Below are 144179 nucleotides of genomic sequence, written 5' to 3' on the forward strand. Positions count from 1 at the left end.
CTCAAAGGGGGTTGAAGTATTGTAAACTTATTCTCCTCCTGAGAGGGTACGTAAGTCCAAAAAGTTTCAAAGTAAATTGATACTTTCCAGGACTTTTAAGCGTAGTATTTGTGTTCTTTTAATTTTGGCTAAAATTTCTTACACTCGCCAGCAGCTGAAAGGATGGTGTAAATCCAGCGAGGGTCCATACATTTAGCAAAGGTACTGAAAGTCCCCATGGTCCCTAGTATGGTGATCTACCTTCAGTTGCTGGCGATCTATGGCCCGTATTTTATATTGTATTGTCCGAATAGTGGTATTTGTTTTAACTCTCAACACTAGTTTTAATTATATCTGTGATAGTCTAGTTGTTTTACTGTCCTTTGACGACAGGTGTTTATAATGTATGCATGTTTCATTTTACTATCAAAATGTTTTCGTCACGATATGGCTGAAATATTGCCGATGTGACGTTAAGTATTAACTCACTCACTCACTCACTCATTTTTCTGAACCCACATTGAATATTTGTGATCAGGTTATTGGTTTCAAGATACCAAGTTAATCTATTATTCACCATACGCTCCATGGTTTTACAGACACAGCTAGTTAGAGAAATCGGTCTGTAATTCGACGGATCTGTATGATCCCGGCCAGGTTTTGGAATGGGGACTGCGATGGCATTGCTCCAAGAGGCTGGGAAATTCCCTGAAATTCATATTGAATCAAAAATATTTAGCAACGTTTCCAGACATGATTTAGGAGCTGATAGTGGATATCATCAGCCCCTGTTGCTGTATCATGAGCTTGCTCAAGAGCGTATTGGAGCTCGTGTATTGAAAATAATTCATTATAATCTTCACCCTTGTCTGAATTAAAATTTAATCTTTTTTCTCCTGCTGTTTCTGAAACTTTTGAAACTCAGGGACATAATTTGAGGAAGATGAATGCTTGGCGAGCGTTTCACCAATTGTATTGGCAATGTCAGATTTATTAGTTAATAAATTGTCACCATCCTTCAGATGATGAACAGTCGACTTAGAACCTTTGCCTTTTATTCTTTGAATCATGTTCCACACCTTTGTCATAGGTGTGCGTAAATGTATTTTACAAATATAATTTCGCCATGACTGACGCTTATTTTGTTTGAAAGCACGTCTAGCTTTGGCATTTAAGATCTTAAATTTATCTACATTATGTACTGTAGGATGTTTGCGAAAATACTTTTCAGCTTTCGTCCTACAGTTTCTAGCCTGTTTACATTCAATATTGAACCATGGCTTACGAATGTGTGGAACTGCAGAGGACTTAGGTATAGTTTGGTCAGCAATGTTATTGAATATATCAGAAAACAGCTGTATCGGATTTTCCTTGTTCCCAAAAACATCAGTTTTCAAGTGTTCAGAACAGAGTGCCATGTACAATCACCAGTCAGCTCTAGCAAAGTTCCGTCGTGATAAAGGTGGATGATCACCAGAGCTTATTGTTTCGAGAATGCTGAGGAAGTGATCGCTCCCGCAGAGGTAATCATGGACCATCCATTCAAATTCGCTATATAAAGGAGAATCAATGAGTGCTAGATCTAGGGCCGAATATGTACCAGTAGCTGGATGTAGATAAGTGCTTGTGTCATCGTTTAAGATACAGAGGTCATTGTCTGAAATAAATTCCTCAAGAATTTTACCCTTATTATTCTTATGGACACTTCTCCATAGCGGGTTTTGTCCGTTCAGATCACCCATGATAATGCACGGTTTTGGAAGCTGATCATACAAATTCTGAAGATCCGATTGTTGAATATTGGACGAAGGAGGTATATATAAACTGCACTGAGTCAATGCTATGTGCAGAGAAAGCCTAATAGCTACGAAAGTTGTATTAAGTGGGACAGGAATATGTATAACGTCCTGTCGCACCAAAATGGAAGCACCTCATGTTCTTTGTCGCCGGGAGGAGAGAAGGAATGGTAATCACTGTATTGTCTGAGATTAAAATTATCAGTATCTTTCAGATATGTCTCTTGAAGACATATTGCTGACGGTTGGAAATCTTGTAATAATAACTGCATCTCATGGATGTTGTTTTTGAGTACTCTGCAATTCCATTGCATTATGGTAGACAATTTATTCATGGTGCCTCAATAGGAGATCTTTCTCTAGAATGCGAGGATGATAAGTTCCTCCGGCTGTCCTGAGAGGACAGAGTGACCTCCATGTCAAGAGGTCCAAATTTGTTCTCTAGAGGAACCTGTAAAGGTGAAGGAACTGTAGGAGGTTTTTCTTTCCTTTCTTCTTCTTAGATTGTTCTGTGTCTGGCTGTGAAGCTGGCGTTTCTGATGTGTTTTTGGTCTGAATTTGAGATTGAGATAAAGATGAAGAGTGAGTTACCACTGGAGAAGGTTGAATAGCTGAAGCTGAGAGGGTAGGCTGATTTGATTTTATCCAAGTCAAATCAGTTTGACATGAAACAGAAGACGTTGCAAAGGAGAGGCTAGCTGCAGTGGCATAGGTAGCGTTTGACAGAAGAGTAGTTTCATTTGTTAAGAGCTTTTTTGCCTCCAGGTACGAAATATGTTTTTCACATTTTAGTTTCATAATTTGTGACTCCCGTTGATAAACGGGGCAAGACCTGGATGAAGCATCATGTGGTCCTTCACAGTTTGCGCATTTATAGTCATTCTCGCAGTCTGTACTTTCATGATGACCACCACAACGGTGATACACAACGGTGACACACAACGGTGTTACGACATGACTGTGACCCGTGTCCAAAATGTTGACATTTGTAACACCGGAGTGGATTGGGTACATATACATCCACTCCAATGTTACAATAGCCTGCTTTAATTGATTGCGCAAGAGATGGACGAGCAAACGTCAATAAATAGGTATTTGTTTTTGTGATGCTTCCCTCTTTCTTTATTGAAAAGCGTTTAACAGCTGACACACCCTGATCTTTTAGCTCAGCAGCAATGTCCTCGTCTGACATATCCGCGAGACACCGAGCTCTATCTCTGATGATTCCGCGGCATGAGTAGAGTGTTTTGTGCACAGACACAACAACCTCAACATTGGCAAAGGTCTTTACTGACAACAGATTGAGAGATTGCTATCTCCGCGCACACTCCACGAGAAGTGAGCCACTATGGAGACGATTAACATTTGTCACTTCTGCACAAATACCAGAGATAGCCTTTGAAATGGCAAACGGATTTAACTTGATTGGAACAAAGTCAGGTGCTCCAATAACAAGAAATCGAGCCCAAGAGTCACTGTTAGAAGAAATGTTTTCAGTCGAGACATCTAAGTCTTCTAAACGTCTTTTCTTTCCATTCCGAGATGAACCAGAAGAATGAAGTGCCATGATGAAAGGAAAAATGATTCGACACCCCTGCTCCCCACCCACCACGGAGTGTCATCAAGGACAGTGTCAATATGCATCGGATCTCCAAGATGCTGACACCAGAGATACAGGGGCGTTATACTCCAGAGAATATGACATGAATTCAATGCCTACCAATTCAATGCCAGACTGGTTCTGCCCGTGACAAGAAATTGGAGACATACATCATTCAGAGGTCAACATCACCAGATTGGCCCATGAGCCACCGCCTTCTGGCATAGGACTCTAGGTAAGTTAAAGAAATCAAAATTTGTACCGTGTAGATCAAAATAACCAAGACCAATCATAATGTATTGTGCAAACATAATCACCATGCACAGGGCTTGGCGTGACCAGCCGATTGATAGAACCGGGCCAGTTCTACCATCCGTCTAGGTGAAGTAAGGGTCGAAGGGGTGTGTTGAGCAAAGGGAACACGGTTAGAGGCCCCAAGTGCCCTCAACCCCCAGACTATCATTCTCCACCGACACAGTGCCCCAACCCACGGCAAACGGGTTGGTGGACCAAACATCCCCCTGGGTCCACAACGGGGGTGTCGGCGAGCTCTCGGCGTTACCCAGCACCCACCATGAGGAGGTGGCTCGTCACGGGTGCCGCACATATTTGAATCTTACACTTTACACAGTGATGAAGCTTGTTTAGTACCGTGTATTATCCCACACTTGAATTGTCAACAGCAAGGCGTGGTCTTCTTGCACCTAACTGCCTTACACCTTTGAACATGGCATTAGGTAACCTAGGTCATTGTTGTACAAAGGTGGCTCTTGCCCTTTAACATTCTGGGGTAGACGTCTAAAGATTTCTTCAAAGAGCATTCCCCATGACTTCGATGCGATTGTGATTAGGTTATCTCCATGACCATGACGTCAATGCCCGCATGTTAAAGGGCATTACGTGTTAGCAGTTGAGTGTGTTGTCTCACTGACATGTTGGACTTGGAGGCGTCGACCATGAGCAATCATGAACAGCACCAGCTCCGGGACATCAACCTGTCATGCAATCACTGCATTGAACTTCCGACGAATTACGGGAATGCGCAAGGACGCGTGTCCGGAGAAATCTCCCCAAACCATCACGCTATCGTAGTATTGGGCGTCACGTCACGTTCACCACGCCGACGCCACGCTTGCACACGTGTGTGCGATTGAACGTGATTAGTTGCTAAGCACGTCTGTGGTTCCAAAATAGATGCAGCTGTGTCCAGTGTATGTGTTCATTGCCAGTGTCAGAATTGGCTGTTCGTCAGGCAAGACGATGCGCAGCGCGAAAGTTCCCTGCTGTGCAACAATGCCGTGGTAAAGTAGCGACTTTGCCCAAGTTTATTGCACTCGGTATGTAACCCACCTCCTCGTGGTCGGTGGTGGTAATGTTATCAGTACCAAGGGAAAAATAATAGAAGATCTTATTTCTGACAACAGTCTCTGCATATTTAATGATGGTGCACACACATATTTATACTCTGCTACAGGTAGCTATTCTGCCTTGGACGTTACACTCACAGATGCAGAATTTCTGAATGAATTTTTATGGTCGGTTCATGATGATTTATGTGGAAGTGACCATTTCCCTACACTTCTCTCAGTCAATAACCCGTCTGATGTTCCACCCTCATCAAGGTGGAAATTTGCAATGGCTAACTGGTCTATATTCCCATCATTGTGTATTGAGAAACTAACATGAAACGTTCCAGAATATTGTTGACCCCATTCAATTGTTTTCAGATACACTGCATACTGTAGCTACCGAAACAATTCCTAAGTCCTCCGTAAATCAACACATTCGTAAGCCATGGTTTGATGGCGATTGCAAACAGGTTAGGAGAAACAGGAAGAAGGCGGAAAAATATTTTCGCAAACATCCAACTATACATAATTTGAATAATGTTAAAGTAACCAGAGCTAAAGTCAGACGTACATTCAAGCAAAATAAACGTACGTGGAGAACCTATGTGTCCAAGATTAACTTCCGCACACCTATATCAAAGGTGTGGAATAAGGTACAAAGGATCAGGGGCAAGGGTTCCAAAACAAACGTTAAACGCCTTAAAGACGTAGATCACATTTTGGAAGATGCTTCAGATATTGCAAACAAACTTGGTTAAACATTAGTTAAACATTCGTCTTCATCGAACTGTCCTCCTGAATTCTAGAGATACCAGAAGTTAGAAGAAAAGAAATTCATTAATTTCAACTCTGACAATGGTGAAGACTACAACGAAGTATTTTCCCTACATGAACTGCAAACGTTAACTGCTCTCGTGCAAGCTCATGATACAGTAACATGGGCTGATAATATTCGCTATCAGCTCCTGAAGCATTTACTTGATTCAAGTTTTGAGGTACTTTTAGACATATTTGATGAGCTTTGTGGTTCCTATACCTAAGCCTGGTAAAGACCATTCAGATGCATCTAACTGACCTATATCATTAACTAGCTGCGTTTGCAAAACTATGGAACGAATGGTAAATAATCGTTTAGTGTGGTATTTGGAGACCAATAATCTGACTTCTAACATTCAGTGTGGTTTCCGTGAAAATAGAAGCACTACTGACCATTTGGTTCGACTGGAATCATTCATTCAGAATTCTATTGTCAATAACCAGCATGCTGTATCTATATTTTTCGACCTTGAAAACGCTTATGATACCACATGGAAACATGGTATTTTAAAAGATTTACATGACTTTGGTTTAAGACGTTGTTTGCCTCATTTCATATCACAGTTTTTAACGGGACAATTTCAAGTCCGAGTGGGGTCTACCCTCTCTGATCATTAGAAACAGTATCATGGTGTTCCACAAGGCAGTATTTTGTCTGTGACTATATTTAGTAATAAAATATATGGTCTTTCAAAAGTTTTAACAGATTGAATCAATGGTGCGTTCCCTTTTCATGGATGACTTTAATATTTCCTGTCGTTGCAAAAAAATGAGAAACCATTGAGAGATAGTTACAAATCTGTCTCAACAAAATTCATAAATTGTGCCCTGAGAACGGGTTTAAAGTTTCTCAATCTAAAACAAACTGCATTCACTTTTGCCGAAAATACAAACCTCAGAAAGACCCTGACTTTATGGCACCCATCAAAGTTGTCGAGGAAGCTACGTTCCTTGGTCTCATCTTTGACTCACACTTAAACTTTCTGCCAAATATTAAATACCTAAAAACCAAATGCCTGAAGGCGCTCGATTTGTTGAAAGTCGTTTCAAATACAAAGTTTGGAGGAGACAAAACAGTCCTCCTACATTTATACAGGTCACTCATCAGATCTAAACTGGATTAGGGCTCCATTATCTATGGTGGAGCCTGTAAAAGCAATCTCAAAATACTTGATTCTATCCATCACCAAGGTCTAAGAGTTTGTCTTGGATCATTCCGAACTTCTGTTGACAGTCTATACGTTGAACCAGACTAACCTTCCCTTGACTACTGTCGTATTACATTATCTTTACAGTATCTCACTAAAATGTCCAATCCTGCACATAACTGTGTCTTCAACCCCCCGTATGGCGATTTATGCACTAAGACGTCTTCTCTTGTTCCGCCTCTTGGGCTAAGAGTAAAACCTTTTCCTTCTGCTGCTGGCATTGAGCAAGATAATATGGCTACTTCTCGCTTGTTTTCTTCTCTTCCTTGGTAACTGGTTAGACCACAAGTTGACCTTACATTAAGTAAATATTAAAAAAATCAGAAACTAATGAATTACAATACAAACAGCAATATAATCAATTAAAAAGTAAGTATAGTACATATAAATCGTTATATACAGATGGGTCCAAGGATGCTGGCGCAGATGCTTGTGCCACTGTCATTGGATCCAGAACAATATCTTCAAGATTACCAAATAGCGGTTCCATTTCTACAGCAGAAGCACACACCATATTAACAGTCCTAAACTATATTAAAAAACACCCTAGATATAAACGAGATATCATTTATTCAGATTCTGTTTCATGCCTCCAGGCTATTAAAAATGTATCTTCTTAACGTCCACATTGACATTGTTGAATTGTATAATGATCTTGCTACTGGCCAATGTGGCATCGTCTTTTGTTGGTTACACAGCCATATTGCAATCTCTGGTAACAAATTGTCCGATCTTGCTGCCAAGGCGGCACTCAACAAATCTGTGGCTCCGCTTCTCACCCCCTATTCTGATTATAAGGCCGTCAGATCATATATCCGAGATCTAATGCAAAGGAAGTGGGACACCCAAGTGGGTATCAAGAAATTACATGGAATAAAGCCCTATATCGGTTATGCCCACTTGGGTTGTCAGTCCAGATTTGAAGAGGTTGTTATGCGACGTCGCATTGGCCATACGTGGTATACACACGAATACTTGTTAAAAGGTGAGTATCCTCCGTTTTGTATCACTCGTGGTGAGAGAATCACGGTTAAGCATGTCCTGCTTGACTGTGTAGATTTTGCCATCAAAAGGGATAAATATTTCAATGTGAAAACTGTAAAGGATCTTTTTCATAATGGTAATCATCATTTAATAATTGATTTTTTAAAGGAAATAGAATTGCTACATAAATTTGGGATATGTTTAGCACATAGATAATATATCTTTTAAGCATGATATTGTACATTAGCAACTGCGACCGTTAGTGGCTGTGCCCTCATGGGACTTGAAGTAGCGTAAAATTTCAAAGTCAATTTTGCTGAACCATACACTTTAGGCGTAGTATGTTTGTTCTTTTAAATTGTGGTTAAATCTGCCATCATCGCCAGTGTCTGAAGCGATGGTGTAAATCCAACCCGGGTCCATGCACGTAGCAAAGGTACTGTAAGTCCCCATGGGCCCTGGTATGGTGATCTATCTTCAGCTGCTGGTGATGTATATAGCCCGTGTTTTATCTTGTCTTGTCCAAATAGTTCTATTAGGTTTACTGTTCCACACTAGTTTTATCTGTAACTGTGATATTCTAGTTGTTTTACTGTCCTTTGACGACAGTTGTTGTTTTTTTATAATATGCACATATCCCATTTCAATTTCAGATCTGTTCTCGTCACGATATGGCTGAAATATTGCCGATGTGACGCTAAATATTAACTCACTCACTCCCATTGCCTCCTTACATTCAACACTTGTAAGGCGTGTTGTGAGTTTTGTTGGTGGTTTGGCATATGGCATTGGGTCAGTGTTTACACATTCACCCTGCGTGGTTCACCACAAATGAAATGGGCGCATGCGTCCCATTAGACCTTGCCATTATGGTATCCTCCCATGTTAATTAACTACCTTGCTCTACCCATTTTGAATATGAAAGGAAAGGTTTAATTACATGCGGCCTCGAGTTTGGTGGAGTCAAAGACTTCTCTCGCTGGCTCCGCAATAGATGGTGGAACCATAATCGAAGTTAGTATGTGTGGGTAATCTGTGTGAGTGAAGGAAAGTTAACTGGCCTCCTCACTGTGAGTTAGAAACAACTTTCAATAAATCAAGTGCCTTCGGGTATTTATGTTTCAGATATTCCGTATGTGCTTAGAAAAGAAGATCCATGCTTTCTTGATTTAAAAAAAAATAATTTCTCATTTATAACATCAATAGGAGTACCTGTTGGATACAGTTCTGTGTACCTGTGTGGTGTATACTTCCGACAGAATGAAATAGGTTTAGGTTTTGAAAAATCAAAACATTTCATATTTGCCAATCATTAATTTCACGAAGACACAGCTGTAAATGATATGTTCATTGGGCCTGTGGCCTTTAAACTCAAGAATATAACAGTGTCACTCCTTGTCCTATATTGTTTTCCTCCCCTCAGTATTTTCACAATATACTAGAAAATCGTTTCAATTGTTCAAGCAATAGCTTTCTTACTATGTTTCTAATGGATTCTTTTTGTATTATTTCCTGTAATCAAAACCAAATTCAAATGCCCAATTTAACATCTGACAACAAAAGTATTTTTATACACATGTTGCATCAATAACTATTTTTTTTAAATTTCAGTTGAATTAGATATAAAAAGGAGGCGATTCGAGGTGGGCTCTCCCCGCTGAAGAGCATGGCTGGCTAGTTGGAAAAAGACGTCTAGACCCTGCCATGTTCTGAATGTAATGTATGTTGAAGGTTATGGCGAAGTCAGTACGCGTTTAGACGACATGAGCATCGATCTGCGCAGCTGGGAACCAGTGACATGTCTTAAACAAGTCGGCGACCACCCGATGCCGTTAGTCGCCTCTTACGAAAAGCATAGTCGCCTTTTCCCCCGTATCAATTCTGATGTTTTCTGAAGTAATATAGCTGACTGTCCAGAAGAAAAAAACCAAATTGCTTTCTTTGTAACACATATCCTCATGAACCATCTTTTTCTTCTTTTCTGTTGCTTGTCAGAACAGATGAAGTGAACAGACTTCCCCGCAAGGAAATATACCTGATATTTTTCAGTAAACTTTTGCATCAGCTCGATGCTAAAACACCGGCCATCGCTGGCAAAATTGAAGCATACCGGCTGATAGATGATTGTTTATTGAATAGAACGATTTTGTATTACAAGCATAGAGAAGCATTGAACAATGTGTAGCCTGATAACGGTGAAAGAATCTGGCAGCATCGTGTATGTGCTAGGTACACAGAAGATGTTTAGTATTCTAGACAAGCTTTTGAGAGGTATAGAGAACATGTATTTCATATGTTAAAAGTAGAGTTAAGAAGACGAAAATGAAATTTATACTTTATGAGAGCATATTCTAATGGCAACGATTTGAAAACATTCAGTTTGTTCTTACATGTCAAAACATCATGAGTGTCAGACACGAGTACCTTCTGGTACATGAAATGTCATCAGAAACCTCACTGATCCGCAAGACTCTCGGAATGCTGTATCACACTGTTGTTAACCTTACATGTTAAAGGGCTGTTAAGTTAAAACAAGTAATCTGTGGTAAATGCAAATATATCATCAGTGTGCTAAGTATAGAAAATATATCACTGTGTGGTGTATTTGCAACATTAAGTACCTGTTCTGATTACTTACTGTGGTATAAAACTGTGCTGATTACAAACAATGGTATATAACCGCGCTGTTTAAATGCGTTGTCAATGAACTGTTCAGTTACAAAGGTTAGTCGTTGTGGTGTTCATAGTTGAGATTGCCTTGCTTAATAAGAATGTTTTGTGTTCAGTGTGAAATCTCTAGAAACGTGTTGTCACTTATCTGATTATTCGAAATTCTGGAATCATGTAATATTGTCAATTAATGTGAAAGTACACAATAAATGATAATGTGTTGTGACCGTGTCCTCCAGCTGTATATGTCAATGTATAATTCATTGATTTTGTTGAAAATATCTTCAAAATTCAGTACGGTTTAACAATGGGCCTTTTGGGAGTTCCGAAGGATATAGAGACATACGGTGGTATTAACACAATAAGAGACACCTACAAAAGGAAAACTGCCGAGAGTGCGAGGACAACAGTTGACGCAATAACGTCAAGAGAAGTAGTGCCTCCAGTGTAGGGTGGGACGCCGTCGTCCTTCCTGCATGAACAGGATCCAAGGGCAGCTACAAATTTCATTGCTTTTAGATCCAGACTTGTTGTGGACCTAACGTACAGTAGGTATTCCTGCATTACCCCCTTCACAAGACATGGGTGCTTCTCAGCCTCAGCAATAGCTGCAGGACATTCCTCACGACATTCACCATAGGGGCTGCAGTTGTCCAACACCTGCAGAAAAAAAACAAACAAGCTGATGTGAAATATCTCTGGTGCATATTATTCAACTTATATTGTAACATATAATTATCCACCGCCCAATCGACACGCCACTCTCACATTGCTGGAATATTACTGAAGGCGGAGTAAAATAAACCCATTCACTCACTCATCCACCCAGTGCACAACGAAATGAAAGTTGACTGTGTCGTCCATGCAAACAATTATCTTTACAAAGTGATCTAATGACACTGAAGTACATGCGGCTATAACAAGTCACCTCAAATGTTGTTATGATTATGAGAAATTTCTGCAAAGAATTCCTTTTTTGATTCCGTTAATCCCCCACGCACGTGTTAATGAATTCCCAAAACATAGTGGCGATAACATTGGATTGCGACAGCGAAGGATTCACCCCTCACAAACAAAGGAAAAGGCAAGTAAATTATTTAACCTGAGATTTGAGCAACTAAATGGTACGATTTAAGTTAACGTATTTTATTGTTCATAGTTGTTTGCGTTCATACGAAACGTGTGTCAAGCTGATTCTACACAATCACAGTTCTGCTCAAAACGATATGCATTTGAAATTACATGTGTCGTTTATTTGTAAATTGTGGCAGAATTGATGCATGCCTTGTTGGTGGGTATCGCAGCTTACCTTGTCCATAACCATTTTTGTGTTGGGATGTGACTGATTCAAGAAGTCGTTAATATTGCAGCCCATAATAACTCTGTTGTCCATGTCACAGAAGTTGAGTGTCTTCCAGGAATAACAATTGCTGGTACTGGTGGCATTCTTAGGGTAATAGGTCAATATACCATAACACATCTCGTCACTAGTAGAGTCACCGTAATATGTGGTTTTCTTGACAGACACAGACTGGAATACGCAAGTCGTCTTCAGGGAATCACCAGGATGAACTGCCACTGGGGGATCATATCTGTTGCGAATATAACGGTGAAAGTGAAAGTATAGGTAAAGGAACATTCAGCCTTTTTAAGGCACCTGTACTAGTGTTTGTCAGTTGACACAGTGAGCGTTCTCTGTCACTGTTGTTGGCAATGTCCTTAGTAGTAGGTAGGGTGGGAGCAGAACCTGTTTTTGTGGAGAGACGGTTAAGGAAACTTCATTGCCTCATCCAAGTCACGTGATGAAATATGACTCATGCATAAGCAGGACGTCACATGCGAGGAAAGGAAACGAAAGGTGGTTGTGTTGATGCAGTTATGCAGAAAAACTTCCATAACGTGAGAAAACAAAAATATAAGCGTGGTAAATCAATTTAATATATAGCAAACTGTCATGACCAGACTGACAGTCTAGCTAGATCAAACGGCGCACGCAATAATGAGGCAGTCATGTTGCTTGCATTGTCTAATGATAAATGCAGTCCGATTTCAAATAGTCCAGGTTTGACAGGGTGGCTGCTTCTCCAGCTATATATCAGTAGAGGATGCAACTTGAAACTGTTCAGTGGACATCAGTGTGTAAGACATTCAGTCCTTTATACGTTATAAACTGTCACGTGAACAGTACTTCATCTAAGAAAGCTTATACTAGGAAATCAGTTATATCAGTAGTGTCTTGAAACAGGTTTATGCTGGAAGTAGTCTGCGATGCAAGCGACGTAAGGGTTGTTGAAGATGAACGCCATGTATACGTTTATTCAAGGAATGATCATTTCATTCAGCACTTACCAGTGAAGATAGACGTGGATGAGAAAACCTTCGGAGCAGTATTATATGCATTAAATTAAAGAGCCTTGCCATTTGGATATCTATTGCTGAGCATAATCTTAATTCATCATCTCCAACGGAACAGAAACAGTTAGGTAAACGTTTGAAAAATTTAAACCTAGCGAATGGTGTATGGTCAGTCCACAGGTGGTGACAAAAACAAATAATGTTAAATTCAGTCAGTCGATGTCTGTAGAACCTAAGTCCCGGCTGCTGAATATTTACCCCAAGGTGTAAGCAAAGTCATCCCCTTACGACAGGTTGTGGAGTGTTGGCCTCTCTCGCTCGGATTCTAGTATTAGGAGTGAATTAAACTGGCGTGGACATAATCTGTTAAGACAGATCCTGATGGAAGTAAGGCAGTACTTATCTGTGTGTATTGCAAGACCCTATTATAATACACGTTCTAAGATGCTTCGGTGAAATAGTCGGCAACAGTACTTTAAAGGACGATAATGTGCACTTTTTGCATTACGTCACAATATGTTGGCGTCAAAAAAAACCCAAACAAACAAAAACCAAAACACCCCCAAAAACAAAAAACCAAACAAACAAAAATCAAAACAAACAAAAAAAATAACAGCGCGTTAGTTAGCCCTGTGTGACAATTCATAATTTAGGTCACTACACCATTGTTTGCTTACTGTCTCAGATTAAAATATATTTACAAAATATTAGGAAAGAAACAAAGTTCGCTTTACCACCATGTATAATGTATAATATACTAACAGTGACGTCACTCTATTGTTCTCGGGGGACACATTTTTCGTCATATCCCTCAAATTTGATGCAATCTTGCTTCCTCGGGCAAGTATCTAAATAATGTGAGCTGGGCATTTTCTTAATAACTTCCCTCTGAAATGGACATTGTCTTAACAATATGCCTATGCCCATTACATAACATGAAGGCGGGCATTATTGAAAAGTAGCAGGTTTCGGGGCGTAGGCATTTCCCGCGGCAAGCGACCTCACTTTTCAGTAATGCCTGCGGGTTATGTCATATCCTACACTCAAAGCACTAGTGTAACAAGGTACACTAGACAGTGTGGTAGAGCGAACTCTATTTCTTAACAGCTTTTCAGGACATAGCCACAGGTGTGCTGTGAAGAAAAGAATGGCTTCTAAGATTCCCTCCTGTAAGTGTAGGACGGTGTAAACCGTATAATAATGTAGACTGACAAACAGTTTCTCGCCAGCAAACGGACTCTAGATACATATTTCGAGAGACCACGTTGAGAAAATCGCGACAGAGTAAGAAACAACTAACCACGGAGGTGATACTGAAGGCGAAGACAGATAACAGCTGAAAGGAAAACGATCACAACCCAGGAGGGACAGAAGACAACACTCCAACCCATAAAAATACGATATATGTCAGAGATGCAAGCTGCAGTGAATCATTATGTCAGCCTGGTTTATTCCCCCATAGACAATCGAACTCTTTGCAGCAGAAACACAAACACTACACCTCCTGTTCTCACTGAGTAACTGTTTACAGGTGGATGGTTTGTTACTTACCATGTCAACAGCTAACCAAACTTGTATCAGTGTGTCAGGAAGTTGTTAGAACCGTGGCTCATCTATTGAAAGGTCACGCAGTCATGTTCAGACAAATGTTTAAAACCTATACATTCCCACATTAACACTCTTCATTCAAATTCATTGAATACCGGTTACGTCAAATCTACACACAGCAACTAAACAAATGGCCATGACCACTCTAAAATAACGCCCGTTCCAAATAGCAAATATACATTGCGTCTTCCCTAATACGTCATACATACGGTACACTGGTGACACATTTTATGAATGGGAAACTTCACCTGCAGGCGAGTCCGGTTTATGTCGACAATGTTATGGGCGATTAGTCACTTAGTTTACGTAAGTTCAAATCAAAGCCTGTAACATTAAAGTTTATTTCTCATAAAGTTACATTTGAATGAAACCTTGCAAGAACTATGTCCACATCACTTGAACATAACAGTGGTTCAGCTGTCCACCACTGGTCTGGTTTTTACCCTTGTGCAGGATACGTTCTGTAGGAAATAGATTCAACTATACCTAAATGGCTTGACCTATATTGACTCAACCCAGCTGTCTTTGTGCTATGGTGTACTTCTAACCTTTCCCAACAAACCTACCTGTATGCTGTTACACATGACTAATCAGTGTTCTCAATGACACAGTTTAGATTAGTAACTGAGATTGTTAGTGGCTCTACCTTCAAAGGGGGTGGAAGTATTGTAAAATTATTGCCCTCCTGAGAGGGTACGTAAGTCCCAAAACTTTCAGTAGGATTTAATCTTAGTATTCCTGTATCTTAATCGTGGCTAACATTTCTTACAATCGCAAGCAGCTTAAGGAATGGTGTAAATCTGACTAGGGTCCATGCAGGTAGCAAAGGTACTGTAAGTCCCCACGGTCCTTAGTCTGTTGATCTACCTTCTGTTGCTGGCAATCTATCGCCTGTTTGTAAGTTGCATTGTCTAAATAGAGATGTTAGATTTAACTTTCCACTCTAGTTTTATTTCCAGTTGTGATATTCTAGTTGTTTTACTGTCCTTCTTCAACAGGTTTTAGAATAAAATGTGACTTTAAATATTAACTCACTCACTCTAACTGACACAGATATGCGTCATGTGTATTTGGAGCCGTTTATTTCTAAAATCTCCAGCCTCTGAAAGCAGTCCTGAAGCAAAACTAAAACTGTATACATCCTGTTGATTGTACAATCCAAATATATATTTTTGGAACGGAAAAGCCATCATGAACTATGATGCATACATTTGGTTCAGCTATCCATGTTGGGACAGATCTGAATAGTTTAATACCTTCTTTACAAATTGTTAACAATAGTTTCAAGTCGCACCTTTCATTGATGTTTTAATAGAAAACTAGGGGAAGTAGGCCACACGCTCTGCCGAGCACGGGTTATTTGAAATCCAGCTTGATAGGGGAATGATGGTGTGGGCTCGATCCTTCTGATAAGGCGGTCAATACTCCGAATGTCGTGTTTCGTTCAATCAACTACTCTAAAGGAACAGGAAAGGACTTACACAGCAAATGTATTGCTGGCTTTAACCTTGTTTTTGCGCATTTAGCTTTGACCTCCAGATTTTTTTAAGCACGCTTCATACTCGGTTTATCATTAATCTGGGCATTCTGGAGCTTGAAGTGCAGGCTTGATCTTCCACATTTTATGCTAATATTTCAAAAGCGTCGATGTCCAGCTTAGATCATCAAAGGTGCATTGGTTTTTCCTCGATTATTGGATGTCTCAAACGGCGCATCGTAGTATTAATCTCAGCTCCATGGGGATTATAGAATACTATGCGCACCCCTTTAATGTGACCTTCCTTATCCTTACGATGAACACATTAACAGCTGGATTGACTGGGACACAGTCACAGGTTGCTGCATGTTGCCGTACCCGCAAATAGGTGTTTGCATGTATTCATTTGCCCGCCATTTAGCCCAAAATGCATGAGTATAACGTTCCTTAAAATGTACAGCCGTCACATTCCGCCGCAGGGTGTACAGGGAACTAATATCCCTCCATGCCACGATGACCACGCCAAGTGAGAAAAGTGTGCATTGCGAAGCTTTGGCATCGTGCGCAGCATTGAGTGATTTGTCACTTACACTTTCGCAATGCGAGTTTTTCGGAATAACGGGGTCGTACAGTAATGCTGTTCTGTGAGATTTATAGTAAAACGTATGTGTTAAAGTTAGTCCATACTCACGTGTAAGTGTTATTATAACTAAAGTAAAAATCTTACAGCACTTCAACTGGGCTGTCGTAGCTGTAGTGTTGATCATTTGTAAGGTATCGTCTCGTGCCCTCGCTGAAGAGTTCCACTGTTTGTGCGGTGCCTGGAGGAAGGACAGTTAAGGTATATCAAATAATAACACATGCAACACATATGTAAATTATTGTGGGTGGCTGAGTCCTTGACAGCGCGGCATTTCATTATGTAACGAGCCTTAGAGAGTCCCCTTGTTTGTGGATTCTATTGCTATTTAGTCTTGAGTTTCTTCCTGCCCTCTTGGGACTTTCTCAAGGTGTTAATCTATAGCCTGTTTTTATATTGTATCGTTCAAATAGTGATATTAGTTTAACTTTCCACGCTAGTTTTAATGCTAATTGTGATATTCTAGTTGTTTCTTCACGATATGGCTGACATATTGCCGATGTGACTTTAAATATTAACTCAATCACTCAAAGTGTTTAATGTCAAAGGACTGCATCTTTTCCTGTCATTTACAGTAACTAGATACTTTCCGTCATATAACAGAAGTAATGCCTGCTTCCAAGGATCAAGTAGAAAGGCGTGAACAACTTTCAGCAATATCAAGCGGGTCAAGTGAACTTCATTTGAGAACCAATTAGCAAACTTTTTCAAGAACTTTAAGGGATAAAGGATCAGGTTTCGTGAAACCACGAACCAGTGGATCATAGTACAGCTAAGAAGCGCAACCAGTACACCAAATGCACCTTCAAGGGATACAAAGTGTTGTGCCCATTGAAAAACACAGGATCACCAGATGTTTGGCAGTGCTTTTAAACCAACTGGCCGTCCGTGCAACAGATAGGAGGAAACTTACCTTTATAATGCATATGGTTGAATCCTGCGACTATATAGATGGTATCTTTCAGGATCTTCTTGGTGCACCGTGATGGACACATAGATTCGACCACGGTCTTGCTCCGTCCTGGTGGAATCACAATGTTGAGTTCACCTGTCCAAAAGACTCCCGCGTCGTACGGCCGAAGGTTGGGGGTGTAGTAGATCCGGAAGCCTGACTCGTCCATTAGCCCAGATAACTTTTGAGGGTTGTTCCAGTGATACTAAACGAACCCAAGAAACACACAGAGTGCTATACATTCATCTAAATATTTCGTCGCCTGAAAGGAGCTGATGAAGTTATTTTCAAAACTATTCCATCACATAAAACGGAATTGTGCACATTTATGTGTCATATTACAAAACTTGGAAAATACCCATAAGTATGTTACAACTATTGCAATTCGGCCAATCGGATTAGTAGCTTTATTCAGAAAATCAGACTGCCTCATGCAGCAACTGAATCATTATTGTATGATTCTTGTATGGCTGCTCCCATAAGAAGTTGTGTTTCAGTCTTAGTATCACAGCTTAAGAATTACATTACATATACATTAAACGACGGCAATATCGCACGTTTCCATTTATATGTTCATAACTAAGATCAGAACTTTCAGACTATTCCGTCCCCTCGATCAATCGGGATTCGCTGATTGGTCCCATGGCCACTTAAAATACTCTTAAACTAATAACGTCTGTTATTTTTATGGAGTGTGAAACCACTTCATGGGTTATATATCAGGGCGGCATTTTGCATGGGGAATGTGCGGTAACGCATGCCTTCAGCTCCTTAACTCAATATTCACCAAAAGTGAACACGGAACACTCTGCTTTTCAGACGACGACTACCATACCCTGCAATACTATTAGCACACCCTTTAATACGCACCAGCGATTAGATATTTGCTGGAGACGTTACGGTTTGCCATATACAGAGTGTTGTGGCCAAAATTATGACCTGTAGATTGTAGTTATGTGAAACCTTTAATTTTGTTGTGCGAGACTAAACTGTTCTACATTATAGGACACTTAGCCCTAGCCCGGAGCCAAGGGAAGTAATTCTGGTAGTGGCACTTGGACTTACGAGCACATGGTCAGCTGGACACAAGAGTGTTATCAGTGAGGATTGTGAGTTTTGATTCTTGATATTTTTGAGAATTTGAGGACATGCATCATCATATTTATTAATATGATGAAGAATAATGGACTGATGAAGACTAAAAGTCCGGTCAACTCTTTTGGAGGTATTGGCATGTCCTGTTTTGACTGTGAGTAGACTAGATAAGACTTGATAAGACTTGCAACTACACAGAGTAATGGCTTGCTGTGGCTGAAACAATGTGGTCTGCTTACCGTTATGTGTTTTGGGCGCACATTTACCGTATTCATGTAATAGTTATGTAGTATCGAGCCCAATGTTAAATGAATTGTGTGAAAATTCAATCTTATTAGGAATATTTTGGCACCAAATGGAAATACAGTCTGCTTTTCATTGTCAACCCCCCCCCTCCCCCCAAACCAAAAAAACCCCCAATCAAACAAAAAACAAAACAAAAAAACCCCACAAAACGACATACATCTCATAGACGAATGTGATATCATGTGACAAGTATTACGTTATATATAAGTATGATGGGTATGGATAATTTTAATCAAGTTGTGAAGCAAGAGACGGATTTCTCCTTTAGGGGGCTTGCTGCACGGTTGTGTCTAAGAAGAGTGCGAAATACTCATCCACCAGTTTGCTGTTTAGATAGTGGACATGGAACACTCTTGGATGAATTGGAGTGCAAGTGAATAGGCGTACCTCAAGCAGGACCCTCTTGTAGCCGGTTTTGCCAATTCTGAAGCCAGCTTCTCTGTAGAAACATTCACCAGGTACGCCAACAGCCCAACCACCTATTACTTCCTCGCAATGAGGTGCAGACATATCACATTCTTGTGGAGCTGCAATGACGGGCGCTGCAAGGAAGAATATCATACAGCCATTATATCTCACACGGACAGTTTTGATTTTTTAAACATTAAAGTTGTGTATATTTTCTTAATTGGTCTGAATAGTAAAGTATAGACTACGGTATATATGGAGGGAATAGTGGTCAAAATAAAATCCCTAATCATTACTAAAATGTTTCATGTTATGTCGGATGTACGTTTTTCTGAACAGATAATCCTCTGACGCCCGAGACAGTCAGTGTCTTTATACACGAATGAAACTAGAACTAGATGGAAGGGGAACGACCATTTTCTCTAACGAAATATTCATTGAAGACACTTGAAAATCCGGGTCGGAATTAGCCTCCATCTGCAATAGTTGACAAATACCATCGTATCCCAACAGATTTATGGGCATGTTGTTGATCACCGGATCGTCTGATCAAGACACGACTGTTAACAGACAGATGCCCTATAGCTGAAAACATAAAACCATCACGACAACAGAACATGTGGCGTGAATACATACCACCATCACGACAACAGAATGTGGCATGAATACATACCACCATCACAACATCAGAACGTGGCTTGAATACATACCACCATCACGACAACAGAACATGTGGCGTGAATACATACCACCATCACAACAACAGAATGTGGCATGAATACATACAACCATCACGACAAAAGAATGTGGCTTGAATACGTACCACCATCACGACAACAGAATGTGGCTGAATACAGAATGTGGCTTGAATTCATAGCACCATGACGACAACAAAATGTGGCATAAATACACACCGCCATTATGGCAACAGAATGTGACATAAGTACGTTCCACCATCATGACAATACAATGTGGCATGAATACATACTACCATCACAACAGAGTAAGTGGCATGAATACATACCACCTTCATGACAACAGAATGTGGCTGAATACAGAATGTGGCATGAATACATACCACCACCACGACAACAGAATGTGGCATGAATTTATACCAGCATTACGACAACAGAATGTGGATGAATATATACCACCGTCACGACAACAGAATGTGTGGCATGAATAGATACTACCACGATGACAACAAAATGTGGCATGAATACATACCACCATCACGACAACAGAATGTGGCATGAATACATACTACCATCACAAGAGAATGTGGCATGAATACAAACCACCTTCATGTCAACACAATGTGACTTGAATACATACCACCATCACAACAACAGAATGTGGCATGAATACATACCACCATCACGACAACAGAATGTGGCTTGAATTCAAACCACCATCACGACAACAGAATGTGACTGAATACAGAATGTGGCTGGAATTCATAGCACCATGACGACAACAAAATGTGACATAAGTACGTTCCACCATCTGTTCCACAACATACTGTGGTATGAATACATACTACCATCATGACAACAAAATATGTATATGTACATATCAAGCTCGAGAGTGACGGAATTAATATCAGCCGTATGGTGACAAGAACAATTTCATTTATATAGAAGCATAAGTTATATTACAATCAATAGATTTAAGGCGTAAAACTGTCACGGAAGGACAGTAAAATAGTACAGCATCACAGATATACATTTAAAAATAGTACGCAGTCATAACATCAAATCACTATTGACAATACAAAATGCAAACGGTCCACGGATCATCAATGACTGAAGGTAGATCACCATACCGTACCATACCAGCTGCTGGCGATGGTGCTGTGTTTAGCCATTATTACAAATAACAAATATATCACGATTAAAGGTTTGGTAGAAATATAAATTGACTCTGAAGCTTTGGGACTTCTCATGGCAAATGTTACAATACTTGAAGCCCCATTTGAGGCTACAGCTAATAGCATCTTATGCATTAGTTCAGGGATGTACGATCTAATTATAGCTTTGCAATTAGAGAATGCAATGAGAAGTACCAATCTCACGACTACAATAAAGGGGAGTAACACGCATAAATACATACCGTAATCATTACAGCCGTAAAGGATAATATGGTGCATGATGTTATCATTGTCAATTTCCGGTTTAGTGGCAATCATGTGGTAATCCTGTGAGTCATCCAGGTCAAAGGTCATGCAAATGTAGGTTGTTTCTGTAGATGGTATTGGTGTTCGTGGTATCCTCAGAACTCGTTCCTTGACTCCTGCAACGCACTATCTGAACATTATATCTGCCAATAATTACATTTAAACGTCGGTTTTATACACCTCTTACCAGGCCCACCCGTTCACGTGAAAGAACTCCGATTTAGGTATGCTGACTCAGTTGTCAAACGTAGAAATAACTTTCAGTGAGATACAATGACTGATTCAGAACTTCCATTCATCAGCGTTATGTTTCCAAGGGACATCTGGAAACTACTGATGCCTTTAAATTGAGTTTGTATAGAGACTATCATTCTTTTTCGCCTTCGGGAGATCGACCAACTGGAGACGCTTCAGTTTTAGTTCATCAGAGCGACATAAATAACCCTCTCACTCTAAACACAAATCTTCAAACTGTTGCTGCTCGTCTGATTATGCTCTCTCTCTCTCTCTCTCTCTCCCTACTTCCTTCATCCTTTCTCTCACCTTCTTCTGTGGTTGCAGGACAATGAAATTTACTACTTTTACATGGAGCTGTGACAAGTCCAGCACATGTTTGGCTTGATGATTTATCACAATAGCCTGAAATGAAATAAGCGGTAGTAGAAATGTTACATTACAAACAGACATTTTCACGTGAAAACCATACACTACATCAATACTCTTGTCAAGCTTGATTCACCCACTACCAACTATCAGATAAATTGAGAAAGAATACACGTTCATCTCTGCTGTCGTTACGTGGTTTTCGATTTGATATAAACAAGATTCTTCAAGCGTAAAACATTATTCATTCAGTATTAACGTGTGAAGTTAATGCTTATGCTTTTCAGTGGTGACAGTATACATTACATGTAATTTCAAATTAGCTCCGTTGATTAATGTAATATAAGCATATATTTTCACAAAGAACATTGTCTTCTTTCAAGGTCCATGGCACAAAAGGACATACCTGGGTGTGTGAGATACTCGGTCCGTGTGGGCGTGGCTCCAGGTGTCCAGATGCACTGGGGGTCACCCAGTTCCTGACCATTGGTCATCCCATCACCATCGGAGTCCATGTTACACACATTAGCCCACTGTATGGACAAGAAAGGTTTGGGTGACATGCTTCCTAATATGTTGACACGGGTGACGTAATCGTCGAAGGTGAAACAACTGAGAAAGCTTGTTGATGTACGGCCCGTGTTTTGCCATAAAATGAGTGAACAACTGTCACAGGTATGGGTCTGGGAAACTAACAAGCTGCTTATTCTATTCTGTTTGTTTGCTTGCTTGGTGATTAACGCCGCACTCAGCAATAGTCCAACTATATGACAGCTGTCTGTAAATATTCGAGTGTGGATGAGAGAGTCAAGGTATCAACATGAGGATAATCTATCTACTCAGCTGGAATATAATGACATGTGCCAACCAAGATCACCCATGACAAGCATAGCTTGCTGAAGATCTAACTATGATCTACGCAGTTTATCTATTTCTTTTATAAAATTCGGGATCACATTTAACTCGTTGTGAATGTGATGGATGGGTTGACGGACGTGTTGACAAACTAATTTACTTGACATAATTTCCGGGGTTCAATAAAGAACAAGAAATAGGACCATAACCTGAAAAAGTGATGCTGAAAACGAAAATGTAGCTCATATTTAGCCCGTTTAGCCTTTATGTCTGTGCTTTGTTTTACATCGAAATAATCTATTTATTTTAACATTCCCCTGTGAACTGCAAAACCATATCCAGTTTCTATTTTCGCTCCAGTCAACGCTTCTATCAAGTGGAATAAATATTCTGTGTTCTCACCGTTCTGCCTTGATTTGCAAAATCAACACCGAACTGATTTCTGGCACCTCCACCCGCGGGGTTCACATGCCCAACCCCCGGCCACATCTCACCCCTCACACAGGGGTGCGTCAAGTTGTGGCCATTGGGTATACGGTCTCTGTATCCACCATACCCATAGATCACCCTAAGGCACGTAAGGAAAGCAGTGAGGCTGTAGGAAAAAAGGAAGAGATATATACAACACTTCAGATATATGTTTTAAGAGTTTAATAACAGCGATTTGGATAAACGTTTTATAAGGAAAAGTTATTGCGGGGTAAACGAAAAATGGCTCTAAAAAGATAGCACATCGCGTAATGACTGGGCTATCCCCACTGGACCTCATCCTGTAATGAGATGACAGAGGCGCGTATTCATGTGTACGAGGTGTTTGAAAACCAGTGTTTGGATGTTTGATGCAGAACCATTGCACAACATTGTCTGAGAGCAGGACAAAATTTGCTATTCCTGGTTGTAGCTACTGAAAGCCCTCTCAGTGTCACAAAAGTCTTTTGACAGCCAAAGAATACGTCTGATACACACTGACAAGGTGGGTCAACACGCAGTCACTTTGCAAAGGTCTTTGGAGGTGTCAAATGAGTGATCAGTAGAACAATAGTGTTAACGTGATCAGTTTGTTTGCTACCGTACTCACCATAAATGACCCCTGGAATGCCAGTGGCACCTCCACTACGCGTCTGATCACCCTCCTGAGGCTGTTCATCAGCCACGTTGGACAGGTGTTTCCAGACAGGCACATTTGAATTGGGCTAAGATGACGTCATTTCGAATCCAACAAAGCGGAACATGACAACCGTGGAAGGGGTTCAATAATGATTTTATTAGCACTGAATTAGCCGTCCTTCATATACTTAGGTACCTAAGGGAGGCAAGATATAATAGTTGTAATGCACGTATCAAATTCTCGATGTGTACCTGTGATCGCATGCTGGTGCTATCAGACAGAACGCCATAGGCGATAACACACGACCTTCTAAGAACAGGAGACCATTGTATCAATGCAATCATTGGACCCCAACAGACTGAATTAAGTTCAGCTCTGCGTCTAACAAATCCTAGTAGTCGGTCGAGTCAGGTAACATTTGAGCGACTTACGACAGTCCAATCAAAGGTGAGACGGAAGAACGGATTTAACCAATCAGCGAGGGAAATATTGACTTTTATGACACGAGTTTCGCAAAAACAGTATCACACACTCTCGAGCATGTTGATTTATTAATATTCATTTGTATCGAACTTCATTTCTAAACATAAAAATCCACGTAAACCGGAATTGTCGCTTGATTAATGTCTATCGAAACTGGCAAGCATGCGAGGTAATGTAGCTGCTTGATACTCCCTACCGTTAAGTTCTGTCACTCATGAAAAACTTTGTTAAACTTTCGTTGAGCTCATTGAGAGGAATGCCATGAATTTGTCTGCGTTCATTGTGCATGGAAGATGCATTGCACTGTTTGTTTCACTGTACGCAAATGCTACAGTCTCAAGGTAACTTCCTAATTCTATATCTATTACTATTTACAGCTTGTGTAACACTGGTATGTAACCCTTTACCTGCCAATCTATCTGAAACGAGACGCTGACTGGGATGGGAGAAGCGAGGGATCGCTCGATTACCAACGTTTAAGAGGTGAAAGTTCAAACGGTATGTGGGAATGTTAAGTTAAATTTCGATTGGTCAAGTGAAAAGGTTACCTGCGCGACCGTCTACTGATGTTTGTGTAGTATAATAGTATAACGAGTATTACTGAGCCTACGTTTACTTAGACTGTGGACTCAAACGTATGTTGAACACATGTGTTCAGCAACTTCCCCGGAACTCGACAAAGTTCTAACTGAAGAGTGGGCTTATCTTCCCAAGCCAACCATCAAGGCAGTAATGGAAGCATGAGAGTGAGTGAGCTTGGGACTTTCAGCAACATTCCAGCAATATCACAGCTGGGGACACCAGAAATGGGATTCATTTTACATGGTCAAATGTTATTGGCATAATTTTCTATACGACAACAGACTTTTGGCAACTTAATAATACCCCTTAGATTCCTCTATCGACACACTTTCATTCTGGTATCAATATTATCGCCAAGACCTCATGTAATAAACCAAAGTTTACATTTTACCCCAAATGGACATCGTGGATATTCTTTGGTGTTGACATTCATATGTTACCGATACAATGCCATCTCCGCTTATATTAAACGTAATAAAGTCCACACATGGTGCCTAATATCCGAACGTTGCGTTATAAAGACGCAGATGATAGGCTCTGTGGAAAAGCAGTGTCTCCACTTCATGCCGGAATATGTAAAAGTAGTTCCAGAAGGATGGCCCTGCCGCAGAAAAACTCTGTCACCATAGTATTATATTCGAGTTTGCTTCTGGAAGGAACATTGATGCAGGTAAGACTGGCTTATCATTTTAGCCACATGATTTTGTACTCTCTGTTATAAATTTATATGTCCAACCTTGTTTCGAGATGGCACGAAAGTATGGGTGAGTGTCTTATTGCTTCTTTGCCAGCAAAGCGTCGGATGTGACTGATGTGAAGCAAGTAACGATATGCCATCATTTATATATAGTGAGTAACATTTACTTCGCAGCGGCAATAGTACAGCCATATAGCGATGAAAAGAAGGTAGTCAGTTTAAAGTCTCCGTCGACAAAGGGCAGTAACACTAACTGGACTATTACAAAATTACCTATTTTAAAACTAATAATCGTATCTAAAATATGTTAACGTAGAGGACGATACAGTATAAACACAGGCTATAGATTGCCAACAACTGAAGGTTGATCGCCATACTAGGGACCTGGGGACTTACAGTGCTTTGACTTACAATACGTTGTTGCATGATGACCTCTTTAAATCTGGATTGATATCCCAGGTAGGTGTAACGGGGTGTCCCACTTTTTCTGCATCAGATCAGAAAACGTTCTAATGCTTGCCTTGAATTATGCACATACGATCCTCAGCCCTTTGAGACGATTGGAGGAAAACTCGTATTTGGTCACTTGGATTGACAGTGCTCTCTCTGATTAGTAAAGCAGGGATTACCTTTCTGGGGCACACTTGTCCAAAGCTAATGATGGCGAGTTCTATTTTGCCATCCTTTAACTTTGGATTGTTAGTCGACATCCAAAACCGTATTTCCTCGTTACATTACATCACTGACATGCCTGAACGTCATAATCAAATGGCTTACCGTACAGCCCACATGTTGAAGCTAATCCAGCTGCACCCACAGGCTTTTGACGGGTATGTGTTGGTGACAAATAGATATACGCTGCAGTCACGTGGTACAGTATAAATGTTGCAAGACGAGGAGGTACAACTGGTTCAGCTTTTGCAGTTTAATTGTCTCATGTGCGTTTACAGTGGCTGTAGAGGAGCAACGGAGCGTAAAGTAGCGAGAAACCCTTTAAAGATATGTTTGGATGATAACTAGACGGATGGATTTTATTACGAATATTATGTCGTGATGTATGCTGTTTGGTATTTGTGCTCTCCTTGTTGTCCCAGTGTTGTTATTGAAATATACTGCGTCTTATACATTCTGGTGTGGTTACTTGTATCGATTTTTACAATATATAGTTAATTTCAGAATAATGGCGTAACCTTCGTTTTTGGTGGTTTTTTTTGGGTTTTTTTTGTTTCATAACTTGTTCTAGTTTTCTAGTTTCCACTAGGAATTTGGCACAGAGGCTTCCCGTCAGACTCATGACGAGAAATATTTCAACAACTCTTTGGTGTCTACGTCTGCAAAAATTGTTGGACATGTTTTCTTGCTTTGAGAAGAACAACGCCCAGTGTCTCTTGCTCAATATGTTGTATTCAAAAGATTGTTGTTCTATGCTATCAAAAACATTTTGACTGACATGTATGGGGAAACTCTGAGTTTTCACTGAGAAGATTCATGGTATTTTTCACTTGTTGTTTGAGCTGAAAAATACACGCATGATGGACAGGACACCTTGTCGTGGCCACCTGACGTCATCACTAACTCGTAGTACTTATGATAATGCCGATTACTACAATGAACTTGCTTAAAATATATTTTAATGATTGAAATGGCATAAGTAATGAATATATTAAACAAGTTCGTATTCTTTCGCAGTAACAATGTGCTTGATCACTGCTGGTTTTCAATGACGTCCGTGCATGGTTATGAATGTGTGCGCATGTATGTGTTGTTGGTGTTGTTGGTGTTGCTGTTAGTGGTAGGTTTTGTTCTGTTTGTGTTTTGTTCTGCTTGTTGGTCGTTTAGTGTATGTATTTCATTTTGCTTAGTTTGGGGCACATTATGTAAAGTTTGTTTCATTTAACTCTTTTAAGCCGGCATCTAACAAGCAAAACATCGGTTTCATCTTTGAGGTAACTCTTCAAATCCTCTCTGATATCACTTAACATTCTGGATATGGATGTAGATTGTGGCTGTTAACAACAGACTCACTGTAACAGTTGCCCAGCAAAGGAGAAAATACTTTATTTCAAATCATCGACAGAGGGTGACACTTTGTGCTATCACCCCAGCTGCAAACTGTGAAGTTTTTTTCAGAACGATTGTTACACATGTATGTGTTTCGGAATGTGATCCAAACCCCATTCACGTTTCGCGAAACACATACCGAGTCCTTGGGTTTGAGATTCCTTGCTAAACCCTTACTCACTGTCAAGGTTCGTTTAACATTTCGGTCAAGGCAGATTGTCTGGTTCTGTCTACAATACCACTGCACAAATAATACGTAAGTTACCAGGTATGTGTAAGATTGACGCGGAAAACCACCAGGGCGTGGCGGACAATGACGATGAGCTCTAATTAAATCAGAGGAAAGTTTGAACATATGACGTGACACTGCGACTCAGTTGCAGGTTATGCGTGATACATACACACAAGCTTATACAATTTACACGAATATTGGTGTCCATCAATATTCAGCTTGACATGAATATATATGTGTGAATAGGTTTGAGTTGCGTCTCCTGTCCGACATAACCTTTTAAGTGGCACTTTAGAAGTTGAAGAGCATGAAGACTTCTATGGATATACAACTTCTTTCTTGCAGTACATGTGGTGTAGATTCTAACACCGTCATCAAGCAAAATATTCACAAGGAGAATTCAATGAGTAAGTGAGTTAAAATTTAACGTCACGTAGGCGATATTGCAGCCATATCGTGACAAGAACAGTTTACATCAATATTCACCCCAACAAATTTATTACACGAAAACCTGTCATCAAAGGACATCATCAAAGGACAGTAAAACTACTAGCTCTTAATTTAAAACTAGTGCGCTATCTTAAGAACATACCTCAAGACAACGGTACAATCTAAGAGCAGGCTATAGATCAGTAGCAACTGAAGGTAGATCACCATATTAAGGACCATAGGGACTTTGAGTACCTTTGCAACCTATATGGACCCTAGCTGGGTTTACAGCATCCCTCCAGCCGCCGGCGATTGGAGTCAAATTTAGTCATGAATAAAATCACAAAAATCCTACTTTTAAAATCGTTAAGCTTGAAACTGACTTGGGAGTTTGGGGACTTACATACCCGCTCAGGAGGACAATACGTTTACGATACTTCAACACCCTTTTGAGGGAACAGCCACTAACAATCAAAGCAGATAATCTGACCTACTAATTAAAAAAAATATATCTATTTACAAAACATTTATCGAAATTCATTTAACAAATCTATCTCCATTAAAATTTCAATGATTAAATGATGAAAAACATTATTAAAAAGATCCATCATTGTTTTGAAAGTGAAATATCTATCCCTTATGAACAATTGTATACATGACGGGGATGTGAGTTTATACAATACAGGAGGTTGATGTTCAGTGTATTGACACGTGTTGTGATAAGAGATGACGAAGTCAGTGGGAAAGGGTAGGTTATTCTTGATTAGGTTTGATTAGTTGATCGTAAACCGTAGGGATGTAATAACCTCTGCTGATTGTCGGGTGAGTGAGTGAGTGAATTAATATATAACGTCACATCGGCAATATTTCAGCCATATTGTGACGAGAAATTTAACACTTGGACCGAATGTATGTACAAAAATCTGACAGCGGTGGACAGTGAAAATACTATAACACCATAGATATAAACATAAAACTAGCATTGAAAATTAAGACGTTGTAATTAAAGAAGGTAGATAACCTTACTAGGGACCATGGGGACTTACATTACGTTTGCTACCGGCATGGGCCCTAGCTGGATTTCCACCATACCATCAGCTGCTGGCGATTGTACGAAAGCGATTGTCCCAGCCAATATTAAAGCAAAAAGAATACTAAGTTTAGAAAGCCTGGTATACGTAACTTTAAAGTTAGTTTGAATGTTTCGGGACTTACGTATCCTCTCAGGAGGACACTAATTTTACAATACTTCTGGAGATAGTTGCATTTTAATGGTTGGTAGTATAGATTAGGAACATTGATCATTAGTGGCTGTACCCTCAAAGGGGGTTAAAGTATTGTAAAATTATTGTCCTCCTGAAGTTTTCAAAGTAAATGTATACTTTCCAGGACTTTCAAGTGTAGTATTTGTGTTATTTTAATTTTTGGCTAGAATTTCTTACTATCGCCAGCTGCTGAGGGGATGGTGTAAATCCAACTAGGGATCATGCAGGTAGCAAAGGTACTGTAAGTCCCCATGGTCCCTAGTGTGCTGATCTACCTTCTGTTGTTGGCGATCTATAGCCTGTTTTTAGACTGTATTGCCCATATAACGATATCAGTTTTAACTTTCCACACTAGTTCTAATGCTAATTGTGATATTCTAGTTGTTGTACTGTCCTTCCTCGACAAGTTTTATAATGTACACAACAGTCGTTTTCATTGCTAAATGTTCTCGTCACGATATGGCTGAAATAGTGCCGATGTGACGTTAAATATTAACTCACTCACTCAACATTTCCCATTGATTGACATAATTTGCAAATTTCGTTAAATTTGTTTCAACAGAGCATTTCAGATCATTGATTTCTTTATGAATGCTAAAGACGCTCACATTATCAATAGGAGTCTATTGTTGACTGTTTGTCATCCGTGGTCGGAACGTCTGTGGACGTTTCCGATGTGGGGGTTTCCCTCCTTGACGAAAATCCCACTGTTTATTGTGGGACGAGTAGTCTCCCTTATACTGTGACTTATGCATTTACTGAGCTTTGTAGAATTTTTATCCCAATTTGTTTCAAAAACGTCGTTCATTTTCTTCTGAAGATCGTCTCCAATTAAGACAGCTGTGACAGGGTGATCAGAATTAGACGTTTAGGCCTCATGAGTTCTCTTCTCCTCAAAGACAGATCATACTGAATCGAACCCAACATAATCATAGCATCAGTTTCACGAGTTATTTGCATGTCCATTCCTTCAGGTTTCGGTTTGGAGTATAATTCATTCAAGCAATAGGAAACGCTTGCCCCCACTGATTCACACGTTTTTTTTATTAATATTCTGCATGCGATTATCTTGGTGCTTATGAGTGTTTGAGAGCGAGTTCCATATGGGTCCATTCACTCTCTCGGTGCGTATGAACTCTGTATTGCCTAGTCGGATATATTTGTTCATTTTATCCTTCAAGATTTTCTGATCGAGACGTTTGTCCTACCGTTTGTTAATCACACTAGTAGCTTTGGCATTCACATCTGGCCCCGTCTGAACACATTCAAACTCTTGGTCCGATTCAGCTAGAACTTCACATTTGCTAGGTTTGACAGTGATATCGTCAAGATTTTTCGTCAGATTATACGAGCGCTTCAGCGTTGTCGCTAGATTCACAGCTCCTTTCGCGACATTCTTCACTTGCGCTGTCGGAAGATTCAGTGTCACATCTAGCATATTTGTTCGACTTGTGGTAACTGTCATTAGCAGTTCGTTTCTGTGTATAACTACACCATGGTTGATGGGCGTTTTTCCAAATTGAATCACGTCCTTCATAGAACATGCAACTTTATCACCTTGCTCGCCCATTACTAACTCAGAGGCAGAAGTCAGTAAGCAAACAGGCTAGATACCGCTGTATTTTCCGTGCGTTGTAGAGACTCTCGGGTGCGACGTTAAGAGACCACGCGACCGCCTACCTCATTATCTTGCGCAATGGCGAAATGCTTTCGAGGGACGTGCGTGTTAGATTCCCAATAGAGTCCGTGTAATGAAATATTACTGTTTATAACAGTATTTTGTGTATATTATATGTAGTTCTGCTCGCCCCAGTAGATTCATATTACAATTTTACTTATGTAGATGTTGGCTCAAATAGGAGTTAGTGCCAATTCTACATTACACCATACTCATGAGTCAAACACTTTATATATTCCTGGTCCATCCCCCTTGGAGGGGAGATATGAGTCAGTTCCTTATGTGTTCTCTCATTGTTCGGGATGGTGCATTTCCACTGAAGGAATATATCATGAAGCGTTACCCTTACCTATGAGTGATGACAAAAAATATTCAATTACAGGTTATCACGAACACGATGGGTCTCTGAAAACGCTTTTGGCATTCTGACCAGTAGATTAGTGTCTTTCAGAGAAGTCTTAGTGCTGACAAGAACGCAGGCAAACTGATTGTTATGACATGTGTGGCACTCCACAACTTCCTTCGCACGCAGTGTGATGCGAATTACATAAGTACACCTACAGAATGTGTTGACTCAGATTTGATGCCAAACACAGATGCACCTCTTGTTCAGCAGGGTGGGTTGATGCCAAACACAGATGCACCTCTTGTTCAGCAGGGTAGGAACAGAAGCACTCAGTCTGCAAAGGACATCAGGGACGAATTGGCAGATTACTTCATAACGATTGGGCAAGTTGACTGGCAATGGGATCGTGTGCTCTAGTCAACACACTTGTCCATATTAATGATCTTACCGTGCAAGACAAAACCATGGCGACTATAATGGTCAGTATATGACGTTTTCTTTTCGACTGGATTGAAAGGACTTTACGTACTTGCACCAAGTGCAACCCGAGGTTAAAAACAAGTTGCGCCACCCAGAGTCCAGTGGCACTGTTTAGAATGCAATGCTTTATCTGTGTGTTTTTAGGGAGAAGTGATTAATTCTCTGTAATCACATCATCGCTTCTAACCGAAGATACACATTGAAACATGTAGAAGATCCGTGTCGTGTTATTATTTCAGAAACTACTTTTAACACACACACACACACACACACACACACACACACACACACACACACACACACACACACACACACACGTGTACGTGTGTGTACTTTCGATGCTTCGATTCCGTTTTTCAATGCATTTGATTTCAGTTCCCATACACTTGGTGCAATTTAGCATAATAGCTAGGTTGAACTTTGCGTTATTACATTGAACAATTGAAAGTATCAAGGCACTAAACGAACCAAATCAAGCCCTGTTTCTACATTGCTATTTTCCCCAAAATTTTCTAGTGACCTGACCTTGCAGGAATGCGTCCAACATAGAGAAGCAATCCCTAGATGATTTGTACACCTCATCTCTCCCTGCCCTATTTTTCCTTGATTGCATCTCTTTCCTGAGTTTCTTTGAGTAATATGTTCTCAAGGCAGATATCTCGAGAGGAACTTGGTACATAAACTGATGCGCAGGATTGACTGTGACATGCTTCATTATTATAATCATGATTTTGATATGTGTTAATAAAAATGTACTTGTACGTTCAGTCTGAGTCTGAAAACATTGTATTAGTGGTATCTTGTACTACATTCTTGAATCAATGTTGTGGTAGGTGTTTTATGTAAGGCATGAGTAATTTCATGTAAAATATGTATCTATAAATGTATTTGGGCCTAAGGCCTATTACTGACGAAATTGTCAATACGGTGATAATATTTAAACATGTCATTCAATATGAAAATACCCTCTATTTTATGTACATTATGCGTTTCTTTAAAAAAAACACAATACTGAACAATAAATGTGGGATACATTTAAGAAATAAACCTTTTGGTGTCTCCCATTGTCAAGTCTATCTTAATGGGCCGAACCTGCGTTGTCCTTGTTTACAAATTTCACAAAAGGCCGGGGAGACTTCACGTGACAATGATTGGCTATAATCATACAATTTGTCGCATGAAAATAGAACAAGTTCTATTGCGTGGAACACGCTTCCCACAAGTTGTATGCAACAAACAATTTCAAATGTACCATAGTCAATACGCTGGAACTACGGTTGCACTTTCATATGAACATGTTAATAAACAGCGATTTAATATTCATAATATTCATGAGCCTGATTTATACAGTTTAATGAAATGTACAAGTGTTAATTCGGAATTGTTTCAAGCACAAGTACAAATCTTTTCGTTGCCATTGCTAGATTTTGCTTACAAGTAAAACAGATTTAGAGTTCTCCCTTCCCTTGATTTGCATTCGCAAAACATCGGTAATTTCCGCACATCATGCGTAAGTCCATTTTATTGGTCATAAGGGAGTACTACCACAAAGTGCTGAATGAGTTGCCATTGGCAGCGGGGTTTACTGAAAATAACACAAAAACGCTTAGCCAATCAGAACACACTTAGGTGTGAGGTAAGATAGTACAACTGTTCATGCCTGGTTCCAATAATGTACCACAACACACAAAGGACAATGAAATTTGATCGATGGAGGCAAACAGGGCTGAAGGTGGGAAAGCGAGAGAGAATATTGTGTGAGTATGTCTGGTGAATGGCTGACGAGAAGTGATTCATAAAGAAATTACCGTTCGACTGGTGACGTAATGCACGAGATGTTACGTATGAGTGAGTATTTTCAGGGACGAGCCAGGTCCAAAGATGCGGAGAGACAAACTGTAAACTTAAGATGGCATACATGCCATGAAACATTTAGTAACCCGTACTAATGACAATTTCTATTGAAAGGTTAGGATAATCCGTTCAGCATCCCTTGATGAAAATATTTCCCGAATATTGTAAGTATGTAAACTCAAAAATAAGTTAATATGTTTTTGCCCAAGAAAAACAATTAAAAACTGTCAAAATCCGATCGACAGTTTGAGGAAAAAACTTGCCGGATTGATGTTTGGCGGATTATCTGCTGAATGAAAAGTTACCTACAGTATATGGAGAATTGTGTAGAATTGGAATGATGATGTAGGTGAGTCACGTCAAAAGGAAGACACTGCTCGGTGTATTGGTTAGTATTGTGCAAAACTAAAAGAAAAAGAACACTCACATTACCATTTCAACAAACACCACAAATACAGGGATAATACCACTTCATGGCTATCGGCAGAGTCGACAAAACCATTTCCGTGTGTCATTTGGCAACAGTAAATAATGCTCGAAACAGGGTCCGTGTACATATTTCAAATGAAGACAGAAAGAGAACACTTAAAACAGCCTCCTCTTTTATAACTCGGCAAGAGTTGATTTCAAATATACTTGGTTGCAGAAAAATAATACATCATGCATACATGTTATCGAGGTCTCGAACATTCACCGCCAGTGAAATTGGTCGGAAGTCCACTTTTTACTGGAAACATTCCAAAGTAAATAAGGTGGTATTTAACATGATGTTTTTATGCTCTTTCTGGAAGCAAAACCGTACGGAGATTGAGATCACATAACAAAAGCCAAATGGACTACAGTACGTTCTCACTTATGCGTCGTTTATATTACAACTCATGCAGGTTTTGGATATAGGGAACATAATATTTTCTTTGACTTCCTTGTTATGTTAATTTTATGTTCAGTACAATATAATGATTTCATAAAACAAAATGTTTGGTGTTGCTAACGACCAAATGGCATTTCAGGCTATGTGACCTAGCAACAGCAATTTAGATATGATTTCAGGTGAAAGGTAACAATAAGTCTCCCAACAACCTTTATGGTTCCTGTGAGTGTGAGGTGCCCAAGGGCCATGTGTGGCATTCGTGTGATTTCACAGAAAATCCACACCTTACTGGAAAGCATTCAAAGTAAAACAACAGTGATAAACAATGATAAAATTATATTCACTTCGCATGAAAAATATGTATTCTTTGGGAAATCCTTTTAAATGTAAACTTTATAGGACATGAACGAATACAAATATCAGCACAGCATATATATACGTAGACAGTGTCTTTTGTAACAAAACTAGGGTAAACTGCACTTTACGGGTCCCCGGAAGTGTACGCGACAGGCATGCGCAGAAGCCATATTTACATCGAAGCGAGCACTAACGCTGACGCCATTTTTAGTTTACTCCGGCGATTAACTGCCGCTGTTTTATGGCCTTGTTTGACCTATTAAATTACCTTTGGGTTATAATCGAGAATCAGCTCAAGACCTTCATTCCTCAACATTATTTTAGGGTCAGTATTATGTCATGGTATTGTCAATTGCAGTGTTTATTCATTTTTTAAGATCACGATACAATTTCCCACTGCTAACCGAATGTGTGATTTTTTTGCAATCTCATATTTCAACAGAATGGGGGGTTTTATGGGGGCAGATGCCCCCCTACATTATTTTTACATATTACTTATCATTTCTTTTCTATTCCTAATAAACAAAAAGAGGTAAGTTTATTTGATGTCTAATATCAAAACGCTTCACTTACATTACAAGAACAAACCTCCGCTTGCATTAAATTCATCCGAATCCTGAACACCATTCTTTCTTTTCAATTTCAATCATTTTAAAGTATGCATGGTTTTTTTTTTTTTGGTTTTTTTTTTTTTTTTTGGGGGGGGGGGGGGGGGGGGTCAAACGCACGGCGGATAAACGCAAGAAATGTTACAAAAGGATCATCAAAACAACGTAAATATTTTTGACAGACAGACATTTTATTCAGTAATAGGCCAGTGGCCCAAAATACAAACATAGATATAATTAGAATTTACATGCGTTTATCTAAATACATCAGAATCTCTTATTTTCCCAACATTATATAAAAATAGGCATAAGTTTTTTATAACATCTATATTTTTTGAAGTCATAATGTTCATAAAACTGTGTTGTGATATAGGGTGTTTCAAGTATTTATCCAGAAACGTTTTTCTTATGTCTAGGTAGGCTTTACAATAAAGTAAAACATGTATTTCATCTTCAATTACATACAAATTCATTTGATAGCAAAAGTGACAGAATCTTGAATCATAAGGGATATTGTTGTATCTGCCTCACGATGAACTATCAAACAATCCTTTCGCAGTTCCATACCTGGGCAGGGACGCTTTCACCACTCTCCACGTACTCTCAGTTTTATTTGTGCACACACCATGCTCTGCATTCACAAATTCCTTACTATGATTTACTGTCGCATGCACATATCCCATCTCATTCAAGTTGTGGCATTCCTAGTAACCCACTACCTTATTTGGAACATTCGACACGTGCGTCCACATTTGACCAATCAGAGAAAAGGAACGTCATGAGGATTTCCCTTTGATTACTAACGATTGGATTTGGATTAATGTTTTGGAGCATTACTAAAATTCGTGTTTAAAACTCAGAGAGACTTTCAGACGAAGTTTTAAACTAAACTCTTACCAGTAAACACGAAAATGACCTCTACATTCGTCTAAAATGCCTGCTGACGGAGATCAGCCCGCTCTCGCGTGCTTTTCTTTTATATATGACGCGCTGCGCGCGTCGCTTACTGTTACTATAGAATACATTCTACTTCCGGGTGACTGCCGAAGGCAGGGACCCGTAAACTGCAGGTGTCCCCAACACTATTACAGCAGAATAAATTTAAAGCATCTGCTTGACAGTACGTGTTGTTTGAATTGCGACGATAAAAGCATACCCTTTGCCTGAATCTGGTTGGTCTTTTCTGGCATTAACCCGTTCTCTTCTGTACTCAGGGACTGGATTGTTCTATATCAACACACGAAGCCAACTATTATGGCACTGGGAAATGTCTTCAAATACTAAGTAAATAACACTAATATACATACCCGGGTTTGACTAGTGTCTCTGGCCCACACGATTTTACCTCCCACTCCCACTCCAGTACTGTAATGCTGCAATACTTATTGTAATGCTACAGTGGTTCATGTGACGGTACAGTACTAAACTGAATGCTACAGTGTTCGCTTGCTGTAACGCCACATTACTTAATTTAATGACGCAGTGCTTCTTGACTGTACAGTGCTACAGTTTTCACAGTAATGGTGCAGCCCTTACTGTAATGCTACACGCCGAGATTTTTAGTGATAACAGAATAATGAGCATAAATGACTTTCAATGTGCATAATGCCTATGAAAGTAAACGCTAACGCTTCTTCTTGAAATAGTGAGTTCAAACAGAGTAAGGCATGCAGGACACGACCGAGGGTTTTCAGTGCATGCTGATTGGCTAAATGACATCAAAGTACACACAGGTGACTGACGTCGTTGCACAATACTTCAACAATAATCAAAATAATCAAGGGTGATCAGTGTGTCTTTGATTTGTCAGAATGGTGTAACAACTAACAATAACAGCTGTTTTGTGTTCGTTATACGTGTAATTTGGAACGAATTTATTGTTTAGTTGAAGGTTTTACTTATTTATAACTTCTGTTCGACCATTGAAAGTCCGGGGTAGAATAGGCCTTCAGCAATCCATACTTGCCATACAGTGCGACTATGTTTGTCGTAAGAGGCGACTAACGGGTTCGGGTGGTCAGGGTCGCTGATGTGGTTGACACATGTACATGTCATCGGTTCCCAATTGAGCATACCGATGATCATGCTGTTGATCACTGTATTTCTGGTCCAGACTCGATTATTTACAAACCGCCGCTATATAGCTGGAATATTGCTGAGTGCGGTGTAAAACTGAACTCACTCAGTCACTAACTTCTTTTCCCGTGTGTAATCTATTGAAAGTGGCTCTGTCGACTAATGCATGAAATGCATGTAGATTTCCTTGCAACGTTATTCACTTGGACACATGGGTATTTCTTCCCAATTTGGAAACAAGGGTCGCCTTCACGATGTAGTGGTAGGGACCAAGTGACATAAATGACGTTGATATAAGTTACTTGTTGTTACCCTGCCTTGTGCCCGGCATTTACAAGTTATTGAGTAACTAAAGTCGGCATTAGAATGTGCTGGTACAAGAAGCAAACCACACACCCACACCCACACCCACACCCACCCACCCACACACACACACACACACACACAAACACACACACAAACACACACACACACACACACACACACACACGTTGCTATATAACCTTCACTTGTTTAAAATTAGGGGGCGAGGGGTGTGTGGTCTGTTACAGTAGGGTCGCGTCTGGGCATGAAAATGGTATTGCAATATATAGTTACCCGCATTGTGATGCATATTGCGATGTCTTGGGACCTTGAAGTGTTTGACAGTGAGTGCCACTAGTTACGCATATCAATCCTAGTTTGTACATTATAAGTCGCTAAACATATATGTTATGGTTCTGACAACAGTCTCAAAATTAGGCTGCAGAGTCATGAATACAGTTGTACTTTAAATGTAATTTATAGTATTGTATACAGTTTTGTCATTGAAACAGGAAAGCAGCGATCTGTTGTGAATAAGGATATGTGTAGATTTTAGATTTGGCGACGTTATAGTGGTACACAGTACGCTAGCGTGATCATTGGTAATTACTTGAATATACGTCTTTTAATACACCCCCCAACACACACATATCTACTATATACATGATCTGTAACGAAAGTGTGCTTTCATGTTCACAAGACACTGGTTTTTAGCCGTTAAAATATGACTTATAACTGGATTTTTAAATTTTTCTGCTTACGTTTATTTGTTGGCGAGGTTATGACACTAAAGAAAAGAATGATTAAAATGAAATGAATTGTGAGATACAATACTTATTTTTCATTGCGCAAGGTTTCTTTGAGATGTTCGATTACACAAAATACATGCACATGAAAGATATTGTGATAAAATCTTATTTTTCTTGTATTGAAAAGTGTTTAATTTGCAGCAGAGAAATGAATTCTTTCTCAGCGAACTGATCTCGCGAGACATTGAGTGACACGACGGGAGTAGTGGCTTTTATAGCGAAATTGAGTCGCTATCATACCTCCATGACGATTCACGACCGACGTTTATATGTGATGTAGGTAGATACCCCGTTGACGGAATAAATTATAATTTGATGCAGAGTGGAAGCCATCTGAGAAGGGTAGTGAACGATTTCATTAGCTTGACTTATCTACCCAACCCCAAAAGAACACGAAGGCATCTTGAGATAAGGAAATAAGTGACAAACTTTATTCAGTTAATGTATTATATACATCAGTGATAAATTAAGTCATTTTCATAAGAGCTAGTACACATGTATATAAGTTGCCATCTATAATTAGCTGTTCATTATTCAGTCATGCAAAATGGTTGTTTTGATAGCATTTGGAAATTGGTTCATAAACGATATGTCATTTATTGTTATCTCCTTTATCAATTCTCTTTAATCCAACAATGGGCCTTTGGGCGTTCCGAAAAATGCACATGTTATATGCGGTGGTATTACCACACAAAGATACATACAATAGTACTACTGTACGGAATGCGAGAATACCAGTTGAAACAAGAAAGTAAAGATATGTTTTTTTCCGCCAGAGTCAGTTAAGAAGTTCCCGTTGTTTTCGTCCTTCTTGAGTGAACAGGATCGAAGGGCAGCTATAAATTGCGTTATTTTGAGATCTGGATTTTTACGGGACTTCACTGTCAGCAGGAACTCCTGCATAACACCCTTGGCAAGACAGGGATGCTTTCTCGAGACATTTCTCGAGACATCCGCCGTTGGCACTGCATTTATCCAGCACCTACAGAAAATAAACAGGACAATTTAATTTGTATTACAATGAAAATATGTTCCAATATAACATTTAGTAATGGCGAAAGGTCTTTGAACTGCCCTATCGACGTGCCGATATTGCTAGAATGTTACTAACAGCTGAGTAAAAGTACACTCTCAATCTCTTACTCACTGTCACACTCATTCACCCAACGGACGCAGCAAGTAACAAGTGAAATGAACGTTGACTGCGTCACCCATGGAAACAGTTAACTATACAGATTGATCTGAGTACACTAATAACAAGCTCAAATGCGTTTCATATTTATTAGAAATCGCTGCTAAGATTATCACTTGTCCAGTTCCGATATTTATAAATCCGCAGAAAAGAGTTAAAGGTTGGACACCCGTCACAAACAAATGCAAAGTCAACTAATTATTTAACAAAATTCCCGGGACTAAATGTTATGATTCGACACCCGTGGCGAGCCACCTCCTCGTGGTGGGTGCTGGGTAACGCCAAGAGCTCGCCTACACCCCCGTTGTGGACCCGGGGGGATATTTGGTCCACCAACCTGTTGGCCGTGGGTTGCGGCCCTGTGTCGGTGGAGGAGGGGATCCTGATGGTTGAGGGCAATAGGGGCCTGGAACCGTGTTCCTATTGCTCAACACACCACTTTGGCCCTGACTTCACCTAGACGGGTGGTAGAATTGGCCCGGTTCTATCAATCGGCTGGTCACGCCATGCCCTGCGTGTGGACAACATTCTTATTGCATCAGTTGAATGTCATTGTGCATTTGTGAAATGAATGTTTATATCAGAACTTATTTACTATTCGTTTACCTAGAGTCCTATGCCAGAAGGCAGTGGCTCATGGGCCAATCTGGTGATGTCGACCTCTAAATTCTGTATGTCCCTAAGTTTCTGTTAAGAGCCGAACCAGCCTGACATTATATTTGGTGGACAAATATAGCTTTTTATGTCGTATTCACTGGAGTATATCACCCTTGTATCCCTGGTGTTTGCATGCTGGATATCCGCTGCAGATGGACACTGTCCTTGTTGACACTCGGTGGCGGGTGGGGAGCAAGGGTGCTGAACATCTCAGATACATCATGAATCAATTACATTCTGGTTCCGCTGGTAATGACAAGAAAAGGCGTCTGGAGGCTGAAGATATTTCAGTTCCAAAACAACAAGATAACTGGTCAAAATTTATAGTCATTGAGGCTACAAATGGTGAACCCCTCAAATTAAATCCTTTCTTGATTTCCAAGACAATCCAATCTATATGTGGAGAAGTCAAAAACGTCTCATGTCTCCGTGGTGGTCAGCTCCTTATAGAATGTGCAAGGAGACAGCAGTCAATTAATCTATTGCAACAACATCAGTTTGCAAATGTCAGCGTTAAGGTCACTGAACATAAAACACTCAATTCGAGTAGAGGAATTGTGCGAGACCGAGGACGTTGTTTGTCAGACATGTCAGTAGAGGAAATCGTTGAAGAACTTAAAGACCAAAATGTTACGTCTGTAAAGCGTTTCACAGTCAAGAAACAAGATGGTAGAACTGTTCCAAGCAACACCTATCTGTTTACTTTTTCATTGAACACAATCCCTAAATCATTAAAAGCTGGTTATTTCAATATCGGAGTGGAAGTGTACATCCCGACTCCACTCCGCTGTTATACATGTCAGAAGTTTGGACATGGCTCAAAATCCTGCCGAAATGTACATCGTTGTCACCGTTGCAGTGAGGATCATGAAGATGCTCACTGCAGCAAAGATCCTAAATGTGTAAACTGCAGAGGTGATCATGTTTCGTCATCAAAATCCTGCCCTGAATGGCAGATCCAATCCAAAATTCTGAAGTTGAAATATGAAAGTAACATTTCCTTTTCTGAGGCCAAAAAACAAGTACATCAAATGCAGTCGACATCATCTTCGACCATCAGTTATTCATCTGCTGTCTCCAGAAAACCCTCATCAGTGTCAGTTTCATGCCAAACTGATTTGACTTGGACTAAATCCAAACAACCAATCTCTGTGCAAACTATTAGTGACCAGGCTACTGTGACATGTGCATCTCAGACCGTCAGCCAATCAGATCAAACAGTTGCTCAGAAAACTGTGAATCTTGATGAGAATATTGAAATGTCGAAAGCTTGCCGGAAACGCTTAAATCGGAAACAAGCATCCAAGAGACGCCTGTTACAGTAGAGGTTCACAACTCCTTTGAACCCCTGGATATGGAGGTAACTCCACCTTCAGAAAACAAGCTTAGGAGTTCTCGTGAGAGGTCGCCAATACAACCACCATGAGACAAAATCCTAAAGTAATACAATGGAATTGCAGAGGCCTTAAGACCAATTGTGAAGATCTACAGTTATTATCTCAAGACTTTAAACCATCAGCCTTTAGTTTACAGGAGACATACCTGAAAAATACAGACAAATTTGATCTTCGTCAGTACAATTCATTTCATTCGTTTTCACCTCCAGGTGAGAAAGCCACTGGTGGCGCTTCCATCTTGGTGAGGCAGGATGTGATACATAGTCCTGTTCCTCTCCAAAGCAATCTTCAGGCCATTGCTGTCCGCCTCTCTTTACAAATAACATTTACGCTTTGTTCACTGTACATTTCTCCATCTTCGGCTCTTCAGCAGTCTGATCTTCAGGATCTCTACCACCAGCTTCCCCAACCCTCTATTATCATGGGTGATCTTAACGGACACAACCCTTTGTGGGGAAGTACCGATACTAACAATAAAGGCAAAATCCTCGAAGACTTCATTTCTAATAATAATTAATGCATATTTAATGATGGATCAGCCACTTATTTACATCCTGGTTTTGGAACTTATTCTGCACTTGATCTGTCTCTGGCGGATCCCAACATTTATAACGAATTTGAATGGTCGGTCCATGATGACCTGTGTGGAAGTGACCATTTCCCCACAATACTTTCTGCTATAAACCCGATTGATGACCCACCTGCAACAAGGTTAAATTTTAGTAAGGCCAATTGGCCATTATTTGAATCAATGTGTACTGACAACTTGAAATATGAGTTTGTTTCCTCTGCTCAGGACCCAGTTCAGTTATTTTCTGATAAACTGAAAATTATTGCTGATGAAACTATACCTAGGTTCTCTGCAATTCCACATATTCGTAAACCATGGTTTAATCAGGACTGTAAACAAGCCAGAAAGAGTTGGAAGAAGGCAGAAAAATATTTTCGCCGACATCCTACAGTACATAATTTAGATAAAGTTAAAATTTTAAATGCCAAGGCTCGACGTGCTTTTAAGCAAAATAAGCGTCAGTCTTGGCGAAAGTATGTTTCCCACATTAATTCACGCACACCGATGTCAAAGGTGTGGAACATGATTCAACGCATAAAAGGCAAAGGCTCAAAATCTACTGTCCACCATTTGAAGGAGGGTGATAATTTATTGACGGAAAAAGCTGACATTGCCAATAAGCTTGGCGAAACACTTGCCAAGCATTCCTCTTCATCCAACTATGCAACGAAGTTTCAGAAACATAAGGCACAACAGGAGAAGATAACAATTAATTTTAACTCAGACAATGGTGAAGACTACAATGAACTTTTTTCACTACATGAGCTACGAACTGCTTTGAGCAAGCTCATGATACAGCAACAGGGGCTGATAATATACACTATCAGCTCTTGAAACATTTGCCTGAATCATGTTTGGGAACACTTTTGAATATATTTGATACAATATGGACAACAGGGAATTTCCCAACTTTGTGGCGTAATGCCATTGTAGTCCCTATCCCAAAACCTGGCCGGGATCATTCTGATCCATCTAATTACAGACCAATCTCTTTAACGAGTTGTGTCTGTAAAACCATGGAGTGAGTGAGTTAATATTTAACGTCACATCGGCAATATCGCAGCCATATCGTGACGAGAACATATATGACAAAAAATAATACATATGGATATTATGAAGAACCTGTCTACGAAGGACAGTAAAACCACTAGATTATCACAGTTAGTATTAAAACTAGCGTGGAAACTTAAAAAATGATAGTATCACTATTTGAACAGTACAATATAAAAACAGGCTATAGATCGCCAACAACAAAGGGTAGATCACCATACCAGGGACCATGGGGACTTACAGTACCTCTGCTACCTGCATGATCCCTGGCTGGATTTACACCATCCCCTCAGCTGTTGGCGACTGTATGCAAGATTAGCCACAAATTAAAATGACACATATTCTACGATTTAAAAAAAGTGGAAGATTCAATCTGACTTACACCGTTTTGGGACTTACGTACCCTCTCAGGAGGACAATAATTTTACGGTACTTCAACCCCCTTCGAGGATACAGCCACTAACAATCTTAGCTGCTAATTGAACTTCCAATCATAAAATACTTATTTATTTACATGTCAGTCAATATATTCAATTCTTTTAAAAATGCAATAATTATATGAGAACGTACGTTACTAAAAAGGTCCTTCATAGTTCTTGATTTAAAATAATTGTCCGTTGTGATGGAATATTCAACACAGTCAAGTAAGACATGCTTGACCGTGATGATTTCATCACAAGGGATGCAGAACGGAGGAGCCTCACCTTTCAAAAGATATTCATGCGTATACCTAGTGTGGCCAATACGACATCGTCGTAGTATGACCTCTTCAAATCTGGACCGACAACCCAAGTAGGTGTAACCAACATATGGTTTTATTGCATGTAATTTATTGATACCTACTTGGGTGTCCCGCTTCTTCTGCATCAGATCACGGATGTAAGATCTAATTTTAGCTTTATAACCAGTATAGGGAATGTGAAGTGGTGTCACAGATTTGTTGAGCGCTGCCTTAGCAGCAAGATCAGCCAAAGTGTTACCAGAGATTCCAACATGGCTGGGTAACCAACAGAAGACGATGTCGTATTGGCCAGTCGCAAGATAGTTATAAAGTTCAATAATTTCTATTAAAAGTGGATGTTTACATGCTAGATGTTTAATAGCCTGAAGGCAAGAAAGAGAGTCTGAATAGATTATGTACTGTTTATGTTTAGGATGTCTTTGAATATATTTAAGAGCTGTTAATATGGCGTTAGCTTCTGCTGTAAAAATAGAACTATTATCTGGTAATCTGGAAGATATTGTTCTGGATCCAATGACAGTGGCACAAGCCACAGCGCCACCGTCCTTGGACCCATCTGTAGATAAGGATTTATAATTGCTATATTTATGTTTCAATTGATGATATTCTTGTTTGTATTGTAATTCATTAGTTTCTGATTTTTTAAATGATGTTAATGTTAGGTCGACTTGTGGCCTAACCATCTGCCAAGGAGGAGAAGAAAGAAGACGGGAAGGAGTTATGTTTTCCAGCTCAATGCCAGCCGAAGAAAGAAAGGGTTTAATTCTGTGCCCGAGAGGTGGAACAAGAGAAGACTTTTTGTTCTACAAGTCCTCGTAGAGAGGATTGAAAACACAGTTATATGCGCGGTTAGATTCGTTAGAGTATAGCTTTGTTATATATTGTAAAGATAATTTTATACGGCGTTGTGTAAGAGATGGTTCATCGGCTTCAACATACAGACTGTCAACAGGAGAGGTTCTAAAGGACCCAAGACAAAGTCTTAGACCTTGATCATGAACAGAATCTAATAATTTTAAGTTGCTGTTGCAGGCTCCACCATATACGATGGAGCCATAATCAAGTTTAGAACGGACATGTGATGGATATAGATGGAGGAGGGTAGCTTGATCACCTCCCCATTTAGAATTTGATACCACTTTCAACAAATCAAGTGCTTTCAGGCATTTAGTTTTCAGAGATTTAATATGAGGCAGAAACGTTAGGTGTGAGTCAAAAATTAATCCCAAGAACTTGGCCTCCTTGACAACTTTAATGGGAGTGCCATCTAGAGATAGTTCAGGGTCTTTATGTGGTTTATATTTACGACAAAAATGTATGCAATTAGTTTTCGATTTGGAAAATTTAAAGCCGTTTTCAAGACACCATTTATCCACTTTGTTTAAGCACAACTGCAACTGCCGCTCTATGGTATTCATATTTTTACCACGACAAGAAATATTAAAATCATCCACAAATAACGAACCATCAATAGAATCATTTAAAACTTTCGATAAACTATTTATCTTTATACTAAAAAGTGTGACAGATAAAATACTGCCTTGTGGAACACCCTGATCCTGATTGTAATGATCAGACAGGGTAGAACCCACGCGGACATGAAATTGTCTATCATTTAAAAAGTTGGCTATGAATTGCGGCAAACGACCTCGCAAACCGAAGTCATGTAAGTCTCTTAAAATACCATGTTTCCAAGTTGTGTCATACGCTTTTTCTAAATCAAAAAAGATAGACACGGCGTGTTGTTTTTTAATTAGTGCGTTTTTAACAAATGATTCCAAACGCACTAGGTGATCGACAGTACTTCTACTTTTACGGAAACCACATTGTATATCAGTGATAAGGTTATTCGTTTCCAAGTACCAAACAAGTCGATTATTTATCATGCGTTCCATGGTCTTGCAAACACAGCTAGTCAGTGAAATAGTTCGATAATTAGACGGATCCGTATGATCACGTCCAGGTTTAGGTATTGGTACTACTATAGCGTCACGCCATGAAGACGGAAATTTACCTGAAGTCCAAATATCGTCAAAAATAGATAAGAGTGCCTCCAAACAGGACTCTGGTAAGTGCTTCAGGAGCTGATAATGGATGTTATCAGCTCCAGTAGCAGTGTCATGAGCTTGATCAAGAGCAGAATGGAGTTCATGAATAGAAAATGTTTCATTATAATCTTCCCCATTATCTGAGTTGAAATTAATACTTCTTTTTTCTTGTTGTCTTTGATACGTTTGGAATTTAGGTACATAATTAGAAGAGGAAGAGTGTTTAGCGAGGGTTTCACCCAGTTTATTAGCAATATCTGATTTATCAGTAAGCAATTGGTTTCCATGCCTAAGATGATGGACACTAGATTTAATACCTTTACCCTTAATTTTCTGGACCATGTTCCATACCTTGGACATGGGTGTCCGAGAATTTATTTTAGATACATAATTTTGCCAAGATTGGCGTTTGTTCTGTTTAAAAGTACGCCGTGCTTTAGCATTTAAAATTTTAAATTTATTTAAATTATGAACCATAGGATGAGTGAGTGAGTGAGTTTAGGTTTACGTCGCACTTAGCAATATTCCAGCTATATGGCGACGGTCTGTAAATAATCGAGTCTGGACCAGACAATCCAGTGATCAACAACATGAGCATCGATCTACGCAATTGGGAACCGATGACATGTGTCAACCAAGTCAACTAGTCTGACCACCCGATCCCGTTAGTCGCCTCTTACGACAGGCATAGTCACCTTTTATGGCAAGCATGGGTTGCTGAAGGCCTATTCTACCCCGGGACCTTCACGGGTCGAACCATAGGATGGCGACGGAAATAATGTTCTGCTTTTTTCCTTGCCTTCCTAGCTTGTTTGCATTCATCACTGAACCATGGTTTCCGTATATGTGGAACTGCAGAGGAATTTGGTATACATTCATCAGCTATGGAGTTCAGTTCATCAGAAAAGCATTTAATAGCATCTGGAACGTCAATAAAAAGTTCAGGTTTAAGTTTTTCAGCACACAGTGTTTCATATAAAGCCCAGTTAGCCTTTTTTTAAAATTCCGCCTTGATGATGGAGGAACATCAGATGGAGTTACAGATTTTAGTATAGTAGGAAAATGGTCACTTCCACAGAGGTCATCGTGCACTGACCATTCGAATTCATTTAGTAGTTCTGAATTTGTGACTGACAAGTCGAGAGCAGAATAAGTTCCTGTACCAGGATGTAAATATGTATTGGAGCCATCATTATAAATACATAAATCATTATCTGAACAAAATTCTTCCAGTACTTTACCTTTACCATTAATTGTTGCACTACCCCAGAGTGGCTTGTGTCCATTTAAATCTCCCATAATAATGCAGGGTTTTGGGAGGTGATCATATAGAGCTTGAAGATCGAGTTTGTGAAACGTTGAAGACGGAGAAACATACAGAGAACATAATGTAAACGCAACGTGCAAAGTTAGTCGCACTGCAACAGCCTGAAGATTAGTAGTAAGTGTAACTGGGCTATGGATAACGTTCTGTTTAACTAGAATGGAAGACCCTCCAGTGGCCCTGTCACCCTTAGGCGAAAAACAATGGTATGCACTGAACGAACGTAGGTTAAGAACATCTGTCTCTTTCAAATGTGTCTCCTGCAGACAAAACGCTGAGGGTGCTAAATCTTGGATTAAAAGTTGTAATTCATGGAAATTATTCCTTAGTCCCCTACAGTTCCATTGTATAATAGGATTATGATAATCTATCGTTTGGGAGGATTTATTGGGGATCTTCCCCGTACCTTTTTGGCGGGCGACAAGCTGTGTGCCCTGGAGCGGACGTTTTCAGTCACGTCCATGTCCTCAAGGGATCCATATTTGTTGTATAAATTGATTTTATTGTCTGACCCTTTGGGTGCTCTACCACTAAGTTTTTTCAAAGAATCTGGCTTTGTACCTTTGCCTTTAGAGAGTTGTTTAGACTTTGTAGGCTGAGATGATGCGTTAAGATCAGAGGATGTTTCACATTGGCTTTGAGATGTACTAGGAACTGATTCTGTTGTTTGGGTCGATATTGCAGGTGAGAATATCAGAGGAGATTCCGTTTTAACCCAGGTCAGGTTTGTCTGACAGCATACAGATGACGTTGTTGTTTTAGCGGTTACTGTTTCTGACGATGTTCTGGTGATAGAAGCATAGCTTTCCTTATGCTCTGAGCTTTGAACTAGCTTTTTAGCTTCCGCAAAACTAACGTTTTGAGTGAATTTTATCCTATTTATCTCCATTTGATGTTTCCAAACAGGACAACTTTTAGAGTAGGAGGAGTGGTCACCCGCACAGTTTGTACATTTTTTAACATTACTTTCACAATCTTCTGTTGTATGTGTCTTTTCGCCACAGTGAGCACATACAACAGACAATGTGCAAGCATTGACGCCATGACCGAACTTTTGACATTTAAAACACCGCAAAGGGTTTGGAATGTACATGTCCACATTGATGTTACAATAACCTGCTTTAAGAGATTTTGGAGCAGTTGGTGAGGAAAAGGAGAACAGGTAAGTATTGGTGTTAGTTACAACATCATTCTTCCGGATTGTGAAACGTTTTACATTGAGTACACCCTGATCTTTCATCTCAGAGATGATGTCAAGCTCTGTCATATCCGCAAACAATCGGTCACGATCTCTGATGATTCCCTTGCTCGTATTCAGTGTTTTATGAGCCGTAACCGTGACTGGAACGCCGACAAACAATTCTGTGTTCATAAGGTTTGTGGCTTGTTGCCTTTTCCCACATTCAACCAACAAAGCACCGGAACGCAAACGTCTAATATTCTTGACATCACCTGCAAGGCCCTGTATACCCTTGGATATGGCAAAAGGGTTCAACTTTAATGGAGTCTTGTCAACAGTTTCAATTACAAGAAATCGTGGCCAGTATTCAATTGACGTGGGCAGTCTTAGATCTGTTTCAATTGGATCAGTGTCTAGTTGTCGTTTGGTTTTTTTAGGAGGGTTTTCATAAGCCATGGTTAATTTCCAATAGTTCGTCATCCGAGCTCCCCACCCACCACGGAGTATCACAAGGACAATGCTAAAAACAAGTGGGTCTCCAACTTGCAGCACCAAGGATACTCGGATGATATACTCCAGCAGAAGAGTTATTAATAACACATCTACCAGATTGGCCCATGAGCCTTCTGGCATAAGACTCTAGGCAAAGTGCAAAACATAATACATCAAAATCATAAACAATTCTGCCAAGACCAAAAGTAACACATTTTCCAAAAAGATTAGTGTATTGACAAAAACTTATGTCCATACACAGGGCTTGGCGTGACCAGCCGATTGATAGAATCGGGCCGATTCTACCACCCGTCTAGGTGAAGTAAGGGCCAAAGTGGTGTGTTGGGCAAATGTAACGCAGTTTAAAGCCCATCTGCCCTCAACCACCAGGATCCCGTCCTCCACCGACACGGGACGCAACCCACGGCAAACAGGTTGCCCAATTTAGTCGCCTCTTACGACAAGCAATGGGGTGCTGTGGACACATTCTGTCCCGGATCCACACGGGAGAAGAGCACTTAGCGTTACCCAGCACCCACCACGGGGAGGTGGCTCTTCATGGGTGCCATAAAACCATGGAACGAATGATAAACAATAGATTAACTTGGTATCTTGAAACCAATAACCTTCTAACAAATATTCAGTGTGGTTTCAGGAAGAATCGTAGTACCATTGATCACTTGGTACGCCTAGAATCCTTTGTCAAAAATGCAATAATAAATAAGCAACATGTTGTATTGATATTCTTTGATCTCGAGAAAGCGTATGATACCACCTGGAAACATGGCATTTTGAAGGATTTACATGATTTTGGATTGAGGGGTCGTTTACCTCTTTCTATATGTCAGTTTTTAAAAGATAGGCAATTTCAAGTCCGGGTGGGCTCTACCCTGTCTGACCATTATAATCAGGATCAGGGTGTTCCCCAAGGCAGTATCTTGTCTGTCACACTTTTTACCATCAAGATCAACAGTTTGTCCAAAGTTTTAAACGATTCAATTGATGGATCGTTATTTGTGGATGATTTTAATATTTCTTGTCGTGGTAAAAATATGCATACTATTGAACGGCAACTGCAACTGTGTTTAAACAAGATAAATAAATGGTGTCTTGAAAACGGCTTTAAATTTTCTAAAACCAAGACTAATTGTATACATTTTTGTAGAAAATATAAACCACATAAAGATCCTGAACTGTTTCTAAATGGATCTCCCATAAAAGTTGTAAAGGAGGCCAAGTTCTTGGGATTACTTTTTGACTCACATTTAACGTTTCTACCACATATCAAATCCCTCAAAACTAAATGCCTGAAGGCACTTGACTTGTTGAAAGTTGTTTCAAATTCTAAATGGGGAGGGGACCAAGCTACCCTCCTGCAACTTTATCGATCACTGATCCAGTCTAAACTTGATTATGGCTCCATTGTATATGGTGGAGCCTGTAAAAGCAGCCTCAAACTTTTAGATTCTGTTCACCATCAAGGTCTAAGACTTTGTCTTGGCTCCTTTCGAACTTCACCTGTTGACAGTCTGTACGTTGAGGCCGATGAGCCATCTCTTGAGCAGCGACGTATCAAATTAGCTTTACAGTATGTAACAAAATTATATTCCAGTGAGTCAAACCCTGCATATAACTGTGTTTTTAGCCCTCTGTGTGAGGATTTATACAATATGAAATCTTCGCTTGTACCGCCTCTTGGTTTAAGAATAAAACCATTTCTTGCTGCTGCCGGCATTGAGCTGGAAAATATAGCTCCTTCAAGTCTTCTCTCTTCTTCTCCTTGGCAGTTGGTTAGGCCCCAAGTGGACCTAACATTGACCACATTTAAAAAATCAGAAACTAATGAATTACAGTATAAACAAGAATATAATGAATTGAAACATAAATATAGCAGTTATAAATCCATATTTACAGATGGGTCCAAGGACGGTGGCGCAGTAGCTTCTGCCACTGTCATTGGATCCAGAACAATATCTTCTAGATTACCAGACAACAGTTCTATTTTTACTGCTGAAGCTAACGCCATGTTAACAGCTCTTAAATATATTCAAAGACACCTGAAACGTAAACAGTATATAATCTATTCCGAATCTCTTTCTTGCCTTCAGGCGATTAATAATCTTTCTTGTAAACATCCACTTTTAATTAAAATTATTGAATTATATAATGATCTTGCTACTGGTCAGTACGACATCGTCTTCTGTTGGTTACCCAGTCACGTTGGCATTTCCGGTAACGCAATGGCCGATCTTGCTGCTAAGGCAGCACTCAACAAATCTGTGACACCACTTCTTATTCCTTATTCTGACTACAAAGCTAGCATTAGAGCTTACACTCGTGATCTGATGCAGAAGAAGTGGGACACCCAAGTAGGTATAAATAAACTACATGAAATAAAACCCTACATTGGTTATAAATACTTGGGTTGTCAGTCCAGATTTGACGAAGTCATTTTGCGTCGATGTCGTACTGGCCATACAAGATACACTCATGCATACCTTTTAAAAGGTGAGGATCCTCCGTTTTGTATCCCTTGTCATGAGAGAATCACAGTCAAGCATATCCTGCTTGACTGTGTTGAATTTTCCATCATAAGGGATAAGTATTTTTCTGTAAAAACTGTTAAGGATCTTTTTAACACAGTCAGCGCTCATTTAATTATTGGCTTTTTAAAGGAAATTGATTTCTGGATTGAATTTTGAGTAATATGTACTGTATATAAATGTATTTTAATGATTGGTAGTTTAGGTTAGGAACTAGAATTGTTAGTGGCTGTACTCTCAAAGGGGGTTGAAGTATTGTAAAATTTTTGTCCTCCTGAGAGGGTACGTAAGTCCACAAACATTCCATGTAAATTTAAATCTACCAGGTTTTTAATCGTTGTATTCTTGTTGTTTTAATTTTGGTTAGCATTTTGTATACTCGCCAGCGGCTGAAGGGATGGTGTAAATCCAACTAGGGTCCATGCAGGTAGCAAAGGTACTGTAAGTCCCCATGGTCCCTAGTGTGGTGATCTACCTTCAGTTGTTGGCGATCTATAGCCTGATCTTATAGTGTATTGTCCTAATAGTGATGTTGGTTTTAACTTTCCATGCTAGTTTTAATTCCATTTGTGATATTCTAGTTGTTTTACTGTCCGTCGTTGACAGGTTTTATAGTAGACATGTAATTGATTTTGATATTAGTTGTTCTCGTCACGATATGGCTGAGATATTGCCGATGTGACGTAAAATATTAACTCACTCACTCACTCAAATGTTATGATTCAAATTAAAGCATTATATTGTACACACTTTTTGTCGTTCAGATGAAACTTGTTCCCAGCACCTAGACGGAATTACTGACAAAACTAATATAAGAATAGATGGTGGGGTTTGCAGCTTACCATGTCCATTAGCATTTTCGTGTCGGTGTGTGAATTATTGCAAAAATCGTCAATCCTGCAACCCATAATTACTCCGCTTTCCATGTCACAGAGGTCGAGAGTCTTCCAAAACGTACACTTGTTGCTCCTGCTGACACTTTTAGGATAATAGACAAATGGAGAAAAACACATCTCGTCACTTGTAGCTAAACCGTAGAATGTGGTTTTCTTGGAAGACACAGATCAGTATACGCAAGTCGTCTTCAGAGAATCACCAGGATGAATGGCCACTGGAGGATCATATCTGTTGCGAATAAAATAATGAAAGTGCAGGTTAAAGAACATTCAAACTTATAAATGGTGCCCATACTACTATTAGGCAAACTTTTCTTTGGCAATCTTATTACGTTTTGGCACGACACTGTGTGTATGAGTATGTTCTCACATTTAGCCTGTTTGAATATATAAGTGACAAATGTCTCTCAGAAAAGACGTAATATAGGAAAGTATGCTATTTCATGCTCAGAGTAACTTTACCACACAGTGACATGTCTGTTTACTAAAATGCTTATGCCTGCATTTTAGAGTCATGGATTAAGTACACCGCATGGAAGTAGCACTTTACATCAAAAACGGGGCGTAGAGTAGCCCAGTGGTTATGTCGCTCGATCGTCACACGACAGTCCGGCCTGGATTCTCAGGACGATTACAATGCGTGGGTCCACTGCCCATTGCCCTGGTGGGACATATTGTCGGAATGAAGGAATGCCGCCAAAACTTCAGCACTAATGCAGTCGATTGGTTATCAACTGATGAGAAGAGGGATATTCAGTAGTAAGGTAAGTTTTACTACCACATTTCATCAGCTACAACTGATTTAGATCCCTCGGTACCGTGATCTGGTGCAATTAAAGGTTTTCTTATGTCGCCCCTCGTGGCAGTTGAATGAACAAACTTAAATTGAATGAGTTTAGTTTAACGCTGCACTCACCACTGGCACCAAATGCATGGGTATGGCATTCTACATGTCTTACAAAACCTCATTGCACAGTTGTCTAAAACTGTATCACGGTCGTTCAACATAGATTATTTGTTCCTTAGTCGTCTGGAATACGAGATTTATGGAATGGCGATGTCATGCTGTACTGACACCATACTGTATTGTAGAACAAATAGTAAAAGGTTACTCGCTAACGTTTATCCATATTCGTGTGCTCTCTGAACGAGTGTTGCTGTAATCTTACCGCACGTCAGTTGGATTGTCGTAGCTGTAGTTTTGGTCATTGGTGAGATATCTTTTCGTATCTCCGCTGAACAGTTCCACTGTCTGTGCGATGCCTTGAGGACGAACAGTAAAGTTATGTCAAATAATAACAAATGCAAGTCATATGTAAATTATTACCCGGTGGCTAAGTTGTTGACTGCGCAGCATTTCACAATGAAACGAGCCATAGAGGAGCCCTTTGTTTGAGCATTACATTTCCATGTTCTCCTGAGTTTTTGCTGCGCTTTAATGGTGTATTTAAGATAGCGTCATGATAGCGGGTCATGATCACTTTTCCTGATCAATTAATGGGGGCAACCGGTATGCCGAATACAACTCCAAAGGACATAAAGTGTTGTTCTGTCCATATGCAAAACATGTGACATTGCCTGAAAGCATGAGGCTCGTAGCTTTAGGTGTATCTTGGAATCGAACAAGAGACAAGATACTTGCAGGCCTATGCAACTTTAGAAAATGAATGGCAGTGCTTTACACGAACTGACCACACGTGCAGCACATGAGGAAATGTACCTTTGTAATGCATATGATTGTATCCTTCGATTAAATATAAAGTGTCTTTCAGGATCTTTTTGGTGCACCGCGATGGACAGACAGATTCGACCACGGTCCTGCTCCTTCCAGGTGGGATCACAAGGTAGGTTTCACCTGTCCAAAACATTCCCGCGTCGTAAGGGCGAAGGTTGGGGGTGTAGTAGATGATGAAACCTGAGCCGTCCATCAGTCCAGATAACTTGTGTGGGTTGTTCCAGTGAAACTAAAACAAACAATAATACACATACAAAAACTAATTTGTGGTTCACACAGCTAGACCACAATATAATGTGCGCCCCATAAACTCAAAATGACTTGCAACCTATTTGGAAGGTCTTGTGACAGTGATTGGATGCTCGCCTTCTAGGTTTCACATGTAATCATTTGATATTGATGTGGCTTAATTTCATATGTCACATTATTATGTTCCTTGATCAAATACCAACTTCCTGTTTACATATATTGTTTGTACTGTTTGGTCATACAGGGCAACAAGAACAGGTTGATACCAAATATATTTCCTGTTTTTGCTTCATCCATTCTATCAGGTCCCTAGAGTCGTGAGCTACCGTCAATTGTTGGTGATGTGTAACCCGTGTTTAATATTGTTTTGTCGAAATAGTACTATTACTTGAAACTTTCGTTGACTTCGGGGAGACTACTACTGAATTCAACGTTAATGGCGATGGTCGTATGTGCTCAAAAATACAAGAACCGGTGACTTTGTAAATAAAGACTAGTTGTCGTATTGATACCGGACACACGCAGTTTAACTGAGTACCATCAAACTGCCGTCCTCAACGCTTGACCTACATAACCGCTGCCTGGTCGCTCGCTGTGTTGCATTCAGTAAGACTATTTCTCACTCTCACACCAAGACTTCGGTGAGTTGACATTATATTTGTGACCCATTACATTACAACTGACTCAGTTGTATTGTACATGAAACCTCTATTGTGTACCTTTGTGTCTTGCTGTTTTTGCTGAATACAAAGTATTGAAAATATCAGACTTCTCTGTGTTGTGTTTTGCTGGTTTTGAGGGGATTTCTGATACCTTCTATCACGGTTTATTCAGCCTCACACACCATACGACAAACAGGTAGATTGCAGTATGATGCATCCTGGCAGTGGCAAGTTACAATACATGTTCTGCAATACGTTCCTGTAATGTGAATGGCGTTCGTTTAGGAAATCCGTGAAGATTGGAGTTTTGCCCAGATCGATGCCTGTGCCATTAATCAATGGATTGTCTTGTCACGTCTCGACTATTTACTGACCGCAGCCATACTGCTAGAATATTTCTGAGTGCAGCATTATACAGCGTCCCAACCAGATCGATTAAGAAAGTGAATGTGCAGGAATTCACGTGAATTCAGATTTGAGGCTATGAATTAGTGTTTATTTTGGCTGCTGATACGTGTACAGGATACAATACTGACATCTTGACACGATGATGCGCTAAGTTGCATTAATTTCACTCAAATTCACAGTTGAAAAGTCACGGTGTGTTTTTTCGTAGTCAGCCAGCTGCTTTTTGTTTTGATTTTCAAAAGCGCATGGTGGTCCAAGGGAGACAACCCTTTCTAAAAAGATCACAGCGTGCCACCACAAATAAACAAGTCTCTTCACACCCTAACAAAAATCTTTCACAAAATAGCAAACAAAGTATATGTATGTGTACCTGAAGCAGGACCCTCTTGTAGCCGGTTTTGCCAATTCGGAAGCCCGTGTCTTTGAAGAGACATTGGCCTGGTAAACCAACACCCCACATGCCTATTAGGTCCTGACAAACAGGAGAAAACATCTCACAGTCCCCAGGACGGGCAATAGTGGGCGCTGCAAGGAGGAATACCATATATAAACCAAAGCAAGAATTGTATGTTTTGGAACATTTTAGTTGTGTAAATGTTCCAGTTTCTTCAGTATAGTGAAGAAGAAACTATTCAATATATAGTGAGAATGGTGATGAAAATAACATATACGTTATTGCAAATTCTTCCTGTTATGGTAGAAGTACGGTTTTCTGGACAGATACGTCTGCTACCCGAGCCACACATGAACTCAAATGGAAATAGAATATGGAAGGAAACTACTAGTTTTGCTTTGTACATCTGGGCCTACATTCTCTCTTGGCTGTCTTAAGTTGTTGGTGATCTATAGCCCGTTTTCATTTTGTGCTGTCTGTAATGATTTAATTTTACCACAAAGTACTTGTTTTAAAGTTTATACAGCTGTGATACTCTAGTGTTTTTATTGAATTTCGATGATAGGTTTTTATGTTCTAATTGTATTGATTTTCATATTCATATAAATTAGATTGTTCTCGTCTCAGTATGGCTGAAATACTGCCGATGTGACGCTAAATAATAACTCACCCAATCTTGCTTTGTACTGTTGGTGAAAGGTAAGATGAAGATCCAGGTTAGAATTGGTATTCAGCTACCCATTCATCTGCATCATGTATAAGTATATTTTATCGTGAAAAGAATGAGTACACTGAATGGATGCCTTTCTATTACCGAGAGACTTCAGATTTTAACTCACTCATTCGTTCCGGTACCTAAATATACGCACCTTTACAAAGTTGCCTTCGCAAGATGTCAACAACAAAAATTGTGATTTCGTAAAACAGAAACCGTTACAATCAATTAATTAATTTCAATATTAAATTCCGATGCAAGCTATTTAGCAAGTGCTGAATGCGTGGATTATCACTGTATACTCCCTATTTCCTTCAACAGTGAGACGAATATTTATTGTAAAAATATGGTGCATGACGTCAGCGTTGTCAATTTCTGGTTTGGTGGCAAACATATGGTAATCCTGTGAGTTATCCAGGTCAAAGGTCATGCAAACATATGTGGTTTCGTTGTCTGGAACTGGTGTTCGTGGAAACCTCAGAACCCGTTTCTGGACTCCTGCAAGACACAATCTGGATACAGGAGAAGAGGTGCTGAATCTTTTTTCCTTTCAACATGCTACCTCAACTACCTGGTTCAGCTGGAAGCAAAAGAAAAAAGGACACGTCTGGACGAATTAAATCGTCCAAATGAAACTAATTCATCAAACAATGATTCCTGGCCACGATGTCTGGTTACTGAAGCTACATACTTTCTACCAATACAGCTAGGCACCATCATTGCTTATTTATGGGACTTTTTAAAAACAAATGGTTGCGTTACTTGAATGAAGTTTCAATAACAACAAAACACCTTGATTTTTATACCAAATACATTTACTAAAAAGTGTCTGGTTTTACAAGCCTCCCACCCTGAGAAAAAAACATTTTTTTCAGCCATTTTTTGGGTTAGGAACATTTTAAATATATTTCTGCGCTTCAACAAAAAAAAAAAAATGTTTTAGTACGCTAGTTCTGTAATGGTATCCTGTCGATCCATTTTGGTGATGGCAGTCACATATTTACTACATACAATATGGAAATCTGACTATGAGTAGCACAAAGTCAATAATTTGAAACCTTTTTGCTCGTTTAAACATTTTTTTCCTGATAAATGCATTTGTCTTAAGATAAATAAAACATCACCAAAATAATTATAGATGGTAATTGTCATGGTACAACGAGTCCCAAAGAGTGACACTAAAATTCAAAACGGTATATTTTATATATATGTTCGACCTTGAAGGTCATGAGATACAAACATATTCAAATGTATTCAGAAGAATATTTAGTGTTCTGCCTGTAAACTTAAGATGATATTTTATGTGAAACTAGGGCAAGGGATAACTTATCAAAATTATTAATACAAATAACCATTTAAAAAATTATTACCATTCAAACACTTGTTCCATAAAAAAGTTACCTCATTTCTTTCCAGCCATATATTTGCTAGGGTAATTCCTAAAAGAGATTCTACACTTCTGAAAAATATTGGTGTGCATTGTACTCTTTTCTGCATCTTGTCTTTCATTTTTGCAAATTAGGTAATATATCTAACACATACAACTGCGAAATCTGTAACTGACGGAGAGGTATCCAACTCAACTGTTTCAACACCATCATGAACTGGCCACATATGACATGTAGTAATGACTAGAAAAAGACAATATCTGCATACAAGACAAGTTTCATGTTAATTAAACTTTGACAAAATAAGCAACAACCAAGTAAGACGTAAGGACTACTTGCCTCTTTAAGACAGGAGCAACCTCTTAATCTTCTACAGACAGCATAGTACCACTACAAATTTGAATAGATAAAGCTCTTCTTCTATAACATAATCCATAAAATATGAATCACAGTGTTGAAAACTAAACTTGACCCCAGTAACATAAACAAATTTCAGCTAAGCCCTTTTATATCATTTCCAATATCTCATATATGATGGATTGACGCCATATCTGATATTTAGAGGTCAGGGTTGAGGTCTGTTTTGGATGTGATCATAAATGCTTAAGCAAATATTTTCCAGCAAATGCAGTTTTAGTTGCAGTGATCCTGGGAGCTTATGTATCCATTTTGGCAACGTTTAGACTACAACATAGCAAGAAATATTGTTATACCTCGAAAGAGTTGTTTTATTCTTTCAACTCTATTAGAAACTGTCAATGGAGGGTAGGTATAAATGCTTCAAAGAAATCCTAACAGCAGCGTACAGGTCAAGTTGCATGTTAATCATACGAATCTGAAATAACACTAGCCACCTACATGTGTCACTCTGCAAAACATAAGTAGCCTGTTTTTTTCTCTTCCTTCTCTTCATTTGGTCAGCCCATGCAACTGAAAATGGATACAATACATGTTATAAGTATGTAGTTAGAATAGCCGAAATGCCAGGAACCAAACTAAGGTATGAAGCCTATGCCGAGATCCAGTCAGGTTGTATGTCCCTTCGAGAAGCGAAGAGGGATATCACATCTCGCAAGTCAGATATACAAGAATCCAAGGTACAAAGACAACTTCTGACTTCGCTACCCTGACGGATGATTCATATCTTTTCCTTTCTGACCGAGGGGAATAAATCCAGGAGCGATCGGGCTACACCTTCTACGAGCAATACCAGATTCCTCAACAATTTCTCGAACTCTATTTGCTGAGTTTGTAGAAGACGGCATTATAGTTGATTTTGTGTACCTCTACCTACCACACCAATTTCGACCTGCAGCTGGCAAACTCGGAATTATACTCGCAGACTGCCCAGAACCAAACGACAGACACAACCAATGCACCGACTGTCTCGATGCCATACCAAAACTCCACATCATTTTAGACGCTGACAACTCGACTTGCAAGTGCGGTGCCATAGACCACTGCGCGAGGAGCAAGAAATGTATTCTATGAAGAAACAAAGACATTGACTACACACCACAGGAACACCGCTCGAAGTACCAGAAGAAATAGTGATTGATCACTGTTTTGTGATCATAGAGAACCTATATGACCGCAGGTGCCTCCAGTGGTGTATTCGATACGAGAAACGATTCAAGAAACGCCTCCAGGCTATGGCTACAAGATATGAGAAACAGTTAGACAGTACTATACCAGGAATCCCAATAATATGCCAATAAGTAGTGTAAACAATGGGGGCTCACCCCATTATTGGAGTATTGGTATAATATTGGGATTCCTGGCATAGTATTGGTATAGTATTGGGATTCCTGGTTAGTATTGGGATTTGTACAACCAGAAGTCTTGTCATGTTTCGCCTATTGTGGTAACATTTAAATCATTTATTACTGCTTCCGGCATTGAGCTAAAAATATATCTCCTTCCCAAACTCTTTTCTTGTCCTCAAGTCGACCTAACATTAACTACATTGAAGAAATCAGAAACATGAATTGCAATAGAGACAAGAATTCAAGAGCAGATAATGTACTTATTATTCAATCCCATATAGGTCTCAATTTCGACAATCGTACTTTGAAAGTACAGTTCCTCTACATTTCTTGAAGAGGATTTATACAAATCCTTATTTACAGATGGATCAAAGGATGGTAGTGCACAGGCATATGTCACTGATATGGGATCCAGAGGAATATAGTCTAGATCACCAGATAACAGCTGTATCTTTACAGAAAGCAGAAGCCAAAGCTATATTAACGGTTCTTAATTGTGCACCTCGTGATAAATATAAATAAATAAATATAGCACCACCTGCTTTTTATATAGTAAACCTGGATCTACAACCTCATACAGTAGTGTTAAGATGGCCTCATGTGAGCGTTCATTGAGAAAACAAGACCGAATTTGAGCACTAATCTGAAGTTTAAATTCCAAAACTGTCGGGAAACTTTCAACCAGTTGCAAGGTCATTATACAATTCAATAATTTCAGTTAAAAATGAATGTTTGCAAGAAAGTTTTATGGCGTGAATGCACGAAAGAAAGTCTGAAAACATGATATATTGTTTATATTTAGGATGCCTTTTAATATATTGAAGCGTTGGTAATATGTCATCAGTTTTGGCTGTGAAAAAAGAACTATCTCCTGGTAATCTAAAGGCGATTGTTGTGGGTCTAAACGTCACTGGCACAAGCCACTACGCCACCATCCTTTGCAATGTGATGAGGGCCCAGTTTCCTTTACATGCTGCATTGTATAGCTTTACAAAGTGATATTTAGGGGGATAAAATGTTAATCTATGGATTTAAACACGTGTTTATTCAGTTACTTTTGGCTGGTACAGTGTTTGTTAATGGATTTATTAGCCAATATTATTCTACTCGTAATAATCCAAGGAACAAGGGATGAAAACGAATTTTATTGGTGGTTAAGGTCAATTCATTGTAGAAAATAAATCAGAGGAATTCGGATAAAACACAAGCATGTGTCCCCCTCTGCTCTCAGTGCAGGCGAGGCACCGGCGTCTCATTGAAGCAACAAGATTCCTCAGAGGAATGGCCTTGGGGAATGGCGAACGACTCTTGTTGCATTGGGGGCGGATGACTAACCCTTACACGTTGCCCCAACACGTCCCACAGGTGTTCAATGGGCGCTAGATGGGGTAAATAGGCCGGCATTGCATATTGTTGATGTTGTTTGGTTGCAGGAAATCACTGACCACTCTCCAACGGCATCATTGTGCGTTATCGCCTGCAAAATGGCTGCTTTATCAATGGCGTTCAGGGCTGGAATAATGAGGGGTTGCAAAATCTCATTTCGATACCTTATGGCAGTCAGATTCCCATGGATGTGATAGAGAGGAGTGTGATGACCATTGCTGAAGCCTCCCCACACCATAACTGACCTTTCACCAAAACTGTGTCCTTCCCCAATGTTTACGTCAGAAAACCTCTCACCCGGACGTCTGTACACGTGAATACGGCCATCATTGTACTCCTAACAAAATCTAGACTCGTCAGTGAAGAGCACATTGTTCCAAATCGCCAGGTGAGAAGACCATCAGACCTAGTGAAACGACAAGAATTTGAAGAGATTCTCAGGGACGAATGGAATATAATTCTGAATGATGGTCATTCATTTGCTGACATGCATTACTGCTAGAGGTTGTACCACTTGAAATGACTGATAAATTCCATGACTGACTCTTGCTGTGTCTGTGAACTGTCCTGTTCCTACCCCTCTGTCCATTAGATGACACGTGCTCTTCACCTGTTGTGCCAAATTTTGGCATCATTTAATGTACTATAACTTAAAAAAATTGAATGTTTTTGTTTGATTTTATCGATCATTAATAGCGTGTTCACTTTCCTTTGCCCACTAGCTTACAATGCATCCTTGAGAATAATTTTTTTTCTGTACATAAAACGCAGCAGCATGTTCATTGTTTCCAAAGAGTTGACCACTTCCAGTCATTTACCTTTATAGTACCATTACTCATTTTCTTTAAGTTTTATAATTGGTAATGCAGATTATTAAGTGATAGAATCCTTAAAAGGGACTTTAAGTATTGTACAGTTATTTTCCTCATGAAAGGGTTCGAAAGTCCCAAATATTTCAAAATATATTAACACTTTTCTGAAACGTAGCATTTTTGTGATTTTAGTTTTGGCTAAATTTGCACGTGTCCTACGGTCGCTATCGGGCTGAAGTGATTGTGAAAATCCAGCTAGGGTTCATGCAGGCACTATCAATCTCCGTGGACTAGTATTGTGATTTAGCTTCAGTTGTTGGTGATTTACAGCCTCTTTTTATACTCTCTTGTCCGACATATTTAAAATGATTTATCTTTAATCTTAGAAAGTGTTTCTGAGATAAACATTGCTGTATGCATTTACATTTCAAGAATGTCTGAAGGCTCTAACAAAACGTGTGACATGATTGAAGAACGATTTATATATGTGTAAAATGTTTGAGCATCTCTCTCTCTCTCCTCTATCTCTCTTTTTTTCTACCTGTTTCTGTGGCTGCAGGGCAGTTAAATTCACTGCTTCCACATGGAGCTTTGACAAGTCCGTCACAAGTCTGAGTTGAAGATGTATCGCAATTGCCTGAAATATGATCAGTGGTCATGGATATATTATGCAGCTAACAGAGGTGGGACACTTTCACTTTCAAGCAATGCGCTAACTAAAACTTACGAGCTGCGACCGGAGAATTTCATATCCATGAAATATGCCTGTGACCTGTCGTGTATCATTTGCTTCCCTCGAACCATTAAAGATTCTTAATGCCTTCCAAAGTCGACGCATATAATGGGACACTTTCAGATTTTCAGCAGATACAAGTTTGCATGCACTTAATATGTACACACCAATGATTAAAATCCAGCAATCTCTTAAAATGTACATATGCAATTTATTCAGCAACGGTGATAAGAAACGTTTCAGATCGTCAATAGAGAGAAACCAAGCAAGTATAAATAGGTCTGAAAAGAGAAGAGGTGGGACACAGATACCACAGATATAACTGCACGTGTCTGTGTATACAAGATGCAGTTATGGCACAAGGAAAGAAGACCTTCAAGAAAGGTGTGATTTACACATTATGGACTGTCAAATACATTGAGAGAGGATACACGTTCATCCCCACCGTGCTTACAAAATTACAGTGCCGATTGACATAAAGGAGGAGTACATTCAATAAATGAGGAATACATTCAATAAAGGAGAAATACATTCACTTTCAAACTAATGTCGTTGATTATTATGTAATATATGTGTATAGCTGTAAGTGAAATTTGTTTCAGCCTTTGACGAGACAGGTAGGATGTAGTCTGTTTTCAAGTTCCATGACACAAAAAGGACATACCTGGGTGTGTGATATTAGTGGTCCGTGTTGGCGTGGCTCCAGGTGTCCAGATGCACTGGGGGTCACCCAGCTCCTGACCATTGGTCATCCCATCACCATCAGAGTCCATGTTACACACATTAGCCCACTGTATGGACAAGAAAGGTTTGGATGACATGCTTCCTAATATGCTGGCACGGGTGACCTAATCGTCTAAGGTGATGCAAGTAACTGAGATAGCGTGAGTTCGACACCCAGATTTGCTTCGATTATGAACCTTGTTTTGTTACTGTCACGCCTCTCACTGTAAATCCGTCACGGTAAATCGTCGAGTCGGGATCACAAAATCAAGTGATCAAAGTCATGACAATCGATCAAAGCAGTTGGGATACGTTGACATATATACCAACCAAAACCAACCGATCCCATTAGTCGCCTATGACGACAAGCATGGATCTAACCACGATCATCAAAATTTATTTAATTTTGTAAAAAGCGTAGTGGTTGGATAAGGATAAAAAAGTGGGAAGATTGCCTGGAAAAGGAGATTTTAGCTGTAATTTAACCATTTAGCCTTTTGGTCAGTGCTTTAGTTTACAGACTAATGAATTACTTTCAGTCAGCTTTTCTGTGAATTGCAAAATCCTATTAAGATTTCAAGCTCCAGTGAACAAGCCTGTCGAGTAAGAAAACGCTTGTATTTACTGACCTTTCTGCCTTGATTTGCAAAATCAACACCGAACTGATTTCTGGCACCTCCACCCGCGGGGTTCACATGCCCAACCCCCTGCCATACCTCACCCTTTACACAAGGGTGGGACAGGTTGTGGCCATTGGGTATGCGGTCCCTGTACCCATGATACCCGTAGATCACACCAATCCATGTGAGGAAAGCAGGGATGCTGGAGAAAAAAGAAACAGGTATATGTGAACACTTCAATTCCAAGTTTTTACGCGTGAAATAATACGAACTTTCGATAAACATATACGCGTAAACGTTTTCTATGGATTGTATCTTGAGGAATAAAGAAACGGTCCTCAAATAAAGATTGATGATTGGGTAATCCCCGTTGGACCCATCCTGTGTTGAGTGGGTTGCGGCACATAGTCATGGGCACAATGTGAACAAGGTGTTTGAAAACAAGTGTCAAGATGTTGAAGAATATTTGGAGCTGGCTTTAAAGAAAGTCACTTTGTAAACGCCTTTGGTGTGTTACGGTTAAGAATTTGCCGTGACAAACGATGTAAGAAATCCCACCTGAACCAGCAAAACAGAACAAAGACAATTAAAACAATATTCATATTTTTGGTTAACTGGCAAAGAAAGCAAATTATACACAGTCACAAGTATATTTTACAATACCAATTTCAACTACAATACACGTGAGACAAGGTGTAAGGCAATGGGTCACAAAATATAATATAGCAAACTCACCAAAGTCTTAGTGCGAGAGAGAATCAGTTATGCAGAAGGTAACACAGTCAGCAGTCTGACGGCGGCTATGATGATCAAGCGTTGGCAGCGATTGTTTACTCCAGTTATGTGTGTCCCAGTCTCAACACGACAACTAGCCTTTATATATACACTCAGTCATTTCCCGAAAGTTCGGGCACATACGACCATTGCTAACACTGTAGAAACCTCTAGTGGTCTCCCGGAAGTAACAAATAGAAAACCAAGGGCAAATAATTTTCGCGGAGCCTGCTGCCAAAATCTTCAAAATGCTGACCATCTTTTATATGACCCATCATAATTATTATTCAAAACACTAAGCTTTGTGACCCAATAATAATTATTACTGAATAACAAAATATACAGAAAATACACACTCGTAACAGGTGTCATCAAAAGAAACATCAGTAGGCCTTGGAGTCATTACAAGAGATTGGATTATCTCCCCGGCGATATGCAGGTGGTCGACAGAAATAGACTTCTGGTAGCAGCGGGCACCCGTGGATGGCCACTCTCTCGTGGTGGGTGCTGGGTAACGCTGAGATCCGTCCACCCCCTTGTGGACACGGGGGGATATTTGGTCCACCAACCCGTTTGCTGTGGGTTGTGGCCTTGTGTCGGTGGAGGAAGGGATCCTGGTGGTTGAGGGCATGGGAGCAGGACCAGTATTCCTTTTGCTCAACACACCTTTTTGGCCCTGACCTCACCTAGACGGGTGGTTGAATGGGCCCGATTCAATCAATTCGGCTGGTCATGCCAAGCCCTGTACATGTAAATTTTGCTGCATGAATTTTTAGAAATTATTTAAGACTGTTGTCAGCTGTCATGGTCTCATGATAATACATCTGTTTTGTAATTGTATAACTCCAATTTCGTGCCTTTTCTTGAGTCCTATGTCCAGAAGGCAGTGGCTCATGGGCCAATCTTCCAATCCAATTACTTACTGATTATTCTGCTTGAGTAGATCATCCAGGTATCCTTGGTGCTGCAGGCTGGAAACCCGCCTGCTCTTAGCATTGTCCTTGTGATACTCCGTGCGGGGTGGGGAGTTCTAATGACGAATCCATACTAACTTACCATGGAATACCAAACCCCAAACTCACCGAAACGCCAAATCGATAATGATGACGATGAACAGCGACCCTCCAAATCCATTGATTACTGGCCTCGTTTTCTGATCCTTGAGACTCTAGATAATGCTCCCTTAAAGCTGAATCCGTTTGCGATATCTAAGGGTATCCACGGCATAGCAGGAGACATTAAAGATGTGAAACGTTTGCGTTCAGGATGTTTATTACTTGAATGTAATAGAAAACAGCAAGCAACTAACGTTGTCCACTGAAACGTTTTTGGAGTTCCGGTTAAGGTCTCTGCTCACAGAACTCTGAACAACAGTAAAGGTATTACACGAGACCGAGATCGGCTATTTGCAGATATGGCTGAGATTGACATGGTATCTGAAATGAAGGATGAAAGTGTTGTGAATGTAAAAAGATTTTCCACTCGGAAAAACAATGTGAGTGTTCCAACTAACACATACCTGTTTTCTTTTTCTCCACCGAATCCGCCCAAATCAATCAGGGATGGTTACTACAGTGTTAATGTTGATGTATACTTACCCAATCCTCTGAGATGTTTCAAATGCCAGAAGTTTAGACATGGTCTGAACACTTGCAAATTGTCTGTTACATGTGGTCATTGTGCTGAGAATACTCATGTAACAGAAGATTGTGAAAGTAGCTCACTGCTGGAGGTCAACAGGATTAAATTCACTAATAATATCAGCTTTGCTGAAGCCAAAAAGTTGATACAGTCAAGGGACACTAGTGAAATTTATACCTCCATCGCCAAGAAACCATCAGAAATGACCACCAAAGAAAATATTTCTCCAGTCATTACTTTGTCACATGCCTGTCAAACAGACTTGACATGGATAAATGCAGACACTAAAAACCTTTCTCCTGAGCAATCAACACAGACAGCAGAATCACTTCCTGGTCAGCAGAAATTCTCTCAGCAACAATATCCCGTCAACGATCTTCCAGTCTTCTGTCTATAGGAAATTTACCTAAAACAGACAAATGCTTTTAATTTACGTCAGTCTGATGCATACAATTAGTTTTTCCCATCCGGGTGACAGGGCCAGTGGGTGATCTTCAGTTCTTATTAAACAAGATGTTATCCATAGTTCTGTAGCTCTTAAAACTAACCCCCAAGCTGTTGCGGTGAGACTTACTCTTCACGTTACTATTGCACTATGCTCCTTTTATATACCGCCTTCCTCAACACTCCAACAGTCTGAACGTCAAGGTCTCTATGACCAACTTCCAAAGCCATGTATCATAATGGGTGAGCTCAATGCCCATAACCCGCTATGGGGTGGTACAAACACTAACTCAAAATCTTCAATCTGGTGATGATAATATCCATTACCAGCTTCTGAAACACTTACCTGAACCATGTCTGATGACACTTATAGATATATTTGATCAAATAAGAACTTCTGGGGAATTTCCTCCTTCACGGCGTAATGCCATTGTAATCCCAATACCAAAGCCTGGCCGGGATCATACAGATCCGTCAAACTACAGACCGATATCTCTGACTAGCTGTGTCTGTAAAACCATGGAGCGTATGGTAAATAATATATTAACTTGGTATCTGGAAACCAATAACCTGATCACAAATATTCAGAGTGGAAAAATCGTAGTACCATTGATCATTTGGTACGTTTAGAATCCTTCGTTAAAAATGCTATAGTAAATAAACAACATGCTGTATCGATTTTCTTTGATCTCGAGAAAGCATATGATACGACCTGGAAGCATGGCATTTTGAAGGATGTACATGAGTTAGGGTTGAGAAGCCGTTTGCCTCTTTTTAAAAGACAGGCAATTTCAAATCCGAATGGGTTCATCCCTGTCTGATAATTACGATCAGGATGAGAGTGTCCCTCAAGGCAGTATTTTGTCTGTCACTTTATTTAGTATAAAACTCAACAATTTATCCAAGGATGATTTTAATATATCTTGTCGTGGTAAAAATATGCATACCATTGAACGGCCATTACAGTTGTGTTTAAACAAAATGAATAAATGGTGTCCAAAACTAATTGTATACACTTTCGTAGAAAATATAAGGACCCTGAACTATCTTTAAATGGTACTCCGATTAAAGTTGTAAAGGAGGCCAAGTTGTTGGGTTTAATTTTCGATTCTCATTTAATCTTCTTACCTCACATTAAATCTCTTAAAGCTAAATGCCTGAAGGCACCAGATTTGTTGAAAGGTGTTTAACAACTCAAAGTGGGGAGTCGAACAAACTACCCTCTCACACCTATATCGATCAATGGTCCGTTCATAACTCGATTATGGCTCCATCGTATCTGGTGGAGCCTGCAATAGCAACCTTAGACTTTTTGATTCTGTCCACCATCAAGGCTTAAGACTTTGTCTTGGGTCTTTCAGAACTATTGACCTATTGACCTAGAACCTATTGACAGTCTTTACATTGAGGCCGATGAACCGTCTCTTACACAACGTCGTACAAAATTATCGTTATAATACATTACTAAATTATACTCTAATGAATCTAATCCTGCATATAACTGTGTGTTCAATCCACTTTATGAGTATTGGTCATACAAGGTATACACATGCATACCTCTTGAGAACCACGGTCAAGCACATCCTACTTGCCTGCGGTGAATTCTCCATCAAAAGAGATAAATATTTCAATGTAAAAACACTTTCGAATCTTTTTAACACAGATAATACTCATTTAGTTATTGGATTTTTAAAGGAAATTGATTTCCTTGTTGAATTGTAATTCATATGTTCTGTAGATAGTTATATTCTAATGGTTGGAAGCATAGATTAGGAACATTGATTATTAGTGGCTGTACCCTCAAAGGGGTTTGAAGTATTGTAAAAGTATTGTCCTCCTGAGAGGGTACGTAATTTTCAAAGTAGATTTATACTTGCCAGGAGTAGTATTTTTGTTATTTTAATTTGGCTAAAATTTCTTACAATCGCCAACGGCTAAGGGGATGGTGTAAATCCAATCAGGGTCCATGCATTTAGCAAAGGTACTGAAAGTCCCCATGGTCCCTAGCGTGGTGATCTACCTTCTGTTGTCGGCGATCTATAGCCTGTTGTTATACTGTATTGTCCATATAATGATATCAGTTATAACTCTCCACACTAGTTTTAATGCTAATTGTGATATTATAGTTGTTTTACTGTCCGTCGTTGACAGGTTTTATAATGTACACATAGTCCTTTTCATTGTGGAATGTTCTCGTCACGATATAGCTGAGATACTGCCGATGTGACGTTAAACATTAACTCACTCACTCACTCATTGACTCCAGCGGTTTGTATTAAAGGGTTTAATTCGGTGCCCTAGAGGTGGAACAAGAGAAGACTTCTTGTCGTACAAATCCTCATAAAGGATATATGCAGGGTTAGATTCATTAGCGTGTAATTTAGTAATGTATTTTAAGGATAATTTAATACGACGTTGTGTAAGAGATGGTTCATCGGCCTCAACGTAGAGACTGTCAATGGGTGAAGTTCTGGAGGAACCAAGACAAAGTCTTAGACCTTGGTGATGGACAGAATCTAATAGTTTCAGGTTGCTTTTGCAGGCTCCACTATACACGATTGAGCCATAATCAAATTTTGAGCGGATGAGTGATCTATATAAGTGAATTAGAAACAACCTTTAATAAATCGAGCGCCTTCAAGCATTTGGCTTTTAGGGATTTAATATGCGGCAAAAAGGTCAAATGTGAATAAAAAATAAGTCCCAAGAACTTAGCCTCCTTGACAACTTTGATAGGGTTAGAAATAGTTCTGGGTCTTTGTGAGGTTTATATTTACGGCAGAAATGTATGCAGTTGGTTTTTGATTTAGAAAATTTGAAGCCATTTTCAAGACACCATTTATCTATTTTGTTCAAACACAGCTGCAGTTGCCGGTCAATAGTATGCATATTTTTACCACGACAAGAAATATTAAAATCATCCACAAATATCGATCCATCTATTGAATCGTTTAAAACTTTTGATAAACTATTTATCTTTATACTAAAAAGTGTGACTGACAAAATACTGAACACCCTGATCTTGATTGTAATGATCAGACAGGGTAGAACCCACTCGGAGTTGAAATTGTCTGTTATTTAAAAATGTGCTTATGAATTCAGGCAAACGACCTCGCAAACCGAAATCATGTAAATCTCTCAAAATGCTATATTCCCAGGTTGTGTCATATGCCTTCTCGAGATCAAAAAAGAGAGACACAGCATGTTGTTTATTAATGAGCGCGTTTTTCACAAATGATTCTAAACGCACTAAGTGATCGACAGTACTTCTATTTTTACGGAAACCACATTGTATATCTGTGATAAGGTTATTCGTTTCCAAGTACCAAACAAGTCGATTATTTATCATGCGTTCCATGGTCTTGCAAACACAGCCAGTTCATGAAATCGGACGATAATTGGATGGATCAGTATGATCACGTCCAGGTTTAGGTATTGGTACTACTATAGCATCACTCATAGAAGAAGGAAATTTTCCGAAAGTCCAAATATCATCAAAAATTGATAAGAGCGTCTCTAAACAGGATTCTGGTAAGTGCTTCAGGAGTTGATAATGTATGTTGTCAGCTCCTGTAGCAGTGTCATGAGCTTGTTCAAGAGCAGAATGGAGTTCATGAATAGAAAACGTTTCATTATAATCTTCCCCATTATCGGAATTGAAATTAATAGTTTTCTTTTCTTGTTGTTTTTGATATTGCTGAAATTTAAGTATATAATTAGAAGAGGAAGAATGTTTAGCGATAGTTTCGCCCAGTTTATTCGCAATATCTGGTCTCCGTGTTTAAGATGATGGACAGTAGATTTAGTACCTTTACCCTTAATTGTCTGGACCATGTTCCATACCTTGGACATGGGTGTCCGAAAATTTATTTTGGATACATAATTATGCCAATATTGGCGTTTGTTCTGTTTAAAAGTACGCCGCGCTTTAGCATTTAAAATTTTAAATTTATTTAAATTATGCACCATAGGATGGCGACGGAAAGAATGATCTGCCTTTTTCCTTGCCTTCCTAGCTTGTTTGCATTCATCGTTGAACCATGGTTTTCGAATGTGTGGCACTACAGAGGAATTTTGTATACACTCATCAGCTATGGAATTCAGTTCATCAGAAAAAAAAAAATTAATAGCATCGGGAACGTCAATAAAACGTTCAGGTTTAAGTTTCTCCGCACACAGTGATTCATATAAAGCCCTGTTAGCCTTTTTAAAATTCCGCCTTGATGATGGAGGAACATCAGATGGAGTTACAGATGTTAGTATAGTAGGAAAATGGTCACTTCCACAGAGGTCATCATGGACTGACCATTCAATCAAATTCATTTAGTAGTTCTGAATTTGTCAATGACAAGTGAAGAGACGAATAAGTCCCTGTACCCGGGTGTAAATATGTGTTGGAACCATCATTATAAATACATAAATCATTGTCAGAACAAAAAGCCTCCAATAATTTACCTTTAGTGTTTGTAGTTACACTACCCCAGAGTGGGTTGTGCCCATTTAAATCTCCCATTATGATACAGGGCTTCGGGAGTTGGTCATATAGAGCTTGAAGATCAGTTTTGGCGAACGGCGAACACGGTGAAATATAAAGAGAGCATAGCGTAAACGCTACATGGAAAGTAATTCTCACAGCAACAGACTGCATATTAGTAATAAGTGAAACAGGGCTTTGACTAACGTTTTGTTTGACTAGAATGGATGATGACCCGCCAGTGGCTCTATCACCCGGAGGTGAAAAACAACGATATGCATTAAAATGACGAAGGTCAAATATATCTGTTTGTTTTAAATATGTCTCTTGGAGACATATCGCTGAAGGTGTAAAATCTTGGACTAATAGCTGTAATTCATGTAGATTAGTCCTCAGTCCTCTGCAGTTCCACTGTACAATATTATTGGAATAAACTGTCTTTTGGGGGGATTTATTGGGGATCTACCCAGCACCCAGCTATGTGCCCTAAAATGGACGTTTTCAGAAACGTCCATGTCTTCAAGAGACCCGTATTTATTGAACAATTCAATTTTGTTTTGTGACCCTTTAGGAGCTCTGCCACTTTGTTCTTTTGAAGCATCAGTCTTTGGCTTCGGTTTACTTTTCACCGTTTGTTGACTATCAGCTATCGATTGAGACTTTGAGTGTGACTGAGATGATCATTTGTGATCGGAAGAAGACCTTGATGTACTAGGAAGTGATTCCTCAGTCTGTGATGATATAGCAGGGTACAAAAGCTGTGGAGTATCGCAATTTACCCAAGTCAAGGTAGTTTGGCAGCCTGTGGTTGATGTTGTTTTAGAGCTAGACCCCGATGATGTTTTGCTACTGTAGCATAACTGTCTTGAAGATCAGATCTCTTTACCAGTTTTTTGGCCTCGGAAAAAGAGATGTGTTGAGTGAATTTTATTTTATTGATCTCCATTTGCTCTTTCCAAACAGGACAGTCTTTGGAGAATGATGAGCGTTCCCTGTTACAGTTAGAGCATTTTTTGACATGACTGTCACAATCTTCTGTTGTGTGTGTCTTTTCACTGCAGTGAGCACACACAACAGACAATGTGTTTACACCGTGCCCCAACTTTTGGCATTTGAAACACCTAAGAGGGTTTGGAATGTATGTCTCAACACTGAGGTTACAATAACCAGCCTTTAGTGATTTTGGTGCAGTAGGTGGCGAAAAAGAAAACAGATAGGTGTTAGTTTGAATGGTTGTTCCATTTTTTCGGGATGAGAAACGTTTTACATTAAGTACACCCTGATCCTTCAACTCGGAGACGATATCTAGTTCTGACATGTCGGTCAGCAATCGCTCACGATCTCTAACAATCCCCTAGCTCGTATTGAGGGTCTCGTGAGCTGAGACAGTAACGGAAATGCCAACAAAAGTTTTGGTGTTTAAAAGGTTAGTTGACTGTTGTCTTTTGGCACATTCGATCAACAGTGCACCAGAACGCAATCTTCTAATACTCTTCACATCGCCGGCAATGCCTTGGATACCTTTAGACACAGCAAAAGGGTTCAATTTTAATGGTGTCAAATCCTTTGTCTCCATGACAACAAATCGTGGCCAGTAATCAATTGGTTTGGACAGTCTGAGGTCGTTGTCAACAAGGTCATTTTCAAGAGGACGTTTAGTCTTTTTGTTTGGGGTTTCGTAAGCCATGGTTTGTGTTTTAGATTTCATCATCCGAGCTCCCCACTCACCACGGTGTATCACAAGGACAATGCTAAAAACAAGTGGGTCTTCAGACCAGGAGCACCAAGGATACTCGGATGATATACTCCAGCAGAAGAGTTACGATTAACAAATCCACCAGATTGGCCCATGAGTCACCGCCTTCTGGCATAAGACTCTAGGCAAAGCGCAAAACATCATAGTTTAAACTGTAAACATCTTATGGGAACAATTTCGCCAAGACCAAAGGTTAACATTTTCAAATTAAATTTGTGTGATGATAAATAAATAAAAGTCCACACACAGGGCTTGGCGTGACTAGCCGATTGATAGAATCGGGACGATTCTACCACCCGTCTAGGTGAAGTAAGGGCCGAAGTGGTGTATTGAGCAATAGGGGCAAAATGCCATATAGCTAGAATATTGCTCAATGCCGTGTGAAACTGAACTCACTCCTCTATCTGGCGCATTTACCAACTGAAGGCAATTTCTAAACTATGGATAGACATGCACACTGTTGATTCATCAACAGTTTTTTTCGTTGCAATCCATCGATATTTCGATGCATCGTTACAGCCCTAGTTATCAGTGAGTTTGCTCCGCACTCAGAATGATCCTCGGAAAAGTGGCATTTCTGTTTAGTATGGTTTCGTGAATCAGCTCACTTGGCGAATTGGAAATGTGGCTCATCAGCATGCTTCCTTTACAAATACTGTATTACACCAACAAAGACTTTAGGGCTCCATCGCAGCAGAATATGACAGCTGAGGAGGGGGTCAGTCCCGATTTCAGAATCACTAGATAAACCGTCCTCAACATGTAAAAGTGGGGCACGATGACATGACTGCAATCCAGGATTGACATTCTTGATAAGTGCTTACAATTAGTCCTGTACTGTTCTATCGGACCAAACGCCAAGGGCGGAAACACACGACTTCCCGAAGGCGGTTATAGTCTGTTTGCAGTGAAAACGTACCGATGGATGTCACTTTAAACAAAAAGGTAAATCGAATAAAGTGAAATAAAGAGTGGGACTCGTCGTGATTTACCTTGCCAACTGTACATTTAAATTACAATATATACTAAGCATCAAAAGAAACGTCAGTAGATATTCCAAATTTGACAGGCACTTTATTCAATTCATTACAGAATGTGATGCAATAAGTGTATGGAAAAACGGTTTTGTTTACAGTTTCTACACACATTGATGAATAACTAACCAGCATTTCATTGGAATACGTTAACGTTTAATGTCCAAACAGAGTCCTGACTTCAGTACCTCGTGTGACCACCACGGGAGGCAATGACCGCAGCACAACGTCGAGGCATGGAGTGCACAAGTCGATTGATGAATGCCATGGGCACCTGGTTCCACACTCTTAGGAAGGCTTGACGCAGTAAATCAGCTGTGTTTGGTCTTGGGATGACGTCATTCAACCGCCTTTGAATTTCGTCCCAAAGGTGTTCAATTGGATTTAAATCGGGACTTAGGGCTGGCCACTGCATTACATTGACACCATTCTGCTGTAGGAAGTCCCGTGTAGCCCTTGCAGTGTGGGCTCTGGCATTATCGTGCTGAAACACGTGCTGACGTTCACGGCGATGACGTGGCGTGAGGATTGGTCCACAGTAAGGTCTGCGGCACTGAAGGTTACTGCTGCTAAGACGCCGGCGTACAGTGGAAGTGCTGAGCGGTCGCCCATATGTCCCAATTGTCTGACGTGCTGTCTCAGAGGCCTGTTGGAAAGGAGTCTGTACGTGGCGTCGCACAATGTAGCGATCTTGACGTCTCGTGGTGACCCTTGGTCTGCCGGTGCGGGGACGGTCGTCTGTGGTGTTGGTGGTCCGGAAGCGTTCCTGTAGCCTGTAGATGGTCCGAACATTAACATGGAAGTGGTTAGCAACGGCTTGGGCATGTGACCAGCTTCTAGTCGTCCTATGGCTTGGTTCCTCTGAGCTGACGTACGACGTGGCATCCTGCTGACGTTTTGACGTTAATGTTTCAACCAAGTTTGGGGGTGCATTTTATAGGGCTGGATCAAGAGAAAAGTACGTGCAGCATTTGATGCATGCACTGCAGAACACCGTACCCTCTTCATGTTCATGCTGCGTTTTGGTGGACCTTTCCTGGGTTCGAATTTGTGTTTGGAGACAAATGGTTTTTGTCACGTAAAGCTTGATTTTCTGACCAAAAAATACAATCACAACATTTGCTAAGTTTTCAGTTTTATGGTCGCAGTAAGGAAACTACCAACCTGACGTTTCTTTTGATGCTTAGTATATTATTTAATTTAGGATAAAAGTTGTTTAACAAACAACAAGGGGATGGGTACATTAAATGAATCATCAAGAACAAGTAGGTTTGGTCTAACTGCTCTTCACGCACCACACATGCATTTGTTTCACAGTGCCAAATACTGCCCTTAACCCCTTGTAATACAAACCAGGTCCAGGTTTGAATTAATCTTCAGTGACCCTTGCTTGTCCTGAGAGGCGACAAACGGGATCAGGTGTTCAGGCTCGCTGAATTGGTCGACACATGTTATGGCTTCTCAATTGCGCAGATCAATTCTTACGTTATGTTGGTCATTGGATTGTCGGTTCAGACACACTTTTTTACAGACTGCCGTTATATAGCTGGAAAGTTACTATCTGCAACTAAACTCACTCATTTTCAACTTTTGGTAAGATTCTTTCATGTTAATTCTGTTTTCATTTATGTGGCCAAAAGTTATTGGCAGAGTGTTACGCTTGACAAAATACTTTTGATCATAAGCATTGCCTTGTTTCTTTGATTATTACAGCAAAAATTGCTGTAACCCAGGCGACATGTGAAGAAAACATAGATGAGAGTTTTTATTGCTTCTTAGCCACTGTAGCGTCGGATCTGACAAATGTTACGCAGGAAATAATATTCCGTCATGCGTATAGTATCTACATGAACATAGTCCCCAGAGTAGAACTGAAGATAGTTCCAAAATTCCGTGCTTGGTCACAAGGGCTGACAGTACAGTCTCTGATTTGTAAAGCAGAGGCTACTGTTCCAGAGAGCAAATGTCCCGAGCTAATGATAAGAGGTTCTGTCTTATCATCGTTTCAGGTTGTTGGTCGCCTTGCAATGAAGATATCATTATAAACGTGCATGTGATTGATGTGTGAAGGTTAGGTAAAGCAAATGTGTGGCAGCATCATCACCTCTATAAAAGTATGAAAGTGGCTTACCTTACAGCCCACATGTAGCTGCTTGTCCAGCTGCACCCAAAAGGTTTCGACAGGTTTGTGTTATCGACAGTTGGTTACGGTCCAGTGATAGAGTATCGACTTTGCGTTTTAAGGAGGAACTAGCCTGACAGAGTGCAGTTTGCAGAATCACTAAAGTTTCGTTTAAGTGTGGAGTCAGGGTGAGCCTCAGCAGTATGTATGGATGTGCAACGGAGTGAAAAGTAGCACCAAACCTCTTAACTGTTCCTTTGGTTTAATAATTGGGAGCATGACGTTTATTGTTTAGCGAAGTATGTTGTTTGTCAACACTTTTCTTCAGTATGAGACTATAGTAATGGACTATCCCGTTAGTCACCTCTTGCGATATCAGAATCTTCCAGAAGGTATTAAGACTACGTGCTATGTAAGTAAAGCCACTAACATGCATATTTACCCTCTAAACATGATATGTGTTCATCCTGGATATTGGACAGTTTTGGATCGGTTGACCAATGTCCAAGTGAATACTAGTGAATTAACTGCCGTTGCCACTACAATTATGCCATTGTAATTCTAAAGTGACTTTGGTCTGAGGTATCCATTTGCGGAAATTTGTATCGATGTGTAACATACCCAGTTCTACAGTATTGCCTTAACTTGTTTCTGGAGTTTGTTGTTTTCCCGCCGAATTTTTTTTTCAAGTAACTAATTGTTTCAACTTGAAAACTGTGTAATTAAGACAACAAGTGCAAGGGGCCATTGAGGCTTTTTGTTTTCATAAATCACTAACCGACCTCAGCGTACATTAGGCGTGACAGATGCAGATTCCGGTTCAGGTTTCCTTACACTTTAAGTATCACAAGGAAATAGTTTCTCCTTCTGGAACGTGGGAGATTAGTATCGGGCACTTAATCTCCCTGGATGATAACAAAGTAAGTGACCGCTCATTCCCTTCCGACAACATGTAATCTAAAGAAATAAAATTACTTACATTTCAGTTACTTTGATTATCCTCAAGTACGATTAATACCTTAAATTGAAATTGAAATAATTAACTTATAATTACAGAAACAATGTAATCATTTACATATCAAATTACCTTTTGAAAAAACCAAAACATTTAGCTGGGCAAGGGAGGTGTAAATCACATGATTAGACAAACTGCATACAGTTAAACTATTTGAAAATCACAGTGACTGTTTGCCCCTTAGATTAGTAGTCAACTGCATATTTTCTAGGTCTGGCTCAAGGACTATACAGTTCAATAAGATTTTGAATATCATATGCCATGGGAAATAAACAAAGTACAGTTGATCCCCCATTTCCTCAAGTTCTAACCTCCATTCAGTTATGCTTTACTATTTGACTTTGTTTCACAAATAAGGAAATGGTAATAGTTGCATGACATTCACATGGCTTGAGTGAACGGCTTGAGATTTCATAATGCTATTATATGATAAGACAATACTCTATTATCCCTAAGGCATTTTTGGTTCCATCGTAAAACGCATGATAAAAAGCAAAACAAGATATCACACTTCTTTTGTCTCGTGTTGTATTATGTAACCAAAACTATAGTGTTTATTCTAATTACAATGTATGCTCATCTTGTCTCTATCTCGCACTAGGAACTGTCAAGTTAAAATTGGTCACTAATGGCTATCAACAACACGTACAGACGTTGGTGTAGAAGCTGGCAGACCAGATAGATGCATTCCAATAGGTTGCGCGCGAAACCTTGAAATCGTACATTGTTAAACGTATTCACAATAGTAGGTGACCTAGCTTTGATGGATAATGCTTTGATTTTCCAATTTAAGTTTGCCGCATGACTACTTTGTCAAGAGCATAGTATTAATGAAGTGAAAATAGAACGATTCCGCTATGTTCATCAGACGATGAACGTGAGTAATACAACATCTGTACTAAACAATTGACAAACATCGACCAGATGAACACTTCCAAGTCGGCTGTCACCAACTGCATTGTTCCAAAAGACATCGTGAAGTCACCAGCTGTGACCGGCGATGGATGTTAAACAATGGATATATTCTGGTTGCTCAGATCTATATATCTATTTTCCATAATGCGAATACTATTATTTAAGTAAATTGGTGTTTATAAAGAGCGCCGGCACCCGTGGCGAGCCACCTCCTCGTGGTGGGTGCTGGGTAACGCCAAGAGCTCGTCAACACCCCCGTAGTGGACCCGGGGGCATATTTGGTCCACCAACCCGTTTGCCGTGGGTTGCGGCCCTGTGTCGGCGGAGGAGGGGATCCTGGTGGTTGAGGGCAATAGGGGCCTGCAATCGTGCTCCTGTTGCTCAATACGCCACTTTGGCCCTGACTTCGCCTAGACGGGTGGTCGAATGGGCCCGGTTCGACCAATCGGCTGGTCATGCCAAGCCTTGAGTATGTATATTCTAATGCATAAATTTCCGAAACTTTTTAAAGTTTCTCAAATGTCTTGGCTAAATCTTTATATATTTGAATTTCAAATGAGTCACTTCAATTTTGTGTTGTAATTTGCCTAGAGTCTTATGCCCAGAAGGCGGTGGCTCATGGGCCAATCTGGTAGAGTAATTACTTTGTGATTATTCTACTTGAGTATATCATCCGAGTATCCTTGGTGCTGCAAGCTGGAGATCCGCTTGCTTTAGCATTGTCCTTGTGATACTCCATGGCGGGTGGGGAGCTCGGATGATGAAACTATACACTACAACATGGACCTTGAAACCCCTTTAAAAAAGAAACGTCAACTCGATAATGATCAAAGTACAACGGAAAGTTGCAGGACACCCAAACAAATAGACTACTGGCCACGATTTCTGGTTATTGAATCTCCGGACAAACAACCAATCAAATTGAACCCGTTTATTGTTTCTAAAGCAGTTTATGGTATAGCTGGTGATGTCAAAAACATCAAAAGACTGAGATCTGGATCGTTGCTCATAGAGTGCAGCAAACGACAACAAGCAAACAACCTGCTTTCAACAGATAGTTTAGCTGGATCTCCTGTTAAAGTGTCTATCCACCGGACCCTCAATTCAAGTAAAGGTATTGTTAGGGATAGGGATCATCTTTTGGAGGACATGACAGACCTTGACATCATGTGCGAACTTAAAGATCAAGGTGTCACGTACGTGAAACGATTCACTCGACGTCAGAACTCAACAGTAATCCCAACGCATACGTACCTGTTCTCATTTGTATCTCCAACTGCACCAAAATCTATCAAAGCAGGGTATTGTAATCTACAAGTAGAACAGTACATCCCAAACCCACTTAGATGCTTTAAATGTCAAAAATTTGGTCACGGGGTAAATTCCTGTTTAAATCCTATAACTTGTGGTCATTGCGGAGGGCAATCCCACGTGACAGAAGATTGTGAAAGCAACTACAAAAAATGCGTCAACTGTTCTGGGAAACATTCGTCATCATCAAAAGAGTGCCCAGTGTGGAAGAGGGAAATGGAGGTGAATAAGTTAAAGCACACTCAAAACATTAGCTATGCTGAAGCATATCAAAGTGAAAGGCTGGCTAAAGGTTCAACAGATGAGATTCAGCTTTATAATAAGTTTGGATCCCTTGAGGACATGGATGTGTCCGACCATGGCAATGGTAGGACACATAGCTTGTCACCGTCAAGGAAGGCGCGGGGTAGATCTCCTGTACATCCTCCTCGGAAGAAATAATGTCTTCGTCTATAATTCAGTGGAATTGCAGAGGACTCAGAAATAATTTTAATGACTTACAACTGTTAATCCAGGATCTTAATCCGTCAATATTCTGCATTCAAGAAACCTATCTAAAGCAGACGGATAATTTGGATCTACGTCATTTTAATGCATACCATTATTTTTCTCCCCCAGGCGACAGGGCCACTGGTGGATCATCTATCCTGGTGAGGAATAATGTTATTCATAGTCAAGTCACGCTCAAAACAAATCTCCAAGCCGTGGCAGTGCGACTTACATTACAAGTTGCATTTACCCTTTGTTCATTGTATCTTCCACCATCTTCTTCTGTTCAGTTACGTGATTTGCAAGCTCTTTATGATCAACTACCTAAACCCTGTTTGATCATGGGTGATTTAAATGGCCACAACCCACTCCGGGGTGGTACTAATACAAACACCAAAGGTAAATTACTGGAGGATTTCATCTCAAATGATGATCTTTGCATTTATAATGATGGTTCAAAGACATATTTACATCCTGGCACGGGAACATATTCAGCTCTCGATTTATCAATGACTGATTCCACCCTATTTAGTGAATTTGAGTGGTCAGTCCATGATGACCTCTGTGGAAGTGACCACTTCCCAACAATATTAAAACCTGTCAACCCATCTGATGTTCCACCATCATTACTATGGAATTTTAGAAAGGCCAACTGGGCTTTATATGAAGCCCTGTGTGCTGACAAACTTAGACCTGACTGTTTTCTTAATGTTCCCGATGCTATAAAAGATTTTTCTGACATACTAAACACCATTGCTGATGAGTGTATCCCAAAGTCCTCTGCAATTTCACACATAAGGAAACCATGGTTTAACTCTGATTGCAAACAAGCTAGGAAGGCACGGAAAAAGGCCGAACATTATTTCCGTCATCACCCTATGGTTCATAATTTGAACAAATTTAAAATCCAAAATGCTAAAGCTCGCCGTACTTTCAAGCAAAGTAAACGTAAATCTTGGCAAAACAATGTATCTAATATCAATTCCCGCACGCCTATATCTAAGGTATGGAATATGATCCAGAAAATCAAAGGTAAGGGCTCTAGATCTAGTGTTCACCATCTCAAAGATGGAAACCAGTTATTAACTAATAAAGCAGATATAGCCAATAAACTTGGAGAAACACTGGCGCAACATTCTTCTTCCTCGAATTATGTACCTCAATTCCAAAAGTATCAAAAACAGCAAGAAAAGAAAGCTATTAATTTTACTTCAGATAACGGGGAAGATTACAACGAGGTATTTTCGATTCATGAGCTCCATACAGCTCTTGACCAGGCCCATGATACTGCTACAGGAGCTGATAACATCCATTATCAACTTCTGAAACATTTACCGGAATCATGTTTAGAGACCCTTTTACATATATTTGATGATATCTGGACATCTGGAAAGTTTCCTTCTTCATGGCATGATGCTATAGTTATCCCTATCCCTAAACCTGGACGTGATCATACGGACCCTTCGAACTATCGGCCTATATCGCTAACGAGCTGTGTTTGCAAGACCATGGAACGCATGATAAATAATCGACTTGTTTGGTACTTGGAAACAAATAACCTCATTACAGATATACAATGTGGTTTCCGTAAAAACAGAAGTACAGTCGATCACTTAGTGCGTTTAGAATCATTTGTTAAAAACGCACTGATCAATAAACAACACGCTGTATCTGTCTTTTTTGATCTTGAGAAGGCATATGATACAACATGGAAATATGGCATTCTGAGAGATTTACATGACTTCGGCTTGCGAGGTCGTTTGCCTGAATTCATTGCCAACTTTTTAAATAGCAGACAATTCCAGGTCCGTGTGGGTTCTACCCTGTCTGATCATTACAATCAGGATCAGGGTGTTCCACAAGGCAGTATTTTGTCCGTCACTCTTTTTAGCATCAAGATCAACAGTTTATCAAAAGTTTTAAACGATTCAATTGATGGATCGTTATTTGTGGATGATTTTAATATTTCTTGTCGTGGCAAAAATATGAATACCATTGAACGGCAATTGCAGTTGTGTTTAAACAAGATTAATAAATGGTGTCTTGAAAACGGCTTTAAATTTTCTAAATCGAAAACTAACTGCATACATTTTTGTCGTAAATACAAACCACATAAAGACCCTGAACTTTCTCTAGATGGCACGCCGATTAAAGTTGTGAAGGAAGCCAAGTTCTTGGGTCTAATCTTTGATTCACACTTAACGTTTTTACCGCATATTAAATCACTTAAAACTAAATGCCTGAAGGCGCTTGACCTATTGAAAGTGGTGTCAAATTCGAAATGGGGAGGGGATCAAGCTACCCTTCTCCATCTATATCGATCACTTGTACGGTCTAAACTTGATTATGACTCCATCGTATATGGTGGAGCCTGCAGAAGAAATCTTAAACTTCTTGATTCTGTCCATCACCAAGGTCTAAGACTCTGTCTTGGGTCCTTCAGAACTTCACCAATTGACAGTCTTTACGTTGAGGCCGATGAACCATCTCTTGCACAACGCCGTATCAAATTATCTTTACAATATGTCACAAAACTATACTCTAACGAATCTAACCCTGCATATAACTGTGTCTTCAATCCTCTTTATGAGGATTTATATAGCAAAAAGTCTTCTCTTGTTCCACCTCTTGGGCTCAGAATAAAGCCGTTTATTGCTGCTGCTGGTATTACGCTGGACAATATAGCTCCTTTCCGTCTTCTTTCCTCTCCCCCTTGGCAGTTGGTTAGGCCACAAGTTGACCTAACATTAACGATATTTAAAAAATCAGAAACGAATGAATTACAGTATAAACAAGAATATAATCAATTGAAACATACATATAACAATTACAAATCCTTATTTACAGATGGGTCCAAGGACGGTGGCGCAGTTGCTTGTGCCACTGTCACTGGATCCAGAACAATATCTTCTAGATTACCAGACAATAGTTCTATTTTTACAGCAGAAGCTAACGCCATATTAACAGCTCTTAAATATATTCAAAGACACCCTAAATGTAAACAGTATATAATATATTCCGACTCTCTTTCTTGCCTTCAAGCTATTAAAAATATTTCCTGTAAACATCCACTTTTAATAGAAATTATGGAACTGTATAATACTCTTGCTACTGGCCAATACGACATCGTCTTTTGTTGGTTACCCAGTCACGTAGGTATTTCTGGGAATGTGATGGCCGATCTTGCTGCCAAGGCAGCACTTACCAAATCTGTGACACCACTTCTTCTTCCATATTCAGATTACAAAGCTTGCAGTAGAACGTATATCCGCGATCTGATGCAGAAGAGGTGGGACACTCAAGTAGGTATAAATAAATTACATGAAATAAAACCTTATATCGGTTATACTTACTTGGGTTGTCAGTCCAGATTTGAGGAGGTCATTATGCGACGATGTCGCATTGGCCATACGAGGTATACTCACGAGTATCTATTAAAAGGTGAAGATCCTCCGTTTTGTATCCCTTGTGATGAAAGAATCACAGTCAAGCATGTCCTGCTTGACTGTGTTGAATATTCCATCACAAGGGATAAATATTTTAATTCACGAACTTTGAAGGATCTTTTTAATTCTGTTAGCTCTCATTTAATTATTGCATTTTTAAAAGAATTAGATTTGCTAAATGAATTGTAAATAGAAAAATATTTTATGCTTGGAAGTTTGAATTAGTAACTTAGAGTGTTAGTGGCTGTATCCTCGAGGGGGGTTAAAGCACTGTAAAATTATTGTCCTCCTGAGAGGGTACGTAAGTCCCAAAACATTTGAAGTCAAATTTGATCTTCCATTTTGTCTTAGCCGTAGAATATGTGTCATTTTAATTTGTGGCTAATCTTGCTTACAATCACCAGCAGCTGAGGGGATGATGTAAATCCAGCTAGGGACCATGCAGGTAGCAGAAGTACTGTAAGTCCCCATGGCCGCTAGTATGGTGATCTTCCTTCAGTTGTTGGTGATCTATATAGCCTGTTTTTATATTGTTTTGTCTGAATAGGAATATTAGTTTTAACTTTTCACGCTAGTTTTATTTCTTATTGTGATATTCTAGTTGTTTTACTGTCCTTCGTTGACAGGTTTTTATGACATACATAGATTCCCTTTTAAGAATGCTCTCGTCACGATATGGCTGCAATACTGCCGATGTGACGTTAAATGTTAACTCACTCACTATAAAGAGCGCCTCCCTCCCAACACAATGATGGACACCTCCAATATATAAGTATTGCCAACACTGCTCCTAAGCAGTGTTTGCAATACCTTAAATTACCCGCAGGCTAACAGGGCCTGCTGCTACCTGCAGGCTTTAAAATCTTCAAGCCATGAATGAAATCTGCAGAGTGAGTGAGTGAGTTAACATTTAACGTCACATCGTCAATATTGTAGCCTTATCGTGACGAGAACATTTTCAAATTGTATTGCATACCAAAATTATCAGAAACTAAAACCCTGTTGACGATGAACAGTACAACCACTAGTATATCATAATTAGAATTAAAACTAGCCTGGAAATTTATAACTCATATCATTATTTTGACAATACAACGCACAAATGGGCAATAGATTGCCAACAACTGAAGGTAGATCACCATACTAGGGACCATGGGGACTTACAGTACATTTGCTTCCTGTATGGACCCTAGCTGTATTTACACCATCCTTTCAGATGATTTAGCAATTTACACACATCTAGTAAAAAGTTAAAAATACACATACACTACGATTAAAACAGTGGAAAGTTTAAATGTCCTTACGTACCCTCCCAGGAGGACAATAATTTTACGGTACGTTAACCCCCTTGTTGACACAGCCACTAACAATCTTAGTTACTAATTCAAACTTCCAATATATATGTATTTACAAATCACTTAATAAATCTAATTCTTTTAAGAATGCAATAATTAAACGAGGATTGTTATTAAGTAAAAGATCCTTCATAGTCCTTGATTTAAAATATTTATCCCCTGTGATGGAATATTCAGCACAGTCAAAGAAATCTGCAGACCGAAAAAACACAACATAGACAATACTGTACACAGCTTCACTCTGTTTCTACAAGATCAAGAGAAGCCTTTTGTACACAGAGAAGTTCTGTCAGACTCGTGTTGACAATCCTACGCCATAGCGCTGAAATACCAGGAAGTGAAACTGAAAGTTATCGTAACATGAAAAACGGAAAGGTTCCAGCTGAAAAATAAATGACATCTAATTCACTGAAGGCCATAAGGGCCTGCACATATTTCAATAATGTGATGAAGCTTGTTTAGTACCGTGTATTATCCCACGCTTGAATTGTGAACAGCAAGGCATGGTTTTCTTGAACCTAACTGCCTTACACCTTTGAACATGGCATTAGGTAACCTAGGTCATTGTTGTACAAAGGTGGCTCTTGCCCTTGAACATTCTGGAGTAGACGTCTAAAGATTTCTTCAAAGAGCATTCCCCACGACTTCGATGGGATTATGATTAGGTTATCTCCATGACTGTGACGTCAATGCCCGCATGTTAAAGGGCATTACGTGTTAGCAATTGAGTGTGGTGTCTCACTGACATGTTGGAATTGGCGTCGACATGAGCAATCATGAACAGCACCAGCTCCGGGACATCAACCTGTCATGCAATCACTGCATTGAACTTCCGTGGAATAACGGGAATGCGCAAGGACACGTGTCCGGAGAAATCTCCCGAAAACCATCACGCTATCGTACTATTTGGCGTCACGTCACGTTCACCACGCCGACGCCACGCTTGCACACGTGTGTGCGATTGGACGTGATTCGATCCTAAGCACGTCTGTGTTTCCAAACTAGATGCAGCTGTGTCCAGCGTATAGGTTCATTGCTAGTGTCAGAATTGGCTGTTCGTCAGGCAAGACGATGCGCAGCGCGAAAGTTCCCTACTGTGCAACAGTGCGGCAGTAAAGTAGTGACTTTGCCCAAGTTTATTGCACTCTGTATGTAACCTACCTCAGTGGGTGCTGGGTAACGCTGAGAGCCGTTAACCCACGTTGTGGACCCGGGGGAATATTTGGTCCACCAACCCGTTTGCCGTGGGTTGCGGCCCTGTGTCGGTGGAGGAAGGGATCCTGGTGGATGAGGGTAATAGAGGCCTGCAACTGTGTTCCTGTTGCCTAATACACCACTTCGGCCGCCCTGACTTCACCTACACGGGTGGTTGAATGGGCCCGGTTCAACCAATCGGCTGGTCATGCCAAGCCCTGAGCATTCTCTTTGCTATTCCTCAAATTTGACTTATTCAAATGTTTGTCAATGGGCCTTTGTTATATAGCTTGTAGACCTGGAATACCTATTGATATATTGATGCCACATTAATCAAAGTGTCATTACCTAGAGTCTTAATGCCTAGAAGGCGATGGCTCATGGGTCAGTCTGGTGGATTAATTAATCTTGAATTGATACTGCTGGAGTATATCCAGTACATCCCAGTATCCTGGATGCATTGTCTTTATGATACTCCGTGGTGGATGGGGAGCTGGAATGATGAAGTTCTATGGCTTTACCATGATTCAAAACAACTCAAACGTACTTCAGAGGATAGTTCATCTTATGATGATGACACCGTTTCAAAAGGCATTGGTCTCGTTATTTAGTGATTTCTTCTTCGGATGATGGTCCGTTGAAACTGAATCCGTTTGCTCTGTCAAAAGCGATATATGGCATTGCTGGTGACGTTGTGTCAATGAAAAAGATGCGATCTGGTTTCATATTACTTGAGTGCAAATCAGCATTTCAATCATTTACACTCTTAGCTGTTAAGCATCTCGTGTCCGCACCTGTTACTGTCTCCCCACACAAAACTCTAAACAGTTCTAAGGGCATTGTCAGAGACAGAGAACGTTGTCTGTTAGACATGTCTGAAGATGAGATAGCTTTTGAACTAAAAAAACCAGGGTGTAACAGGTGTAAAACGTTTTACTAGTCGGCAAATGGGTCAGATTGTAAAGTTCATCATGTATCTGCTCAACTTTTCTGTTCCTGTTCCACCCTCATTCATCAAAGCAGGCTACTGCAATATAAGTGTGGATAAGTACATACTGAACCCGCTTCGGTGTAACTCGTGTCCATAGTTTGGTCATGGTGCTAACTCTTGTACCAACAGCAAGAAATGTCCTCACCACCGTGTGCGCCAAAAAAAGTCATTCGCCACGGTCCAGGAACAGATCGCATGTGCTACCACCTAACGTAACATGAATAATACACTTATCCAGTGGAACTGCGGAGGCCTTAGGACCAACTTAAATGAAATGCAATTATTAGTACAAGATTTTCAACCGTCAGTTTTCTGTCTCCAGCATACATACCTTAAACAGACAGATAAATTTGACTTACGTCAGTACAGCACTCACCATTCCTTTTCTCCTCCGGGTGACAAAGCTACTGGAGGCGCGCCTCTATCTTGGTGAGGCAGGGTATTATACACAGCCCTGTTGATCTTACTACTAACCTCTAAGCCGTTGCAGTCCGGGTTTCGTTACAGATTGCAGTTACTTTACGCACTTTGTATATCCCTCCATCGTCAAACCTCCAGAAATGTGACCTTCAAGCTCTGTATGATCACCTTCCTCATCCCCGCATACTCATGGGGGATTTGAATGGACATAATCATTTATGGGGAAGTAATGTTATCAACACCAAGGGGAAAATAATGGAAGATTTTATTTCTGACAACAGTGTCTGCATATTTAATGATGGTACACACACATATTTATACTCTGCTACAGGTAACTATTCTGCCTTGGACGTTACACTCACAGATGGAGATCTTCTGAATGAATTTTCATGGTCAGTTCATGATAATTTATGTAGAAGTGACCATTTCCCTACACTTCTCTCAGTCAATAACCCGTCTGATGTTCCACCCTCATCAAGGTGGCTAACTGGTCTATATTCACATCATTGTGTATTGAGAAACTAACATGAAGCGTTCCAGAACATTGTTGACCCCACTCAATTGTTTTCAGAGACACTGGTTACTGTAGCTGCCGTTACAATTCCTAAGTCCTCCGTAAATCCACACATTCGTAAGCCATGGTTTGATGGCGATTGCAAACAGGTTAGGAGAAACAGGAAGAAGGCGGGAAAATATTTTCGCAAACATCCAACTATGCATAATTTGAATAATGTTGAAGTAACCAGAGCGACGTTCATTCAAGCAGAATAAGCGTAAGTCATGGAGAACCTATGTGTCCAAGATTAACTTCCGCACACCTATATCAAAGGTGTGGAATAAAGTACAAAGGGGCAAGGGTTCCAAAACAAGCGTTAAACACCTTAAAGACGTAGATCACATTTTGGAAGATGCTTCAGATATTGCAAACAAACTTGGTTAAACATTAGTTAAACATTCGACTTCATAAAACTATCTTCCTGAATTCCAGAGATACCCGAAGTTAGAAGAAAAGAAAATCATTAATTACAACTCTGACAATGGTGAAGACTACAACGAAGTATTTTCCCTACATGAACTGCAAACGTTAACTGCTCTCGTGCAAGCTCATGATACAGTAACATGGGCTGATAATATTCACTATTAGCTCCTGAAGCATTTACCTGATTCATGTCCTAAGCCTGGTAAAGACCATTCAGATGCATCTAATTGACCTATATCATTAACTAGCTGCGTTTGCAAAACTATGGAACGAATGGTAAATAATCGTTTAGTGTGGTATTTGGAAACCAATAATCTGATTTCTAACTTTCAGTGTGATTTCCGTGAAAATAGACGCACTACTGACCATTTGGGTCGACTGGAATCATTCATTCAGAATTCTATTGTCAATAACCAGCATGCTGTATCTATATTTTTCGACCTTGAAAAGGCTTATGATACCACATGGAAAACATGGTATTTTAAAAGATTTACATGACTTTGGTTGAAGAGGTTGTTTGCCTCATTTCATATCACAGTTTTTAATGGGACAATTTCAAGTCCGAGTGGGGTCTACCCTCTCTGATCATTAGAAACAGGATCAGGGTGTTCCACAAGGCAGTATTTTGTGTGTGACTATATTTAGTATTCAAATAAATGGTCTTTCAAAAGTTTTAACAGATTCAATCAATGGTTCCCTCTTCATGGATGACTTTAATATCTCTTGTCGTGGCAAAACATGCGAAGCCATTGAGAGACAGTTAAACAAACTAAAACAAACTGCATTCACTTTTGCCGTAAATACAAACCTCATAAAGACCCTGACTTTATGGCACCCATCAAAGTTGTCAAGGAAGCTACGTTCCTTGGTCTCATCTTTGACTCACACTTAAACTTTCTGCCAAATATTAAATACCTAAAAACCAAATGCCTGAAGGCGCTCGATTTGTTGATAGTCGTTTCAAATACAAAGTTGGGAGGAGACCAAACAGTCCTCCTACATTTATACAGGTCACTCATCAGATCTAAACTGGATTAGGGCTCCATTATCTAGTGTGGAGCCTGTAAAAGCAATCTCAAAATACTTGATTCTATCCATCACCAAGGTCTAAGACTTTGTCTTGGATCATTCCGAACTTCTCTTGTTGACAGTCTATACGTTGAAGCAGACTAACCTTCTCTTGACTACTGTCGTGTTACATTATGTTTACAGTATCTCACTAAAATGTCCAATCCTGCATTTAACTGTGTCTTCAATCCCCCGTATGGGGATTTATGCACTGAGACGTCTTCTCTTGTTCCGCCTCTTGGGCTAAGAGTAAAACCTTTTCCTTCTGCTGCTGGCATTGAGCAAGATAATATAGCTACTTCTTGCTTGTTTTATTCTCTTCCTTGGCAACTGTTAGACCACAAGGTGACCTTACATTAAGTAAATATAAAAAATCAGAAACTAATGAATTACAATACAAACAGGAATATAAGCAATTAAAAAGTAAGTATAGTACTTATAAATCGGTATTTACAGATGGGCCCAAGGATGGTGACGCAGATGCTTGTGCCAGTGTCATTGGATCCAGAACAATATCTTCAAGTTTACCAAATAGCAGTTCCATTTTTACAGCAGAAGCACACACCATATTAACATCCCTAAACTATATTAACATCCCTAAACTATACTTTTAGTTGACATTGTTGAATTGTATAATGATCTTGCTGCTGGCCAATGTGACATCGTCTTTTGTTGGTTACCCAGCCATGTTGCAATCTCTGGTAACAAATTGTCCGATCTTGCTGCCAAGTCGGCACTCAACAAATCTGATTATATAAATCCCCTATTCTGATTATAAGGCCGTCAGATCATATATCCGAGATCTAATGCAAAGGAAGTCGGACACCCAAGTGGGTATCAATAAATTACAAGGAATAAAGCCCTATATCGGTTATGCCCACTTGGGTTGTCAGTCCAGATTTGAAGAGCTTGTCATGCGACGATGTCGGATTGGCTATACGTGATATACTCACGAATACTTGTTAAAAGGTGAGGATCCTCCGTTTTTTATCCCTTGTGGTGAGAGAATCACGATTAAGCATATCCTGCTTGACTGTGTAGATTTTGCCATCACAAGGGATAAATATTTCACTGTGAAAACTGTAAAGGATCTTTTTTATAATGCTAATCATCATTTAATAATTAGCTTGTTAAAGGAAACAGAATTGCTGCATAAATTTGGAATATGTTTTGCACATAGATAATATATCTTTTAAGCATGATATTGTAAATTAGCAACTGCGACCGTTAGTGCCTGTCCCCTCAGGGGACTTGAAGTAGCGTAAAATTATTGTCTTCCCAAGAGGGTACGCAAGTTCCAACAATTTTCAAACTCAATTTTGCGGAACCATACACTTTAGGCGTAGTATGTTTGTCCTTTTAAATCATGGTTAAATCTGCCATCATCGCCAGTGTCTGAAGCGATGGTGTAAATCCAACCCGGGTCCATGCACGTAGCAAAGGTACTGTAAGTCCCCATGGACCCTGGCATGGTGATCTACCTTCAGCTGCTGGTGATGTGCATAGCCCGTGTTTTACCTTGTCTTGTCCAAATAGTTCTATTAAGTTTACTGTTCCACACTAGTTTTATCTGTAACTGTGATATAATTGTTCTACTGTCCTTTGACGACAGTTTTTGTAATAATATGCACATATCCCATTTCAATTTCAGATCTGTTCTCGTCACGATATGGCTGAAATATTGCCGATGTGACGCTAAATATTAACTCACTCACTCACTCCCATTGCCTCCTTACATTCAACATTTGTAAGGCGTGTTGTGAGTCTTGTTTACCTCTTCATGCGTTGGTGGATTGGCATATGGCATTGGGGTCAGTGTTTACACATTCACCCTGCGTTGTTCACCACAAATGAAATGGGCGTATGCGTCCCATTAGACCTTGCCATTATGGTATCCTCCCATGTTAATTAATTACCTTGCTCTCATCATTTTGAATATGAAAGGAAAGGTTTAATTACATGCGACTCTAAGAACTTACGATTGAAGGAAAGCCTCCTCGCGTTGAGTTAGAAACAACTTTCAATAAATCAAGTGCCTTCGGGTATTTAAGTTTCAGGTATTCCGTATGTGCTTAGAAAAGAAGATAGATGCTTTCTTGTTTTGTTTTGTTTTGAAAAATCTCATTTATAACATCAATAGGAGTACCTGTTGGATACAGTTCTGTGTACCTGTGTGGTTTATACTTCCGACAGAAATGAAATAGGTTTAGTTTTTGAAAAGCTAAACCATTTCGTATTTGCCAATCATTAAATTTCACGAAGACACAGCTGTAAATGATATGTTCATGGCGCCTGTGGCCTTTAAACTCAAGAATAAAACAATGTAACTGAAAATTTGTGAGGAAATATCTGGGAGTAAATGCAGACTGATTCTCACTCCTTGTCCTATATTGTTTTCTTCCCCTCAGTATTTTCACAATATACTCGAAAGTCTTTTCAATTTTTTATGCAATAGCTTTCTTACAATGTTTCTAATGGATTCTTTTTGTGTTGTCATTTCTTGTAATCAAAACCAAATTCAAATGCCCAATTGAACATCTGACAACAAAAGTTGTTTTTTTATACACATGTTGCATCAATAATTATTTTTAAAAAATTACAGTTGAATTAGATATTAAGGGGGCGATTCGAGGTGAGCTCTCCACGCTGAAGAGCATGGCTGGCTAGTTGGAAAAAGACATCTAGACCCTGCCATGTTCTGAATGTAATGTATGTTGAAGGTTATGGCGAAGTCAGTACGAGTTTAGACGACATGAGCATCGATCTGCGCAGCTGGGAACCAGTGACATGTCTTAAACAAGTCGGCGACCACCCGATGCCGTTAGTCGCCTCTTACGAAAAGCATAGTCACCTTTTTCCCTTATCAATTCTGATGTTTTCTGAAGTAATATGGCTGACTGTCCAGAGGAAAAAACAAGTTGCTTTCCTTGTAACACACATCCTCATGAACCATCTTTTTCTTCTTTTCTGTTACTTGTCAGAACAGATGAAGTGAACAGACTTCCCCGCAAGGAAATAGACCTGATATTTTTCAGTAAACTTTTGCGTAAGCTCGATGCTAAAACACCGGCCATCGCTGGCAATAATGAAGCATACCGGCTGATAGATGATTGTTTATTGCTTAGAACGATTTTGTATTACAATCAGAGAGAAGCATTGAACAATGTGTAGCCTGATAACGGTGAAAGAATCTGGCAGCATCGTGTGTGTGCTTGGTACACAGAAGATGTTTAGTATTCTAGACAAGCTTTTAAGAGGTATAGAGAACATGTATTTCATATGTTAAAATTAGAGTTAAGAAGACGAAAATGAAATTTATACTTTATGAGAGCATATTCCGCTGGCAACAATTTGAAAACCTCCAGTTTGTTCTTACATGTCACAACATCATGAGTGTCAGACACGAGTAAATTCTGGTACATGAAATGTCATCAGAAACCTCACTAATCCGAAAAACTCTCGGAATGGTGTATCACAATGTTGTTAACCTTACATGTTAAAGGGCTGTTAACTTAAAACAAGTAATCTGTGGTAAATCAAAATATATCATCAGTGTGCTAATTATAGAAATATACCACTGTGCGGTGTATTTACAACATTAAGTACCTGTTCTGATTACCTACTGTGGTATAAAACTGTGCTGATTACAAACAATGGTATATAACTGTATATATAACCTGATCTGATTACTTACTGTGGAATAAAACTGTGGTGATTACAAACAATGGTATATAACCGTACTGTTTAAATGCGTTGTTAATGAACTGTTCAGTTGCAAAGGTTAGTCGTTGTGCTGTTCATAGTTGAGATTGCCTTGCTTATTAAGAATGCTTTGTGTTCAGTGTGAAATCTCTAGAGACGTGTTGTCAATTATCTGATTATTCGAAATTCTGGAATCATGTAGTATTGTCAATTAATGTGAAAGTACACAATAAATGATAATGTGTTGTGACCGTGTCCTCCAGCTGTATATGCCAATGTATAATTCATTGATTTTGTTGAAAATATCTTCAAAATTCAGTACGGTTTAACAATGGGCCTTTGGGATTTTCGAAGGATATACAGACATACGGTGGTATTAACACAATAAGAGACACCTACAAAAGGAAAACTGCCGAGAGTGCGAGGACAACAGTTGACGCAATAACGTCAAGAGAAGTAGTTCCTCCAGTGTAGGGTGGGACGCCGTCGTCCTTCTTGCATGAACAGGATCCAAGGGCAGCTACAAATTTCATTGCTTTTAGATCCAGACTTGTTGTGGACCTAACGTACAGTAGGTATTCCTGCATTACCCCCTTCACAAGACATGGGTGCTTCTCAGCCTCAGCAATAGCTGCAGGACATTCCTCACGACATTCACCATAGGGGCTGCAGTTGTCCAACACCTGCAGAAAAAAACAACAAACAGGCTGATGTGATCTGATCAGGCTGATCTCTGGTGTATTTTATTCAACATATATTGTAACATATAATTATCCCCTGCCCAATCGACACGCCACTATCGCATTGCTCGAATGTTGCTGAAAGCGGAGTGAAATAAACCCATGCACTCATTCTCCCACCCACTGGGCATGAAAGTTGACTGTGTCTCCCATGCAAACAATTATCGTCACAGATTGATCTGATGACACTGAAGTACATGCGGCTATAAGACGTCACCTCAAATGTTGTTATGATTATGAGACATTTCTGCAAAGAATTCCTTTTTTGATTCCGATAATCCCCCAGGCACGTGTTTATGAATTCCCAAAACATAGTGGCGATAACATTGGATTGCAACAGCGAAGGAGTCACCCCTCACAAACAAATGAAAAAGCAAGTAACTTATTTAACCTGAAATTCGCGCGACTAAATGGTACGATGTAAGTTAACGTATTTTATTGTTCATAGTTGTTTGCGTTCATACGAAACATGTGTCAAGCTGATTCTACACAATCACAATTCTGCTCAAAATGATATGCATTTGAAATTACAAGTGTCGATTATATTCGTAAATTATGGCAGAATTGATGCATGCCTTGTTGGTGGGTATCGCAGCTTACCTTGTCCATAACCATTTTTGTGCTGGGATGTGACTGATTCAAGAAGTCGTTAACATTGCAGCCCATAATAACTCCGTTGTCCATGTCACACAAGTTGAGTGTCTTCCAGCCAACACAATTGCTGGTACTGGTGGCATTCTTAGGGTAATAGGTCAATATACCATAACACATCTCGTCACTAGTAGAGTCACCGTAATATGTGGTTTTCTTGGCAGACACAGACTGGAATACGCAAGTCGTCTTCAGGGAATCACCAGGATGAACAGCCACTGGGGGATCATATCTGTTGCGAATATAACGGTGAAAGTGAAAGTATAGGTAAAGGAACTTTCAGCGTTTTTCAAGGCACCTGTACTAGTGTTTGTCAATTGACACAGTGAGTGTTCTCTGTCACTGTCGTTGGCAATGTCCTTAGTAGTAGGTAAGGTGGGAGCAGAACCTGCTTTTGTGGAGAGACGGTTAAGGAAACTTCATTGCCTCATCCAAGTCACGTGATGAAATATGACTCATGCATAAGCAGGACGTCACAGGCGAGTAAAGGAAATGAAAGGTGGTTGTGTTGATGCAGTTATGCAGAAAAAACCTTCATAACGTGGGAAAACAAAAATAAAAGCGTGGTAAATCAATTTAATATATAGCATACTGTCATGACCAGACCGACAGTCTAGCTAGATCAAACGGCGCACGCAATAATGAGGCAGTCATGTTGATTGCATTGTCTAGTGATAAATGCAGTCCGATTTGAAATAGTCCAGGTTTGACACTTCTCCAGCTTTATATCAGTAGAGGATGCAACTTGAAAATGTTCAGTTGACATCAATGTGTAAGACATTCAGTCCTTTATACTTTATATACTGTCACGTGAACAGTACTTCATCTAAGAAAGCTTATACTAGGAAATCAGTTATATCAGTAGTGTCTTGAAACAGGTTTATGCTGGAAGGAGTTTGCGATGCAAGCGACGTAAGGGTTGTTGAAGATGAACGCCATGTATACGTTTATTCAAGGAATGATCATTTCTTTCAGCACTTACCAGTGAAGATAGACGTGGATGAGAAAACCTTTAAATGTTCGGAGCAGGATTATATGCATTGAAGAGCCTTGCCATTTGGATATCTACTGCTGAGCATAATCTTAATTCATCATCTCCAACGGAACAGAAACAGTTAGATAAACGTGTGAAAAATTTAAACTTAGCGAATGGTGTATGGTCAGTCCACAGATGGTGACAAAAACAAATAATGTTAAATTCAGTCTGTCGATGTCAATAGAACATAAGTCCCGGCTGCTGAATACTTACCCCAAGGTGTAAGCAGAGTCATCCCCTTACGACAGGCGGCTGGGTGTTGGCCTTTCTCGCTCGGATTCTAGCATTAGGAGTGAATTAAACTGGCGTGGACATAATCTGTTAAGACAGATCCTGATGGAAGTAAGGCAGTACTTACCTGTGTGTATTGCAAGACCCTATTAAAATACACATTCTAAGATGCTTCGGTAAAATATCACAGTCGGCAACAGTACTTTATCGGACGATAATGTGCACTTTTTTACGTCACAATATGTTGGCGCCAGTGTGCTATTCTAGCCTGCCCCTTTGCAGTCAAACACTTTGGCATTACGTCACAGGGGGCAGACACGTCCCCCGCAACCCCCCCCCCCCCAAACAACAACAACAAAACAAACAAAAACAAAAAAAAAACACAACAAAAAAAACAAAAAAACAACAACAAAAAACAGAAGAAACAACTGCCTTAGATTCATCGAAAACATCCTTACAAAATATTAGGAAAGAAACAAAGTTCGCTTTACCACCATGTATGATGTATTATAAACTAACAGCGACGTCACTCTATTGTTCTCGGAGGACACTTTTTTTCGTCATATCTCTCAAGTCTGATGCAATCTCGCTTCCTCGGGCAATTATCTAAATAATGTGAGCTGGGCATTTTCTTAATAACTTCCCTCTGAAATGGACATTGTCTTAACAATATGCCTATGCCCATTATATAACATGACGGGCGGGCATTATTGAAAAGTAAGCAGGTTTCGGGGCGTAGGCATTTCCCGCGGCAAGCGACCTCACTTTTCAGTAATGTCATATCCTACACTTAAAGCAACCTCATTACAATAGTGTAACAAGGTACACTATACAGGGTGGTAGAGCGAACTCAATTTCTTAACAGCTTTTCAGGGCATAACCACAGGTGAAGAAAAGAATGGCTTCTAAGATTCCCTCCTGTAAGTGTAGGACGGTATAAACCGTATAATAATGCAGACTGACAAACAGTTTTACTCTCGCCAGCAAACGGACCATAGATACATATTTCGAGAGACCACGTTGAGAAAATCGCGACAGAGTAAGAAACAACTAACCAAGGAGCCGATACTGAAGGAGAAGACAGATAACAGCTGATATGAAAACGATCACAACCCAGGAGGGACAAAAGACAACACTCCAACCCATATAAATACGATATGTGTCAGAGATGCAAGCTGCAGTGAATCATTATGTCAGCCTGGTTTATTCCCCCATAGACAATCGAACTCTTTGCAGCAGAAACACAAACGCTACACCTCCTGTTCTCACTGTGTAACTGTTTACAGGTGGATGGTCTAAAAATATGCTAATTTGCCCTAGACATCTGTGTTCATTCATCAGAAATTTGTTACTTACGATGTCAACAGCTAACCAAACTTGTATCAGTGTGTCAGGAAGTTGTTAGAACCGTGGCTCATCTATTGAAAGGTCACGAAAGGTCATGTTCAGACAAATGTTTAAAACCTGATGGCTATACATTCCCACATTAACACTCTTCATTCAAATTCATTGAATACCGGTCACGTCAAATCTACACACAGCAACTAAACAAATGACCATGACCACTCTAAAATAACGCCCGTTCCAAATAAAAAAATATACATTGCATTTTCCCTAACACATCATAAATACGGTACACTGGTGACACATTTTATGAATGGGAAATTTCACCTGCAGGCGAGTCCGGTTTATGTTGCCATTGTTATGGGCGATTAGTCACTTAGTTTAAGTGAGTTCAAATCAAAGTCTGTAACATTAAAGTTTATTTCACATGAAGTTATTTGAATGAAACCTTGCAAGAACTATGTCCACATCACTTGAACATAACAGTGGTTCAGCTGTCCACCACTGGTCTGGTTTTTACCCTCGTACAGGATTCGTTCTGTAGGAAATAGATTCAACTATACCTAAATGTCTTGTCCCTTACTAGACCTATATTGACTCAACACAGCTGTCTCTGTGCTATGGCGTACTTCTAACATTTCCCAAAAACTTACCTGTATGCTGTTACACATGACTAATCAGTGTTCTCAATGACACAGTTTAGATTAGTAACTGAGATTGTTAGTGGCTCTACCTTCAAAGGCCCTGGAAGTATTGTAAAATTATTGCCTTCTTGAGAAGATACGCAAGTCCCAAAGCTTTCAGTAGGATTTAATCTTAGTATTCCTGTATCTTAATCGTGGCTAACATTTCTTACAATCGCAAGCAGCTGAAGGGGTGGTGTAAATCCGACTAGGGTCCATGTAGGTAGCAAAGGTACTGTAAGTACCCATGGTCCCTAGTCTGTTGATCTTCCTAGTGTTGTTGGCGATCTATCGCCTGTTTGTATATTGCATTGTCTATATAGTGATATTAGATTTAACTTTCCACTCTAGTTTTATTTCCAGTTGTGATATTCTAGTTGTTTTACTGTCCTTCTTCAACGGGTTTTAGAATAAAATGTGACTTTAAATATTAACTCACTCACTCTAACTGACACAGATATGCGTCATGTGTATTTGGAGCCGTTTATTTCTAAAATCTCCACCCTCTGAAAGCAGTCCTGAAGCAAAACTAAAACTGTATACATCCTGTTGATTGTACAACCCAAATATATATTTTTTGAACGGAAAAGCTATCATGAACTATGATGCATACATTTGGTTCAGCTATCCATGTTGGGACAGATCTGAATAGTTTAATACCTTCTTTACAACTTGTTAACAATAGTTTCAAGTCGCACCTTTCATTGATGTTTTAATAGAAAACTAGGGGAAGTAGGCCACACGCTCTGCCGAGCACGGGTTATTTGAAATCCAGCTGCATTTAGCGCTATAGACATTGCAGGGTGACATGACTATCTCATCACTGCACGCAACATTTTGAACTAGGCTGCATGTCTACTCACGAATCCACTTAAGCACACACCTTTCATTGCCCTTTCCTGACCAGTTATGTCCTATCTCTATCATACCTGACGGTGACCACGTGACTTGGATGAGCCAATGGATATTTCTTAACCTTCCCACCACCAATCAGGTTCAACTCCCACCCTATCCACTACTATTCTTGACATATACTCATGGACCAAACCGTACATGGGGTTTACCTATTGTATCCATGATGGGAATGACCCATGTTTGAAAACAAATTTTAAATGGTGCTTGCGACTTGCACAGCGACGTCACAAATCTCTATTAAAAGTTCAGGCCAACAGGACTGGACATCACGCCGTTTCACGCTCAGAGTAAGTTTACCGCACATTGATAAATTATGTCCGTTGTATTCAAGCACTTGCTTATGTCAACAAAGCGAATCGATGTTGCACAGTAAGGCTATTCTGGAGTCGTATTTAGTACTGAACAGGGAAGTATAACTTTACTTCCAAGACAGGACGTAGTCGTTATGTCGTTCGCTCGTCAATCCGAAATTCTGGTTTCGATTCGCTGCACAGTTACAATGTGGGAAGTCTATTTCCGGTGTCCCCTGGTGTGACATTAAAGGAATATTGTTAAAGGGGTCTCGGGTTCCACTCAAATTCCTCAAGAGCATTCCTGACACTGTTGTCAAAGAAACAAGCCTGCCGACATATATGAAGCAAGCAAGCAAGCAAGCAAGCAAGCAAGCAAGCAAGCGATATCGCCACAAATTCCGAACTGATGAAATCGGTTGGTTGTGGACTGATGTTGGCTGTGGACTAAGGTGAATTTTAATTACATTTTTTAACATTTATTAAATATATCATGTAAAGGTTGTCTGATATCGATCCTCGGATATTCTTGTTATTTTGTTTGTAGGAATACACATCGAATAGTTGTAAGAGGCAGCATATCCAGAATGTCATACTCATGTATTTGGGCCGTATGTATTCAGCGTAAAGAGGGCAGTAGGCAGCATTATCGTTATATTATCCACTCGGTTTGCTGAACAAAAGTGATAGATTCCCCCACATGGGTTCAGTGTGTGAGGTACAGCACCGGTGTTCCCCTGCTGTGCTACAGATGGCATGTTGATTGAAGCGGAATAAACCCATACTCACTCAAGAGTCCGAACACTAAGACATCTTCGAGTTCTATACATACTGTTATGTTTTACGGATTACGATAAAAAAAGCCACAGAGAGGATTCAGGTGATCCTGGCACAGTCAGACTGGTAAAGCTAGTAATCAACTTAGGCACTTGCCCTTCTACACGCAGCCGTACTTTTTTGCAAGGACGAAGGTCCGCATAAAACAGAAGAATTCATTGGCAGTAGCAAAGAGGACAAGATTCAATTCTTCTGAGGCTGTCAAAGCCACATGCATGGCGAAGACGATACGTTAGTAGCAGCAACCAGCAATGTCACCCTGCCTTTCAACATGTCTGTCTGTGCCGAAATAGGGCATCCACTGACGATGTGGTTCCCAGGCACATTGAGTGTAAATTCATTGCACAGTCAACATTTCATGTTAATAATTTGTTTAAGCATCACATTAGGACGATTACTGGTGTGAAGTGACTGGTCCTGGACGGCAGAAAGAACGCCCTCAGTTTCACATCTGTGATTAGCCGACTTCATCCAGGCAAAGGAGTCGGTTAGAGTATTGTTCCGTTCCACCCACTGCATTTACACACGATGGAATGGCTTCTCAGAAAGCTTCTCCACACTGATCGACTTTGTGCAGACTTGGTGAATAACACCACCTGGTTTATTCTCATCACTGTACCGCCCAAGAGTACATCACCATCAACAAATTGGACATCAAATTTCAGATTATTTCCAGCAACCTTGGCATGCTAAATAGCTGTGGAATTCCTTGCTTTCATCGCGTTCATCACCATACGATCATCCGATAAATAAACAAGGTGCTAAAATACACAATGATATTATTCTATCATGAAGAGACTCCACGTTAATCAAACCCCGACCTCCAGAACTGACTGACATACATGGACGATTGATAGAGGAATGATGGTGTGGGCTCGATCCTTCTGGTAAGGTGGTCAATACTCGGGATGTCGTGTTTCGTTCAATCAACTACTCCAAAGGAACAGGAAAGGACTGGCACAACAAATGTATTGCTGGCTGCGCATTTAGATCTGACGTCCAGATTTTCTTTAAGCAAGCTTTATACCCAGTTTGTCATGAATCTGGGCATTCTGGAGCTTGAGGTGTAGGCTTGATCTTCCACATTTTATGCTAATATTTCAAAAGCGTCGATATCAAGCTTAGATCCTCAAAGGTGCATTGGTTTCCCCTCGATTACTGGATTCCAATCTCAAACGGCGCATCGCAGTATTAATCTCAGCTCCATGGGGATCACACAATACATTGCGCACCCCTTTAATGTGGCCTTCCCTATCCTTACGATGAACACATTAACAGCTGGATTGACTGGGACACAGTCACAGGTTGCTGCATGTTGCCGCACCCGCAAATAGGTGTTTCCATGTATTCATTTACCCTCCATATAGCCCAAAATGCATGAGTATAACCTTCCTTAAATTGTACAGCCGTCACATTCCGCGGGCAGGGTGTACAAAGGTCATAATATCCTTCACGCCATGGCGACCACGCGAAGTGAGAAAAGTGTGCATTGCGAAGCCTTTGACATCGTGCGCTGCATTGAGTAATTTGTCTCTTATACTTTCGTAAGTCGAGCTTTTCGGAATAACGGGGTCATACAGTAATGCTATACTGTTCTATGAGATTTATAGTAAACCGTATTTGTTAAAGTTAGTCCATACTCATGTGTAAGTGCTATTATAAGTAAAATTCTTACAGCTCTTCAACTGGACTGTCGTAGCTGTAGTGTTGATCATTGGTGAGGTATCTTCTCGTGCCTTTGCTGAACAGTTCCACTGTTTGTGCGGTGCCTGGAGGAAGGACAGTTAAGGTATATCAAATAATAACATATGCAACACATATGTAAATTATTGTGGGGTGGCTGAGTGCTTGACCGCGCAGCATTTCATTATGTAACGAGCCTTAGATTGTCCCATTGTTTGTGGATTCCATTCCTATTTGGTCTTGAGTTTCTTCATGTGCTCTTTGGACTTCCTTAAGGTGTTAATCTATAGCCTGTTTTTATATTGTATCGTCCTAATAGTGATGTTAATTTTAACTTTCCACGCTAGTTTTAATTCTAACTGTGATATACTTGTTGTTTTACTTTTCTTTTTTATGATACACATATATTATATTTCATTGTTAAATGTTCTCGTCACGATATGGCTGAAATATTGCCGATGTGACGTTAAATATTAACTCACTCACTCACTCACTCACTCAAGGTGTAAAGTGTCAAAGGACTGCATCTTTTCCTGTCATTTACTAGATACTTTCCGTCATATAACAGAAGTAATGCCTGCTTCCCAGGATCAAGTAAAAAGGCGTGAACAACTTTCAGCAATAGCGGGTCAAACTTCGTTTGAGAACCCGAGTTCTAGTGTTTACCAATTAGCACACTTTTTCAAGAACTTTAAAGGATAATAGATCAGGCTTCATGAAACCACGAATCAGTGGATCCTAGTACAGCTAGAAAAAGCAACCAGTACACCAAATGCACCTCCAAAGGATACGAGGTGTTATGCCCATTGAAAAACACAGGATCACAAGATGTTTGCAGACCTATGCCACACAATGGATGGCAGTGTTTTTAAACCAACTGGCCGTCCATGCAACAGATAGGAGGAAACTTACCTTTATAATGCATATGGTTGAATCCTGCGACTATATAGATGGTATCTTTCAGGATCTTCTTGGTGCACCGTGATGGACACATAGATTCGACCACGGTCCTGCTCCGTCCTGGTGGAATCACAATGTTGAGTTCACCTGTCCAAAAGACTCCCGCGTCGTACGGCCGAAGGTTAGGGGTGTAGTAGATCCGGAAGCCTGACTCGTCCATCAGCCCAGATAACTTTTGAGGGTTGTTCCAGTGATACTAAACGAACCCAAGAAAAACACAGCGTGCTATATATTCATTTAATTGTTTCGTCGCCTGCAAACCACAGCGTTCTAGGTGCTGATGAAGTTATTTTCAGAACTATTCCATCACATTAACTGGAATTGTGCACATTTATGTGTCATATTACAAAACTTGGACAATATCCATAAGTATGTTAAAACACTTGCAATAAAACAGATATTAACATTCGGCCAATCGGATTAGTAGTTTTATTCAGAAAATCAGAGTGTCTCGTGTAGCAACTGAATCATTATCGTACGATTCTTGCATGGCTACTCCCATAATAAGTTGTGTTTCAGTCTTAGTTTCAAAGCTTAAGAATTACATTAAATATATCATAAATGAGGGCAATGTCTCGCGGTTCCATTTGTATGACCATAACGGAGATCAGAACTTTCAGGCTATTCCGTCCCCTTCATCAATCGGGATTCGCTGATTGGTCACATAGCAATTTAAAGTACTCTTAAACTAATAACGTCTGTTATTTTTATGGAGATGTGAAACTACTTCGTGGGTTATATGTCAGGGTGGCATTTTGCATGGGGAATGTGCGGTAAACCATACCTTCAGCTTCTTAACTCAATATTCACCAAAAGTGAACACGGAACACTCTGCTTTTCAGACGCCGACTAGCATACCATTCAATACTATTACCACACCCTTTAATAAGCACCAGCGATTGGACATTTGCTAGAGACGTTACGGTTTGCTATATACAGAGTGTTGCGGCCAAAATTATTACCTGTAGATTATAGTTATGTGAAACCTCTAATGTTTTGTGCGAGACTAAACTGTTCTACATTTTAGGACACTTAGTCCTAGCCAGGGGCCAAGGGAAGTAAATTCTGGTAGTGGCACTTGGACTTATGAGCACATGGTCAGCTGGACACAAGGGTGTTAGCAGTGAGAATTGTGAGTTTTGATTCTTGATATTTTTGAGAATTTGAGGACATGCATCATCTTATTTATTAATACGATGAAGAATAATTGACTGATGGAGAATAAAAGTCGGGTCTGCTCTTTTGGAGGTATTGGCATGTCCTGTTGGAGGAGGTCATGACATGTGACTTTGAAGCTGAATTGAATTTTAACTGTGAGTAGACTAGATGAGACTTGATAAGACTTGCAACTACACAGAGTAATGGTTCGCTGTGGCTGAAACAATGTGGTCTGCTTACCGTTATGAGTTTTGGGAGCAAATTTACCGCTTTCATGTAATAATTATGTAGTATTTTGATCTACAAATCGAACCAAATGACAAATGCATTGTGTGAAAATTCGATGTAATTGGGAATATTTTAGCACCAAATGGAAATACAGTCTGGTTTTCATTGTAAAACAACGACATACATCTCATAGACGAATGTGATATCATGTGACAAGTATTACGTTATATATAAGTATGATGGGTATGGATAATTTTAATCAAGTTGTGAAGCAAGAGACGGATTTCTCCTTTAGGGGGCTTGCTGCACATGGAGACACATGCTTGCTAGTGCCAAATTGTTTTGGCATTGTTTCTTAGCACTGATTTTGTTGATACGGTTGTGTCTAAGAAGAGTGCGAAATACTCATCCACCAGTTTGCTGTTTGGATAGTGGACATGGAACACTCTTGGATGAATTGGAGTGCAAGTGAATAGGCGTACCTCAAGCAGGATCCTCTTGTAGCCGGTTTTGCCAATTCTGAAGCCAGCTTCTCTGTAGAAACATTCACCAGGTACGCCAACAGCCCAACCACCTATTACTTCTTGGCAATGAGGTGCAGACATATCACATTCTTGTGGAGCTGCAATGACGGGCGCTGCAAGGAAGAATATCAAACAGCCATTATATATCACACGGACAATTTTGATTTTTTAAACATTAAAGTATATTTTCTTAATTGGTCAGAATAGTAAAGTATAGGCTACGTAATATATGGAGGGAATAGTGGTCAAAATAACAACCTTAATCATTACTAAAATGTTTCTTGTTATGTCGGAAGTACGTTTTTCTGAACAGATAATCTTATGACGTCGGTCAGTGCCTTTAAACACGAATGAAAATAGAATTAGATGGAAGGTGAACGACTATTTCTTCTAACGAAATATTCATTGAAGACACTTGAAAGTCCGGGTCGAAATTAGCCTCCATCTGACACAGTTGACAAATAACATCGTATCCCAACAGATTTATGGGCATGTTGTTGACCACCGGATCGTCTGATCGAGACTCGACTGTTTACAGACCGCTGCCCTATAGCTGAAAACATACCACCATCACGACAACAGAACATGTGGCATGAATACATACTACCATCACAACAAAAATGTGGTATGAAAGCATACTACCATCACAACAACAGAACATGTGGCATAAATACATACTACCATTATAATCAGAGAACATGTGGCATAAATACACACCACCATCATGACAACAGAATGTGGTATGAATACATACTACCATTATAATCAGAGAACATGTGGCATAAATACACACCACCATCATGACAACAGAATGTGGTATGAATACACACCACCATCATGACAACAGAATGTGGTATGAATACATACCACCATCATGACAACAGAATGTGGTATGAATACATACCACCATCATGACAACAGAATGTGGTATGAATACACACCACCATCATGACAACAGAATGTGGTATGAATACACACCACCATCATGACAACAGAATGTGGTATGAATACATACCACCATCATGACAACAGAATGTGGTATGAATACATACCACCATCATGACAACAGAATGTGGTATGAATACATACTACCATTATAATCAGAGAACATGTGGCATAAATACACACCACCATCATGACAACAGAATTTGGTATGAATACACACCACCATCATGACAACAGAATGTGGTATGAATACACACCACCATCATGACAACAGAATGTGGTATGAATACATACTATCATCATGACAACAGAATGTGGTATGAATACATACTACCATCATGACAACAGAATGTGGTATGAATACATACTACCATCATGACAACAGAATGTGGTATGAATACATACTACCATCATGACAATAACAACAAAATATGTATAAGAATACATACCAAGATCGAGAGTGAGTGAATTAATATCAGCCGTATGGTGAAAAGAACAATTTAATTTATATAAAAACATAATTTATATTGCAATCAATAGATTTAAGGCGTAAAACTGTCAAGGAAGGACAGTAAAATAGTAGAGCGTCACAGATATACATTTAAAAGTAGTACGCAGTCATAAAATCAAATCACTATTGACAATACAAAATGCAAATGTTCCATGGATCATCAACAACTGAAGGTAGATCACCATACCATACCATACCAGCTGCTGGCGATGGTGATGTGTTTTAGCCATTATTACAAATAACAAATATATCACGATTAAAGGTTTGGTATAAATATAAATTGACTCTGAAGCTTTGGGACTTTTCATGGCAAATGTTACAATACCTGAACCCCCATTTGAGGCTACAGCTACTAGCAATCGCAGTTGCTGATTAAAAGATAGGCGTGTTGCGTTTATATATTGGAAGTGATTGCAGTTGGTTGAACGCTGCTAAATGTCATTTAAAACCAGCGATATGTTCAAGGAGAACATGTTTGACTGTGATTCTTTCATCACAAGGGATGTAGCAAGGATGATATTTGCCCCATGGGTATACTTCTTAAGGGCAATGCAACATCGCCGCATTATGACTCCTTCAAATCTGGATTGACAACCCTAGTCGGTGTAATCGATAGTTGGTTTAATTTCATGTAATTTATTGATACCTACTTGGGTGTACCGCATCTTCTGCATCAGTTCAGGGTTGTACGATCTAATTATAGCTTTGCAACCAGTGAATGGAATGAGAAGTAGCAATCTCACGACTACAATAAAGGGGAGTAACACGCATAAATACATACCGTAATCATTACAGCCGTAAAGGATAATATGGTGCATGATGTTATCATTGTCAATTTCCGGTTTAGTGGCAATCATGTGGTAATCCTGTGAGTCATCCAGGTCAAAGGTCATGCAAATGTAGGTTGTTTCTGTAGATGGTATTGGTGTTCGTGGTATCCGCAGAACTCGTTCCTTGACTCCTGCAACGCACTATCTGAACACAATATCTGCCAATAATTACATTTAAACGTCGGTTTTATACACCACTTAGCAGGCCCTCCCATTCATTTGAAAGAACACCGATTTAGCTGTGCTGACTCAGTTGTCACAAGTAGAAATAACTTTCAGTGAGATGCAATGACTGATTCAGAACTTCCATTCATCAGCGTTATGTTTCCAAGGGACATCTGGAAACTACTGATGCCTTTAAATTGAGTTTGTATAGAGACTATCATTCTGTTTCGCCTTCGGGAGATCGACCAACTGGAGACGCTTCAGTTTTAGTTCATCAGAGCGACATACCTGTCACTATAAATACAAATCTTCAAACTGTTGCTGCTCGTCTGACTATGCTCTCTCTCTCCCTCTCTCTTCTCTCTCTCTCTCTCTCTCTCTCTCTCTCTACTTCCTTCATCCTTTCTCTCACCTTCTTCTGTGGTTGCAGGACAATGAAATTTACTACTTTTACATGGAGCTGTGACAAGTCCAGCACATGTTTGGCTTGATGATGTATCACAATAGCCTGAAATGAAATAAGCGGCAGTAGAAATATTATATTACAACAAATATTTTCAAATTGAAACCATGCACTACTTCAACCCTACGAGCAGCGATAGGGCTGTTTCACATCGACACGTAATGCTTGCTTCGATCTCCTGAAATGAACATCTGCACATGTTTTTTCGAGCAGTGATGAGACAACTTCCACATCGTCAACAGAGAAACCATGCGTGACCTAAACATCAGCGTAGATATGTTTGAAAAGAGAAACATTGGGACACCTTCTGATTGTCAAAATATACACCCCAAGCGTGGGATAAAACTGCACAATTGTGTTTACAGCGACAAAGTCAGATCATTAAAAATACTCTTGCCAAGCTTGACTCACCCACTACCAACTATCAGATAAATTGAGACAGAATACATGCTCATCTCTACAGTCGTCATAAAATTACAGTGTTTTTGCTATAAACCAGGCTCTTTAAGCGTAACATATTATTCATTCAGTGTTAACGTGTGAAGTCAGTCTTTATGCTTTTCAGTGGTGACAGTATGGATTACTTGTAATTTCAAATTTGCTCCGTTGATTAATGTAATATAAGTATATACTTATCTTCTTCCAAGGTCCATGACACAAAAGGACATACCTGGGTGTGTGAGATACTCGGTCCGTGTGGGCGTGGCTCCAGGTGTCCAGATGCACTGGGGGTCACCCAGCTCCTGACCATTGGTCATCCCATCACCATCGGAGTCCATGTTACACACATTAGCCCACTGTATGGACAAAGAAGTTATGGGTGACATGCTTCGTAATATGTTGACACGGGTGACGTAATCGTCGAAGGTGAAACAATTGAGAAGCAGGTTTTTCGATTACGAACCTTGATTTGTTACTGTAAGGCCCGTGTTTTGCCATAAATTGAATGACCAACTATGACAGGTATGTTTAACTATGACACGTATGGGTATGGGAAACTAACAAGCTGCTTATTCTATTCTGTTTGTTTGCTTGCTTAGTGTTTAACCCGCACTCAGCAATAGTCCAACTATATGACAGCACTCTGTAAATAAGTCGAGTGTGGATGAGAGAGTCAAGTTATCAACATGAGGATAATCTATCTACTCAGCTGGAATATAATGACATGTGCCAGCCAAGATCACCTATGACGACAAGCATAGCTTGCTGAAGATCTAACTATGATCTACGCAGTTTATCTATTTCTCTTACAAAATTCGGGATCACATTTAACTCGTTGTGAATGTGATGGATGGGTTGACGGACGTGTTGACAAACTAACCTTCACTTGACATAATTTTCCGGCGTTCAATAAAGATCAGGAAATGGGACCATAACCTTAAAAAAGTGATGTTGAAAAGGAAACTGTTGCTCTTATTTAGCCCGTTTAGCCTTCATGTCTGTGCTTTGTTTTACATCGAAATAATTTATTTATTTTAACATTCTACTGTGAACTGCAAAACCATATCCAGTTTCTTTTTTCGCTCTAGTCAACACTTCTGTCAAGTGGAATAAATGTTCTATGTTCTCACCGTTCTGCCTTGATTTGCAAAATCAACACCGAACTGATTTCTGGCACCTCCACCCGCGGGGTTCACATGCCCAACCCCCGGCCACATCTCACCCCTCACACAGGGATGCGTCAAGTTGTGGCCATTGGGTATACGGTCTCTGTATCCGCCATACCCGTAGATCACCCCAATGCATGTAAGGAAAGCAGGTAGGCTGTAGGAAAAAAGGAAGAGGTATATACAAAAGTTAAGTCATATGGTTTAAGAGTTTGGATAAAGGTTTTAAAAGGAAAGTTTATTGCTGGGTAAACAAAAAAAAATGGCCCTAAAAAGATAGCACATCGCGTATTGACTGGGCTATCCCCACTGGACCTCATCCTGTCATGAGATGACAGAGGAGCGTATTCATGTGTACGAGGTGTTTGAAAACCAATGTTTGGATGTTTGATGCAGAACCATTGCACAACATTGTCTCAGAGCAGAACAGAATTTCCTATTCATGGTTGTAGCTACTGAATGCCCTCTCAGTGTCAAAGAAAGGTCTTTTGACAGTCAAAGAATACCTCATATACACTGACATGCTTGAAGGTGGGTCAACACACAGTCACTTTGCAAAGGTCTTTGGAGGTGTCAAATGAGTGATCAGTAGAACAATAGGGTTGACGTGATCAGTTTGTTTGCTACCGTGCTCACCATAAATGACCCCTTGAATGCCAGTGGCACCTCAACTACGCGTCTGATCACCTTCATGAGGCTATTCATCAGCCACGTTGGACAGGCATTTCCAGACAGGTCATTTCACTTCAGGAATCCAACAGAGCGGAACATGACCGCCGTGGAAGGGGTTCAGTCATGATTTTATTAGCACTGAATTAGCCGTCCTTCCTTCATATACTTAGGTGAGTGAATGAGTTAATATTTAACGTCACATCGGCAATATTGCAGCCATATCGTGACGAGAACATACGTGACAAAAAGAATATATATGCGTATTATGAAGACCCTGTCTACGAAGGACAGTAAAACCACTAGACTATCACAGCTGGTATTGAAACTAGCGTGGAAACTTAAAAAAATGATAGTATCATTATTTGGACAGTACAATATAAAAACAGGCCATAGACCACCAACAACAGAGGGTAGATCACCATACCAGGGACCATGTGGACTTACAGTACCTCTGCTACCTGCATGGTCCCTGGCTGGGTTTACACCATTCCCTCAGCTGTTGGCGACTGTATGCAAGATTAGCCACAAATTAAAACGACACATATTCTACGATTAACAAATTGGAATATTAAATCTGACTTAAACCGTTTTGGGACTTACGTACCCTCTCAGGAGGACAATAATTTTACGGTACTTCAACCCCCTTCGAGGATACAGCCACTAACACTCTTAGCTGCTAAATAAACTTCCAATCATAAAATATTAATCTATTTACAGGTCATGTAACAGGTCTAATTCTTTTAAAAACGCAGTGATGAAATGAGCACTAACATTACTAAACAAATCCTTCATCCTTGATTTAAAATAGTTATCCTTTGTGATGGAATATTCCACACAGTCAAGCAGGACATGCTTCACTGTGATTCTTTCATCACAAGGGATGCAGAAGGGAGGATCGTCACCTTTCAAAAGGTATTCATGAGTATATCTCGTATGGTCACATCGCCGCAAAATGACCTCCTCAAATCTGGACTGACAACCCAAGTGGGTATACCCAATATACGGTTTTATTGCATGTAATTTATTTACACCCACTTGGGTGTCCCACTTCTTTTGCATCAGATCACGGATATACGATCTAATTGTAGCTCTATAATCAGAGTATGGAATAAGAAGTGGTGTCACAGATTTGTTGAGCGCTGCCTTGGAAGCAAGATCGGCCAATGTGTTGCCGGAAATGCCTACATGGCTTGGTAACCAACAAAAGACGATGTCGTATTGGCCAGTAGCAAGGTTATTATACAATTCAATAATGTCAATTAAAAGTGGATGTTTACATGATAAATTTTTAATCGTCTGAAGACAAGAACGAGAGTCTGAATAGATTATATATTGTTTACGTTTAGGGTGTCTTTGAATATATTTAAGAGCTGTTAATATGGAGTTAGCTTCTGCTGTAAAAATAGAACTGTTATCTGGTAATCCAGACGATATTGTTCTAGATCCAATGACAGTGGCACAAGCCACTGCGCCACCGTCCTTGGACGTCCATCTGTAAATAACTATTTATAATTGCTATATTTATGTTTTAATTGATTATGTTCTTGTTTATACTGTAATTCATTCGATTCTAAGTTTTTAAATGTGGTTAATGTTAGGTCAACTTGTGGCCTAAACAACTGCCAAGAAGGAGAAGAAAGAAGACGGGAAGGAGCTATGTTTTCCAGCTCAATGCTGGCAGCAGAAATAAGTGGTTTTATTCTTAAACCAAGAGGCGGAACAAGAAAAGATTTTTTATTGTATAAATCCTCATGCAGAGGATTGAAAACACAGTTATATGCAGGGTTTGAATCATTTGAATATAGTTTTGTTACATACTGTAAAGCTAAGTTTATAATTAATATATTATCTATTCAGACTCTCTGTCTTGCCTTCAGGCTATAAAAAGTTTCTCTTGTAAACATCCACTTTTAATTGACATTATTGAACTGAAATTATTGAATTGTATAATAATCTTGCCACTGGCCAATACGACATCGTCGTTTGTTGGTTACCCAGCCACGTAAGCATTTCCGGTAACGCATGTAGGGATCTCTGGTATCACATTGGCTGACCTTGCTGCTAAGGAAGCACTCAACAAATCTGTGACACCTTATTCTGACTACAAAGCTAGCATTAGAGCTTACAGTCGTGATCTGATGCAGAAGAAGTGGGACACCCAAGTAGGTATAAATAAACTACATGAAATAAAACCCTACATTGGTTATACATACTTGGGTTGTCAGTCCAGATTAGAAGAAGTCATTTTGCAACGATGTCGTATTGGCCATACAAGATACACTCATGCATACCTTTTAAAAGTTGAGGATCCTCCGTTTTGTATCCCTTGTCATGAGAGAGTCACGGTCAAGCATATCCTGCTTGACTGTGTTGAATTCTCCATCATAAGGGATAAGTATTTTACTGTAAAAACTGTTAAGGATCTTTTTAACACAGTCAGCGCTCATTTAATTATTGGTTTTTTAAATGCAATTGATTTCTTGGTTGCATTTTGAGTAATATGTTCTGTATATAAACGTATTTTAATGATTGGTAGTTTAGGTTAGGAACTAGAATTGTTAGTGGCTGTACCCTCAAAGGGGGTTGAAGTATTGTAAAATTATTGTTCTCCTGAGAGGGTACGTAAGTCCACAAACATTCGATCTAAAATATCTCCCAGGTTTTTAATCGTAGTATTCTTGTTGTTTTAATTTTGGTTAGCATTTTGTATACTCGCCAGCGGCTGAAGGGATGGTGTAAATAAAACTAGAGTCCATGCAGGTAGCAAAGGTACTGTAAGTCCCCATGGTCCCTAGTTTGGTGATCCACCTTCAGTTGTTGGCGATCTATAGCCTGATTTTATAGTGTATTGTCCTAACGGTGATGTTGTTTTTAACTTTCCATTCTAGTTTTAATTCCATTTGTGATATTCTAGTTGTTTTACTGTCCTTCTTTGACAGGTTTTATAGTAGACATATAATTAATTTTAATATTAGATGTTCTCGTCACGATATGGCTGAGATACTGCCGATGTGACGTTAACTTTTAACTCACTCACTCACTCCATACTCCGATTATAAAGCCAGCATGAGAACTTACACCCAAAATTGCAAGTGGGTATAAGTACATTACACGAAATAAAACCGTATATTGCTTACACCTACTTGGGTTGTCAGTCCAGATTTGAAGAGGTTATTTGACGACGATGTCGTATTGGCCATACTAGATATACTCATGAATATCTTTTGAAAGGTGAGGATCCTCCGTTTTGTATCCCTTGTGATGAGAGAGTCACGGTCAGGCATATTCTTCTAGACTGTGTTGAATTCTCCATCACAAGGGATACGTATTTTACAGGTAAAACAATGGAGGATCTCTTTAACAGCGTTAATTCACATTTAATTATTGTTTTTATTTTAAAGAAATTGATTTTTTGGTGGAATTGTCAATATTATGTTGTGTAAATAAATATATTTTAATGACTGGTAGTTTGGATTGGTAACTTGAATTGTTAGTGGCTGTGCCCTCAAAAGGGGGTTGAAGTATTGTAAAATTATTGTCCTCCTGAGAGGGTACGTAAGACCACAAACGTTCATAGTAAATGTAAGTCTACCAGGATTTTAATCGTAGTATTCATGTGATTTTAATTTCGGCTAACTTTGCGTACTATCGCCAGCAGCTGAAGGGATGGTGTAAATCCAACTAGGGTCCATGTAGGTAGCAAAGGTACTGTAAGTCCACATGGTTCCTAGTGTGGTGATCTACCTTCTGTTGTTGGCGATCTATAGTGTGTTTTTATCTTGTATTGTCTAAATATTGATATTGGTTTTAACTTTCCATGCTAGTTTTAATTGAAACTGTGATATTCTAGTTGTTTTAATGTCTTTTTAATGCTCTTTTTCAATGTTGAATGTTCTCGTCACGATATGGCTGAGATATTGCCGACGTAACGTTAAATATTAACTCACTCACTCCCTCTATTACTATTTAGAGCTTGTGTAACACTGATGTGTAACCCTTTACCTGCCAGTCTATCTGAACGAGACGGCTGACTGGGATGGGAGAAACCATCTCGTTGTGGATTGTGTTAACTTATCAAAATCTAAGATACTATTTACTCATGAAGTTTGTATGATCAAAATCTAAGATAATATTTACTCATGAAGCTTGTATTATTCTTGAAATCACATTTTAATAAGCATGCCGTGTGAAAATGCATTCTTCTTGTAGTTTACAGCATTTAATGTGTTCGTCGTCCAGGTAGCGAGACTGAACATTCGCTGTAATTTTGTAGCCAAACGTTGAACGAAAAAGGTAGTTCCACATTTCAATGAGGTCGTGAAGGTCATGGTAGGACAACAGACTAATGAACAGACTACACTTGTGCAACATATGATTAATATTACGCGGGTATGCTTCACTGTATGGATAATAAAACATGTTATCATCCCCGGTCGGTGACGTTAATCTCTCAACAGAGAGAAATCTGCACAAAACACAGAAATTTGATATGCAGTATATAGGCTTAAAGGTTTCCTATGACACGGTTACTGTTAGCCTATATTACAGCACGATGGCATCTGGAATTTTCAGCGAATGTTTAGACAGTCTTGTGAATAATGACGCCCTCCACGTGTATCACTCGACAGTATCATTCAGAAGATAGTATTCGGAATCGCTCGATTACCAACGTTTTTGTGGTGAAAGTTCAAACGGTATGTGCGAATTGTTAAGTCGTGTTCCGATTGATCAAGAGGAAAAATTACCTGCGCGACCTTCTACCGAGGTTTGTATAGTATAGTCCTGTAACGAATAACACTGAGTCTACGTTTACTTAGACTATGGATTCTAACGTTTGCTGAACACGTGCTGAGCACCTTCCCCGGAACTCGACAATGCTCTAACTGAAGAGTGGCCTTATCTTCCCAAGGCAACCATGAAGGCAGTAATGGAAGCATGAGGGTGAGTGAGCTTGGGACTTTCAGCAACATTCCAGCAATATCACAGCTGGCGACACCAGAAATGGGCTTCACACATTGTATCCATGTGGGAAATCGAACCCGGATCTTTGGTGTGACGAGTGTAGGCTGTAACCAATAGGTTATCCCAACGCCCACGGAAGCATTAGAAGAAAGTGCCAGGATGTGATTCCATAACAGTGAGCAATAAATTTGTCTTCGCTACTTTTCAATTTCAGGTTTTGGTGAGATACTACTATTTTGAAATGAGGTCTGCATTTTACATGGTCAAATGTTATTGGCATAATTTTCTATATCACAACAGACTTTTGGTAACTTGTGAATACCCTTAGATTCCTCTATCGACACACTTTCATTGTGGTATCAATATTATCGCCAAGACCTCATGTAATAAACCAAAGTTTACATTTTACCCCAAATGGACATCGTGGATATTCTATGGTGTTGACATTCATATTTTACCGATACAATAGCACAATGCCATCTCCGCTTATATTAAACGTAATAACGTCCACACATGGAGCCTAAAATCCAAATGTTGCGTTATAAAGTCACAGATGATGGGCTCTTTGGAAAAGCAGCTGCAGTGTCTTCACTTCATACCGGAATATGTAAAAGTAATTCCAGAAGGATGGCCCTGCCGCAGAAAAACTCTGTCACCATAGGGTGATATTCGAGTTTGCTTCTGGAAGGAACATTGATGCAGGTAAGACTGGCTTATCATTTTAGCCACAAGATTTTGTACTCTCTGTTATAAATTTATATGTCCAATCTTGTTTCGAGATGGCACGAAAGCATGGGTGAGTGTCTTATTGCTTCTTTGCCAGCAAAGCGTCGGATGTGACTGATGTGAAGCAAGTAACGATATGCCATCATTTATATATAGTGTGTGAGTAACATTTACTTCGCAGCGGCAATAGTACAGCCATATAGCGATGAAAAGAAGGTAGTCAGTTTAAACTCTCCGTCGGCAAAGGGCAGTAACACTAACTGGACTATTACAAAATTACCTGTTTCAAAGCTAATCGTCATATCTAAAATATGTTAACTGTAGAGGACGATACAATATACACATAGGTTATAGATCGCCAACAACTGAAGGTTGATCGCCATACTAGGGACCTGGGGACTTACAGTGCTTTGACTTACAATACGTCGTCGCATGATGACCTCTTTAAATCTGGATTGATACCCCAGGTAGGTGTAACAGGGTGTCCCACTTTTTCTGCATCAGATCAGAAAACGTTCTAATGCTTGCCTTGTATTATGTACATATGATCCTCAGCCCTTTGAGAACATTGGAGGAAAACTCGTATTTGGTCACTTGGATTGACAGTGCTCTCTCTGATTAGTAAAGCAGTGACTATCTTTCTTTGTTCAAAGCTAATGATGGCGAGTTCTATCTTGCCATCGTTTAAGTTTGGATTGTTAGTCGACATCCAAAACCGTATTTCCTCGTTACATTACATCATTGACATGCCTGAACGTCAAAATCAACTGCCTAAAAATGGCTTACCGTACAGCCCACATGTTGAAGCTAATCCAGCTGCACCCACAGGCTTTTGACGGGTATGTGTTGGTGACAAATAGATATACGCTGCAGTCACGTGGTACAGTATAAATGTTGCAAGACGAGGAGGTACAACTGGTTTAGCTTTTGCAGTTTAATTGTCTCATGTGCATTTACAGTGGCTGTAGAGGAGCAACGGAGCGTAAAGTAGCGGGAAACCCTTTAAAGATATGTTTGGATGATAACTAGACGGATGAATTTTATTACGACTATTATGTCGTGATGTATGCTGTTTGGTATTTGTGCTCTCCTTGTTGTCCCAGTGTTGTTATTGAAATATATTGCGTCTTATAAATTCTGGTGTGGCTAGTTGTATCGATTTTTAAAATATACAGTTAATTTCAGAATAATGGCGTAACCTTCGTTTTAATGCTTTTTTTGTTTCACAACTTGCTCGAGTTTTCTAGTTACATAATTGTTTCAACTTGGAATTTGGCACAGAGGCTTCCCGTCAGACTCATGACGAGAAATATTTCAACAACTCTTTGGTGTCTACGTGTGCAAAAATTGTTGGACATGTTTTCTTGCTTTGAGAAGAACAACACCCAGTGTCTCTTGCTCAATATGTTGTATTCAAAAGATTGTTGTCCTAAGCTATCAAAACCATTTTGATTGACATATGGGGAAACTGTGAGTTTACACTGAGATGATTCATGGTATTTTTCACTTGTTGTTTGAGCTGAAAAATATATGCATGATGGACAGGACACCTTGTCGTGGCCACCTGACGTCATCACTAACTCGTAGTACTTATGATAGTGCCGGTTACTACAATGAACTTACTTGAAATATATCTTAATGATTGAAATGGTATAAGTAATGAACATATTAAACAAGCACGTTAACAGTCGTATATACGAACACCAAAAACACTACATTAGATAATATATAATGAAAGTAAGTTTGCATTCTTTTACAGTAACAATGTGCTTGATCACTGCTGGTTTTCAATGACGTCAGTGCATGGTTATGAATGTGTGCGCATGTATGTGTTGTTGATGTTGTTGGTGTTGCTGCTAGTGGTAGGTTTTGTTCTGTTTGTTTTTTGTTCTGTTTGTTGGTCGTTTAATGTATGTATTTCTTTTTGTTTAGTTTGGGGCACATTATGTAAAGTTTGTTTCATTTAACTCTTTTAAGCCGGCATCTAACAAGCAAAACATCGGTTTCATCTTTGAGGTAACTCTTCAAATGCTCTCTGATATCACTTAACATTCTTGATATGAATGTAGATTGTGGCTGTTAACAACAGACTCACTGTAACAGTTGCCCAGAAAAGGAGAAAATACTTTATTTCAAATCATCGGCAGAGGGTGACACTTTGTACTATCACCCCTGTTGCAAACTGTGAAGTTTTTTTTTCAGAACGATTGATGCACATGTATGTGTTACGGAATGTGATCCAAACCCCATTCACGTTTCGTGAAACACACACCGAGTCCTTGGTTTTGAGATTCCTTGCAAAACCCTTACTCACTGTCAAGGTTCGTTAAACATTTCGGTCAAGACAGATTGTCTGGTGCTGTCTACAATACGACTGCACAAATAATACGTAAGTTACCGGGAAAACCATCCGGCCGGACAATGACGATGAGCTCTAAGTAAATCAGAGGAAAGTTTGAATATATGACGTGACACTGTGATTCAGTTGCAGGTTATGCTTGATACATACACACGAGCTTATAGAATTTACACGAATATTGGTGTCCATAAATATTCAGCTTGACGTGAATATATATGTGTGAATAGGTTTGAGTTGTGTCTCCTGTCAGACATAACCTTTTAAGTGGCACTTTAGAAGTTGGTGTGATGACCATGAAGACTTCTGTGGATATACGACTTCTTTCTTGCAGTACATGTGGTGTAGATTCTCACACCGTCATCAAGCAAAAGATACACAAGGAGAATTGAATGAGTGAGTTAAAATTTAACGTCACGTCGGCGATGTTGCAGCCATATCGTGACGAGAACAGTTTATATCAAAATTCACCCGAATAAATCAAAGGACAGTAAAACTACTAGCTCTTAATTTAAAACTAGTATGCTATCTTAAGAACATACCTCAAGACACCAGTACAATCTAAGAGCAGGCTATAGATCAGTAGCAACTGAAGGTAGATCACCATATTAAGGACCATGGGGACTTACAGTACCTTTGCAACCTATATGGACCCTAGCTGGGTTTACAGCATCCCTCCAGCCGCCAGCGATTGAGTCACATTGAGCCATGAATAAAATCACAAAACTCCTACGCGTAGAATCGTGGTAAGCTTGAAATTTACTTGGGAGTTTGGGGACTTACGTACCCGCTCAGGAGGACAATACTTTTACGATACTTCATCCCCCTTTGAGGGTACAGCCACTAACAATCAAAGCAGATAATCTAACCTACCAATTTAAAAAACCCCAAACATATCTATTTACAAAACATTTATTGAAATTCATTTAACAAATCTATCTCCATTAAAAATTCAATGATTAAATGATGAAAAACATTATTAAAAAGATCCGTCATTGTTTTGAAAGTGAAATATCTATCCCTTATGAACAAGGCGAATTGTATACATAACGGGGATCTGAGTTTATACAATAGAGGAGGTTGATGTTCAGTGTATTGACATGACACGTGTTGTGATAAGAGATGACGAAGCCAGTGGGAAAGGATAGGTTATTCTTGATTAGGCTTGAATAGTTGATCGTAAGCCGTAGGGATGTAATAACCTCTGCTGATTGTCGGGTGAGTGAGTGAGTGAATTAAAATGTAACGTCACATCGGCAATATTTCAGCCATATCGTCACGAGATATTTAACACTGGGACGGAATGTATGTACATAACAAAAATCTGACAACGGTGGACAGTGAAAATACTATACGAGGGTTGGCTGAAAAGTTCTAAGCCTCACTGTGAAAAAAAGTTACAAAGTCCACGTTTGTAATTTATTTTTCTACATAGTCCCCTTCCAAGTTCACACACTTTTGCCAGCGATGCTGCAAGGCCCGAATCCCGGTCGGGAAGAAATCTTCTTCAGCTACCCTAAAAAAATCAGTCACAGCAGAAATGACGTCATCATTACTTGCAAAATGGCGACCGGCGAGTTCCTTTTTCATTTTGGGGAACAGGTGGAAGTCAGAAGGACCCAAATCAGGCGAATAAGGAGGATGGTCAATGAGTTCAAAGCCACAATCGCGGATTGTTGACATGGCCACCACCGATTTGTGAACAGGCGCATTGTCTTGGTGGAATAGAACACCTTTAGCGATCATCCCTCGTCGTTTGGCTTTGATTGCTTCTCGCAACTGGTTCAGTAGATCAGCATAGTATCTGCCGTTGATAGTTTGACCTTTTTCAAGATAATCAATGAGCAGAATACCCCTGGAATCCCAAAAGACTGATGCCATCACCTTTCCAGCTGAAGGAATAGACTTGGCTTTCTTCGGAGCTGGTGAATCAGGATGCTTCCACTGTTTTGACTGTAGTTCTGTTTCTGGTTGAAAGTGATGTATCCAGGTCTCATCCATGGTTACAAATCGTGCCACAATCGTGCTTCAAAACGACGCAAATTGTCAAGGGACGTCTGGAACCTGACACGTTTCTGTTCTGCTGTCAAGAGCTTTGGCACCCATCTTGCAGAAACTTTCGTCATTCCTAATTCGTTGGTGATAATATGCTCAACCCTCTCATGAGAGAGCCCACTACACTAGCAATATGGCGAGTAGTCAATCGTCGATCATCCATCAACATATCGAGCACTCGCGTGATGTTTTCTGGAGTGGTTGCTGTTGAAGGCCTTACTGAACGTGGGTCATCATCAAACCTTTGTCTGCCACGCTTAAATTCTGCAGCCCACTTGTTTACTGTGGAAAATGAAGGAGCATCATCCCCTAGAGTGGAGATCATGTCAGCATGTATCTGTGTTGGGGACATCCCTTTCTTTTGCAAGTACTTGATGACTGCCCTGTATTCAGTTTTGTCCATTTCTGATGATTTCAGAGGGTAGGTTTACCAAAAGAGCTGTAGTTGATATAAAACTATTAGTACGTTTGTAGTTCTTGTGTCTATGATTCACTAAATGATTGTCCTCATTGGTGGCAACCACCTGTCTCTACCTGGTGGGGAAAAACCACTCAGGCTGAGAACTTTTCAGCCAACCCTCGTAATATCATAGATATAAACATAAAACTAGCATGGAAAATTAAAACGTTGTAATTAAAGAATACAATACAATATAAAACACGTTCTATAAATCTCAAACAACTGAAAGTAGATCACCTTACTAGGGACCATGGGGACTTACATTACCTTTGCTACCTGCATGGGCCCTAGCTGGATTTCCACCATACCATCAGCTGCTGGCGATTGTTCGAAAGCGGTTGTTCCAGCCAATATTAAAAAAGTTTAGAAAGCCTGGTAACTTTGAAGTTAGTTTGAATGTTTTGGTACTTACGTATCCTCTCAGGAGGATAATGATTTTACAATACTTCAACCCCATTTGAGGGTACAACCACTAACAATCTCAGTTACTAATCTAAACTACCAATAATGAAATATGTAATTATTATTTACAAGTCATTTAATTAATCTAATTATTTTAAAAACGCAATAATCAAATGATAACTGACATTATTAAAAGATCCTTCATAGTTCGGGATTGAAAATGTATCCCTTGTGACGGAATATTCAACACAGTCAAGCAAGACATGCTTGTACTGTACAGCACTCTCAAACACGAGTTTGGATGTGAAACATACGTAATTTGCTACTTGAAGAGATCATTTAGAAGAACCCTTGCACAGTTCAGAAGTGGAGTTGCCCCTTTAAGAGTTGAGACTGGGCGCTACACCGACACGCCGTTGGACGAGAGAACATGCCCATTTTGCGATGACCAAACAGAAGATGAGACACACGCGTTGATCAATTGTCCTCAATATCAGCATGAGAGAAAAGAGCTTTTAGACATCTGCAATTACAAGTTTGTATATTTTATCCATCACTCCGATACTGACAAAGTGGGTCTTATACTCTCACATCCAGTCGTTTTATATACTGCGGTCAAAACCTGCCATGCCATTTTATCAAAGCGCTCTTCTCTATCATACACGTTATATTTTTTACACGTTGTATAAGATTTAATCTTTTAACCATACTTATACTTTCTAAATGTGTTTGTAAACTGTGTTTTTTTCACTAAACAGTAACATAGTCTCTCATAACCCCACGGTGGGTGGCTCGATATATTTTACCTGTATACCTTAGTAATGTATACATGCCATTTTGTCATGTATCGAGGGGATACTCTAATAAAATATCTGTCTGTCTGCTGGACCGTGATTCTTTCATCATAAAGGATACAAAACGGAGGATCCGCCAAAGTATGGTATGGCTTGGGTGGGCTTCGATGTGGTGGGAAATGGCTGGTTTGGACTCTTTTTTTCTATACACATGTCAGATATTCTGTGATTTGCAGGTTGACGGACCGGGACGGTTCTCCTATGTAAGACTCACAATGCTGTAGACAACGCCTGAAGGTTCTTCTTTGTTACTTTATCTGGTTTACCGTTGGCTTGTGGGATATGCTGAATTAATGTGCTTCCCTGGAACACAACATCTATTTTGGCTTCCTTCTTAAGTAGTTCGCGCATATGAGTGAGTGAGTGAGTTAACATTTAACGTCACATCGGCAATATTGCAGCCATATCGTGACGAGAACAATATAAGTTATAGTAATGTTAGGATGAAAAAAGAGAAAAAGTAAAACCTGTCAGCGAAGGACAGTAAAAACACTAGAGTATCACAGAACATAAAACTAGCATTGAAAGACAAAACATTGGAATTAAAGAAGACAATACAACATAAAACCGGGGCTATAGATCGCCAACAACTGACGGTAGATCACCATACTAAGGTCCATGGGGACTTACAGTACTTCTGCTACCTGCATGAACCCTAGCTGGATTTACACCATCCCCTCAGCTATTGGCGATTATCCTGAAATTTAGCCATTACTTAAAACAACAAATATTCTACAATTAAAAACTTGTAGTAGATTTAAATTGACTATGAGGGTATTGGACTTACGTACCCTCTCAGGAGGACAATAATTTTACAATACTTCAACCCCCTTTGAGGGTACAGCCACTAACAATCTAAGTTACTAATTTAAACTACAAATCATTAAAATACAACTATCTACAGAACATATCAATTACAATTCAATAAGAAAATCAATTTCTTTTAAAAATCCAAGAATTAAATGAGTACTAACTGTGCTAAAAAGATCCTTCATTGTTTTGACATTGAAATAGTTATCCCTTATGATGGAGAATTCAACACAGTCAAGCAGGACATGCTTGACCGTGGTTCTCTCATCACAAGGGATGCAAAACGGAGGATCATCGCCTTTCAGTAAATAACTGTGGGTGTAACGCGTATGGCCAATGCGACATCGTCGCATAATGACCCCTTCAAATCTGGACTGACAGCCCAAGTGAGTGTAACCAATATAAGGTTTTATGGCATGTAATTTATTTATTCCCACTTGGGTGTCCCACTTCTTTTGCATCAGATCACGAATGTACGTTCTAATGCTAGCTTTATAGTCACTGTATGGAATAAGAAGTGGTGTCACAGATTTGTTGAGTGCAGCCTTAGCAGCAAGATCGGCCATTGCATTCCCAGAAATACCTACATGGCTGGGTAACCAACAAAAGACGATGTCGCACTGGCCAGTTGCAAGATCATTATACAATTCAATTATGTCAAGTAAAAGTGGATGTTTACAAGACAAATTTTTAATAGCCTGAAGGCAAGAAAGAGAGTCAGAAAAAATTATATACTGTACATGATTAGGATGTCTTTGAATATATTGAAGAGCCGTTAATATTGCGTTTGCTTCTGCAGTGAAAATGGAGCTGTTATCAGGTAATCGAGAAGATATTGTTCTGGATCCAATGACAGTGGCACAAGCAACTGTGCCACCATCCTTGGACCCATCTGTAAATAAGGATTTGTATGTACTATAATTATTTTTTAATTGCATAAACTCTTGTTTATATTGTAATTCGTTTGTGTCTGATTTTTTTAACTTTGTTAATGTGAGGTCAACCTGTGGCCTCACTAATTGCCAAGGAGGAGAAGAAAGAAGACGAGAAGGCGCTATACTTTTCAGCTCAATGCCGGCAGCAGAAATGAATGGTTTAATTCTGTGCCCAAGAGGCGGAACAAGAGAAGGCTTTTTTTTGTATAAATGCTCATAAAGAGGATCGAAAACACAGTAAAAAGCAGGGTTGGATTCGTTAGAGTATAGTTTTGTAATATATTGTAAAGCTAATTTGATACGGCGCTGTGTAAGAGATGGTTCGTCGGCTTCGACATAGAGACTGTCAATAGGAGAAGTTCGGAACGACCCAAGACAAAGTCTCAGACCTTGGTGGTGGATAGAATCAAGGAGTTTTAGATTGCTGTTACAGGCTCCACCATAAATGATGGAGCCATAATCAAGCTTCGAACGGACAAGTGAATGGTATAGGTGAAGGAGAGTAGCTTGATCCCCTCCCCATTTTGAGTTTGACACAACTTTCAATAGATCAAGTGCCTTCAAGCATTTTGTTTTCAAGGATTTGATATGCGGAAGAAAAGTTAAATGAGAGTCGAAAATCAAACCTAAGAACTTGGCCTCCTTAACGACTTTGATAGGAGTGCCATTTAAAAATAATTCTGGGTCCTTATGTGGTTTATACTTACGGCAGAAATGGATGCAATTAGTTTTTGTCTTAGAAAATTTAAAACCATTCTCAAGACACCATTTATTTATTTTGTTTAAACATAATTGCATTTGCCGTTCAATAGTATGCATATTCTTACCGCGACAGGAAATATTAAAATCATCCACGAAAAGTGATCCATCTATTGAATCGTTTAAAACCTTGGATAAACTGTTGATCTTGATACTAAATAAGGTCACAGACAAAATGCTGCCTTGCGGAACACCCTGATCCTGATTGTAATGATCAGACAGGGTAGAACCTACTCGGACTTGAAATTGCCTGCCTTGTAAAAACTGCGATATAAAAAGAGGTAAACGACCCCTTAAACCGAAACCATGTACATCCTTTAAAATGCCATGCTTCCAGGTGGTATCGTATGCTTTCTCAAGATCAAAAAAGATCGATACAGCATGTTGCTTATTGATAAATGCATTTTTTACAAAGGATTCTAAACGTACCAAATGATCAATGGTACTACGATTCTTCCTGAAACCACATTGAATATTTGTGATAAGGTGATTGGTTTCTAGATACCATGTTAATCTATTGTTTACCATTCGTTCCATGGTTTTGCAGACACAACTCGTCAAAGAGATTGGTCTGTGATTTGAAGGATCAGTATGATCCCGGCCAGGCTTCGGTATAGGAACTACAATGGCATTACGCCATGAAGTTGGGAAATCTCCTGTAGTCCATATCTTATCATATATATTTAGCAATGTTTCCAGGCATGTTTCAGGTAAATGTTTCAGGAGCTGATAGTGAATATCATCAGCCCCTGTTGCTGTATCATGAGCTTGCTCAAGTGCTGTATAGAGCTCATGTAGTGAAAATAATTCATTGTAATCTTCACCATTGTCTGAGGTAAAATTGATTATTTTCTTCTCCTGTTGTTTCTGGTATTTCTGAAACTCCGGGACATAGTTTGATGACGAAGAATGTTTGGCAAGAGTTTCACCAATTTTATTAGCTATGTCAGTTTTGTTAGTTAAGAGATTGGCACCATCCTTAAGATGGCATACAGTAGATTTAGAACCTTTCCCTTTTATTCTTTGGACCATGTTCCACACCTTAGACATTGGTGTACGTGAATTTATTCTGGAAACATAATTCTTCCAAGACTGACGCTTATTCTGTTTAAATGCGCGTCGAGCCTTGGCATTTAAAATTTTAAGTTTATCTAAATTATGGACTGTAGGGTGTTTCCGAAAATATTTTTCTGCTTTCTTCCTGCACTTTCTGGCCTTTTTACATTCATTATTAAACCATGGTTTACGAATGTGTGGAATTGCAGAGGAATGTGGAATTGCCCTGTCAGCAATGTCATTTAAAATATCTGAAAAAGACTGTGTGGGATCTTCATTGTCCCTAAGAAGATCATGCGTCAAGTGTTCAACACACAGAGTCGTATATAATGACCAATCAGCCCTGGCAAAGTTCCTTCTTGACACAGGTGGATCATCACTAGGGTTAACTGTTTTGAGAATGGTGGGGAAGTGATCACTCCCACACAGGTCATCATGAACCATCCATTCGAATTCATTATATAAGGTTGAATCGGTGAGTGATAAATCCAGGGAAGAATATGTTCCCGTAGCTGGATGTAGGTAAGTGGCTGAGTCGTCATTAAAAATGCATAAGTTATTGTTGGAAATGAATTCCTCAAGGATTGCACCTTTAGGATTAGTGTGAGCACTTCCCCAAAGTGGGTTGTGTCCGTTAAGATCGCCCATGACGAGGCATGGTTTTGGAAGTTGATCATATAGGGTTTGAAGATCTGCCCGTTGAATGGTAGAAGAGGGAGGTATATACAAACTGCAGAGTGTTAACGCAATGCTCAAGGTGAGACGAACAGCAACCGCCTGGAGATTGGTACGGAGAGAAACAGGGCTATGGATAATACCCTGCCGTATCAAAATTGAAGCACCTCCAGTTGCTCTGTCTCCTTGGGGAGAGAAACAGTGATAACCATTATACTGCCGTAAATTAATAGCGTCTGTAGATTTTATATACGTCTCCTGGAGACATAACGCTACCGGTCGAACATCCTGTATTAGTAAATGTATTTCATTGAAATTATTTTTCATACCTCTGCAATTCCACTGAATTAAAGAACTATGACTCATGGTGATGGTGGAAGTACTGGAGATATACGTTTGCCAACCCGTGGCGACTTACTGTTGTCGCGTACACGTGGGTGAGGAGACACATCCATATCTTCAAGTGTCTCATATGAATTGTGAAACTCAAGAGAGGAAACTGGAGAAGATTCCACATTCTGGAGTGCTCTGATTTTTCTTAGTCTCTTTTTCTCTTTTGCAGATAACTTTACTGTATCAGGTTCAGTTTCTGGTTCAGTCTGAGATGAAGCTGTGGAAACTGATTGATTTCGCTGAGGTGAGACATCAAGGATAACCTGTTTATCCTTGACCCACGAGATGTCAGTCTGGCATGATTTTGAAGAAGTAATAATTCTAGAGGTTGGAGGTGGGGAAGAAATTGTTGCCAAGTACGTTTTTAATGAAGAAGACGGAGCTGTTGTAGATTGGACAAGTTGTTTTGCTTCTGAGTAAGTGATGTTTTTGGTATGCTTTAGTTTCAAGATTTTTTACTCAAATTCAAAAGTTGGACAAACTTTGGAGGAAGCCATATGCCCCTCTTTGCAGTTGGCACATTTCAAATCATGTGTGCACTCAGAGCTGTTATGTGCTCCACTGCAACGGCAACATACTATCTGCTTGCTACGACAGAACTTCGCCCTATGACCAAATTTTTGGCAGTTGAAACATCGAAGTGGCTGTGGTACATAAACATCAACCCCGATATTGAAGTAACCTGCTTTGATACATTTTGGTATAACTGGGAGAGAAAAGGTAAACAGGTAAGTATGCGTTTTAACAATATTGCCATCTTGAGTTTTCCTTGTGAAACGTTTAACATGTGTTACTCCTTGCTTTTTCAGTTCTGCAGCAATCTCTTCCTCGCTCATGTCAGACAGACAATGAGCTAAATCTCTTACAATGCCTCTGCTTGAGTTCAATGTCTTGTGAACTGACACAACAACCTGAGTGTTGACAAACTGATGTAAACCCAGCAGATTGATCGACTGCTGTCTCCTTACACATTCTACTAGAATGGAGCCATTTCGAAGACGTGTCACGTTTTTCACGTCACCACAGGCACTTTGAATGCCTTTGGAGATAGCAAATGGATTTAATTTTAGTGGCTGTCCATCCGAAGATGATATCACAATAAACCGAGGCCAAGCATCTGTAATTTCAGGAGAAACATCTTCATCCGATGAAGTAGAGTCTACATGTCGGCGTTTAATTGTCTTGCCAGAACCAGAAGAATTTGTTTGAGACATGTTGTGATAATATAATTCAGCATCCCTGCTCCCCACCCGCCATGGAGTGTCAACAAGGACAATGTCGAAGTGGAAGCCGACTACAAACACCAGGGCTACAGAGATGCTATACTCCAGCAAAAGAGACACAGGTAGCTACAATTGCCAAACAGAGAAAATGCAAGGCTGGTTCCGCCCTAGACACTTACCTGAAGACAAATAGAACCCGGAGGTCAATAATGCCAGATTGGCCCATGAGCCACCGCTTCGCGCATATGATGAACGGGGCTGATCGTTGGCATATTGGCTTTTTCTACTAGTAACTAGGGAGAACCTTCAGGCTCTGACAGTTACAGTTTACAATTGCAGCGTCACTCACACTCGCACTGACTTACTGTACTTAAAGCCCAGTCGATATTATCATGGACAGTCTTTTCGTTTGAGTCTGATAGTTGTCAAAAATATATATTTAGTTAGTATTGAGCGCTTGTCCAACTTTGATGGTGATCTTTACTTAAAATCACGTGTAAGCTCGGGCTTTTTATATAATGGGAGCTATCCTGTCTTACGAAGGGAGCAAGAGGTCTTCATTTTATTTGATAATTACTTGGCTTGCCTTGTACGGTGTCACAACCAAGCTTAATAGAACCCGGAGTTTAGGCGCGAGTAAGTGAACGGATGTGTATGAAAATGGGCGTGTGGGCGGGAAAGGTGTGCAGCACGTGCGCAGGTCGTACATAAGTTGACACGACGATGATTTGGGTGCACAGCGAGTTTAGAAAGCGTTGGCAGGGTATGTCTGCTTTGGGTTTTCTGATTGCATTTGGTCGTTTGGACGTGAGTATTGATATTTTGTTATCGTTAGAATTAATATTGTTATTAATTCTATATTGGTGAAATATGGCCACTTGGGCGCAATATTAGTAGTAGTGGTTTCGAGGTTTTCTCATGTGGTTAGAATGTTTAATTTGTGTCATTCTGTTGCAGTGAATGTGAGTACGAGTATGAATGTTGTGAATGCTTTTATGCGGATGTAGAATATACCTGGAGTAGACAATCAATTTGAGTATTAATGGAAATTGTTTGGATGTGCATTGAGATGCAACTTTAAGGGCAGAATTAGATAATCCCTTGTGTCATAAGTTATGTTTTATGTGTTGAGAAATTGGTTGTAATCGAATAGTAGGTAATTTAACCATATATATGTCAAAGGCACATATGTACATGCATTGGTACGTTTGGGAGCGTTAGCACTGTGTTTTAAGGCGGTTAAAGGTAGTGCAGTATATTGATTGCTAACTCCCAATGTTACAGCAAAAAACCTAGTGACGGGCATGTTTGTGAGACGCTGGGATGAGTGTCAGTAGCGAGGTGATATAGCCGATGATGAGTGTGTGACGGTGACTTGGGAAGAAAGCTTAAGGACGGAGACTGGAGTCCATGGGAATTTTGACCTTGGCCAGGTCACGTGTGGGTATAGTTAACCTTGGACCGCTCGAGCCGGTTGCCGCCCAAGTTGTGTACCTAGACTTACACGGTATGGAGTGTATCAGAACTGAATACCCAGGAGCCAGAGTCTAGATGACAACGTATCTTACTCGGGTCTATGACATGACTGGGCAATGTTAATACCACCGGAAACTGAGCATTGTAATCAGTTAGCTATTCATTTAGTAACAGATACTGTGAAGAGGGTTGTACAAACCCTGTTAACTATGTTTGGTCTGCTGTCATTTATATGAATACTACGCTACAATGTATTTGACATTGGCAGAATGTTGTGTACTTTACTGTGCAACATAGCAGTGTATGTTCGTATATATGATTGTTTAATTTAGTATACAGGATAATTAGTTAAGTCAGTGTGAAAGATAGTTGGTTAGTTGGGCATATGAAATGCGTGGTGTTGATAGTTAACAAGTGGGATTAAGCAAAGTAGTTAGTATGCGGGACGAATGATGGGAGAGTACGTTTCTACGACTCTGGGGAATGTGTGAGTGAGTCGGGTTCATTGTAGGAAGCTTGCAGAGGTGTACGGTGAGTGTGATGAGGGATGTTTTCATTATTAATAGGGATGTGTATTGTTTGAATGAAAGTATTTTGTTCAGTGTCATAGAAGGTGTGATGTTCGTGATGACACTTTGGCGTTATTCCATGACATACGCTATGTTTTATTGCCTTTGACTAGTACGAGGGGATGTCAATAAGTTTTCAGCCTTGAGCATTTTTATACCCGGGTGTAACAGCCTATGGTACGACATTGAACCTTGGGGTGTAGCTGATGTGATATATACGTTTTGGTATCCTACTCTCAGAAGTTATTGAACATCTCACATTGACAGAAAGAGACCTCCTCACGGCAGTGAAAATGAATAAAATTGAGTATAGAGCAGTAATTAAGGTTTTAGTTCTTAAAGGAATCTCGGCGAAGAACATTGAAGAAAGGCTTTCAGCAGCTTATGGGAAGCCTTCCCCTTCATCTGCTACCATCAAATGATGGGTCAATGAATTTAAGCATGGTAGAGAGTCTTGAAGATGACCCCCGTCCAGGTCGCCCAACAACAAGCACTAGTCAGGAAAACATTGACTGAGTGCATACACTTGTGCTGGAAAATCGTCGAATCACACCCCACGACTTAGAGGAGACCACAGACATTTCACACGGATCCATCGACACAGTTCTTCATGAACATCTCGTCATGTCTCAGGTGTGCGCAAGATGGGTGCCAGGAATGCTTACAGATGACATGAAGCGAACAAGGGTCACCATAAGCAACTCCATGCTATAACCAAATACAACAAGAATCCAGAAGATTTTTCACTTTAGGCTAGTAACTTGTGATGAAACCTGGATCCACCACTATGATCCTGAGAGCAAACAAGAATCCATGGAATGGAAACATGTCACTTCTCTCAGGACCAAAAAGTTTAAAGCCTCCAGATCAGTGCAGAAGGTAATGACGACAGTCTTCTAGGATAGCAAAGGCGTCATCCACATAGATTACTGACCAAAAGGAAGAACAATGAATGGGCAATATTACGCTGACTTGTTGAGGCAAGTGCGACAGTCAATCAAGGAGAAGCGCCGGGGCAAGATCACACGTGGCATTCTTCTACATCAAGACACTGCTCCAGTAAACACCTCTCGCGTTGCTGTCCAGGAATGCGGGTACGAAATCCCCCCCCCCCCCCCCCAACTCACCAGACCTGGCGCCAAGTGATTAACATCTGTTCCCAAATCTCAAGAAACACTTGCGTGGTCGTAGATTTCAGGTTGATAATGAGCTTATTGCTGCTACTGAGGCTTGGTTTGAGGACCAAAATGGCGCCTTCTACAGAGATAGCATCAGCGACTGGCAGAAAAGATGGAACAGGTGTCTTGACTCACAAAGGGACTATGTTGAAAAATAAATGTGGTTCATACCAATATTTTGTGTTTCTCTATGCAAGGCTCATCCCCTCGTATGTGTACATGTTAGTATGTGGACATGTCAACAAACACGCACAATGCATCAACATATATGTCTGAAGTGTAGAATAAATTGTCAACTACCCTAGAAAATATATATGGCGGGTCTTAATTACCATTTCAGGAATCAAGTATGTTTGAAGACCAATAACATTTTATCCCCCGGACACGTTTAACGGGGTGGGGGTTGGGGTATAATTTAAAGACTCCGTTCGTCTTTAACGGTGCCGAAGATGAAAATATTTTTTCATTAAACTGGTAGTGAACTTGGGGCCTTTGGATAGTTATGAGTGTAAATTATTTTTACATTTCCCTGGCAACAAGTATGAGTTCGAAAGAAATTGGTGGTATGTATATCCACTTTGTGGTTATACATAAACCTCATGACAAATCAAAAGCAGCACTATATTAACATTACTGAAGTATATAAAACTGTAAATTTGACATAGTCCTATCTGTGTCGTAACGAGAGGGTCACAATGCTTAGTTTTGAATGTGCATTGTAGGCTACGTTTTTATCATATATCCTCAATGGCAATGATTTTTAGCCGAAGGCCTTTTTGGTAGCGCTTCAGTTACCTGCCCTTTGCAATCTATTGTTTTCTTCCTGTACACGAAGATTCTCGGTCAATGACGATATGGCCACGATTTACTCGAATACTCTGTTGTGATTCATTGTAACGTACTCATTTGCTGAATGTATTATTGAATATTAGACTTGTCTGTGTTACATTTTGCTGGTTCAGAGGGGATTTCTTATACCTTTGTCCCGAAAATTGATTAACTGTAACAACTGGCTGACATATTCACGAAGATTTACCAAACTGTCTTCTTGTTTATTTATTGTTAACTTCCCAGCATGTAATGAGGCAAATGAGCTGGTTCATAGAAACACAGGAAAAGCGGTGTTGCTGTCAACCCTAGAGTGAAAAAGTCAGTCAAGCAGAACCAGTTAATGGTAATGTTGATAACCTCCCTATTTCCCACACCTCAGGATCCAGCACAAATCAGGCTGTGATTGTCAATGTAAATACTCCAAACATTAAAATGTGTCTACTTTACACACGTTCAGTAAGAAAGACGTCAAAATTACATGACTACATACTAAACCATAATATAGAGATTTTTAGCTGTAACTCAAACCTGGCTGAAGGATGGTGTTGTCATCAATGATCTTGTCTGTTGGATACAGCATTCAAGCTTGGACTGGCAAGAAGTCTGAGCTGTCGTACACAAATTGTGCCTCAATGTGCAGCTCCATTTCAGACTTCTGTCACTTCGTTATGACCAGGATGACGCCATTCTAATTGTAATATTCTAGTTACATTACTGATCAGGCTTTTATATTATACATATATTTCATTTCATTGTAAACCAAAAGTCACTGTGTTCTGTAATCTGATTGGTTGAAAAACATGATCAAATGGTATTTGATTCCCGAAAACTGCAAAACTGTTCGCTGCGTATTGACAGCGCAAACATTTGTTTTGTTGTCATAATATTGTGACGTAAATGACGAATGACGTCACAAATGAGCAACTCCAGATGCTGCCATGGGAACCAGCTGAAATTGCCAGCTGACGACACTTCCCCGCAAACGTAAACGAGTGCAAACAGTAAAACCTCTTGGTTTACTTTCTTGTTTACAATGTCGATAAACATCGTGCGTTGGCCAGTTTCCGGGTTATTGAGTATTTGAGACATTCCCGTGCTTCAAGAACTCAATAACACCCGGTAATTGGCCAAAACGTTTCTCTTAAATGTCACATATTTCTCGTCACGATATGGTTGAAACATTGCCGATGTGACGGTAAATCTGAACTCACTCACTCACTGTTGTCGCTGCGTTTTAAGAGGGTCTCCTGCTTGTGTGTTAAGAGGATACTAAAAAGTCCTTATCCGGCCATTCTGTGGTGACTCGGTAGTAAATCACTCGATGGATAAACAACTGTTTTGTCGCCCTTTCCCTGGCCGCTGTTGTCACTGTCCAAATGACTTTGGCACGTTCTTCCCCTTTTATCTAGAACAATTGATTGATTATCGTCCTCTGTAGTCCACTGTCCTTGGCAACAGAATGGATCTAGTTGTGGGTCCTTTTCGATCAAGATGGCCAGGTCATGTCCTGAGTAGGGTTGTCGGATCAGCGGAGTTGTTCCTAAACCACTTTCATCAGTCACCTCTCCTGTTAGAAGTGACGCAGAGGCTACCAGTTCTCACATCGGCACCATTTTCTAACACGAAAGCAACCTGGGTGTGTTCCCCCTCTCTATTTATGGCTAGCGAGGGTTTGATGAATTTGCTGTACCCCACTACGACTACTATTTTTACGATGACTATCAACATTACCGTCCAATAAGACGTCAGTTTATAATGTTTAAGAAGTATCGCATCACATAGGTGGTGCTCTGGCGTCATCAGTTTACCTATTGGACTTGTATCAACAAGGGGTTGAAAGGTATTTATGTCATAAGTGGGTTGAATGGTGTTGTCCTGATGGCAACAGTGAGATTAACTGATTGGGCAATTTGAAAATTTTGAAGAATGATCAATATGCAAATGAGGGAATGGGAAGATGGCGAGGCATTGCTGTAACTGAAAGACAAAACAAAAACCACCAAAACCAGAAAAGAGGAAATAAGGAAAAGTTTTGAAATACATAGAAGTGCCCCTTAAATTCATTTTCCCCAACGTAACTGTGATATACACAGGCTCCCTGTATGTATGTACGTACAGAGTTTTGGAGGCAGACATCACTTGGGTTGTTTACTTTACAAAGACAAAACCCTCTTCAATAATGGCAGCACAACTTACAAAAGGAATTCCGTTGATAATCGCTAGGAATAAGTCAAGCTATTACTATGTTGACACAAGTGAGCGTCGGTGCTGTAGAACACCTCGCTCGATTACTCAACTCACCGATGTTCACGCTTTAACGCAACCGAGAGCGACGTTGATCGTGCACCAAACGAAGGGACAAGTTACAGAGGGGAAACGTGCTATAGGTACACTTATTGGGTGTGCTTATTTTCCTTACGTCAACACTGCTGACGGGATACAGGCATTGTTAATCTCACCAGACGAGGGCCGGTGTTTACACGTTATTGAAACCTTACACTATAAACCATACAAATAGTTTTCGCAAGCCAAGGTCGCCGACAGTTACGTAAACATGACTTACTACAAGTCTCATGTAAGCGTATATGATATTGATGTGTTTTGTTTCGGTTTCATGTTAATCATTTCATATCGTTCCAGTGTTATTGTTGACATTTGATATATGATATATTTCTTAGGATAGCTAAAGTCTGACGGCGTCAGTGTAGTAGCGTGGAAAGGCATTGGACGAGATGATACGTTGAGAGGAGGGGAAAATGAAGCATTCATTTACATTCAATAGGAGGAATGTCGAAAACAGAAACCGTCACCCCTCCAGTCTTCTCTTTTTCTCAACTTCATTGAATGACATGGCTTTATGTGTATTGATATTGAAGATGAAATGGTTTACTCAGTATATTATACTGATATTGTTATGAAATTAATTGGAATATATCCACATTGTAGATGCAAGAACAAAATCTTCGACACTCGCATCAGAGTTTATTATTTTCACCTTTAGTTACAAGAATCCGGCTGTAATTTATTCATGAAAACTGTGACGTTGACTGACTGATGTTGACTGACAGATGAATGAACGAATCAGGAGCATGAGGAGATCTGTACAGCTCTGATGAGATTCAAAAAACTACAATGTAAGAAAAGTAATTTCATAATCTTTGCTCAATGCACTTCAAACTTATTTACTTTAGGCATGAACAAACTTTACACTGCACTAAAACTGCACAAAAACACCCGGTTGAACATACAGTTGAACAGCATTTCACTAAACTTATAAAAAATTGTTTACCAGTAATTATATATAACTCATCACTACTATAGCTAATATAGGAATAAAAGTAGAAGTGATATGAATTTAAAGTAACTTACATTTGTTCCTTAACATGCTGTAATTAGCAGACAGTGAGGTGAGCAGCTTTCCCGCATGGTGGTCAGGCACAGACTGAAGAGCATGCTTTTTTAGATTATGTGCTACCTTAGGGATGTCATGTGATAAACAAGTGCTGGAAACGAGGCTAATTTAAATACATTATGAATATTAGTTAAATTAGTTACAAAAGTTTTGGCTGATGCAAGTGGGATTTGAACCTGTAAGTTTAGGATTACAAATCCACAGCCATAACCATTAGACCAACGAGTTAAGATGTTTGAATTCGAAGTTTTAGTAAATTTGAGTTTAAGATGAAGTTTAAACTTTAAACAATGTTAACACATAAAATTATTGGAATATTGAAACATGCAATCTTGCATTTACACACTCGGCCTCTTAAACACACCCGGTGTGTTTAACAAATTCTGAAATGCAAAATACAAATTTGAATCAAAATGACTTTGATGGTAGAAGTAGAACAAGCTTGTGAACTGGTCTCCGAAGTTCAGAGCCTTTGGTTTTCACTTTTACGTTCCGGACAATACCACTTTTGTCAGGCTCAGTTCTAGTGATGCGACCCAAAGACCACGCACTTCTGGGCAGATACTCATCTTTCAACAACACAATGTCATCCAGCTGATAATTACGTTTAGGATGATTCCACTTCTGTCGCTGTTGTAGATTCACAAGATACTCCTTTCTCCAGCGTGACCAGAAAACGTTAGCAAGATGCTGAATTCGTCTCCAGCGTTTATATCCATACATATCATCTTGCTTGAAATCTCCAGGAGGAGGAATGAAGACGTTTGACTTCAACATGAGTAAGTGATTTGGCGTAAGTGGATCCAGGTCATCAGAGTCACTTGACACAGGGGTCAAAGGTCGAGAGTTCAAAATAGCTTCCACTTCACACAGGAAAGTTCTGTACATCTCATCGTCCAGTCTGTGACCGAACTCATGCAGCATAGGATTCAGAATGTTTCGGACAGATCTCACCATTCTTTCCCAAACACCGCCCATGTGACTCGCAGCTGGGGGATTAAACTTCCAAGTGATACCTTTCTGAAGAAAATATGAAGCCAGTTTTGACTGATCCATATCAAGCAAAGACTGACTCAGTTCTTTTGCACCACCTCTGAAGTTTGTACCATTGTCACATACAATTTCTTTCACTGGTCCTCTACGGGCAATAAATCTGCGAAGAGCGTTGATAAAAGAATCTGTGTCCAAAGAATTAGCAGTTTCTAGATGGACAGCTCTGCTAACTAGACACGTGAAAAGAGCACCGTACCGTTTAACACTTTTTCTACCTTCTTTCACTATATGCGGGCCAAAAAAATCAACACCAGTGAAGGTGAAAGGAGGAGCTGGATTTACGCGATTTGCTGGCAGTTCAGACATCTGCTGTACACTGGTTGGCATCTTGAATCGTCTACATGTGACACATTTACTCAAGACACTTCTAACTGCTGAGTTTGCACTTGTAATCCAGTACTTTTCTCTCAGAGAAGACAAGACATGATTGCGTCCTGCATGTCCCAAACTGTGATGAATGTCTTGAATAATCAAAGAAGAAACATGGCATTTTCGTGGTAACAAACGTGGATGTTTCATGTCATCTGAGATGTCAGTTTTGTTAATGCGACCACCAACACACAGCAAACCATCACGGACAACTGGATTCAACTTACAAATCGAATTGCTTCTAGGGAGACTAACGTGTACTCGGCCTCGTTCACATGAACTGACAAGGGAAGCAAGTTCTGCTTTGTAATGAGTCTGCTGAACACACCTGACTATACTGTACTCTGCAACATCAAGCTCTTTGATTGTCAGTGACCTCAGATACTTGTGCTTTTGAATTTTTCCTTTTGATTGAAGGTATGAGAAGAATCTGTGGTAGAGTGCCACCGCTCGTTTCAGACGATACCATGACGAATAATGGTTCAGAAGACGTTGAGCAGCACCAGTGTCTTGAACATCAGTATTGGACTGTACCAGACTAACAGCTCCCTGACTCTCACATTCAAAGACAGGCCATTCTAATTCAGCACTTCTAAGAAAATCTGGCCCCCTGAACCAAGCTGTTGACTTAAGAAACAGTTTACAACTTAATCCACGAGACGCAGTATCTGCTGGATTCTGCCTAGTGTCAATGTACTTCCACTGTTGAGGAGAGGCGTAATCCCTGATCATCTTGACTCTGTTTGCCACAAAGACTGGATATCTATTACGCTCATTACAAATGTAATGAAGCACTGTCGTGGAGTCTGTATAGTATGTAACACTATCAATATCAATATCTGATTCCTTGAGCAAAAACTGGCCTATTTTCACTGCTGTGACTGCTGCAGTAAGTTCAAGTCTTGGAATAGTCACAATTTTTAAGGGTGCTAACCTGGCTTTGCCCATCAATAGGGAGGTATAAATGTTGTCCTTGTCATCACATAAGCGAAGGTATGCCGCACACCCATATCCTGAAACACTGGCATCAGAGAAGATATGCAGTTGACTTGAAATAATATTTCCAAAATCTATTGGTTTGAGACAACGTTTGACAGACAAACCTTTCAGATATTCCAAGTCAGAGAGCCATTGCTCCCATCTCAGCTTATGGCCATCATCAACTTCATCATCCCAACCGAGAGATTTATCTCTACAGAGATCTTGGAGAATCCTCTTCGCTGGCAACAAGATAGGAGAGACAAGTCCCAGTGGATCGTACAGAGAGGACATTGTAGACAAAATTCCTCTTCTGGTTGGTGGTTTGTGAGGTAGATTAACTGAAAACCTGAAACTATCCATCATAACATCCCACTGCATACCAAGTGCTCTTTCCATTGGAATATCATCATAACTCAAATCTATAGTCTGTACTTCTTTGGAACAATGCTCAGAAGGAATAGACGAAAGAACCTCTTTACTATTGCAAGTAAACTTGGTGAGATTGAAGCCACTTTCTGCACATACTGACTGTAAATCGGATATCAGTTTTACTGCAGTTTGATCATCCTTAACAGATTTAAGGCAGTCATCCACATAAAAGTTCCGCAGAATGGTTTGGATAACGTCATTATCATACCTATTCTTTGCCTTGTTTGCCGATTCCCTCAAGGCATAGTTAGCAATGGTTGGAGACGATATGGTTCCAAATGTATGGACAGTCATTCTAAACTCTTTCAGTTCCCCTTGAATATTCCCATTGGGCCACCAGAAGAATCTAAGAAAGTCCTGTTGTTCCTTTGGCACCTTGACCTGATGGAACATGGCTTCCACATCTCCCATAAATGCCACAGATTCTGAACGAAACCTTGTGAGAACCCCAATCAATGAATTTGCAAGATCTGGTCCCTGGAGAAGAACATCATTAAGTGAACAACCATTACATTTTGCACTACAGTCAAATACAACTCTGATTTTGTTTGGCTTTTTAGGATGGTATACGCCATGATGGGGCAAGTACCAAACACAACCCTCTTTGCCAATTAACTCACTTTCAGGTACTTCACAAGCAAAGCCTTTTGAAATTATGGTGTCCATGAATTTCACGTAGTCCTTATGGTACATTTTATCTCTTAACATTTTCTTCTTTTGCCAAAGGACACGTTTGATAGCTTGCTCTCTGTTATTTGGCATAAGCCTTTCATTACGGAAAGGAAGTGGAATTTGGAAATGGCCATCAATATACTGAATACTGTTTTCTGTTTTCTCCATGAATTGCTGATCCTCTATAGAGTAACCACGTGCACCTGGTGTACAACCAAGATCGTTCTCACTGAAATCTAATTCAAATAGTTTCAGAACTGTTTCTGGTGCTATGCATTCCCTCGACTTCTCAACTTCATGAAGGATGATTCTATTACAGACAACGGTATTGCCAACAATATTCTGCCGAACTTGCATTGGGCCATTGATTGTCCAGCCATGTTTATGCAAGACAGCAAAAGGTCCTGAATCATTTGATGAAACAACTTCTAAAGGTTTGAGAGCATCTGGACAGTTACTACCAATCAAAATTCCAATATCAAGATTTGGCATATACGTTGGCAACTTATCTGCAACTGTTCTGAGATGAGGTATCTGTTTGAGCAATTCTGGCTTTGGAATGTGAGCATGATCAACAGGCATAACTTCCTTAGAATATGTACCGGGGAGACTCACATGATTAGTGCCATCAAGGTCCGAGACGACAAGACCGTTTACCACAGATGTATTGACATATTCTGTGCCATTCATCGTCTGAAGCTTCAGTGTAGCTGGTTTAGACTTGACATCCAGTCGATTTCTCAGATCCTCAGTCATGAAACATCCAGTGCTCCCGTTGTCCAACATAGCGTAGGTAGTCGTCCCCTTGTTGCTGCCTTTCACTGTTACTTGAACGGGAAGAATTGGTTGGAAAATGGTTTCAATACAATTAGATTTGGATGCATTGCAACTTGTAGAATTGTTCAAACCTTTGTTAGATTGCTCATTCACTTTATCACTGTTAACCTCGTGACTTGCATTCCTACTGGACTGATAACTGTTATCATGCATAGCTGTTGGGTGACGTTTATTGCAGGTCTTGCAGATCTTTTTCCTCATACACCCTTTAGCAGAATGACCAAGACCATAACAACTGAAACATCTGTTACAGGTTTTCAAAAAGTCACGTTTTTCCACAAGGGATTTCTGTTTGAAATGTTTACACTCATCAAGATCATGAAACTGTTTGCAGTAGAAACATTTGGGACTGTTGACCTTACCATCAGGCGAGTGTCCAACTTGTGTGACAAAACTTGCTGACTGAGACCTTGAGGAAGACTGTTTACCTTTACTGGAGCTGTTATTTTTAGGCTGAAGAAGATCCTGGCTAGCGGTAAGCGCCTGTTTACCAAATGTTGGCTCATTCGCGGACTTCGCTGCAAATTCGATGAAGTCCACCAGGTCCTTAAATCCGTTGAAACACTCCCCATTCATCGTTAGAGACGTTACACGGTCCCTCCACTTGCTCTGGAGATGTTGTGGAAGCTTCAACACAATAGCTTGCAAATAAGGAGCATGATTGAGAACCAACAGCTGAGACATACTCTGCATGACATGGTAGCATTTCTTAAGATTGAAAGAGAACTGTTTAAGTCCTTGAAAATCATCATGTTTCAAAACAGGACAAGACAGTATTCTGTTCAGATAAGCAGTAGATACCCTGTTTGGGTTACCGTATTCTTCAAACAAAAGGCGTCTTGCTTGTTGATATCCAGAAGCAACATCCATGTATAAGCATCCAGAAATCAAATCTTTGGGCTCACCTTGTAACTGTTGATCTAGATAATACAGCCTATCAGCATCGCTGTTTGTGTGGGGAACAACGCGAGCATCGAACGCCATCATAAAAGCTGCAAATTCAGTTGGCTCCCCTGTAAACTTAGAAACTTCAGACCGAGGAAGAAACATTGCATTTACCATTTGTTGCTGGGCTTCAATAAACTGATTACTTGGAGCAAAAATAGGATAACCAGGAACACTGTGCAAATGTTCATTGCCTTTCATGTGATTATCAAAACGTCTGGAGTCATAAGAATGGTATTCAGTTGCATTTGGATTCAGTGAATGATCAAGGTTTACAAGATTTGGGATAATGTTTGCCTCACACTTTACATCGGAGGATAGAAGAGGTTGATGTATCTCATCATGATCTGGATTATGGAACTTGACGTGTTGCTGGCGAATAATCGTTTCCTCTTCATCAGCAAACACCTTCTCTCTTGCTGTAGCTTTAGCGATGTCAATATCCAGCTGTAACTGCTTAATCTTAGATTGTGTTTCAAACATTGCTTTTTCTGTACGAAGTTCAGCAAGTTTAGCTTTCTCCATTAACCGTGCAGATTGAGTAGAACTGACATGAGAGATTTGAGATTTACTGGATACCTGAGACTGTTTATCATCTGCTGAATCTTGGCAAACAGATTGATTACGTACTTGATCAAACAACTCACGTTCAGCTTTTCCAATCCAGCTCACAGCTAAATCATGAACATGTTTGATGTCTCGAAGTTTAGCCTCAGCGTGCTGGACAGCGGCTGTTCTAGCTTCCTCGGTGTCAAGTGAACTGGAATAAATCTCATTACAAGTTTGGTAACGGGAAGACAAATCATGTAACTTGTGAATACATGACTTCTCTAAAGGCAAATTATCATTATCAAACAATAAAGATTCAAGTTCATTTTTGCACTTTGTCAGATTAGAAAGAGCACCAATAGTCTTGTTCCTCAACAAACGTAAATGTTCACTTTTGCCTTTCTCAGTCATGGTTCTCAGACGCTGAATACGTTCATGAATGTCCAGAGAAGCATCGCTATCACTGCTACGTTCAGCCATTATGCTTCTGAAACACGTCAGCTACGCACCAGGAAGTCACATCACATAGTAGGAGGAATATATAATCGTTGACCAGGAATGCCAGGTTGAATAGATGAATAGTAACTAATATTGAATACAATAAACTCTGACAATAAACGTTAACATTGCCACACGGTTCAACGTTGCAATCATTGAGAACTGTAGACCACCACGCATTAAACGTTGAAAGATGAACACCATACGTACCTCACTGTCTGCAAATTTTTTTGAACAAATGTAGATGCAAGAACAAAATCTTCGACACTCGCATCAGAGTTTATTATTTTCACCTTTAGTTACAAGAATCCGGCTGTAATTTATTCATGAAAACTGTGACGTTGACTGACTGATGTTGACTGACAGATGAATGAACGAATCAGGAGCATGAGGAGATCTGTACAGCTCTGATGAGATTCAAAAAACTACAATGTAAGAAAAGTAATTTCATAATCTTTGCTCAATGCACTTCAAACTTATTTACTTTAGGCATGAACAAACTTTACACTGCACTAAAACTGCACAAAAACACCCGGTTGAACATACAGTTGAACAGCATTTCACTAAACTTATAAAAAATTGTTTACCAGTAATTATATATAACTCATCACTACTATAGCTAATATAGGAATAAAAGTAGAAGTGATATGAATTTAAAGTAACTTACATTTGTTCCTTAACATGCTGTAATTAGCAGACAGTGAGGTGAGCAGCTTTCCCGCATGGTGGTCAGGCACAGACTGAAGAGCATGCTTTTTTAGATTATGTGCTACCTTAGGGATGTCATGTGATAAACAAGTGCTGGAAACGAGGCTAATTTAAATACATTATGAATATTAGTTAAATTAGTTACAAAAGTTTTGGCTGATGCAAGTGGGATTTGAACCTGTAAGTTTAGGATTACAAATCCACAGCCATAACCATTAGACCAACGAGTTAAGATGTTTGAATTCGAAGTTTTAGTAAATTTGAGTTTAAGATGAAGTTTAAACTTTAAACAATGTTAACACATAAAATTATTGGAATATTGAAACATGCAATCTTGCATTTACACACATTGTTTAGTGAAACTATGATAATCTCATAATGAAATGCCAATCTCTCTTCCTTTTCCTTCCAACTTTAAGTCTTATATCGATCAAGTGTTGTAACATATTATCGAGAAATATACTCAAGATGCAGCATAGTTTACAGCTCAATTTAGAATGAAATCTAAAGTTAACAAATATACTGAAAAGTTTTGGAAGGCATTTAGAAGCTGAACGAATACGAATATATGACACGTTTCATGGATAACAACTTCTTTTTGTATTTTACATTCGTGTATAGAATAAAAGGAAGGTGTTACCTTTTAAAACGTGGCATGAAAACAAATATACAGCTTTTCGTGAGGATGTCATGTATTGTATAGTTATGTTGTCAGACATTACCTTCTTATTAATATGCGCATGTAGGGCGACAGTGTTAATATTGCACAGTGCATGTTCAGGACATTTCAACATAATTTACATACAAGCAATATAATAAGTCTTGACATTGATATCTATGTTTCGATGATGTACAAAACAAATAACATTTATGATGTAGAAAGATTTGTTTGTCCTGGATGTCCTAACTTGGCTGCTCTCTTGGTGCATATGACCAACCGTTTCTGTTATGATGAATTGTCGCTGTTATTGAGAGAAATGAGTTTTGATGCCATGTTTGGTTGTGTCTTTATAACATGGATATGACCATATACCCCGCTGTTTCTTTTTAACCTGCTTGGTAACTGCTTCGTCCGTTCTCATTGTGATGGGTAACAAGTCTTAACTGAGGGGCTGCAACACGAACAAGAGACTTTTATATATCTCCTCAACGTGTTATATTCTTGGTTGTTCTGTTTATGTTCATCATCATTATCACATCATCATCATCACTGGTAGCTACGATATCGATAGTCACTGTCGTTTTCAACATCTGCTGTATCTGTGAGAGCCATAACGCCTCTCATCTTGGTTTTCTTGAAAAGGGCTATCTAGGCTTTGATGATGGACTGGTCAGGGATAGGATCTATGTCATTCAGGGTGCCACGGGTACATTGAAACAGATGTGCGTGCTTGATCATGAAGGTAGGGCAAACTCTATGACCTTGCTAGGGCTGTCAGTCAATGCTTGTTTTATTCTTCTATGAAATTATTGGATAGTACGACCACTCTTCTTGCGATACGTTTTCTTTATGGTCTCCCACAACGACGATCTTTGTACAGGAAGCTGATCCTCGTTGTCACTGTTGTCATCGTACGTTCACGAAATAGTGCTTTTGAATGCTC

General features: G+C 39.8%; 4 protein-coding genes and 1 pseudogene across 4 annotated transcripts; all 5 read right to left on the bottom strand.

The window, feature by feature from the left end:
• Positions 1-9846: 9846 nt before the first annotated feature.
• Positions 9847-26618, bottom strand: LOC137273176 (tyramine beta-hydroxylase-like). Its single transcript, XM_067805667.1, has 10 exons — positions 26525-26618; positions 23280-23472; positions 22429-22555; positions 21963-22058; positions 21356-21535; positions 19223-19377; positions 17396-17639; positions 16570-16663; positions 11712-11994; positions 9847-11062 (listed from the first exon to the last, which is right to left on the bottom strand). Exons 1-10 carry the CDS (start codon positions 26536-26538, stop codon positions 10775-10777), a joined length of 1674 nt encoding a protein of 557 aa, XP_067661768.1. The 5' UTR covers positions 26539-26618; the 3' UTR covers positions 9847-10774.
• Positions 26619-30938: 4320 nt separating this feature from the next.
• LOC137274762 (uncharacterized) lies at positions 30939-75807 on the bottom strand (annotated as a pseudogene).
• A 17520-nt stretch (positions 75808-93327) lies between these two features.
• On the bottom strand, positions 93328-116981 carry LOC137273177 (tyramine beta-hydroxylase-like). The gene is made up of 10 exons (XM_067805669.1): positions 116877-116981; positions 109695-109887; positions 108794-108920; positions 108073-108168; positions 107447-107626; positions 105168-105322; positions 103252-103495; positions 102332-102425; positions 95270-95552; positions 93328-94612 (listed from the first exon to the last, which is right to left on the bottom strand). The coding sequence occupies exons 1-10, from the start codon at positions 116888-116890 to the stop codon at positions 94325-94327; spliced, it is 1674 nt and encodes a 557-aa protein (XP_067661770.1). The 5' UTR covers positions 116891-116981; the 3' UTR covers positions 93328-94324.
• An 18891-nt stretch (positions 116982-135872) lies between these two features.
• LOC137272218 (uncharacterized) lies at positions 135873-136562 on the bottom strand. Its single transcript, XM_067804578.1, has one exon. The coding sequence runs from the start codon at positions 136510-136512 to the stop codon at positions 135943-135945; it is 570 nt and encodes a 189-aa protein (XP_067660679.1). The 5' UTR covers positions 136513-136562; the 3' UTR covers positions 135873-135942.
• Positions 136563-138148: 1586 nt separating this feature from the next.
• LOC137274764 (uncharacterized) lies at positions 138149-141849 on the bottom strand. The gene is made up of 4 exons (XM_067808098.1): positions 141130-141849; positions 138997-140562; positions 138575-138843; positions 138149-138176 (listed from the first exon to the last, which is right to left on the bottom strand). The coding sequence occupies exons 1-4, from the start codon at positions 141847-141849 to the stop codon at positions 138149-138151; spliced, it is 2583 nt and encodes an 860-aa protein (XP_067664199.1).
• Between the last annotated feature and the right edge of the window lie 2330 nt (positions 141850-144179).

Source organism: Haliotis asinina, chromosome 2 (genome assembly GCF_037392515.1).
Source record: "Haliotis asinina isolate JCU_RB_2024 chromosome 2, JCU_Hal_asi_v2, whole genome shotgun sequence".
Lineage (NCBI taxonomy): Eukaryota > Metazoa > Mollusca > Gastropoda > Lepetellida > Haliotidae > Haliotis > Haliotis asinina.

Excerpts from the sequence above, each read along its gene's own strand:
- LOC137272218 (XM_067804578.1), bottom strand. The coding sequence starts at position 136,512 with ATGGGCGGTGTTTGGGAAAGAATGGTGAGATCTGTCCGAAACATTCTG.
- LOC137273176 (XM_067805667.1), bottom strand. Across the intron at positions 22,059-22,428 it reads CGAGTATCTCACACACCCAG|GCTATTGTGATAAATCATCA; the intron begins GTATGTCCTTTT and ends ATTTCATTTCAG. Across the intron at positions 19,378-21,355 it reads TTACGGCTGTAATGATTACG|CGCCCGTCATTGCAGCTCCA; the intron begins GTATGTATTTAT and ends TCTTCCTTGCAG.
- LOC137274764 (XM_067808098.1), bottom strand. The coding sequence starts at position 141,849 with ATGGCTGAACGTAGCAGTGATAGCGATGCTTCTCTGGACATTCATGAA. Across the intron at positions 140,563-141,129 it reads AACCTCTTCTATCCTCCGAT|AGTATGTCTCAGCTGTTGGT; the intron begins GTAAAGTGTGAG and ends CATGTCATGCAG. Across the intron at positions 138,844-138,996 it reads CAAAAGGCTTTGCTTGTGAA|GGACCAGATCTTGCAAATTC; the intron begins GTACCTGAAAGT and ends GTTCTTCTCCAG.
- LOC137273177 (XM_067805669.1), bottom strand. Across the intron at positions 108,169-108,793 it reads CGAGTATCTCACACACCCAG|GCTATTGTGATACATCATCA; the intron begins GTATGTCCTTTT and ends ATTTCATTTCAG. Across the intron at positions 102,426-103,251 it reads CAACCATATGCATTATAAAG|GCACCGCACAAACAGTGGAA; the intron begins GTAAGTTTCCTC and ends TCCTTCCTCCAG.